Source organism: Natrix helvetica, assembly GCF_964273705.1.
Source record: "Natrix helvetica genome assembly, chromosome: 9".
NCBI classification, from domain to species: Eukaryota; Metazoa; Chordata; class Lepidosauria; order Squamata; family Natricidae; genus Natrix; species Natrix helvetica.
Window position 1 is genome coordinate 5,665,224 of NC_138560.1, and position 142,020 is coordinate 5,807,243.

Consider the following 142,020-nt stretch of genomic DNA (forward strand, 5'->3'; position numbering starts at 1 on the left):
CGAAGACCGCGTTTTCGGCGCCATAGCGTCACGATCGAAAGGCGCGAATCTGAGCATGCGCCACGAGTTTCTTTTTCCCCCCCTCCCCCCCTCCCCCACTTTTCCATCTCCGCTCGCTCTAAACCGCACGGCGGTTTTAGAAAGACGTCGATTTGAGTTTGCGCGCGGGGCACAAGTGGGAAGGGGTGGGGGCATCATAGAGACGAGCGTCGGGGGGAGGGTATAGAGCGGCCGTTTCCGGCGCTTGGCGGAGTTTTGCTGCCGGGTGACGGCGAGTGACAGAAAGTGGCGGGGCAATGCCGGAGATCGAGATCCGACATGTGGTATCCGCGAGCAGCTCCGACACGGTACCGCGGCTTCCACACGGGGGTCGGCGGCGGCTTCCTGCTCGGGGAGCAAGGCAAAGGGGGGGATGGGCATGTTAAAGTTGTGGGGTGGAGGCAGCCATTGTGAGGCGGCGTGGCGGGGGCGGAGTGGGCTATAAGGGCGGTGGGGCCTGCAAGAGCCTCCCGGTGGCTTCGGGGGTGGAGAGGAGGGGGGGGAGAAACCGTACAGACCAGGGGGGTCTCCCAACCTTGGCCGCTTTAAGCCTGGGGGACTTCAACTCCCAGAATTCCCCAGCCAGCTGAGCTGGCTGGGGAATTCTGGGAGTTGAAGTCCACTCATCTTAAAGCAGCCAAGGTTGAAAAACATGGCTCTACTGCATTCCTCTTGGGAAGAAAAATAAATGAATGAGAGGTCTTGGATTTGCAAGAAGGAAACAGAACATCTTGTTTTAAGATTCCCCCGCTTCTTCCTTTAAGAAAGCCAGGGTAACTTTTTTTTTTTTTTAAAAAGGGGGAGTCTTTTTTTCTTTTAACTTTTTACCTTCCAAAACTGAATGAACATGGTTAATGATACATGTGGCTGGAATAAAGGACTCGTATATTTCCTCCTCTCCTCCTTCTCCTTCTATCTTCTTTCTTCTTTCTATGTAAAAATAGCTCCGTGTGTGTATGTTCCAGCATAACTCTGGAATGCCTCCAGCAATTTCAACCAAACTTGGTACACAGGTGACTTACTCTCTGGAAACAAATACTGTGGGGGTAAGACACCCCTAACCACCACCACCCCGCTGTGTTCTATTAAGATACAGCCTGTCGTGCCTTAAAACGGCTTCTACTGTACTGTACTGTGCTGTACAACAAAGCAAAGCTAGCAGGGGAATTCTGGGAGTTGAAATCTTCCAGGCTTTAAATGCCCAAGGTTGGAGACCCCTGGTTCAGGCAATGCAGCACTACATTGGAAGAGGCCCTGGTTGCGTTGATACCTAGACCAGGCAAAAGTCAGAATGGCTACTTTGGGCTCCAATGTATTGGGGTGGGGGTGGGGTGGGTGGGAACCCAGCCGTGGTCGTCAGGATGGATGGGGAAATCAACCATTGCCTTCAGCCCGAACCTGGATGATTGGTTTCAACAAGGAGGATTTTTCAAGAGGCAACTTGACTCAATTTCTCAAGCTTCTTGGATGAGAAGCGATGGGAAACAACCGCTTCATAAGCACACGGCACAACATAGGAGAACAAACCCATCAGGATCAAGATTCAGCAATCCACCTGCAATTTAAAAGACACAGGCTGCTCTTTTGAAGGCAGCAAAGTCCACATTTTGGACCGCTGGTTTGAAAGTGGGGAGGGGGATATGACATCATCTATCTCCTGGTCTCCAACCTAGTCCTTTCAAGCAGTTCCAAGAAGGCTCCACACCCATTTGCATCCTAAGGACACAGATAAATCCCCAGGTGATCTTAACGACTCGCTAAAAGGATGAAAATGACCAGCTGTCTGCAAGGTGTATAAATCCTTCCATTCTACACTATCCAATCAGAGCTGAAGAAGCTTCTTGGGTGAGAAGCAAAATGTCTTCAAAAGAAAAAACAAGGAAGTCCAGTTGCCTCTTGAAAAAGCACCTTTGGGAACAACCATGACCTGAATAGACTGAGAATCTCCATAGACATTTTAGCATCTGGGATGTAATAGGAACAAGCCATTGTGATTCCCTCAAACTGGTTTTAGGGCTTGGTGTGTTGTGTGGACCTAACCAAAAACTGACAGAGAGGGGAAGAAGAAGAAAAAGGAGTCATAAGAGGGAAAAAAAGGATGTCTGCAAGTCGGAAGCACCATTTTTACCAGCTTGCCTTTTGGGGAATAGATAGCTTAGAACTGTCGTAATACAGATAGTCCTAGACTTACATGATGCTGTGCTAGCATAACACATTTGACTGAATTGGGTTTGGGATGGTCCGTTTTGACTGTTACGTGAAGTTAGGCCATTGCATTCCTGTAAGCCAGAATAGAGCTCAGTCGGGTTTCTCAACCTCTGCAACTTTTAAGACGGGTGTCCAAACTTGGGAACTTTAAGACTTGTGGATTTCAACTCCCATGGCTGGCTAGGGAATTCTGGGAGTTGAAGTCCACAAGTCTTAATGTTCCCAAGTTTGGACACCCCTGCTTTAAGATGTGTGGGCTTCAATTTTCCAGAAGCTAGTGAAATTAAAATCCACACAGTCTTAATGCTGCTGAGGTTGAGAAATGCCAGAAGTGAGCAACAATGCTTTCTGATGGATTTAAAGTTTGAAGTATGCTGGGTAAACCCAGTCTAAGACCATGGGGGAGGAGGAAAGGAAAACGGGATGAGGAGGAGTAAAGAAGGGATGTATGGATAGTAGGATTGTTTTCTTGCCCTGGATTTAGCCTCTTCTCCTCTCCTCAGACGCATTGTGCTGAGAACCTGCTCAAGGCTGACACCTACCGCAAGTGGAAGGCTGCCCAGGCTGGGGAAAAGCAAGTCTCGGTCATATTACAAGTGAGTTTCTGCTAATCCCTTGGTAAGATCAGTCCCCAACACTTTCTGCAGTTGTTGTAATATTTGCAGTATGATAACTTGCTGTAAGCATATTTATAGTATAAGAGATGTGGGCGTATCAATTATAGTTCTTCAAGCCCAAGCGATAGATAGATAGATAGATAGATAGATAGATAGATGATAGATAGATAGATAGATAGATAGATAGATAGATAGATAGATGATAGATAGATAGATGTATATGTAAATGTAAGTATCATCTCCATTTAACAACATCATAATCCCTTGTGGGGTGGAGTCTGGGCAACTGAATGGAACTAACAGTGTTTTAATGGCCAGATGCCTTTCCTGTCGCCAATGTGGAATTTTGTTCAGCAGACATATTCTCAGTGTGCCCAGAGAGAGAGAAATATCTGCCTCTACCTAGGATTGAACTCACAGCCTCCTGATTGTGAGACAAGAGCTCCCCCTCTAGTTACCATACCACTCACATGTATATGTATATGTTACTGTGAAAGACAGAAATCTGGTGAATGTCGACATTCACATAGTCGCTTGGTGTATGTCCGAAATATTTGCTAAATACCCTTATTTATGACTTACACTAAATACCTAACCCTAACCTAACCCTAACCCTAACCCTACGTATTTGGTATGTGTTGACATTCACCGGTGAATGTCGACATTCACCAATTTCTGTCTTTCACAGTAACATATATAATAAAAGTAAATGCTTTTCAGGTAGCATTTGGAATTTCTTCATAAGTCCTTTATTTAGTTAACCATGGTTCTGCAGGGCATTACTGGATGCTCAACTGGATGCTCAGCCATCCACCAGTCTCTTCAAAATTAGCTTAAGATCTTAGCAAAAGCAGCAGCTGGAGGAGGAAAACCTTGCTGTCTTAGATAATTGCTGTCAGTCAAATTGTATAATAATGAGTTTGGTCCTGATTTAGCATAGGGTAATTTTATTTGCTGTTAGCGTGGCTCATATACATGGTTGGGTCATGTTTGGTTAACCCAGGAGTGTCCAAACCTGGGAACTTTAAGATTTGTGGACATCAAATTCCCAAGTTTGGACACCCCTGGGTTAAACCACTATCTAGTTGTTAAGACCTGGGCCCATAGGATTCCTTTCCTGCATTTTCCACAATTCTCTTACTGTCCCTCCCTCCCCTCACAGTTTGAAAAAGAGGAGCAGATTCACAGCATTGATATTGGCAATGAAGGCTCCGCCTTTGTGGAAGTGCTGGCTGGTAGCTCTGCCTCCTCCAGTGAGCAGAATTATGAGGTGAGTGAACTTGGTGTTGTCTGAAAGTTGCCATCACAACATGGAAGTGGTATTTGTTTGTTTGTTTGTGAGTTTTCAGTGAAGGGGGTTTGGTGTTACTGTATTTCCTTTGTTCCATTTAAATATGTACCAGTATTGTAAACCAAACATCATTTGAATACAGGTGTGTGTGTGTGGCTTCACACAGGCTGACTGCTTAACAGTTTAGGCAAAAGACTAGAGCAGGGGTGTTGAACGTGTGGCCCACGGGCCGGAAGCGTACCCGCATTTTAGCGAAGGGGAGGGGTGGAAGCTGCAATATGTCATGTGTCGACAACATGTTGTCGTGAGTTCGACACCCCTGCACTAGAGGCACAAGAGGGGACCCTGCTTTCCCCCTGTGTTTATTGCCCGTGTCGTGATATTTCCTTTGTGTGACTTTCCCTCAAGACCCCCAATCCTGATTTGATGTTCTGTTGCTTTGCTCTCCAAGCAGTTTGGGGAGGCCTTCTGGATGAAGACTGGAATTTAGTTGAGCGATGTATTTTGAAAAAAAGCTGCGTCTCTTGATCTCCACTGTGGTGCTTTCCATTCCACCTCAGGTGCTGTTGGTCACATCCTCCTTCATGTCTCCCTCAGAGAGCAAGAGTAGCACCAACCTGAACAGAGTCCGTATGTTTGGGCCAGATAAACTGGTGAAGGCTACAGCTGAGAAGAAGTGGGACCGAGTTAAGATTGTTTGTACCCAGCCATATACCAAGGTTTATATTTTGGAAAACAAAATAGATGGGATGCTGGCAGGAGTCTGCCTTGGACTCCTGCATTTCTTTCTTCCTCAAAGTCTTGATAAGGAGCTGGTACTTTAGCAACTCTTGCGTTTAGTATCTATCCAATGGGTCCCATGCCTCCTTATAACTACCTTTCAAAGATGAGAGAGTCATCATTTTGTGTATGAGGAAAAAAGTTGATCTCAGGCAGTTTTGACGATTATCTGGCAAACAGAAGTTGTAAATGTGAATTTCTTCTAAATGGGACCCCAAATTTCTAGGTGGATGTTCACAATTCTGCCTTTTCTAAATGAAGGTCTATAGATAGCTGGACGAGTTTAAAATCCAGCCATTTTTATAGCCTTATTTTGTGAATGTTTACTCAGAAATTAAGCTCGCTGGCTTCAGTGAGACTGATTTCCAAGTTTATAAACATTGAATCGCAACTTTACTAATGGGGTAACTTCTCTCAAAAGAGCACTTAAACTCTAGGATAAAAAAAGGTCACAGTTATTAGCCATTTATATTAACATCATCTCTAAGGCAGACGTGTCAAACATGCAGCCTCCAGGCGGGATCTGGCCTGCGATAGACCCAGAATCATCCCGCGGGGCCATCTTCGGAGACAGCGAGGGACCGGCCCATGCTGCCCTGGACACGCCCACACAGCCATGGTGACCAGGCCACGCCCACCCCGGCTCCTGAGGTCAAACAACATCTTGATATGGCACCAATGGGATCGAGTTGATACCTGCCCTAAGGGATGATAGGAAGAGAAAATTGCAAGCTCTCAATTGGCTAAGCCCTTCCTGTTGACTTACTAAGCCGCCCTGAGTCCTTTGGGAGAAGGGCGGCATATAAATCCAATAAAAACAAAACAAAAAAAAAAAAAAACTAAGGCCACCAGGGAACTTTCCAGATTTCAGATTTCTTTGGAGCTGGGACTTGTAAAAACTGAACTCTCCATCCTTGCATATGTCCCCCCGAGAAGGCTATAGTAATGCTAGTCTTGTTTGTTTCTAACATTGATTAGCCACTCGTAGATTTATCTGCCTTCTGTTACAAAGCTGCTTTGTTCCCACCTCCGTAGGGAACGTGGTCTGCCTTTAGAGAAGGCAGTTGCACGCGAAGAATGACAATTGCTTATGGCTGCCTGATTTGCCCAAATTTGAACCCTCTTAACTTCTCTCTTCAGTCTCTGGCTTATGGCCTTTCCTTTGTGAGGTTCCATTCTCCTCCGGACAGCAGTGAGACACATTCCAAAGCAGCTTCACCGGTGAGCATCACCTTGAATTACGTGATCCCTTCCAACATCCGGGGTCCTGTATTTTACCCTGCTTCTTTAAAATCTGGGTATCTCGTTCTCTTTTTGTTCCACCTGCATCAGAAGGTCACCAAATTGGGCCAGTTTAAAGTGAAGGAGGAGGACATCAATTCCATCTCTCTGAAACCTGGTGCTCTCTTTTTCAGCCGTGCCAGTAAACCCCTGGTCTCCCCTCCTAAAGGTAATTCTCACAAGTGTTTTTTTTTTTTTAATCCTACCTAATAGTCATCGGAGATCACAGTTATTATTTATCATCCAGCCCACAGGAGGCCATAGTCTTTCTCTGTTGTGACTTAGAAGCTGATATATGAGATTTTGCCCTTGCAATGTTCTATCAATACTAATTGCTTTTAACAAATAGAATCTGATAAACTGAGATCTTATTTTTTTAATTATGCAATTTTATTATTTTTTATTATGCAATTTCATTTGCTATCTATAAACTTTCCATATGCAACAATGGCAGCGTACTGTCGGGATACAATCTCTTTTAAATACAGATAATAAACCTTTTACACATAATAGTTGCAACCATTATTCTCAAAATCTATTCACCATGATCTTCACTGATCCTTGTTAAACATTTTCCGTTATTTAGTTAAACACTCTGTTCAGTTTTGTCTATAATAGTTAATAATATCAAACCTTACAAATGTCATATTTGTAACCATTATCCTCCAAGCCTGTTAATCATGTTTACTTATCCCGATTATTCAATATTCACTAATTACGCATTTATTTCATTTTTATTCACATATCCTCCTTGATTTTAAATTTCTAACTTCTGCTTCCATGTTCTAACCATTGATAGAATAATTCCCAAATCAAAAAGTATTCTGCTTCCTCCTTAAACTTAATTTTCAATATTAATCTATCCGTTTCAGCACATTCCAATATTGTCTTTATCACGTTTTCCCCTGTAGGGCTATTTTCATTTTCTCCAATTTTGTGCCTACGCAATTTGCGCTGCTGTTAGCACATGTAAAATTAAATATGTATTTCTTTTATAAAATGAGGTCTGTTACTTTCTTCATTTGGTTGTTTTTGAAACTGGTTTTTCAGCTGAAAGTGTCCATTCTAACGCTTTATCTGCCCTTTGGCGCTTGCAGGGTTTTCTGCATGTATAGCTATCCACATTGAGACTAGAAACTGATGATGATGATAATTATTATTCTTGTAGCATCTCAGAATGATCAGCCTTCACCCAGTTATGCTGCTGCCTCCCTAGAGACCAACAGAACTCTTTCTCCTGACTCTTCACCATCAACGGTGGAAAAGCCCACCACCAAAACCCCACCCAAGGTAAAGAAGAGGAAACAGAAGCCATGTGGGTGGGCAAAGTGGTCGCGCTCCAACCTTTTTCCTCTCTCTAATTTGCTGCCCAAGCCGAGAAACAAAAATAAACTCCTTATTTAGTGACCACTAATTCGGCAACCGAACGGGTGTTGCTTGTGACTGGTCCTCCTAGCTGCAACCGTTAACAGCATCACCACACTCATGTGATTGTGATCTGACTGCTCAAGGACTGGCTTGGAGAAATCACATTCTTGCAGCATCCTGTGCTCGTGTGATCTCTGTTTGCAACCTTCACAGTCGGCAAATGGTCACCATGTGACGCTGTGTGAGTTATTTAATGATGGCAACTAGAAGTGAAGGAACTGTCATCATAAGTTGGTATGGTCTTACGATGATGTGTTTTTGTGAACGTGTCACTTAGCAACCGGAATTCTGTTCCCAGTTACTGTTGTCAAGAAAGGACTATTGTACTTCCACTCCACAATCTTACTATGTTGCCTCTCTAGGCACATGTGCAAGGTTCGTTCATGGGCCAGAGCAGCATTATGGGTCCTAGAATTATTTGCAGCCAATCTTAAAGGACCCTTAAGCCTATATTTGTCTTAGAAGTAAATCCAGCGATGTTGGGAGAACCTTCTGTCCATGTATTTTAGGATTAGTTGCAGCCTTAAGTTTTCTTGTCTTTGCAGGAACCCACCCCAGTCAAAAGGAAGTTTGAGTTCAGCAAAGAAAATGCTGGCCTCTCGTCTGCAACCAAGAAAGCTAACCCTGATAAGTCCCGTGTTACACACCCACCTTCCAAAAAACCCAAAGGTGTGTGAAGAACACTTACAAGTTGGAAACTCCAGGCAGTACAGAACATTTTTAAAAATTCATCTATTTATTTAATCAATAGTCAGTTTGCGTGGCCAACCGTCTCAACCAGTGCTCCTGAGTGGCAAACAATATTAAGATAAAAGAAAAGCAGTTGTACAAGCGATAGCCCTGAACCCAAATGTTTTCAGCATGTTACTTTATTATTATGTGCCACAGTGGTGCAGTGGTTAGAGTGCAGAACTGCAGGCTACTTCTGCTGCCTGCCGGCTGCCTGCAATTTGGCAGTTTGAATCTCACCAGGCTTAAGGTTGACTCAGCCTTCCATCCTTTCGAGGGAGGTCAAATGAGGACCCAGATTATTGGGGGCAAGAGGCTGACCCTGTAAACTGTTTAGCGAGGGCTGTAAAGCACTGTGAAACAGTATATAAGTCTCAGTGCTAGTGGTATTGCTATTATTGCTATTATATCTTTATTAAGTTCCAGAGTCAAATGTTAAAATGCAGCATAAAAGGAAGCAGCAAAACAAATTTAAAAATGACCAAAAAATATATCAAGCAAATTTGTTTGATGTAAATATGTTTGAGCACATCAATTTTTTGAAGTTGGATTTCTAAGCACCAACTGTTACTCTTACAAGCTGGGTAATTTACATCAGAGAATGAGCAATGATTCGGACTTGCCTTCTCCATCTTATCTAACTTTTGCATTTTGTTTTTGTTGATTTGCAGTTTCTCTCTCCCCGTCTCCTCCCCAGAAGACGCTGCCTTTGAAAAAAGCTCTTCCCACACAGCCTTCAGAGGAGGCAGCAGCAAACGGGTCTTTCCAACAACTCCTACAGGGTACTGTCTTCGTGCTGAGCGGCTTCCAGAACCCCTTCCGCTCTGATTTAAGGGACAAGGCCTTGGAGATGGGGGCCAAGTACCGTCCAGACTGGACCCCTGACAGCACTCACCTCATGTAGGTGTCTGGTACCCGGTGGATCTACCTTCCTAAAACGTGTGGTTCCCCCCCCTCCCATTCCCTAAAAGTTAACCTCGAATGCTCTTGTTCTGACCTAAGCTTCCCCAAACCACGAAGCAGACTCCTTGTCCCAACAAAATTCCCTTTTTAAAATTAAGTTACTGTGAATTCTGCTCATTCACATCCAGAAAAGTCTTTCAAGGGTGAATTTACAGCCACAGACCTTATCTGGCTTGGAGAGCTGCCAGGCTAATATCTGCAAAACTTGGCAAGGAGCCTCTGAGAGTCACGAACCAATTAAGCGAACTAATTGTCTCCTGCAAACTCCACTCCCCTTTCGCTCCTCTTTTATTTCCTCTGGGAGGGGCCCTTCATCATCCACCTGTGGCCTTACTCCCAAGTCGACCCCTGTTCTTTAGCTCTTTCCTTCATCTGGCAACTCTGTGCATGTGCACACTGGGAACAGGCTCCAGCTGTTCTTCTGCCTCACTGATGTCTAACTCCGAAAGGCAGCTGATAACTGGCATACAGCTCTGGCCCCATCTCTGCCTCCAACACAAAGCCCTCATCAGAGCCTTCCCCAGACTCCACGACTGGCCCACGTTCCTCCCCAACCTCCTCACTGTCTGAATCTGCTGCCAGCTCCCCTGGCCCCTGGTGGGCCACAACAGCTCTAACTTAGGGAGCCCAAGACCTCAGCTTTGTTTTTGGTAAAACAAGAACTCAAAGAGACCCATAATTTTGCTAGGATCTATAGCAACTCGCCATGGCCAACTGTAATATCAAGTTACATTAATATTAAAGAAATAATGGAATAGAATAATTTTTAAAAATGACAAAGGGGGGTCAAAATGAAATTTGAATGAATTGGGATTGGCCCAAAATCACCAGCGTGCTTTCATGCCTAAAGTAGGACTAGAAATCCCAGTCTCCTGGTTTCCTCCCTGGTGCCTTCACCACTAGACCAAGCTGGCTAGTTTCCTACTGGTGGCTGATAGATTGCAATGGATCCCTCAGTGCTGAGTGACTCTGTTTTTCCTTCTAGCTGTGCCTTTGCCAACACCCCCAAATACAGCCAGGTGAAAGGGCTCGGGGGCACCATTGTACGGAAAGAATGGATCCTGGACTGTCACCGTACCCGTCGGCGCTTGCCCTGCAAAAGGTGAGTGGTCAAGAGGAACAGGAGCTAGGTGGGTTTTTTACTCTGTCTTCCTTTCAGACTATAACTGGGAGGTTCCCTTTCCTAGGTACCTGATGGGTGGCCCCGACTCATCCAGCAGCGAACAGGAAGAGGAGAGTGAGGAGGAGGCCCCAGCTCCGCCTCGCAGACCTTTGACTCCTCAACAGGTAGGTTAGATGTGTTTTGTTTGGGGGATTTTTCTGTTACTGTGGTATATTTCATGTTTCCCCCAAAATAGGGTCTTATTTTCTTTCCTGAAATAAGCGCTTGGCCTTATTTTCAGGGAGGTCTTATTATTTTTGAGGAGGCCCCTTAACCTCAGCCCACAGATCAGCTGATCCAGAGAGGAAATTCCGTCTCTGTTTCTGGCACACTTTGGCCAGCCCTGGCATCACTGGACCTGATGCTTTTTTTTGCAGCCGCCACTAAAAAAAGGGGCGCGGTAACTAGGGTTTGCGAGAACGGCCTCCGTGAGGCCATTCTGCATGGATGGCAGGTGCATGCAGGGGAGCATGTTTCCCCCCCCCCCAGGAAATTGCGGGGACCGGGTGCACATGCGTTTAAATATTTTCAGGGAGGACTTATTATCCGGGGAGGTCTTATTTGGGGGGGGGGGAACAGGGTAGTGAGTCTCATTGTAGGTTTTTCTTACCTGATTCGACTGTTATTTTGCAACCTGGACATGAGAGTAAGTCACGAGATTGTAATCCTTTAGGAGCGTTTTGCCTTTGTTGGGAAGATATCAGGAATCTTTGTGAGGAGAGCTTGGTTTGGTCTGGTGGTTTAAGGCACCTAGCTAGAAAGCAAGAAACTGTGAGTTCTAGTCTCACTTTAGCCATGAAAGACAGCTGGGTGACTTTGGTCCAGTCACTTCCTCTCAGCCCACCTGACCAACAGGAGTTGTTATTCTGGTGAAAAATAGGAGGAGGAAGGTGTGCTGGATATGTTCACTGTCTTGAGTTAACTATAGAAATAATTAAAGCGGAATATAAATCAATTGAAACATTAATAAATATCAGTATTTAATGACCAAGAAATGTTCAAAATTTTGCTGTAGTAAGTTTGCCTTCCTCTGTCATTGAATCCTGTCTTTGCCAGAGAGCCAGTGTGCCCAGCCCCAACCACAAAGTTAAGCCTGCCACCAGCCCCAAAGTAACGCAGGCAGTGCCACCAAGAGTGTCTTCTGGGGACGAAGAGGAGGAGCCCACCACCTCTCAAAACAGCAACACCCACAATAATTCCAGGGCATCCAGCGGGGACGAGAAATTTACAGGTAGAGCAGATCATAATTTGGGAATGCAGGGGAACATTGCTCCCACAGAATCCTTCATTGGTAGGAGTGGGGCTGGCGGTGGGTGGGGCATGGATGGTTGAAACCAAGATTCAGATGCCGCTCCATCCACCTTGTAGAGGATTGTTTTTTAAAAAAAAAAGTTTAAAAAAAGTAAAACAGTCAATATTTATTTATATCAGTAAAGGTATATATGTCGGGAAGATATCAGGAATGTATGTATGTATGCGTGTGTATGTACAGTATGTATGTGCATGTGTGTGTTTTATAAATAAAAGCCAAATACCACTCACTCATCATGAAATCCCCAGAATTGTAACATGTGTCGATGCTAAGGAGTTAGACGTTCTACTCCCCCTCCCCACCTGAAAGGAACTCTGTTCCAACTGCCAGTTGCCTTATATGGGCATGGCCAGCGCATGACTCATCCAGCCTGCGGGCTGGGAGTTTAGACATTCTACTCCCTCTCCCCACCTGAAAGGAACTCTATTCCAACTGCCAGTCGCTTTATATTAACACGCTCTGATACTAAGGAGTTACACATTATACATTAATTTTCAAGCTTCAAGTATCAAATGTATCAAGCCCGATCCCAGCTTCCAGACTCCTGCCTCTGATTTAGCTGAATAACCTTGTGGGGATTGTTGAAGGGGTTAATGAAGGATTTTTGCCTCTCTGGGACAGCTAATCAGCCATCCTCTGTCCACCAGTGATCAGTTTACCCAGCAGTTTGACAGTGGCGACCTAAAAGAAATGGCTGATGCTTCCTTTCTGCCTTCCTGCTGCCTCCTAGGTCTTCAAGACAACGGAGACGAAGGGTCAGGTGACACCGACGACGAGTTAAGGAGGTTGGTCCAAGTGGTACCTGTCGCATTGACCCTTCCTGTGTGAACTGCATCACTTCATAACTGAAGCAGAGCTTTGCCGTCTTAGATTCTATGGGTTTGAAGCCTGGAGGCCTTTGGTGGTTTGTGGTGGATCCTTTCCCAAAGCTGATTCCGTGTCTCCTCTGGCTTAGAGTCGAAGAGGAACACCGTAAAAAGCAGCAAGGCGGACGGAGGATAGTTCCAGAACCGGACAACGATCCCTACGCTGGTTCCACTGATGAGAACACAGATGTTGAGGAACAAGTAAAGCCAGATCAGCCTATCCCAGAACTTCCAGGTTTGTCCAAACCGATCTCAAGTTTGGTATTTCTTTTGTTTGTTTTCTTAATTGAAGTTCCAATCTGTGGGATCATTAGTCCGTTAAAGGTAACGGTTCCACTTGCACAGATGTGCTAGTCGTTCCCGACTCTAGGGGGCGGTGCTCATTTCCATTTCAAAGCCCAAGAGCCAGCGCTGTCCGAAGACGTCTCCATGGTCATGTGGCCGGAATGACTAAACGCCGAAGGCGCACGGAACACTGTTACCCTCCCACCAAAGTTGGTTCCTATTTTTCTACTTGCATTTTTATGTGCTTTCGAACTGCTAGGTTGGCAGAAGCTGGGACAAGTAACAGGAGCTCACTCTGTTACGCGGCGCTAGGGATTCGAACCGCCGAGCTGCCAACCTTTCTGATCGACAAACTCAGAGTCTTAGCCACTGAGCCACCACATCATTTTAGTCCATTACTCTTTAGCTAAATAATCAGTATCTAATACAGGGCACCCTCGACTTACGACCACAGTTGGGGCTGTAACTTCCATTGCTAAGGGGTGCAATTTTTAAGTGAGGTGCGGTGAGAGAGAGTGACTGGCCCAAAGTCACCCAGTTGGCTTTCATGCCTGAGGCAGGACTAGAACTCACTGTTTCCTGGTCTCTAGCCTGCTGCCTTAAACCACTAGGTGAAAGTGGCTGAATGATTAGCGAACGAATGGGTACATTTGGGTTGTCCTGTTCTTCATTCCACTTCTCCAGGATCTTTGCTTTTCCTTTCCAGATCTGTTTGTGGGCAAATGCTTCTTCCTTTATGGTGAATTCCCTTCTCAGGAACGGCGCCTCTTGAATCGCTACATCATAGCTTTTAATGGGTGAGGTTTTACAAGAATATTACCGTAGGGCTCTCCCAGTGCTTAAATATGGTGCTGCATTATAACTGTAGAAGATTGCATGTGTGTGTTTGTGTGTGTATATATATATGTGTGTATATATATGTCCAACATTATATAGACATGATGCTGCATTATAACTGTAGAAGATGTCATATACATATCTATATACAGTATCTATCATCTATCTATCTATCTATCTATCTATCATCTATCTATCTATCTATCTATCTATCTATCTATCTATCTATCTATCTATCTGTCTGTTATCTATCTATCATCCATCTATCTATCATCTTATCTATCTATCATCTATCTATCTATATCTATCTATCCATCCATCCATCCATCCATCTATCTATCTTATCTATCATCCATCCATCTATTATCTATCTATCATCTATCTATCTATCTATCTATCTATCTATCTATCTATCTATCTATCATCTATCATCCATCTATCTGCTTTGACAGTTTGGGTGAAGAGTTAATTATAGATTAGATGATAGATAGATGATAGATAGATAGATAGATAGATAGATAGATAGATAGATAGATGATAGATAGATAGATAGATAGATAGATAGATAGATAGATAGATAGATAGATGTAATCAACTGTTCGCCAAACTCGTGTGTGTGTGTGTGTGTGTGTGTGTGTGTGTGTGTAATATATATGCATCTTTGCACACTCTTAATTCCCAACGGGCTGCGGACTTCTACCGGTCTGTGGACCAGGAGTTGGGGACTCCTGCCCTAGACAATTCCTTGTCTCTAGGAAAGAAGAAAACTCTCTAAAGGCTGCACATTTTGACTTCTTGCAGGGAAGTGGAGGACTACATGAACGAGCGTGTAAACTATGTGATTACGGCTCAAGAATGGGATGACACATTTGACGAGGTGAGCTGGGATCTTCAGGCTTCGGGGAAACTAGTCCAGACAGACAGATCTTTCAACCACTTCACAAGACTGATAGGAACACGCAGGCATTCTGAAGACCTTTGAGGAATGGTCAAATTTACATTGAGCAGTCTTCCGGCAATTAGGAACTGCGCTAATGACAGGAGCAAAGAATCAAGATGATAGGTTAAATTGCATTTCAGAATCTGTCAGAAATGGTGTATGGGGCTTTGACTAGATGACCTCCAAGGTCCCTTCCAACTCTGTTAATCTGTAAAACCCCTGGGAAGATTTTACGCGAGAACCTAGTCAGTGCTAAATTGGCACCAGATAAAAAGGTCAATGAAATTGTTGAAAGTAGAAAAGTGGATGAAATGGTGACGGGGGAAATTTTGGAGGACTCCTCTTTCATTGGACAAATTGGAGGAGGCTCATAAGGTCATACCATTGCGCTGCACTATAGCGTTTCTCAACCTTGGGAACTTTAAGATGGGGGCAGACTTCAACACCGGCAGGGGAATTCTGGGAGTTGAAGTTTCAAGGATGAGAAGCACTGCCATACTGGCCCTGAGTTGGTGCATGAAAAATATTAATTTGAATGCCGGTATTAGTCAGCTTCAATGGGGAGTGGCCTAGAGGTGGAGCTCTTGCCTCACAATCAGGAGGCTGTGAATTCGATCCTAAGTAGAGGCAGCTATTTCTTTCTCTGGGCACAATGAGAATATATCTGCTGAATATAACTCCGCATTGGCAACAGGGAAGGGCATCTGGCCAGTAAACACACAGCTCCATTCGGTTGCCTGGACTCCACCCCGCAAGGGATTATGGGTTCATTAAAAGATTATTGTGATGGCGATTAGCCAACTCTGTCTACAAATAGGCTGAGTTCTGCCACTATGAGCATCTCCCAGACTGTTGACGGCCTCTTTCCTTAATTTTGGCTTCAGGCCCTGAACGAGAACCCCAACCTTTCCTTCGTGCGTCCCCGTTGGATCTACAACTGCAACGACCGGCAGAAGCTGATCCCCCACCAGCCGTACGTCGTGGTGCCGCGAGTGTAGGAGAAGCCCTGCTGGAGTTTGTATATAATGTATATTCGTCTCTTTTTTTGGGGGGGGGGGAAAGACCCTTTGCCTCCTGGCTAGTTGAAACAGGGGCAACTCCCGTTGGGAGAAATCGCCTTCCTTTGGAGCCCTCCAACCTTGGGGGTGGTTTGGATGGTCTTCGGTTGCGTTTTTTTTTTTTCTTCCCCCACCCAGTCCCACCAGATCATGTCGGAAGCTGGTCTGCTTTTGAAAAACAATGCTTATTGCGGGCTGCGCTAGGATCCTCTATCTTCCAGGAGGGAGAAGGGGCTCCCTCAAAATTAGAGCCCAGGAGTTCAACAAAGGCAAAAGTTAAAATGTACAGGGACAAATTCATAGGCCTTTTGTCATTTCTTGCCCTTCTCACCACTCACTTAGTACTGATAGTCCTCTTTCTCTTCTTTGTCTTCCCCGGGGCATTAGGGGGATGCATTCTGGCTGAGCATCTTTGCCTCTCCCTATGGAAATCTCTTTTCTACATCACGGCAAACTATTGTTTCCCTAGCAAGGAAGGTTGGGGTTTCACAAAAGAAGAAAAAACTGCCCCATTTTTTTTCACCCGGGAGTGGTTCCAGTTTCACGATAGTACAGATGGGGCTTGTCCCCATCATAGGGGTGTAGGTACCCCAATCCCCATCTTTGGGGTATAGGTCTCACGTTGATTGTACCATCTGCAGACAAAGCCGACCTCGTTTTTTAAAATGCAGAGATCGACAAATCACATTCATGCCTTCCATGGGCACATTTTTCAGAAAAAGGGAGGAAAAACCCACCCAGGAAAAAATGGCATCCAATAACCAATCCTGGCTTGTGTTGACAAATGCCCTTTCCTGATTAGAAGTGTTACCTACGGGCTCCGTCAGCTAAGTGAACACTTTCCCTGACAAATTATTCTAAGAGGAAGGTGTTTGGCCTAGATCAGGGGTCTCCAACCTTGGCAACTTTAAGCCTGGAGGACTTCAACTCCTAGAATTCCCCAGCCAGCTGGCTGTGGAATTCTGGGAGTTGAAGTCCTCTAGGCTTAAAGTTGCCAAGGTTGGAGAGCCCTGGTCTACATATCCGATGGTAGCAAAGTTCAGGACGGAAGTATTAGAAGAAACCACGATTGCTTAAATTAAACCATTTCTTGGGTAGGCTCGTGTGGCTGAAGTCTTCCTTTCATTTTCAATGAATTTTTTCCGGGTTCCTCTGTAGGACAATAAGAAACTAGTCAATTTCATGATGGAACTGTTCATTTCTGCAGAGCATCATCAGTTTCACTGTTTTTGCTGCCCCCATCTTCTTCGGAAGGGGAAAAAATATTGGACCCATTTGTAGATGTTCTTTTCGGAGTAGTGTTTCTTAACCTTGGCAACTTTAAAAAGGAGCGAACTTCAACTCCCACAATTCCCCAGCCAGTTGGGGAACTCTGGGAGCTGAAGTCCATGCCTTTGAAAGCTCTCAAAGTTAAGTCTATTTCCGAGTGACATCCCATCCCCCCCAAATTCACGTTCCTTCCCACTTTTCAGTTGCTTGTAAACTGGGCTGGGAGGTCTTGAATAATCTACCTCATTTTTACAGCCGATTTCTTATTTCCCAGTTCTATATTTTGCAATCAAACCAGCCATTTCTACTCTGGGTTCTTACTTCTTTGCTTTCAGAGGACAAATAAAAGTTAATCAGTTGTGGGAATATTTCGCTTGTGATGGGGCATTGCAGAATTAGAGGTCCATCTCTCGTTGCGACATCCATCAATTGTAGTGTATTATTCTGAGGCAGAGGATTTTTTAAAAAAATAAAGATTCCATGATGAAAGCCAGAGATTTTTCCCTGGAGCCTGAATTTTTGCATTATGTGCTGGAACTGTCAACCATAGAATTTGGAGTGAGATTTTTGAGTTCTCCTTCCTACCACCACTTTTTTTTTTTAAATCAAGACGTAGAATCATTTTGGCTGTACCTTCATCCCTTCTCATCCTTTATCCCGGCAATTCGGAGCGGCTAAAATATTAAAATGAATGAACAATGTTCCATTCTGGATGGAGTTTGCTCAGTTTCCCCCCCCCCCCCCAACTTGAGAGGATTTCCTTGGTACAGATGATGCAGGGCTGTCTTCCCCACAAAGGACACTGCCTTTTTATGGACTTCAGTTCCCAGAATTCCCTAGCCATTTCTCATAGTTACAGAGAATTCTGGGAATGAAAATGTGCACGTCTCAAAGGGGTCAGGATTGGAAGAGGTCATTTTAGAGCATATTCCTGGTCTCGGGAGGTTATGGAATATTTGCAAAGGGAGGCTTGTGTCAAGGAATTAGCTCTTCAGAGCACATTAAAAAAAGAGCACAAAAGGAATTTGCGTGTCTCTCTTTTAAGGATGCTAAATTGTAAGGAGAAAGGCGTAGCTGTGGCAGCTAAAGTAGCTGAACGTCTTACCATTGTACAGTTCACGTTTCACAAAGACCGAAGGGCTTGCTTGTTTTCTATCAATTTACACCTCGGTTTAGCCGTTGTTCTAAGGTTCCAGCGCGAAAAACCTCACGGGATGTATTCTTGTTCTCTTTTCCTATATCATGTTCTGGCTTTAATAAAACGAGATGCAAGTCTCCAAGCGATCTCTTTTTAAAGAACTTATCGACACTGGCAGGAAAAAGATAATATTCCTCCGTGACCTCAAGCGGGACGCCTGTTCCCTCGGTGAGAAGATAAAGCTTTTAAATATTTTACAAGATTCCAGTGCTCCAGATGACGGGGGGGGGGGGGGGGGAGGCAGTTCTTCAAACAGCTTCAAATTATTCTTTCGCAAGGCAACGAAAATGAAACTGGAGCGGAAAAGTTTGAAAGTTAAAATATTGCACAGTAAAATCTGTGTGCTGTACTTTCTCACGGCCTTGGCTTTGCCTTATTGGTAGAATCCCAGATGGATGTTTAAGCAACGTTCAGAAGCCATACAAACAATGCAGCGTTCAGAAGTGAGCTAGTACCTGATAGTCCCCAAGGTGCTTTTTTTCAAGAGGCAATTGGCCTTTCTTGTTTCTGTTTGAAGAGGTGTCGCTTCCCACCCAAGGAAGCGAAGCGTCTTCAGAGAAAAGCAAAGTCCAGCTGCCTCTCAAAAGAAGCTCCTTGGGGACCCCCATGACCTGAGAATCTCCATAGACTAGCTACTTCTCAGGGTTAGGATTGGGGTTTTGTGAGTATATACTGCTTTTTTAAAAAAAGTATGAGTTGAAACTGCTAAGTAAGAGATCCAAGCTGGAGTGCTCTGGGTTTTTGTTGTAAGTCAAGGACTTAATGGCTTTAGTATTAAGTGTTAGAGGAGCTGAGAATTTAGTAGATCAGACGGTTGTCCGCTTTATTAAGCTTAGTATTCCTAGCAAAATGATTCACTCTTTGTAAGCTTCCAAAAAGACATGGTGCCATCTAGCTTAAAGAAAAGGACTAGGGGGTGACATGATAGCAGGGTTCCAATATCTCAGGGGCTGCTACAAAGAAGAGGGAGTCAAGCTAGTCTCCAAAGCACCTGAAGGTAAGGATAAGAAGCAATGGGTGGAAACTAATCAAGGAGAGAAGCAACCTAGAACTAAGGAGAAATTTCTTAACCTTGAGAACAGTTAACCAGTGGAATGGCTTGCCTTCAAAAGTTGAGAGTGCTTCATCATTGGAGGCTGGACGGCCACTTCTCTGGAACGGTATAGTGTCTCCTGCTTAAGCACGGGGTTGGACTAGAAGACCTCCAAGGTCTCTTCCAACTCTGTTATGAACCAATTTTGAGCAGCCTGTCCTTTGAGCTCTGTCCAAACAGCCTCATTTTGTGCAGCACATCCTTTAGCTGAGTTTTGCATGACACGACAGCCATGTTCCAATATCTCAGAGGCTGCCACAAAGACGACTGAAATTGTATAGGGCTTCCTGCCTGACCAAGGGGTTGGGCTAGAAGACCTCCAAGGTCCCCTTCCAACTCTGTCATTCTAATTCTAACCGGTCTCTGTCTTTGCCATCCGAGGGCTTTTGGGAATACAGGAAGTCCTTGATTTACAACCAGTTTCTTAGTGACCAAAGTTACAACAGACCCGCCTGAAGGAACTGAAGAGCTGGTTCTGAAGTTCCGATGGCCTCCTCCCCTCCCCCCCCTCCTTGTTGGATGTCCGGCAACTGACCCTCATTTATGACCATTTGTACCATCTCACGATCATGTGACCACATTTTACTACCCCCTTTTTTATTTTTGTCAAAAATCAGCTTTTACTTCTGGCTTTGTTTTTGTTAAAAACAGCTCATAGCAGACAACAGATTTGTTTTACAACGGCTACAACAAAGATAACGGGTCTGGTCATGTGATGACCTTGTTTTTTATGATCATCACAACTTATCTCAGGGGTGTCCAAACTTGGCAACTTTAAGACTTGTGGACTTCAACTCCCAGAATTCCCCAGCCAGCTGCTGGCTGGGGAATTCTGGGAGTTGAAGTCCACAAGTCTTAAAGTTGCCAAGTTTGGACACCCCTGACTTATATAAACAATAGGCAGTGTCCCTTGTGGTCATTAAATCGAGGACTACCAATACACAGATCCTTTCTAGCTCAGGGGTCTCCAACCTTAACAACTTTTAAGCCTGGCGGACTTCAACTCCCAGAATTCCCCAGCCAGCAAAGTTGAATTCTGGGAGCTGAAGTCCTCCAGGCTTCAAGTTGCCATGGCTGGAGACTTGATCTAGCTGGACCTTCCCTCTGTGACTGACTTACCTTAACCACATACACCCCCCCCCCAACCTTTTTCCTCACACGTGCCAAGCATACCTCAATTTCAAAACGGCGTTTTGCTTTTGTGTTTTATTTTATTTCAAGAAAAATAAGACAAAAACTCCAACCTCTAATGGAGCTTTACTTTTTTCTTTTTTTCTTTTAGTATCAGCTACAGAGTAGGAACCAATCACACATACTTCCACCTGCCTTTCACCCAAATCTGAATTATAAGGGAGTCAGTCTGTGCTAGTTTGTGGGGAAGTGGAAAGATGCACCGCAGGTAGCCCCCGGCTTACAAGAGTTCATTTTGCGACCGTTACCACAGCAACTTTGGGGAAAGTAACACAGCCGTTTTCCCACTTACAACAGTGGCAGCATCCCCACGATCAGAATTCAAACGCTCGGCAACTGACTCGTATTTATGACTGTTGCAGAGTACCAGGGCCGTGTGATTCTCTTCTGACCAACAGTCAACGGGGAAGCCTGATTCACTTAACAACCGTGTTGCTAACATAACAACGGCCATGGTTCACTCAACGGCATTGGCAAGACAGACTGCAAAATGGAGCAAACTCGCTTAAATGTCTTGCTTAGCAACTGAACCTTTGGGCTCAATTCTGCTCGTTAAGTCGAGGACTACCTGTATTAAGTTTTACTAGCTAGTGAGGGGGAAAAAATCCCTGTATTGTGGATAGTAGTGAAAAGTGGAGTAGAAGAGAAGGGGAGAGAAACGGGTGGAGAGAAAAATCCGAGAGGGAACTTAATATTCAATAAGGAGAGCAAAATGGAAACTTTTGGTGTCTTTAGGCATGTGGTACAAATAAACCAACCCAGGAGTAAACAAGGAAGCAGGCTATAAAATGGTGTGTACTATGTGGTGAAAACAAAACTATGCAGCCTTTTTTAGCCCGAGAAATTCATGTGTAAAATCTGCTTTCTGTGTGTGCTACTGATGCACTTGCTTCCCCCTTAATAAACTACCCACACTAATCCCGAAGCGGCCTGAGGCATCTTTGGATGCAATGTGCAAGACTGGAGGGTGACGTGTATTTGCCAAATAATTTTTCTGCTTCTGCAACCCTTTAAAACATAAATGTTGCTTCCTCTTTACTGGAACTTGTGTCTTTTAAGCCATCCCACTGGTGGATTTCCACCAATTGCCACCTTGTCAGACACAGCTTTTGTTTTGTAAAAAAAAAAAAAAAATCAAGAGATTTCTTCTTAAAAGTTGACACAGCTCATGTCCAATACGATGTGCTCAGTTCATGCATATTCGCCCTCCAATTTCCATGGCCAAAGATTGACTAGTCAAGGAGGCTGCAACAGAGCCCCTGTATAATGCACAGTGAAGATATAAGTGTTATAGACCCTTGGGTTACAGGTATGCGGAGTTCCACGTTCTGACACAAACATGCACCAGTTGAGCATAAAAACAAAACTATACACGGCCACAGACAGAGGTTTCTCCTTTTGTGCAAAACACATAACAGATTCCGCTCTGCTGAAAGTAAGGATCGGTTCACTTCTTGAAATGTGATTAGTGGGGGGAATCTCAACGGTGGTTTTCGTTTCGTTGGCACGGAACTGACGTCGACTACGGGGTGACCAGGACTGTGTTTGGTGAGAACCGGAAGGTTAAAACTGAAGCAAAACAAATCACGAAGGTGCAGAAGTCTGCATAACTTAAAACGAGGTGGTAGAATAGGCCGTGGGGTCACGGCAGAAACAAGGTTACCAGAACAGTTTTCAGCATGGTGCGCACAACTTGGCCTGTGAAAGGGAGCCTGTCATGGGGCGTTTTGCCATCAAAGAAGAGAACAGAGAAGTTATGGGTTGCTGGAGGTTACGGTGTAACTCTGAGCTCCGCTGTAACTTTCCATTATTTACAACGATCCCGCAGCTACCAGCTTTTCCAATTATTCCAAGTTTCTCCCTGCGCCCTCGCACAGCCCAGCGGTTCCAACTTAGGGCCTGTCTCCACTGCTGTGGCTTTTGTCCTGGGCTAAGCCGTCGCCTGCTTCTCCATCCTCGTGCACCCGCTGGTGAAGGGTGAGGTTGCGCAGCTGCCGGAAACTCTTGCTGCAGCGCATGCACGGGTAAGGCCGCCCCGCTGCGGTGGCCGCGTGGATCTGCTGATGAGCAGCCAGTTTGGAAGGGTAGCAAAAACTCTTCCCGCAGCGGCTGCAGGGGTACGGCCGCTGCCCCGTGTGCGTGCGGCGGTGGGCGGCCAGCTTGGAAGGGTAGCAGAAGCTCTTGGGACAATCGGCACATTTGTACGGGCGCTCCGGCGTGTGGATCCACTGGTGGGCGGCCAGCTTGGAGCGATGTCCGAAGCGCTTGGGGCACAGGGTGCAGGGGAAGGGGCGCTCCCCAGTGTGCGTACGTCGGTGGGCAGCCAACTTGGATGGGTAGCTAAAACTCTTGGGACAGTCGGGGCATTTGTAGGGGCGCTCGGCGCAATGAGTCCACTGGTGGGTGGCCAGCTTGGAGCGGTACACAAAGCGCTTGCCACAGTCTTTGCATTGATAGGGACGATCGGAAGGCAGGACAGCGGGAGGCCGCCGGCGCCGGGGACGGGGTGGCTTGGGAGTCTCCGTGGCGGGTGGGGAAGACAGAGCTGAGGGCGAAGGTGTCTTGGTGTTCTCTTTCAAGGCTTGAGAATCTGGAAGGAAGGGAGAATTTAAAAAATAAAATAAAATAGAGGATACCTCACCAAGCATCCCAGTTTCCTGCCTCAAGTTTGTTAGGTTGTCTGTGTTTTGACCTAGGCTTCCCCAGCAGCACGAAGCCAAGTCCCTGTCCCGATAAGCCCCCTTTATTTAATTTACAATGAATTCCTCTCCAGTAAAGTCCCGGCCCACAGTCTTTCAAGACAGTTCACAACTGCCAACCTTGGTCAGGCTGTTAGGATTCGCCGGACGACAGCAATGGGGGGTAGCAGGAACTGTCATCGTTGAGACAGTCACATGAAGTTGTGCTTTATGTGCTCTGTCGCTTAGTGACAGACTTCCCAGTCCCCGATTATAGTCGGTAAATGAGGACTACCTATATTTGGCATTAGGCAGAGGTTAAATGGAGGGAATTATTTTGGAGCTGTACCCTTTGGAGAAATGCAATTGTTTGTGTGTGATTTGTGCAGACAAGAAAAAGACCCACATCCCTCACCCAGCCCTTCCTTACCTGTGACACTACTACTCAGCGGGTTGCTCCCTACTCCGTTCTTGCTATTGCTCACACAGGGCTCTTCCCCCCTTTCCAGCATGAGGACAAGGGTTGGTCGGGTGAGAATATAACCTGCAGGTATGGGGGAATAAAGTGGGGAGAATCAGGTTCAGTTTTCAACAGCTTTATGCATCCTTTCAGAAAAGGCACCTACCTTAAACAAAAGACGGCTTGTTTTATCAATCCTGCTTCTGCTCATCAGAGAAGGACGCATGCCTAAAAATTATCTCACCGACTACTAGAAATCCAGCAATGAGACAGGTCCTCGTTTAGCAGCTGCCCTTTTAGTGTCCGTTTGCAGTTTTAGCACTGGTGAAAAAGTAACTTCGGGACCATTCTTCCTATTTACCTCCCACTCAAGTCTGCACAGGTAGTCCTCCACTAATAATGAGTTGCTTAGCGACCATTCCAATTTACGACGGAGCCTGAGAATGGGACTTGTGACACAGATTCGAAGATCTGACCGATGCCCACTCATCCACCCACCCTGCGGTCACGTGACCACATTTTGGCTGCATTTACGACTGTTTGCGTCACTCACATCACAAGATTTAGTCTTATAATGTTATTGTTTGAAACTGGTGTTTACTTCTGGTTTCCGGCCAAAATGTATCACCTAAACGACGGGTTCGCTTAATGACTGCCATATTTGTTTAATGACCGCTGCAAAAAAAAAACTTAAAATCAGTCATGTGCTTATTCACTTTATGACCATTGTGATTTTCAATTGACATGGTAGGCTCAATTACGGTCATAAGTTGAGGAGGGCTACCTGTAGAGCAAAACTAAGCACAGTTGTAGTTTTACTTAGCAACTATTTTGCTAAGAGCCAAGTTGCTGGTCCCAATTGGGATCCCTAAACAAGGATTATAAATAATAAAGGTCTGGAGAATAAAATATCCTCTGCATACTTTGGATCCCTTGTATTTAACAGACAGAAGTTGATTTTTAAATTAAATTTTGCTTACTGCATAAATATCGGTTTAGGCCAGGGGTGTCCAAACTTGAGAACTTTAAGACTTGTGGACTTCAACTCCCAGAATTCTGGGAGTTGAAGTCCACAAGTCTTAAAGTTCTCAAGTTTGGACACCCCTGGTTTAGGCTATATACTCAAATGTTTGACCATGGAAGAAAGGCACAATAAAATGCACACAATAGGGGAATCCGATTCATAATATTGGGTGAAAATTGTTTATATTAAAACATCATCTATTCCATCATTTGCTTTGGGGGGGAAACCTCCCCCTCAGAAAACAAGAAAACCCAAATTTCCTTATTATAAAGGTGGTCCGTGACTTACGACCATAATGCAGTCCAAAATTTCCATCGTTAAAGTGAGAGATTTGTTAAGTGACTTTGGCCCCATTTTACAACCTTTCTTGTCACGGTTGGTTAAGTGAATCCCTGCGGTGGGTAACTCAGTCACTTGGTTGTTAAGTGAATCTGGTTTCCCCATGGACTTGGCTTGTCAGAAGGCCACAAAATGGGAATACACGTGATCCCGGGACACAGCAACCGTCATAAATACGGCACGTATGAACCTGTGGCCAAGCGTTTGAATTTCAATCATGTGATTATGGGGGGGATACTGCAAAGGTTGTAACTCTGAAACGGCCGTAAGTTGCTTTTGTAACTTTGGCCATTAAATGAATGCTTGTAAGTCAAGGACTAACTAGAATGCAATTTGGCAGATTTTTCACCCCTTCTTTGATCGGCCAAAACTGAGAAACTACTCAACTGTTCCTCCTACCCCTCGCCACTCCACGCCATAACTTAACCATCACGATTACGCATCAGCAGGCAAAAATTGTTTGCAAACCCAGCTTAGGTTTGGCTTGGAGTAGGGTTTTTTTTTGGGGGGGGGGGATTGTATATAGATTAGGCCTCCATTAACCAGCAGCATTTCCATAGCTTTAGTTCCCTTAGGGGCTTGCTCTCCCTGTATCCCAAGGCCCCGAGATCCAATTACGGCGTTGATTCTGCTATTGCTCAACTTGGCGTAAGTGTGGAGTTGCTATGGCAACATGTTCCGAATACAGGCCGGAGTGGAGAAACTAGTATATGTTGATGGAGAAATGAGATGTGCTACCAGAGTTCAGCTGCTCTGAGGAAGGGGGAGGAGGGAGGGAGGGAGGGAGGGAAGGGGGCGGTCAACAAGAAAAATGGGGTCTTGAACAACCAGAGATGGAAGGATTCTCTAGAACTCCCTCCCATTTTTCAAAGTCAAAATTGGGCGTTTTGTCTTTTTATGTACACTGAGAGCATCTGCACCAAAGACAAGTTCCTTGTGTGTCCAATCACACTTGGCCAATAAAAAATTATATTCTATTCTCTTTTCTATTCTATTCTATTTTCTATTCTATTCTCTCTTCTCTTCTATTTTCTATTCTATTATTCTATTCTATTCTATTCTATTCTTTAGAAGGCTGCCATCACATTCAGCCAGGCCCAATGCCCAAATCCTATGAAACAAGAGCCTGCCCCCAACCAGGTTCAGATAACATACAGTACTCAGACCCCCCCCACTCACATGGTGACATTCACCAAGAGCGAAACCTGGCTAGTTTTAAACCTTGGATTTGGTGGCTGAGCCTCTTCCTTCCCCACCTCCCTTTGCCAGAACATTTCCTGTGCTCAGGTCCATGTTTATGCTTAGGCCTGTTATCTGGTACATGTTTTGACAAACTAAATAAATAAATGAAATGAAATTCAGACAAATAGTTGGATAGCCATTTGTCTGAAACGGTAAAGGGTTTCCTGCCTAGGCAGGGGGTTGGACTAGAAGACCTCCAAGGTCCCTTCCAACTCTACTATTGTATTGTATTGTATTGTATTAAATAAAAATAGATGAATTCACTTCCCAGGGTTGCCTGTATTGCAATGAACAGCCTTGTCGGCAAAGGGGAGGGCGGGGGAAGGGAAAGAATCCCCTTTGGATCTGTCCGGCTGACCCTTCCCTGCCCAACAGGCCGCTATTGTCCTGCGCCCCCCCCCACCTGTAAACCCCCACCATCAATATGGCCTGAAATTGTGTGCCAGTGTGATCCCCCCCCCACACACACACACACAGAGACGGAAAGGAGATTTTGCTGCAATGCACCCCAGTTAAAAGACAGAAGCCGGCAGCGGGGTGGGAGAGGGACGGACCTCCCTCCTCCTCATCCTCCTTTCCTCCCCTCCGTGCAAAGCCCAGCTGGATGGGGAGGGGGCTTCCACCATCACCACCCTCCCCAGCATCGCCTGCAATGGGCATCCTCCTCCTCCCTGCATCCTTCCGCCCGCCGAGCATCCTTCCTCCCGCGCTCCGCCTTCCCATCACTCACCCGGCCGGGCATCAGCGCCGGCTTCAGGCTGCCTCTGGGGTCTTCCCTTCATGAGCCGATCGCGCCGGGTCATGCTGTCCCCGCGGGGAGCCGGGCGCAGCGCCCCACCGCATCCCTTCCAGAGCCGGAGCCCGGAGAGGCTAGGCGTTAAGGCCAGCAAAGCAGCGGGGAGGCTCTGCTGCGCTCGGCCAATCGGCACCTTCCCGGGATTTTCTCTCGGTGGAGAGAGGCAGGCGGGCGATGAGGTAGCCGTGACGGAAGCAGCTTGCCCTGGCTGCCTTCACACAACCCGCCTGAACCCGGGTCAGCCACTTCGGCGCATCTGGGGAAGGTGATCTCCTTGGGTTGGTTTTCTGGTTGGGTTTTTTTTGTGTGTGTGTGTGGCTAACCTCTTGGTTTTTAAAAAAATAAATAACTCAAGGCATTGAATAGAGGTAGTCCTCGACTTACAACAGTTCGCTTAGGGACCGTTGGGAGTTGCAGCGGCACTGGAAAAAGGGACCTGTGACCCCCTTTTTCAAACTTACGACTGTTGCTGCATCCCCGTGGTCATGGGATATATCGATGCTGGACAACTGGTTGGTATTTATGACCGGTAGCCTGAGGTCACGTGGGCCCCTTTTGCCACCTTCTCACCAGCAAAACCAGATTCACTTCATGACCCCGTGACTAACATAAGAACTTCTGTGATTCGCTTAACAACTGTGGCAAGAAAGGTCATATACAATGGGGCAAAATTCCCTTAGAAAATGTCCCACCTACCAACATAAATGTTTGGGGTCAATTGTGGTCGTACGTCGAGGACTATCTGTATACCTAATGTTCCTTCTTACTCTTTTCCCTACAACAACCCTGTGAGGTGGGCTGGGCACCAAAAGAGGAGGATTCCCCCAAGTTTCCCACCTTAGCCATGTTTTTCATGGCTAAGGTGGGATGAGAACTCACGGTTTCCTGGTTTTTAGCCTGGTATACTGTGTGGTCAGCAAGAGATGGTCCAGAAACTAAATGAAGGTGTTGTGTGAACGCAGACAGAGGCAAGGTAACGCATCCTTGCACAAGCTTTCCTCTTGGCCTCCCCTGCCAGTCTGTGGCAGAGCTTATGCATCTGCTAAACCTTGGTTTGCTCAATTACAGATAGATGAAGCTTATGCATCCTTCTAAACCTTGGTCTGCTCAATTACAGACAGGTAAAGCATCCTACTAAACCAAAGTTTGTTCAATTACAGCCAGGTAAATCTCCCAAACCATCATGTCAAAACCCTGGTGGCTGGGTCAAAAAGCCACATTATAGCTTGTAATCACAGCCTCTCTTCCCAGTTCCCACTCCAGCCGACTCTTAATTCCTATCTTAGTTTTCTTCCAACAAAGCCAAAGATGCTAAATTCTAATTTTCTTCCACATTTTCTAGTTTTCATCCCCGCTCAAATGCAACCAAAGTTCTTTGGGTGATTTCAAAATTAGATCAAACATGCCTTTTTAAAAAATCAATAACGTCTATTTTTGGGTCACTCTCAACTCCCTCGTTGGGAATACTGAAAGTTGTCGTTCCACACCCTGGGAAAACGAGAATGTGGCAGCAATAGAATACGGAGGTTAAGTTGCAGAATAAGAGGAGCATAATGTCATGAGGATTTCTTGCAATTAGTCTTTGTAATCACACAGCTGTGGGTTTTCTCCCGATCCCCGCCTTTAGCAATCATGATCACGCAACTCGGGCCCAGTTCACACAAGACGCCCCCTTTTCTGTGGATTTGCGCAAGAATCCACAACCATTAAAAAAAGAAAGAAAGAAAGAAAGCTAACCAAACTGCATTTACACATGGATTGCATTCATACCCAGCAGGCTAAATCCAACTAACCAAGATTTGCAAGCGACTTGCGAATGCAAACCCCGGCTTCGCTTATCCAGGTTGTGCGAATGCAGCCCCGCGGGAGTTTGCACCCGATCCTAAAAGCGGTTGGCACTTCTGACACACACACACACACACACACACACCGCAAAGGTCGCCTGCAATTGTCCACGTGAGCTTTCTTAGGACAGCAAAGCAAACGGAAGAAAGGGAGAGTGGGGGGAAAAACTCATTTCAAGTTATGTATGTTTTTTTAAGTGCATGCCCGTTTTTAAAAACCGAGGACAAAACGAAGCGCGGAGGGAAACGTTCTGCAAAAACACGCAACTCAGCCACGCGAGCGAAACCAACGCATGGATTCTACCTGCAGGGAAATCAACTGAGCCAAATCTCGCTGAGAAAATCTTCGCCTGGGCACAACCACGTTCCGGAATGATTCCCCCCCCCTCCGTTCCTTGGCCTTATGGTTTCGTCCAAGGGGAAAAAAGGGCAAAGAAATGACGTCGAACGGCGGCCGGTAAGGGACAAAATGTAATCTCGTTTGTTTTTAAGATGCGCCTCCCGAACTTTTTCGGAAAGTTGCGTGGCGAGTTAAATTAGTGTCCCGATCCCGCAGGGTTTTTTTTCTTTTTCTTTTTCCACTGATCCTGAGTTTTAGTTGTAATAAAGGAAGCATGTTTGTGTTTTTATTTTTATAGTTATAATGTACACTGAAGACGGCATTTAATTTTGTTGTGCCATGTGCAATGACAATAAAGTGAACTCAACGAATCGGGCAGTTGGAAAAAGTGAAGTTTCACCGGGCTTAGCTTGCTTCAAACCCTTTTCAGCAATTTTAGTGAACAGTTTGCTAGTTAAGAAAAAGGACGAGGGTACTGGGATACTTAAAAAAAAAAAATCATTGTTGCCCGCTGGGGATCCATCCAAGAGCGTTTGATGAAGACCTTTCTTTTTTCCTTTCTAACAGATGAACGGAGTTGGAAAAGGACATTGTAGGTCATCTGAAGTGCTGCCAAAGCAGGGGGTTGGACTAGAAGACCTCCAAGGTCCCTTCCAATTCTGTTATTCTATTCCTAAAAGGGACATGGCTGAGACACTGAGCTTGTCGATCAGAAAGGTCGACAGTTGCGGTTCGAATCCCTAGAGCCTCATAACGGAGTGAGCTCCCGTGACTTGTCCCAGCTTCTGCCAACCTAGCAGTTCGAAAGCACGTAAAAAATGCTAGTACGTAGAAAAATAGGGACCACCTTTGGTGGGAAGGGAACAGCCTTTGGCATTTAGTCATGCTGCCACGTGACCACAGAGAAGTCTTCGAACAGCGCTGGCTCTTCGGCTTTGAAACGGAGATGAGCACTGCCCCCTAGAGTCGGGAACGACTAGCACATACGTGCGAGGGGAACCTTTACCGTTATTCCTATTCCTATTCCATTCTATCCAACCCCCCAACCAGGAGACCCTTTGTAGAGATGTAGCAAAACTTTTCAATTTTGTAGTCTAAACTTGACTGGATTCGCTTTGGTCACACTCATATAAGATGCCCCAGCAAAACAGAGCTTTATTATTATTTTTTAAAAGACAAAGTAACTGTACTGTATGTGTTAAAACTAACAAAACCTGATTATGGGATTGCATTGCCTCATGTACTGCCTTGGTGCATTTACAGTCTTTTCCCAATTTCCTCTCCGTATGAATCACAGAAATGATGCAAATTATGCTCAGATGCTTTTCTGAACATTTGCTGCAAAAAAAAAAAAGTCTAGGTTGTTGGGTTTTTGTGTGTTTTTTTTTTTGACATTTGCTGACCCCACATTAAAATGGTGCAATTGCTGGAATTAGGTTTAATTACATCACCCGTCTCATGACAGTGCAAAATAGGAATTGCACGCTGTACTTGCTATAGCTCTCTGCCCACTTAAATGGGCTGCTTGCTGGCTGGAATTCCCAAAAGCATCTCAGAAAAAGACAAACTGTTGTAACACCCCACGATTGAAGTTGGCAGCTCTTTGTCCCACAAAAGAATGAGGTTTGTTCAAAGAAGCGGCATGTAGTAACTCAACAACTTGTAAAAACCAGTTTGGTCTAGTGGCGACAGAACCATGCTAGAAAACCAGGAGATGGTGGGTTCTAGTCCCACCTCAGCTTGAAAAATCAGCTGGGTGACTTTGGGCCAATCAACATCAGGAGACAGTGAAGCCCAGCCTTAGGAATGAAAACCGAACTGTGGGGCTTTGGGTCAATCATTCATAAGCAAGTCCATCTCACAGGGTAATTGCTGTGGGGAAAAATAGAAGGAGGAAGGGGTATTGCGTGTGTTGGCTACCTTGAGCTGCTTATAAAGAAATAAAGGTGAAATAAAATTCAAATAAAATTGTCCTTAATGTTATTGGAGACTAGTCAGAATTAAGTGCTAACTGCTGGCATTTCAGCACCCTCTCGTCACCCACCCAAAGACAACCTACAACCTCATAAGAGAGTCAAGCTATTCTCCAAAATACCAGAAGGCAGGACAAGAAGCAATGGATGGAAGCTAATCAAGGGGAGAAGCAACCTAGAATGAAGGAGACATTTCCTGACAGAACAACTAATCCAGGGGTGTCCAAACTTGGGAACTTTAAGACTTTAAGAATTCTGGGAGTTGAAGTCCACAAATCTTAAAGTTCCCAAGTTTGGACACTCCTGAACTAATCAGTGGAACAACTTGCCTTCAGAAGTTGTTCAAGAAAAGCCTGGACAACCACTTGTCTGAAATGGTGTAGGGTCTGGGGTTGGACTAGAAGACCTCCTAGGTCTCTTCCAGCTCTATTCTGATTGATTGACAGTTATACTTTCTTCTGCATATTCTTTGGATCAGTTTATATATAGAGAACAGAAAATTCCATAGTTTTACAGAATAATCCATGACTTGAAATATAGCTAAAAAATTATACCGTATAGAGTAGATTTGTGCTTTGCCCTGCTTTTCAAACATACTTTGGAGCAAAGGCCATTGATAAAACAGTTTGAAGAGAGACGGAGCATATGGGTGAATAAATAACTTAATTCGTGAACTCGTAAAAGTCACACCCGTGTTTATTATCCAGGTTTTTATTCCAGCAACCTAAATTGTCAGGCTTCAAATGACTTCTGAGGTCAACAGAACAACACTTCTTATCACATAAGCTATCTTGGGTTCATACACTTCTCTCAGTTCAAGGCAGTTGACTAGTTTCTAATTCAGAATGTCATGAGAATCAATCAGTAGACCAGAGGTCTACTTACACAGCCTCTTGCAGTACTTTGCTGGCTGAAAATGGGCAGTGGGGGGGATGGATGTACACACATGCCCCCCCCGCCTCATTTCGGCTGGCAGAGGCACCGCGGGCCGGTCCTTTGATATTTCCACGCCAGCCCCGTGGGCCAGATCTAAGCATTGCGCGGGTCGGATCCTGCCTTGAGCTTGATACCCCTATAGTAGACTAAGGAGAATTCAGAGGAGAAAAAAAATCTTAAGACTTCTTAAGCAATCGGATGAGTCTGTGTGAATTGATAGGTTTACGTGACTCTCAGCAAGAGTTCTATGGCAGTCGGTTTAAATCAAGGCTGTCAGAATAATTTATCATGGTATCGACGCCTTAAGGAAGTCACATGTTAACCCTTGCTCTTACAACCACGGGAAGAAAAAAAAGATTTGCCAATTGCTAAGGAAAGATGGGATGATAATTACTGCTGAATTGCCTTGATTTTTGGGGAAGGATAAAGAGAGAGAGATATTGAGAGGATAGATAGATAGATAGATAGATAGATAGATAGATAGATAGATGGATGGATGGATGGATGGATGGATGGATGGATGGATGGATGGATGGATATATTAAGAGGATAGATAGATAGATGATAGATAGATAGATAGATAGATAGATAGATAGATAGATAGATAGATAGATAGAAAGATATTGAGAGGATAGATAGATAGATAGATAGATAGATAGATAGAAAGATAGATAGATAGATAGAAAGAGATATTGAAAGGATAGATAGATGATAGATAAATAGATAGATGATAGATAGATAGATAGATAGATAGATAGATAGATAGATAGATATTGAGAGGATAGATAGATAGATATTGAGAGGATAGATAGATAGATAGATAGATAGATAGATAGATAGATAGATAGATAGATATATTGAGAGGATAGATAGATAGATAGATAGATAGATAGATAGATAGATAGATAGATAGATGATAGATAGATAGATAGATAGATAGATGATAGATAGATATTGAGAGGATAGATAGATAGATATTGAGAGGATAGATAGATATTGAGAGGATAGATAGATAGATAGATAGATAGATAGATAGATAGATAGATAGATAGATAGATAGATAGATAGAGATAGAATAGAGAGAGAGAGGATAGATAGATGATAGATAGATAGATAGATAGATAGATATATATATAGATAGATAGATAGATAGATAGATGATAGATGATAGATAGATAGATGATAGGATAGTTAGATAGGGTAGACAGACAGACAGACAGACAGACAGAGATATTGAGAGGATAGATAGATGAGAGAGAGAAAGAAAGAGAGAGGGGGAGGGAGGGATGGGTGGAGTATTGCTGTCGCTGGAGGAATTCGTTCCTACAAGTCCCAGCGTTCCTCCTTATGGCCCTTGCCGGCGGAGGCTGCCGGGAGTTGTAGTCCGGTTGCAACCAGGAAGGCTGACGGCGCCTCTGGCCCTTTAAGGGGGCGCGTCCCTTCCCCTCCCCTCCCCGCCCAGCCGAGTCAACATTAAAGGGCGTCGCTTCGCTCTTCGCTCCGGTTCCTCGAAGGCTGGCGCGGCACCAAAGGGCACCACCACCCGACCATGCTGCTGCTGCTGCTCCGGAGATGCCCTGCGGCTGCACTGCGGCTCTTGAACGCGCCGCTTCCCCGCACCAGCCTCCCGCAGCGATGCTACTGCGCCGGCTCTGCCCAGCGCCGCGGGCTGCTCTTCCGACAGGTGAGCTCCGACAGGTGGGCTCCCCCAGGCGCCGCCCCTTGGCCGGACTTCAGGAACTCTTTCGAGGATGGACTTCGCCTTGGCTGCCTTTGCTTTCACCTCGGGCTTGCCCGGCCGGGGCAGGGAGGGGAGGATGGGTATTGTAATCCAAGGCAGGTGGAGAAAGGCATGGGTTGTGGGGAAAGAGGCAGGATAGGAAATGTTGCTTGGTTTTGGGGATCGGGGACAACGTTTCCTCTATAAAAAACAAAAATCCCTCAGGGCTCTTAACTGTGTTATAAACAGGAAATTCAAAGCTTTGGGGATTTTGGGGGTGCTTGTGGAAGTGGAGCGTCACATGCCGGTTATCTTGTTTAAAAGATGGCTATTAAAAAGTATTCAAATGCATTTTGCACCATCCCAAAGATTGTTATGGGAGGCTTTTAAAATTTGCTTTCTCTTTCCAGTACAGAGCAGGGATGTTACAAGTTTTATTAGTTGGCAATAGCAGACTTATATACTGCTTTACAGCCCTCTCGAAGCGGTTTACAGAGTCAGCCTGTCGCCCCTCAACAATCTGGGTCTTCTTTTTACCCGACCTCGGAAGGATGGAAGGCTGAGTCAACTTTGAACTGGGGAAAATCGAACTGCTGGCAACCAGCAGTCAGCAGAAGTAGCCTGCAGGAGTGCATTCTAACCACTGCACCACTATGGCTTCCTTCCTTATCATTTCCCTTCCTTCCTTCCTTCCTTCCTTCCTTCCTTCCTTCCTTCCTTCCTTCCTTCCTTCCTTCCTTCCTTCCTTTGCAACAGCACTTAGACATATATCGCTTCACAGTGCTTTACAGACCTCTCTAAACGGTTTGCCGAGTCAGCCTCTTGCCCCAACAATATGCTAAATCTTGGGGACCTGTTAGTCTATAGGTATCTATTCTTTCTTGAGGAATAAATTCTGAAATAATCTCTTTACAGACTTGGGAGCTGCAATGTTTCGGTCACCACACTATAAAAAAGATGTGGAGACTCTAGAAAGAGTGCAGAGAAGAACAGCCAAGATGATTAGGGGTCTGGAGGCTAAAACATACGATGAACGGTTGCAGGAACTGGACATGGCTAGTCTAAGGAAGAGAAGGACCAGGGGAGACACGATAGCAGTCTTCCAATTTTTGAGGGGCTGCCACATAGAGGAGGGGGTCAAGCTATTTTCCAAGGCACCCAAAGGCCAGACAAGGAATAACGGATGGAAACTGATCAAGGAGAGATTCAACCTAGAAATAAGGAGAAATTTTCTGACAGTGAGAACAATCAACCCATGGAACAGAAGTTGCCTTCAGAAGTTTTGGGAGCTTCATCCCTGGAAGCTTTCAAGAAGAGATGGGACCGCCATCTGTCAGAAATGGTGTAGGGCTCATGCTTGGACTAGATGACCTACAAGGTCCCTTCCAACTCTGTTAAACTGTTAATGTAACAGCTTCTCTGAGAGATGCTGGCAATAAAAATTGGCTTATTGTAATCAATTAAAATTCATGGCGCAGATTTAATATGCATAGCAATTCATGTAAGGCATTGGATAGAATGAAAATTTAGTAGTTTGCTTTCATTTAATAATAATAAAAAAAATAATTTAAATTTAAATGTTTCCGGGGCTAGAGCAGGGGTCTCCAAACCTGGCAACTTTTCGACTTTGATTTCCAGAATTCCCCAGCCAGCATGGCTGGATACAATTGGATTGTTTCACTTGCCCTTCCATGGACTAAGTTCTTGTTGGTTTTTTCCCCTTCACCTACCAGCTCTTCGAGTCAGAAAGTTATACTTACACTTACCTGCTAGCAGATATGAAGACAAAGGAAGCCGTTCTAATAGACCCCGTTTTGGAAACGGCCAAACGCGATTCAACATTGGTGAAGCAACTTGGACTTAATTTGCTATATGCAGGTGAGTGGTTTTCCATCTCAATTATATAGAATGTAAAGGATGTATGTTTGTGTTTTTATTTTTATAATTGAAGACGGCATTTAATTTCGTTGTACCATGTGCAATGACGATAAAGTAAACTAAACTAAACTTTAAGGAAACAATTATGCATTAGGTAGAGGAAGACGTATGGTCTGCTTAGGCAGGGGGTTGGACTAGACCTGCAAGCTCCCTTCCAATTCTATTAATATGTTAAATTTTCTCCTCCTTCTTGGCAGTCAACACTCATTGCCACGCTGATCATATTACTGGCACGGGACTCCTGAAACAGATCCTTCCTGGCTGTCGCAGCGTCATCTCCAAGCACAGCGGGGCCATCGCTGATCTCCTGATCCAGGAAGGTTATCACCTCAAATTTGGAGCTTTTGTAAGTCTGTGAACAGATTCCTGGAGACTAAATTGGCGTGAACAGGAACTGGACTCTAAGATTCCTTCACCTTGGCTACTGGCCGCTCTTGACTTACGATTGTAATGGGCTGTTCATCACGGTCATATAAGTTGTGACACTCGTAAAACAGGTTGGGCACATGACCGACCTGATTTTACGACCTTTATTGTTGTGGTTCTTAAGCGAAGGCCACAATCGTTAAGTGGACCTGTTCTTTCTTCGTTTGTATTCGTCAGTTTGTCAAACATGTACAAGGTAGCAGGCATAAATGCAAACATGGATATGAACGAAAGAAATGAATACAGATAAATGGGGACAGTAGGACAGGGACATTAGGCACGCTGGTGCACTTATGCACGCCCCCTTTATGGACCTCTTAGGAATGGGGTGAGGTCCACGGTGGACAGTTTGAGGTTGACGCTGTGGGGGTTTGAGGATGTAACAACGGAGTCAGGTAGAGCATTCCAGGCGTTGACCACTCTGTTGCTGAAGTCATATTTTCTGCAATCGAGTTTGGAGCGGTTTACCTTGAGTTTGTATCAATGTTTGCTCAGGTTGAAGCTGAAGACGTTGTTGATAGGTAAGACGTTGTAGCAAACAGTTTTGTGTATTGTGCTTGGATCGGACCGCAGGCGGCGCAGTTCCAGGTTGTTCAAGCACAGAATTTTGAGCCTGTTGGCATAAGGGACTCTATTGTGAGCAGAGGAGTGGAGGACTCTTCTCGTGAAATCCCTCTGGACCCACTCAATCGTATTAATGTCTGATGTACAGTGTGTGTTCCAGGCAAATGAGCTGTATTCGAGAATTGGTCTTGGCAAAGGTTTTGTACGCCCTAATTTTCAGTACAATGTTACCGGAGAAAAAGCTTTGCAAAATTAGGTCAATAACTCTTAATGCCTTTTTTGCAATGCTGTTGCAATGAGCTCTGGGGCTTAGTCCTTCATAAATTATAGACATAATGTGTGAGAGGGAGTCTTTCCCAGCACAAAACGGAGTGAAACTACTAGTTCCTGTCATTTAGAAATAACACATTTATCACTTCCTCTGCACTCCACCCTGCCTCCTCCTTCATTTTCCAACAACTCACCAACAGGCTTGCTTCATTCTCTCGTACTTCTGCAAAGCTCCACTTGGACTGATTTACTTCCTAGAAGCTACCTTTGGGCTCCAGTCCAGTGGAAGTTTAGCTTTCAAGTATATTTTAGCTGGATGATCTCAAGATTTGAGTCCTGTGAGCTCCCGTTACTAGTCCCAGCTCTGCCACAGTTCAAAAGCACGTAAAAATGCAAGTAGAAAAAATAGGAACCACCTTTGGTGGGAAGGGAACAGCATTCCGTGCACCTTCGGCATTTAGTCATGCCGGCCACACGACCACGGAGAGGTCTTCGGACAGTGCTGGCTCTTCGGCTTTGGAATGGTGATGAGCACTGCCCCCTAGAGTTGGGAACGACTAGCACATATGTGCGAGCTGAACCTTTACCTTACAAATTCTGGGTTCCATTACTTTATGGAGGGGGACAAGAACAGAATGCTAATATAAAATGTGAGTCAGGCTCTAGGAAATTAGTGACGTGTTGTTATTTTTTCAGGCGTTACAAGCTCGTGCCACCCCTGGCCACACGGACGGCTGCCTGACCTATGTGCTGAATGACAACACAATGGCTTTTACCGGAGATGCTTTGCTGATCCGGGGATGCGGCAGGACGGATTTCCAACAAGGTATGGAAAAGTTTGGGATCTGGTTATGAACCCTATTTCAGCTTTCCAGCTTTTCGTGAGAGAGGGGGGATTTTTATACAGGTAGTCCTCGACTTACAACAGTTAGCCCAGTGAGAGATATGAGATACTTGCAGATATGACGCTCACATGGGATCCCCTTTGGCGACAAGCAAAGTCCATGTGGAAAGCAGATTCACTTAATGACCGGGTTACTCATTGAACAACTGTGGCGATCCCCTTAACCAGGGGTGTCCAAACTTGAGAACTTTAAGACTTGTGGACTTCAACTCCCAGAATTCCCCAGCCAGCATGGCTGGCTGGGGAATTCTGGGAGTTGAAGTCCACAAGTCTTAAAGTTCCCAAGTTTGGACACCTCTGCCCTTAACAAACATGGCAAGCAAAGTTGTAACATTAGACAAAACAAATTTCTCACTTCACAACATGAATTTTTGGGGCTCAACTGTGGTCATAAGCTGAGGATTACCTGTCGGAGGATGAAACTTTTTTTTCCTTGTCGGAATCTCTTAAGGAGAGTTCAGAATTCTGCCCCTTGACTTCAACTTCCTTATTCTGCACGAGGTGTAAACATCGTAGGTGTAAACCCGAAGAGTGAGCAAAGTCCACTCTGTTTTAGAAAGAGTCATTTTCCACTTCAAGAGGAACCTTTTGCCTTTGATGCAGCTTGAAACTGGATTTATGTTCCTTCCAGGAGGAAGGCGGTGGCTCAGGGGCTAAGACGCTGAGCTTGTTGATCAGAAAGGTCGGCAGTTCGGCGGTTCAAATCCCTAGCACCTCATAATAGAGTGAGCTCCCGTTACTTGTCCCAGCTTCTGCCAACCTAGCAGCTCGAAAGCATGTAAAAATGCAAGTAGAAAAATAGGGGCCACCTTTGGTGGGAAGGTAACAGCGTTCCGTGCACCTTCAGTGTTTAGTCATGCCGGCCACATGACCCCGGAGACGTCTTCATACAGCGCTGGCTTTTCGGCTTTGAAACGGAGATGAGCACCGCCCCCTAGAGTCAGGAACAACTAGCACAGATGTGCGAGGAGAGCCTAAACCTTTAGCTTTATTTCTTCCAGATGACCCAAAAATCTAGTTCCTCTAAACCAGGGTGTCAAACTCAAGACCTGGGGACCGGATCCAGCCCACGGGGTGCTTAGATCTGACTTGCAGGGTTGCCCTGGAAATAGCAAAAGACCAGCCCGTGATGCCTCTGCCAGCGAAAACGGAGAGAGCCGTGTGTAACCCTCCCGAGCTTCGTTTTCGATGGCAAAGGGTTGCAGGAGGCCATCGCAGCCGAAAATGGAGCTTGGGAGCCTATTTTTGCTGGCCATGCCCACCCTGACCACACACACACACAAACACACACCGCCACCCCGAGATCAAACACAACCCTGCTGTGACTCAGTGAAATCAAGTTTGACACCCCTGCTCTAACAATTCTGATTGTATGCAGGAGACGTATGCCTATGTTACAAGAGGTGGGTTTTCAGGGTTTGTATCCCCTGCTCCAAACTCTATGTTGCAACAACAACAACAAAAAAAAAGAATCTGCTTAATGGTTACTTCTCCATTCTCATCTCCAGGTTCTGCCGAAACCCTTTACGACTCCGTCCACAAGAAAATCTTTACCCTTCCAGGTGACTGCCTGATCTATCCTGCCCATGACTACACAGGTGAGTTGGTGAGCTTTTTTTACTCTTTTCTTCTTCTTTTTATCTTTTAAGTTTAGTTCGCGTTAGATTTTCCTCTTACAATCAGCATTCTGAATTGGACATAGATACACCAGATTTAATATTGTTGTGGCCCACCAGTGGCTGCAGATTCGGAGAGTGAGGAGGTGGGGGAGGAACATGGGCCAGTCCTGGAGTCTGGGGAAGGCTCTGATGTGTCGGAGGCAGAGAGGGGGGCAGAGCCGTCTGCCAGTTATCAGCTGCCTTCAGAGTCAGACAGCAGTGAGGCAGATGCACAGCTGGAGCCTGTTCCCAGTGTGTGCATGCGCAGAGTTGCCAGACGAAGGGAACACCTAAAGAACAGGGGTCGACTTGGGAGTAAGGCCACAGGTGGACGGTGAATGGCCCCTCCCAGAGGGAATAAAAGAGGAGCGAAAGGGGAGTGGAGTTTGCAGGAGACCATTCGTTCACTTCATTGGTTCGTGACTCTCCGAGGCTCCTTGCCAGGTTTTGCAGATATCGGCCTGTCAGTTCTCTATGCCAGAGAAGGTCTGTGACTGTAAATCCTCCCTCGAAAGACTTTGTTGGATGCAAACGTGTGGAAATTCACAGTAACTTAATAAAAAGAGGGTTTTGTCGGGGCAAAGAGACTGCTTTGTGGTTTGGGAAAGCCTAGATCAGAACAATTATGGCGTGAGGCCTCATGAACTAAAACCTTAAAATTAGTGCATATTCTTTGCGCAATAACATCCGTTCTCTTCCCTCTTCCGCCGTTCCAGGCCAGACGGTGTCTACGGTGGAGGAAGAACGAAGTTTAAATCCCCGTCTGATCTTGCCTAAGGAGGGTTTCATTGAGCTGATGAACAATCTGAACCTACCCAAGCCCAAAAAGATTGGTGAGAGACTGGCTTCTGTTACACAGACAGAGAGAGAGAGGAGCAGAAGGTGGCCGGGGGGCGGGGGGGGGAATGTCACTTCTGGAGCACTACCCGCTCCATGCTAATGGCTCTTCCGGAAGAACCCGTAGACTGGAATTCCAGAAAAAGACTGGTGGGAATTTCGCGAAATTTCTTTGTTTGAAGAAATGGTAGAACCGAAATCCTCACGACGAATTGCTCTCCTGCAACTGATTTCTAAATCACTAAGGCTGCAAACCGAGACAGTTAGGGGTGAATCTGGAGAGTAAATCGAGTTATTTTTTTCTGATTTGTAATTTTCTGATCTGTACAGTATGTTGAACCATAAACCAAATGGTCGACATAGATGGATGGACGGACAGATGGATGGGGACACACACACACACACACAGAGCAGTGGTGGGTTGCAGGCGGTACGCCCCAGTACAGACGTACCGGAGCCTTCCCAGAGCACCGGGTACCGTTCCGGTACGGTGCTCCGGAGGGCCCGCCTGCCCGCCCACCTGAGCTCCTTAGCTGTCCTTTAAAGACTTCTGCGCTTCTGCGCATGTGCATGGCGCATATAGCGCCTGCACGATGCTCTGATGAGCAGCTGGATTGTTGTGGAGGTTTGCGGAGGCATCGCTAGAAGGTACGCCGCGGACGTCTTCATGTGGAGGACGCCGGTTGCAACGGGGCCCGGCATCCTCCACATGAAGACGCGTGGCGTACCTTTGCAACGGGTTGCAACAGGATCCGGAATCCACCACTGACACATACACACAGACACTGTCTCTCTGTGTATACTTATGCTCTCTGTCTCTCACATCTATCTACACGCACACATGATATACGTATTATATACACACTCAAACATACTGTATGTATGTATTACATACCCACACGTGCACAAAGTATATATCTATGTGTATATTCCATGCCCACATCTCAGATAAATATTATACTTTAGCACACAAATGCAGCTGTTTGCTTGTAAGTGATCCACTTGAGGAGTTTGCACGAATGCTGCTCCTAGCTTGCCAGACCCCTAAAACACAGTGGGGCTTCCTTCAGAATAAACACACAGAAGCTGGGTCTTCCTCCTGGCCAGGGGGATAAAACCTCTCATCCCAGATGTTGATGGTCTGCAAATGTCTGTGTCCTTTGCAGAATCTAATAGCAATAGACCTTAGACTTATATACCACTTCACAGGGTTTTCACAGCTTTCTCTAAGCGGTTTACAGAGTCGGCCTTTTGCCCACCCCCACCCCCCAAACAATCTGGGTCCTCATTTGACCCACCTCGGAAGGACGGAAGGCAGAGTCAACCTTGAGCCTGGAGAGGTTCGAACTGCCCAAATTGCAGCCAGCAGAAGTAGCCTGCAGTACAGCGCTCTCGCCACTGCGCCATCGTGCTAATGCTTGCGTTCTCTTCTTTTTCACAGACATTGCAGTTCCTGCAAACCTCAAATGCGGAATCCAGGATGTCCCTATTTAAGGCATGTCTCTTTACTCAGGATCAACAATATTCAGGGCACCTAGAAGCCTCCCCGGTGTCACTTCTGCACTCTTGTGCAAGACGCACGTGAAGCCAATAATGGTGAAATGCAACTGTTCGCTCCCAATTCTCGAACTGATTCCAAAACGAAGATGGACCCGCCTTACAACTCCAGCTTCCTCTCTTTAATTTAGTTATCTCTTCATTACCAAACGGTGGCTGGCACTCCGGCCTCACCTTAGATCTGCACTGCGTGGCCTCTTAAGGCTGTTCTGCTTTGAGACTTGAGTCTCTTTCCTCCAACGTCTGACGGAGGTTCTTGGGCCGTGAATGACTGAAACGCAACAGAGCTGGCCGCCTGTGTCCAACAAAATAAAACACTTTTGTTTCTTAACCATCTGGAATTCAACATTGGGGCAGGGAGGCTGGGAGGAGGGACCATGACGGTTAAGCCTGGGTTGGATGTGAGCCCTGCATGTCAGGGAACATGTCAGGGTCACTAGCACTGATGACGTTACCTAGTTTGGTGTTCTGACCCTCCCCTCCACGCCTGTGAATAAGCCAGAACACAGGCTTGGCTGTTTGCCACTGTTTAATTACTGAGATAACGAATCCTTTGGTTGAGGGCCCAGACAACTCACCTTCAATGGAGCAACCCAGATAATTCAAAATGAAGCAGCTCAGATAGTCCAAAATAAACAGACATGGCTAGAACACATAGATTTTCTTAACTACTAATTTGAACGGTTGTTTCCTGCAAATGTCCCCTCCCAACGCCTCATCTATTATCTCTCTTGGGAGGGGCCAATCCACAACCACCTGTGCTTAATCATCTTCTGTGAGTCTGCCTACGGAGTTGCTGCTTCCGTTTCTCAGCCCTTCTCAATCTAGCATCAGGGACAAACTCCCTTTGATCCTCCCCACTGCTCCATGCCTCAGGCGCCTCTCTGGTCCCTGCTCTGAGTCTGAACCCTGCACAGGGTCCTCCACATCATCCAGGGCAGACTCATATGGTTCCTCGCTATCCGAGTCCATCAGCAGCTCAACCGGATTCTGCTGGGCCACAACAGTTTGGTAATGAAACATCTGCAAGAAGACCATCAAGCTCAGAGAGCAACGAGGACCCTTCATTTTAACCCTGAGCTACAAATATTGATACGCAGGTGTCTCTTGTTTGGAGGGTATGTCTGCAAATGTTAATGATTTGGCTAGGGCAGGGGTGTCAAACTCAATTGCATTGAGGGCCCCATTAGGGTTGTGTTTGATCTCAGGGAGGGCGGGGGACATGGCCAACTGCATGGGCATGGCTACAGTGGTGGGATGCAACCATACTTTGCACACACACACAGCATTCAAAAAAAAATGACCATTCTAAGCTTCAAAACGTACCTTCTATGTCAGCGCCTGTGAGTAAAACAGCTGATGTGCAGCAATCTGTGTGCCATGGGAATCAGCTGGGCTAAAAAAGAGGGAAATATAGGACAGGACAGCCCAGGGGTGGGTGCGCAGGGCCAAATGCTCACCGGAACTTCTGCTTTGCCCAAACCGGCTGAATCCCACCCCTTTGTGGCTAGCTTGACGCTACTCCCCAAACTGCTGGCATGTTTCCTTTTGCGCTGGGTAGACGGGGCCAAAGCTACACTGGCCTGATCTTTCATCTTCACACCGAGTAGACCAAGACGGCCCCGCAGGCTGGATCCGGCCCACGAGCCTTGAGTTTAACACCCCTGGACTAGGGGGGGTCCTCGAAACAACAAAGCACTGAAAATGTCCCAGCAGGAAGTCGGATCAACCGATCAGCATGCAGGTCGGCACATCTCCACACAATGCATTGTTGAGATTTGGGGAGGTCTGCAAGCTACGCTTTTGCCCACCGACCTCTTTGCAATGTAGGCCTGCGTCAACACCTACGCGCAGCAGTTGCAGTATAGTCCGAATCAAGCTTTTGCGAAGGAGAGAAGTGCACGGAACAGGATTGAGTGATTAAGTGACGTTTGGGAAGAGGGTCATAATCCAGAGGCAGATCAAGGGGCCACTTATAGGCACGTTTCCTATTTTTCATTTGATCTTCCGATCCTGTATTTCTTTATTCCCATTGCAAAGACTCCTAAGCAACGTATGCTCCCGTTCAAATCCAAAGCCAGTTCATAAGTAGTTCCGGGGGGAGGTCTGTGATAACTTGAACAGTCACTGAGCAAGTGGTTGTAAGGCGAGGACTATCAGCAGCTGGATTTGCCAAGCCAGTTATGATTTCATGGAAATTGTGGCCACAATATGCGTTCTCTAGGGGTACGATATCTTCCATTGTTACTGTGTGAATTGCTTAGAACCGCGATAGTGGTACCTGCTGGAAGAAGCTGTAGTTTCAAGCGTTAACCTCCAGAGGGCAGGATTTGCACACTACAAATTCAATCATGGGAAACAAAGCTATTGAGTGAATTTCAACAAAGCTTCATTCTCTTTGATGGCTGAGGAAGATGGGGCATCAAGTGGAGAGCACTAAAGGAAGCTGGAAGAAGGCCAACGTTTCTCCACGTTGCAGGAGAAATCCTAAGAGGATCCAGATATGAAGAAGTTCCAGGAACCTCAACAACTTCTCGTGTTTTACTTCAGCCACATCTACATCCATTCAATTGTTGGAAGAAACCTCCTTCTGGTTCCGTTCCAAGTGGGGAAAAAGACACTGGATTCATGGAAGCTGCTTGGAAAGAAGGTTTATTGATAATGGACGGGACCACGTGGTTTGAGGTCCTGGGGGGAAAAAGACCAGAGATGCGGAGAGTGCCTGGGTTTTATGTCCTCTCTGGGCATTTGAAAATGAGCTTGTATTCTGGTTGCTTCTCAGATTCCCATGGATCCGTGCAGGGGAAACTTTGTAGGCTGTCCTGAGTCCCAGGCTTGGTTGAGCCATGCTGGGTGATTTAATCTTCCCAGGTGCCGTGTGGTGAGATAGGTAGAGGGCTAATCCTACCTTTGTTGGGTCTTGGGTGAGGGCATTTGCCTACGAATAGACCTAGCTATCTCTTTATCTCTTAAGTGCAGGACATCTGCTGTGGGCTCTTGAGGAGGGTGGGAGCTGTTAAGAGTGAGTCTGTTTCCTGCCTAAAAACATGTTTCTCCATAAATATAATATTTATGAAAAATATAATATTCTCCCTTTTTAATATGTCCTAGAATATTTCATTTTTCTAGGAGAGGGATGGGTGCTAACCTCCTACACTGCTATGATGGCTGGGAATAATGGGGGCCGTAGTCTCAAATATCGGGGGGTCATTGGGTTGCTCTGTATTTTTCATAGAAGACACGAACTTACCTTTATAAAACCTGTGCTGACTCTGGATAGTCTTTGTTTTCCTCAAATGCTTGGACTTTCCTCCCAATTTGTTTAGAGCATTGCTAGGACTAAAGTTTCTGTTATCACCCGTTTTACACTTTGTCCCTTGATTATGTCCCTGACATGGTTGTTGTTCAGGACCCTGTTTATAGAAGACACATTTTTGTTCCCTTTTCTTTCTTTTATATATTTTATTTATACATTTTCTATACATTAGTGCTTTGTAAATAGTGTATTGTCTGGGTCAATTTATGTTATATCTAATAATAATGGTAATAAGGTAAAAGTTCCCCTTGCACATCTGTGCTAGTCGTTCCCGACTCTAGGGGGCGGTGCTCATCTCCGTTTCAAAGCCAAAGAGCCAGCGCTGTCCAAAGACGTCTCCGTGGTCTTGTGGCGGGCATGACTAAATGCCGAAGGCGCAGGGAATGCTGTTACCTTCCCACCAAAGGTGGTTCCTATTTTTTTACTGCTAGGTTGGCAGAAGCTGGGACAAGTAACGGGAGCTCACTCTGTTACGTGGCGCTAGGGATTCGAACTGCTGAACTGCTGACCTTTCTGATCAACAGTGTCTTAGCCACCACATTCCTAATAATGGTAATATTATTTGTTTATACATATTAATCACCTTTCAACTTCCAACTTCCACCTTGTTCCCTTTTCTGTGATGTTTGTCAGAAGGTCGCAAAAGCGGATCACCCAGGACTCTGCAACTGTCATAAATATGAACTGATTGCCAAGTGGGCAAATTTTGGTCACGTGACCATGGGAACGCTGCAACGGTCGTAAGTGTGAAAAATGGCCTTAAGTCACTTTTTTTCGCCACCGTTGTCGCTTCAAATCGTCACTAAACGAACGGTTGTAAGTTCAGGACTTACCTGTGCTTAAAAAGGTTAAACGTCCTGTACCCCCATCCCATCCCTTCCTCCCAGCGTAGACTGAAGTTTCCCAAGGGAAGTGATAAATGGCAAGTAAATCCAGGGGAATCGGACAGGATCAGACATGTTTTGATTGGCAGCCCAGCCAGGCACACGTGTGAGAAACTGCTTTTTCCCACAGGCCAGACAGTGAGATTGTGCCGTGTTTGTGCAACTTGCCACAAGGGTGGTCTCTGCAAAGCCGGGACGATGCTTTCCCACCACTTTATTCTTATGACCCAAGGAGCTGCTGATTCTGTTCTACAGGGGAATGATTGAGTCTGTCATCTGTACCTCCATAACTGTCTGGTTTGGCTCTGCAACCCAACAAGACAGACACGGACTTCAGAGGACAATTAGAACTGCAGAAAAAACAATGGCTGTCAACCTGACTTCCCTCGAGGACCTGTACCCTGCACGAGTCAAAAAGAGGGCTGTGAAAATATCTACAGACCCCTCACATCCTGGACATAAATTGTCTCAACTTCTACCCTCAAAACGACGTTATAGGGCACTGCACACCAGAACAACTAGACACAAGGACAGTCCCCCCCCCCCCCGAATGCCATAACTCTGATAAACAACTAATCACCACAACACTGTCAAATTATTTATTAAGACTGTATTACTATTATTCCTCTCTTCCTTCCTACTACCTATCTCTTCCCACTTATGACTATAACCATGTTGCTTGTATGATTTGATTGCTTATTAGTAACCTATGACTATCACTAAGTGTTGTATCTTATGATTCTTGATGAATGTATCCTACTTTTTTTATGTACACTGAGAGCATCTGCACCAAAAACAAATTCCTTGTGTGTCCAATCACACTTGGTCAATAAAGAATTCTATTCTATTCTATTCTACTTACTTCTATTCTCTTCTATTCTATTCTATTCTATTCTATTCTATTCTATTCTATTCTATTCTACTTACTTCTATTCTATTCTATTCTATTCTATTCTATTCTATTCTACTTACTTCTATTCTATTCTATTCTATTCTATTCTTACTTCTATTCTATTCTATTCTATTCTATTCTATTGTAGTCTAGTCTATATTCTTCTATTCTATTCTATTTCTATTCTATTCTATTTATTCTATTCTATTCTATTCTCACTCTGAGGGTTGGTCCTTAGCACTCTGACAGTCGTTGAGGCCAGTTGGGGATTTATCTATACCTTCAGGATCCTCTGAATCTGCGTGCAAATGGGTGTGGAACCTTCTTGGAACTGCTGAAAGGACACACGCTTCTATTCCACACCATTCAGTCAGAACTAAAGAAGCTTCTTGGATGTGAAGCAAAATGTTTTCAAGGGGAAACACCTCCCACCCCCAGGAAAGTCGAAGTTGCCTTTTGAAAGAAAAAAAAAACCCTTTGGGACAACCATGACCCAGGATTATTGAAAATCTCCAGAGATATGAAACTGAAAGTGATTCATCTCAGAAAGTGTTTACTGGGGAAGGAAAGTGTAAAAGGAGAAGTCCTTTGAACTGTTCAACTCCTAGGGACTTTACATACTTATTTAGGGAGCTTCCTTAGAAGCAAGGAAGATTAGGGTATTTTTGTTGGGATTCTTGGTGATTTCCCATCTAAGTCCCATCAAATGTTTCTAGATTGATCAAAGTTGGTTAATGTTGTCCTACATCCAGGCCTGGCCAAAAGATGGGTGGCCAAAAGATTTGATAAATAAATAAATTAGATAGATGGGTGGATGGATGGATATATTAATATTGATTGATGGATTGATGGCTAGAGGGCTAGATGGCTAGATTGATGGATGGATAGATTGATAGATTGAAATTGATTGATGGATTGATGGATAGATGGATAGATCAATGATAGCTAGATACCTAAATAGCTAAATAGCTAGCTAGATGATAGATAGATACAGTAGATAGATGATAGATAGATTAATATTGATGGATGGATTGATGGCTAGATTGCTAGATAGATGGATAGATTAATATTGATTGATTGATGGATAGATGGATAGATCACTGATAGCTAGATACCTAAATAGCTAGCTAGATGATGGATGGATGGATAGATAGATAGATAGATAGATAGATAGATAGATAGATAGATGATAGATAGATAATCAAGATAGGGAAACACAATTTTAATACATGCCAGACTGTGTGCCAGATTTCAGCTGGGATCTTAAAAGAAAAGAACAGGTCATGTCTGCAAGAGCATTAGATCCAGTTAGCTGGAGGTCAAAAATATAGATTAATAAAAGATCAGGCAGGAAATGATCCCATTGAGATATGCTCATCTTAAGCTCCCAAAGGAGGAGATACAGCTGGCATGCACTGGGTGTGACCTACTTGCATGACTGTTATCAATTATGGTGGAGCAGCTTTGGAGGGAAACCCCAGTAAAAGGTCTGAAAATATCATCAAAGCAGAAAACATGGGATTTGAGGTGCCACGGATAAAACGGAATATAAACGCCCTTCCTGCGGCCACCTGTGGCCTTTTTCCACCCATGTTGTTTTTGGATTTATTTTAAGCTGACCAACAGAAGGGCAAACTGGGGAAAAATACTAAACTGTCTGGTTCTGGGTTAGCATGATGCATAAAATCAGCCATCGGCTTTTGTAAACCTGGAGATTAGCCTATTCAAATGTTTTTCAACCTGAGCAAGTCTAAGATGTGTGGACTTCAACTCCCAGAATTCCCCAGCCACCATAACTGACTGGGGAATTCTGGGAATTGAAGACTATACATCCTGTGGTGTTACAGGTTGAGTGTATTGTATCATCTCTTAGCTAACAAGCATAACTGAACTAGCCATGGCTTAAAGCAGGGGACACCTCCAATGAATTAAAAGTAAAAAAAAGTAAAGAAAGAGCCTCGGTGGCGCAGTGGTTAGAGTGCAGTACTGCAGGCTACTTCTGCTGACTGCCGGCTGCCTGCAATTTGGCAGTTCAAACCTCACCAAGCTCAAGGTTGACTCAGCCTTCCTCCATCCTTCCGATGTTGGTTAAAATGAGGACCCGGATTGTTTTGGACAATATGCTGCCTCTGTAAACCGCTTAGAGAGGGCTGTAAAGCACGGTGAAGCGGTATATAAGTCTAAGTGCTATTGCTAATATTCACATGATTACTCTCTAGCCATGAATTTAATTTCCCCCTATTGTTCCATTAACGCTAACAATTTGATAATAACCGATGGAGATCTGATAGGAGGACGCAGATTGCTTCAAAGGACTTTAGGCAGTTCTCAAACAACCCAGTCTAACTTAAAGCAATGACTAATCCAGGATGCTGCTGCATATGGTGGGAAGGGGTGAAAGATTTGCAGTGGCAGTACCCAGCAGCAAAGATCACTGCCAGATTGCCAACTTCTAGATATGAAGAGTCTAATCTTTTAATGTGAAGTGAAATTATTTTGATTGTTGACATTGCAAGTTAGGTTTTAACATAATACAGTTCCCTGACTGCGGTTCACATCATTGTCTCTCGTTTTGTGCACTTTTTTTTCATACGCTGTGTAGTTTTTTTTAATAATGATTGTTTTCCATAATTGGTTTATTGATTTGCTTTGGGAGTTGAAGTTTTCGCGTCTTAAAAGTGTTCAAGTTTGAAACACGCCGTTCTAAACCGTCTCAAATTCAATGAGCACAGACGGTCCTCGACTTATAACCGCAGTTGGGACCAGAATTACTGTCGCTAAGCCAGGCAGTTGTTAAGTGAGTTGCACCTGATTTTACAACCATTTTTGCCATGGTTCAGAGGTGGGTTGCTCCCAGTTCGGCCCAGATTGGGCAAACTGGTAGTAGCAGCAATGGGAGGCTATGCCCACCCACCTGGACGCTGCTGGTAGCAAAAAAATTGGCAGCCCACCACTGCCATGGTTGTTAAGTGAACGATGCAGTCATTAAGTGAATTCGGCGTCCCTTATCGACGTTGCTTGTTGACAACTTGCTGGGAAAGTGTCAAATGGCAATCACACGACCCCAGCGTGTTGCAGCCGTTGTAACTACCTCTCCATTGCCTGCATTTTGCTACGATTGTCATGAGTGTGAGGACCAGGTATAAGGCACTTTTTTTCAGTGCTGCAGAAAGTTTGAATAGTCACTAAACAAAGGGTCGTAAATCAAGGAGGGCCTGTAAAAAGCAACTGTCCCAGAGGGCAACTATACACCGAGGTGGGTTCAGTTGTTCCCCCGAGTTGTGGGAATTTTCTGCCTCAGTTCTAGAAGTGTTGAGAATGGGAGCACGGTTGGACCGAGATTTGGACGTGATAGAATGAATTGTTATGACAGGAAGGAGTGGCTGCTCTTCCAGTTGGAAGCAGACAAGCAGTTCTGCATTTTATTCTTATCATTGTCCCACAGGGCATCTGTCTGCAGCAGAGGAAAATATTCACCAAATGGAAAGAAAGATAAAGAAAAGAAGGAAGGAGGGAAGGAGGGAAGGAAGAGAGGAAGGAAGCAAGGAAAGGGGAAGAGAGATGAGAGGAATAAAGGGAAGAAATAAAAGAAATAAAAAGAAAGGAAAGAAGAAAGGCAGGGGAAAGAAGGAATGGAAAGAAATGAAGGAAAGGAAAAGAAAGGGAGGAAGGAAAGAAGGAAGAAAGGGGATGGGAAAAGAGAAGAGAGGAATAAAGGAAAAGGAAAAAGAAGAAAAAGAAATAAAACAAAAGAAGGGAAAAAAGAAGAAAGACGAAAAGGAAAAGGAAGAAAGAAGGAAGAAAAAGAAAGAAAGAAGGAAGGAAGGATGAAGGGGAGGTAATACAGGTAGTCCTCCCCTTACAACAGTTCACTTAGTTACTATTCAAAGTTACAGCGGCACAGAAAAAGGACCGTTTTTTCAAACTTATGACCATTGCAGTATCTCCATGGTCACGTCATCAAAATTCAGATGCTTGGCAACTGACTCACATTTATGACCATTGCAGTGTCCCGGGGTCATGGGATCCCCTTTTGCGACCTAGATAATTGATTTTGAAGGAAGATATATGGGAGGCGCACAATAGTATAATATGCTTAATTTGAATATTTAGGCATATAAATACACTCCATATATAGGTTCATGTTGCAATGTGTGAGCCGAGGTGGCGCAGTGGTTAGAGTGCTGCATTGCAGGCTACTTCAGCTGACTGCTTGCTGCAGTTTGGCAGTTCAAATCCCACCAGGCTCAAGGTTGACTCAGCCTTCCATCCTTCCGAGGTGGGTAAAATGGGGACCCAGATTGTTGGGGGCAATATTCTGATTCTGTAAACCACTTAGAGGGGGCTGTAAAGCAGTATATAAGTCTAAGCGCTATTGCTATTGCTCCTGACAAGCAAAGTCAATGGGAAAGCCAGATTCACTTAACAACTGTGTTACTAACTGAACCACTGCAGTATTCACTTAAAACTGGGGCTAGAAAGGTGGTAAAAATGGGACAGAATTCACTTCATAAACTATTCTTACTTAGTGACAGAACTCTTGGGCTCAATGCTGGTCATAAGTCGAGGATTGCTATACCTGTACTATCCTTCTCTCCTCATAATACTTGTTCCTTCCCTCTGCTGTGTAATCTCATTTACGTCTGGTTCTTTCTAGTGCCAAACCTAAGAGCAAATATTATTTCAGTCCACTTACCTCTTGGCAAAAAAACAAAACAAAAACACCCTTGCATCACCAGCAGAAAAGCACGTTACAGGAAACGAATAAACTTAGTTATGATTTGAGGTTTAAGAGATAGGTTTCCCTTTCTTTCGGAACAGCCAAATAACAAGTTGCACAAACCGAGGCACACACAGAGAGATACCATCAATTAAATTTATTCAGCTTTTCCTGGCCTAATCATATAGGCGGATGTTTCCCAAAGATAATCTAACATAAAATAATATGCACCCCACTCCGGGAACATCAAAAGCTCCCCTCACCCCAATGGGTTTGACCCTCTATTTTGCAAGTCTTGGAGGATGTATCTGGTAGGTAGATTAACTCCCTTTGATGGGGCGTTTTTGTAACATAACAGCGGTTGTGTGGATTAGATTGTTGTTGGAGGTCTTGATGCTGTTCTTTTGGTATTATTTTGTTTAGTCAGAGCAGGGGTGGGTTCCTGCCACTTCTAACCTCTTCTATAGAAGAGGTTCCACAAATCTACAGTCCCGTTTCGAATCGGTTCCAGGGGAAGGTTACTGCAAAATTCCCATTCGTTCCCAATCAGCTGGTACTCGGGAGGCAGAGACTAGATGGGGGTGGGTCCAGAGAGAGGTGATATTTACCAGTTGTCTGAACTACTCAAAATTTCCACTACCGGATCTCCAGAACTGGTCAGAACCTGCTGAATACCACCTCTGATCCAGATCCTTGGGAAAGTCTTGATAGGTGGATAAAAAATGCCCAATCTAGTCTAAACATCTGGCGGATTGTGCGGTCAGCAACGACAACAACAACACGGGGAGGGGGGGAGGAAACAGAATCAGTTAAGATTTGCAGGGTGGATTCAATTTTCCTGCCACCTCCTCACCTGCCTCCACAGGTATTTATTATATGGTAGCCTAAATAGCCATTTCCTCTATTATTAAGGTACAAATAATATATAATTATTAAGTAGAAATAATGGCTGCCAGCTGTGGGAAGCAGAAGTCACCTGAATGGAGAAGTGGGCAGGAGGGAGTTCCTTCTTCCTGCCTTTCTTTTTGTGCAAACGTAACTACAGGTAGTTCTCAACTTACAAACATTTGTTTACCAACCAAAGTCACAACAGCCCTGAAAATGGTGACTTATGACTGGTCCTTGCACTTATGACTGTCCCAGCATCCCTCCACAGTCACATAATTTGGGCACTTGGTAAATGTTACATATTTATGATGGTTGAGGTATCCCATATCACTTTTTCTGACCTTCCCAGCTGGTGTCTGCCAAACCAAGTCAACGGGAGAAGCCAAATTCGCACAATGACCACACAATCCACTTAACAACGCCAGCCCTGCTGGCTGGGGAATTCTGGGAGTTGACGTTCAGCTTTCAAGAAGAGATCGGACTGCCATCTGTCCGTAATGGTGTAGGGTCTCTTGCTTGGGCGGAGGGAGGGGGTTGGACTAGATGAGCTACAAGGTCCCTTTCAACTCTGTTAATCTGTTACCCTCTTAAAGTCAGCAAGTTTGAAAAACGCTTTAGAGATTTATTAGTAACCTATGACTATCACTAAGAGTTGTATCTTATAATTCTTGATGAATGCATTCTATTTTATTTTTCTTTATGTACACTGAGAGCCTATGCACCAAAGACAAATTCCTTGTGTGTCCAATCACACTTGGCCAATAAAGAATTCTATTCTATTCTATTCTATTCTATTCTATTCTATTCTATTCTACTCTACTCTACTCTACTCTACTCTACTCTACTCTACTCTACTCTACTCTACTGAAGTGCTGAAAAGTCTGACCAACGCAGCTTTAGATCCATCCGTGGCAGGCAACTTTTAACCGAATAACAGAGTTGGAAGGGACCTGGGAGGTCTTCTAGTCCAACCCCCTGGTGGAATAGGAGACCATTCCAGACAAGCAGTTGTCCAATCTCTTACTAATGCTGATCTAAAACTTCCAGCAATGCAGCCGGGGGGCCCCAGAATGCAGAATGCTGGGAATTGTAGTTCAACATCCTCCAGAAACCTCCACTTTCTTTTTTTTTTAGCAAACAAGTTCAAATAGTGTCTAGTTTTTTTGACATACAACAACGGTACGTCCGTTGTTGTATGTCAAAAAAACTAGACACTATTTGAATTTGTCCGCCAAAAAAAAAAAAAAAAAAAGAGCAACCTTTGCACCCAGTCCTCTCCCTGCTTGTCACCTGCTGCTGAATTCCCTGCTTGGGCTGAGCTGTCATTCCAGAAGCCACTTCTTTTTTCCTTTCCGTGGCAGGGCAGATTCTCTACACCCCGCCAAAAGCACAGCTGGGATTTTCCTAGTCTTCCTCCTCCGTCCTCCCCATCCAATTCAGAGCAAAACTGTCCAGGGCAGCTAGTTCTCTCTCCCCCCCCGCCCCTCAACAACTCCCTTCCAGCGAGCCTTGTGATGTCACTGGTTTTGTTTTTTTTCCAAAGCAGGGTTGTAAAACTTGTTTGAAAAACCAGGAAGAAGCCGAGAGGGGCAGGCAGCTCTTGCAGGCTGACACTGCAGGCTGAAGGAGACCAGCCGTTCCACTTCTGAGCAGGAAGGAAGGAGGAAAGCAGGCAGGCACCCGAAAGAGACACCTGGCTTTGCAAATTGCAAGAAACAGGGGGCCCCTATCAGGTGAGTGACAGCTGCCTATCACCTCGGGATAAACTCCCCTTCCCCACCCCCATGCCAAAAGGTGATGGTGAAAGAAGCCAGGAGTAGCTGGGCAGGCAGGGAAGGGGGAAAAGGAAAGAGGAAATGGGGGGAAGCGGAGGGTAGAGGAGAAAGACCGAAGGGCAATCTGCAGAAAATAGACCCCTACCCACTCAACCACCACTTTGTTGACGAGAAGAACATCTGATTGGTTTGGAAGGGAGCAACTGGATCCTGGGAGAGAAAGAGAAAGTAACCACACGCTTTCTCCTTGGCTGAGCGTGAATGAATGCTCACATCACATGATGGTCGTATTAGTCAAAAGACTAAAAAAAGGTCCGTATCCTGACCATCCAGATTTAGCCTTTGCCCAGATGCTGCTTATAGAAGTACCCAAAAGCAAGGACAAATAGAAGCTGAAAAAAAACAGCTATCCCAGAGCAGTGACTGTATATTGAATTCTACTGTATAGGGCAAGATTAATGCAATATCAGGGGTTCCCCCCCTCCCAATTCAATTGTATAGAATGCGAAGGATGTGCGTTTTTGTTTTATTTTGATAGGGTTGTTTTTAATGCATGATGTACAGTGAAGATGGCATTTAATTTCATTGTGCGAGGTGCAATGACAATAAAGTAACTACCCTCATGTTGTAGTTTTGCACAGAAGATTCTGATGGGTCCATATATCCCCCCCCACCGAGCATTCTGTATCACTACAAATTCATTTTAACTTTTAGATAGCACCACTTTGCTGATATTAATAGACACCTTCAACTCTGTTGTCGTTTTAGACCTCCTTGATTATAATTTTAGGGTTTACATCATCACTTAATAGCGGCTGTAACCAGGATTTCCATAGATTCCATATATAGCTAGGTTGAATGAGTGGAGTGTTAGAAAAAAATATCTCCAGTATGACATCGAGGAATGGGGGGGGGGGGGGACCTGGTGTTGGATGTCGTCGTCCCCATGTTTTTTTATTTTTTATAAATATATCAAATCAATACGTGAACAGTGTGACACCTGCGTGCCATACATTCTAATACAAATAAAACTAACAAAGTTAATCATAATTAGGACCTTCAATCAACTTATATTTTTCTAGTAAATAATACACACTTATCTTAGGTTGCAATCTATCATTATTCAGCTGTTCCACATTTTCTCTTGTTATTGCTTTCATTTTATTATATCAAAATGTATACATTGATGTTCCCCCCTTCTCTCATTTCTATCACCTATTCTAGCTTTTAGTCATATCCCCCTTCATTAAAAGACTTTTCCTTTCTTTCCTTTCTAACTTCCTTTCTAAAATATATATACACACACACACACACACACACATACATACACATACATATATACATACATACATACATACATACATACATACATACATACATACATACATACATACACATCTTTTCCTGGTCTTGGACCGCAGTAAATGGGATTGAATGAACACTCTGTTCCAATCCATTAGATTGAATGAGCAGAGTGTTAGAAAAAAAATATCTCCAGTATCACACCAAGGAATGGGGAGGAACATGGTGTTGGATGTTTCTTGAAGGCCTGGCGTGGAGAATTTGGGAAGGGTCAGAGATAATGACCTTATGGATTCCTGGCAACTGGGGCAGATTGTCTGGGGTTCGTCCCCTGGGAGCCCAGGCAGAATGGAGCCGTCGGTGGGTCTCCAAATAAGGTTACTGCCTTCCCAGAAAGTTGGATTCCTCCATGCGTAGCATTCAAGGTCCAAAGCAAGCAATACCAAAGATGCATTTTTTTTTCCTGGAGTCGGAAATGGGGATTGTGGAACCGAATCAAAACTTTTCCATCCGTTAGAGGAGATGAAAGAGGTTGGGGTCGGTCTTGGGGGAATCTGGAAAACTCTGGAAAGAGGAATCAACAGGGATCCACACCCAGAAGGGTTAAAAGAGAAGCGTCTCCCGTGCTTGAAAAGAAACATGTGCATGTTGCAACAGAGACGGCTGTCAGTTAGGGGTGATTCTGAGCTCCGTTGACTTTTCCCAAGGAAAATTTGCATTCGGCTACAGGCTGGTACTAGGATGGGAAGGCAGAAAGGTGGTTGAAATGGTTAAAACAAAAAAGAGAGTTCTGGCAGGAGGGGAGGGGGAGAAGGTTGCACCCTAAAGAGACGCCGTGTTGGAGCCCAGCCAGTAGGAAATCTGCCTTGATAGGTTGTACCAAGACAACAAACCACCATATTTTTAATGTGATGTGTGTATAGCTTTCTCTCCTTTGCACAACCGGCTTGAAAATAGCCGAGCAAAGCAGTTTATCCCAGCGGCCTCTTTGAGGTGCCACAAGGATCTAAATCAGATGCTATGTTTCTGGAGCAGAGACAGATCTCTTGCTTAAAGGGGATTTTTGACGTCAGTCTGGTAATGCTCTTGCCACAGAAAACAGGCTTCGGTGGCTTTCTGGCCCTGTCCTTCAGACTCAGGAAATGTATAGGCTGTTGTTTATCCTTAAAGCAACCCACCGAAGGCAGCTAGACTAAGCAAACAGCCACTTGTCCAAGGTCTTTATGGAGAGAGAGAGAGAGAGAGAGAGAGAGAGAGAGAGAGAGAGAGAGAGAGAGAGAGAGAGAGAGAGAGAGAGAGAGAGAGAGAGAGAGAGAGAGAGAGAGAGAGAGAGAGAGAGAGAGAGAGAGAGAGAGAGAGAGAGAGTGAGTGTGAGTCTTGGGCCAAATCAGAGTTGTGAATCTTTCTCTCCACGTATAAAACTGGAGGCATTATTTGAGACTAGCTGATAACCCGACGTTGCCCGGGTATTTATTTATAGGGGGGAAATGTCCAGACCAAACGTAATTTCTAATGTTGGATTTTCCCCCTTGCCAGAGGGAGCTCCCTTGTGGAGTACTGTAAAGCCGTTACCATGGCAACTCCACTGCGCTGTACAGCAGAAGCCATTTTAAGACACAACAGGCTGTATCTTAACAGAACACCCCCCCCCCCCCCGAGAGCTGTTGGGGGAGTCTTACCCCCACAGTATTTGTTTCCAGAGAGTAAGTCATCTGAGTACCAAGTTTGGTTGAAATTGCTCCAGGCTTTCCAGAGGTATGTTGGAACATACACACACACACACCACCATTTTTATATATATAGATTGATTCTACATAGAGGGGGTGACTTCGAGTTGCCATGTTTGGTTGTTAAATCAGTTACACGCAAAACACACACACACACACACACACACACACACACACACACAAAGAGTCTCTGATTGAATTGTGCAGCAGATTCAACACATTTCATGAATGAGGAAGAGGAACTTTGGTTTGTGCCACAGTGGTTGTCTAGCTTTCGTTAGAAGTTTTATGCAGAAGACAGAGGATTGTTTCCCAGGCTGATGTTCTGTCTGGCTCAATGCTGACCTACAGCAGGGTTTTTTTTTTCAGCCTTGACGATTTTAAGATGGGTGACTTCAACTCCCAGAATTCTCTAGCCAACATGGAGCATGCTGGCTGGGGAATTCTAGGAGTTGAAGTCCTCCCACCTTAAAATTGCCGAGGTTGAAAAATACTGATTAAACTATGATGTATAACCCCCTCCCCCACATACACTTCTAGTATGCAGGTAGTCCTTAACTTACAAACTTTCTTATAGTGACCATTCAAAGTTATGGTGCTGAAAAAAGTTATTTACAACCTCCCGCCACCATACTACCGGTTCATCCAATCTGGGCCAAACCCACTTCTGCTCCCCACCCCACTAACCTGCTTTCTAGCTCCATTCTCGTTGTGCAGGGCAACAAAAGAAGACCCAGCTGATCAGCTGGGACTCGGGAGGCAGCAAATAGATGGCGGCGGGGCCAGCCAGAGATGGTATTTGCCGGTTCTCTGAACTACTCCACTACCGGTTCACCAGAACCGGTCAGAACCGGCTGAATATCACCCCTGAGAACAGGGATCTAGAAGTTTGAGATTCTTCCATTTCTGATTCCAGATCTTTAGATGGCAGCTGTTTACATAGGTAGAGCTGTTCCTCTTCTCTTTCGACACGAGATTAGTTGCTGTTACAAGCATCCGCCTCGGAACAATTTCTTTTATTTGTACATATATAGCCACACAGATTTTATGACCGAGGAATCCCTGAATGAAAGCTGTATGATGAGTATCTCTGGATTTATTTAATTAGGCAACATTCCTGGGGAGGAAGGCATGGGTTTTATTCACTCTTGATTAGATTCTTGGGCAGGGAATTATAAATTACAAGGTGGGGCTGTGGGCTTTGATCTTTCTAAAACGAGTTAAAAGTTGTTTGAGATTTCACTGGAGAGCAATGGACCACATTCGTAGTGCGGTACCATACACACAAAGGTCTGAGTTGTTACGGTGGGCCTTACCAGTTCTGTAAGGTGATTTCCTGGGCTAGGTGAAGCAAATATAGAAAAAGGAACTGGGCATCCAGGCTGCCAAATATTGAATTAACTCCTGCTGCTTAGCAGCAGCTAAAACTGTTGAGGTGTGTGAGGCAAATTATGTTGTTGGCCATCTCGTAATAAAGAGTGGCATTAATCAACTACCACAGAAAGTTAAGGACCAACCACTGGCTTTTTATCCCTCCTAAGATTGGTTACCATACCTAATGTGGTTGAAGACATAACTGTTTTTTTTAAAAAATTATTTACTCTGCTGTGGGTGAATGTATGTACCTCTTTGTCCTGTTTATAAAAATATGTAATTAAAGGTCAAGTAGCTAATGATGAAATAAAGCAAACACCAACAAAAGGGAAAGGAATGTGTAAATACATGTAAAATAAGTTTCACCCGGAAGCAAAGGTTGAGGTGAAAATACGATTACATAAAAAAAAGTAATACACTACAGGTACGGTAGGCCTCGATCTACGACCGCAAAATTTCTATTGTTAAGTGAGAACATTGGTGAAATGAGTTTTGCCCCGTGTTACGACACTTCTTGTCGCAATTGTTAAGTGAATCACTGCAGTTGTTAAATGAGTAACCCGGTCGCAAAGTGAATCTGGCTTCCCCATTGACTTTGCTCGTCAGAAGGTCGCAAAAGGGGATCCCCGTGACCCCCAGGGACACTGCAACGGTCATAAATATGAACTTGTTGCCAAATTTTGATCACATGACCACGTGGACGTTGCAAAAGTCGTAACTGTGAAAAATGGTCGTAAGTCACCTTTTTCAGTGCCCTTGTAATTTTGAACGGTCACAAAAAGAATTGTTGTAAGTTGAGGGCTACATGTATTGTTCTGAAAGAGAAAGAAAGAAAAAAGGAAGGAAGGAAGGAAAGAAAGGAGAGAGAAAAAGAAAAAAGAGAGGGAAGGAGGGAAGGAGGCAGGGAAGAAGGAAGGAAAGAAAGAAGGAAAGAGAAAAAGAAATAAGAGGGAGGGAGAGAAGAAGGAAGGAAAGAAAGAAAGAAAGAAAGAAAGAAAGAAAGAGAAAAAGAAAAAAGGGAGGGAGGGAGGGAGGGAAGAAGGAAGGAAGGAAAGAAGGAAGGAAGAAAAAAGGATTCTAATAGCTTCTTTCTCTTTTTTTTCTCCTCCATCTCTCTCTTCCCTTTAACCTCTAATTGTTACTTGAGTATTTCAGAATATGCTTTGGATATCTGTGATCATTGCTCATTTATATTTGGTTCATTTTAATTATATTTTAAAGTAGTTTCTCTTTTCCTTCCAAACCTCTATTCTAAACGGCTTAGCTTACATGTCTGTGGGGACATGTTGTATACAAGGGAATCGATCCTGCTTGAATTTAATTAGGCTTCAGCAGTCAACTTTTCCATTGCTGCTTCCTCTGTACTCCAATTACAATTGCCCAATCTTGTATTGTCAGCAAGGCTGGTCTCTCTCTCTCTCTCTCTCTCTCTCTCTCTCTCTCTCTCTCTCTCTCTCTGTGTGTGTGTGTGTGTGTGTGTATCTTAATGGCTTTATGCTCTTTTGGATGGCCTGATTGCTCTAAACATGCCTTAAAAGAGAAAAGGAAGGAAGAAAAACCCCACGAGAAAATAACTTTCGGGAGATATCAGCCACCAGCCTCACCTGTCACCACCCTTTGGTTTCTTAACCGAAAGGAACTTTGGCAGGTATGCATTATTCATAGGCCACTCAGTTCTTCATGACAACACTTTTATCAGTGGGTCGAAATAAAAGTGAGTCGCAGCCGACTAACTCGGTGTTTCTCAAACTTGGAAACTGTTGGAAGAAACACCCTTCTGGGTTCAGTTCCAAGTGGGGAAAAAGACACCGGAAACATGGAGGCTGCTTGGAAAGATGGTTTAATGGTGGACAGCAGGGGTGGGTTCCTGCCAGTTTTAACCTCTTCTATAGAAGAGGTTCCACAAATCTACCGTGCCGTTTAGAACCGGTTTCAGCTCCCTCCCTCCCCCCGCCGTCCGCACATCATCAAGATGAAGAGCGAGAGAAGGAATTCTGGGAGTTGAAGTCCACAAGTCTTAAAGCTGTCAAGTTTGAACACCCCTGGGTTTTTTTTCTAAAGGGTTAGGGGTGCAAGGGTCTTGTAACTTGACAGCTTTAAGACTTGCGTGCTTCAAATGCCAGAGTTTCTGAGCCAACATTTTGGTTGCTAAGTGCCAAGTTATGATGTTTTGAACTCTTCTTTGTTGAATAAACCATAATTGTCATAATTAACACATGGCCCTGATCCTTAAGCCTTGGGCTACTAACCATAGTAACTACCGTAGTTCATACAACCTGCTAATCCAAAACTGAAAGTCGCCATTCTGTTCCACTGAACTTCATGTTGGAACTCCTAATTGGGGCTCACAGCAATAGGGGTTACCGGATGAAAATTAAATGGGCATGAAGGCCTCCTTTAGATGCCCTAATTTTGGGGGCTTTTTTCTAGCTCTTCCCAAGATGGCTGCCTATTTCTCTTCAGGCTCTTCTCAGCCTGTTTCTTGGCATCTATGAAAAACACTGACCTTGTTATTATTTTTGCCCTTCACGAAGGCATCTCAAGTGGAAAGAAACAAGTTAGGAGTGATAGCAAGGGAGAAACACAAGTGAGGCTCATTGTCCCTCATTAGATACACAGAAGACAATTTCTGGAATGTCCTAAGCTCTAACTTCATGTCTGCAGATACTAAGTGGAGGCTGAATACACGTGGTGTATGCTGGCTGGTGTTATAGTGCCCCCCCCCTCAAAAAATATATGGTCCAGGGGACCATATCAACATGATTTGTGTGACCTCCAAGAACAACAGCCAAGTGGGATGACCCCAACACTTGCCCCTTCATTTGAATTTGGTGGGCTCGTTTAAGGGCCACAATAAGTGTCTTCAGTCTTAGAGATGCCAGGATGGTATGGCGATGAAAAAGTGGAACTAGGAACCATTAGATCCAGATTCATCCTCAGCCATGGAAACTCAAAGGGAAGACTTTTGAGCCACTCATTCCCTCTCGGTCCAACAGCCATTGTGGAGTAGCGTTGAAGGTATGGAACTAAGAATGAGAAAATCCAGATTCTAATCCCCTTTCATCCACAGAAGCTATTGGGAAGGACTTCAGTCACTCTCTTAGTCCAACCTGTTTACCAGGATGCTGTAGGGGAAAAAATGGAGGAAAGACTGTTACGAATGCCTTGAGCACTTGGAGAAAAATGGGATCCAAATTAGGTCAATGCAATCAATGTTGACCCTTAAAACTCCTGCTCATTCCCGTTCCCTTCTCAATCTGGCTCTTTCCCCACTTACTTTGGGGGGAACAGCCTTCAATCTGTGGAACAATGAATCTCTTCTTCGGGAAAGAAGAAGACAGTGGCGCAGTGGTTAGAGTGCAGTACTGCAGGCTACTTCTGCTGCCTGCCGGCTGCCTGCAATTTGGCAGTTCAAATCTCACCAGGCTCAAGGTTGAATCAGCCTTCCATTCTTCTGAGGTGGGTAAAATGAGGACCCAGGTTGTTGAGAGCAATTTGCTGACTCTGTAAACCGCTTAGAGAGGGCTATAAAAGCACTATGAAGCAATATATAAGTCTAAGTGCTATTGCTAAATGGAGGTCACCAAACTGTGTTGGGGTCATGGCTCCCCCTCGGTTTTTGAATGCTTCAGTCACATTCCTTCAAATTTTGTGTGGCACCAGATGAAAATCAAAATTTGGCAAAATTCAATGGGATAGTCCTATTGTCAAGAAGCTGGCAAGGACTGTGTGATCAAAGCTGTGCCCCCTTTAAAAAAAATCTTTCTACCAAGGGCTCTGGTCTAGGATCAGGTCTCTTTGCCTTGGCAGGTAGAAGGGTGGAGTCAGCAAGGTGTGGGGAAATTGAAGAGGAAGACAAGTCGGGGCCTGTTAATGACATAAAAGGAGTGTAATGATTCCTCTGAGAAATGTCTTTACTGATCATCTACTCTACTCCCTAGTATAGGTATCCTTGAGAATAGAATAGAATAGAATAGAATAGAATAGAATAGAATAGAATAGAATAGAGGAGAGGATGAATAGAATGTAGAATAGAATAGAATAGAATAGAATAGAATAGAATAGAATAGAATAGAATAGAATGTAGAATAGAGTAGAATAGAATAGAATAGAATAGAAGCTGGAAGGGACCTTGGAGGTCTTCTAGTCCAGCCCCTTGCACAAGCAGGAGAACCTATACCATTTCAGACAAATGACTGCCTAGTCCCTTATTAAAAGCATCCAGTGATGGAGCCCCCACAATTTCTGTAGGCAAGCTGGTTAATTGTCTTCACTGTTAGGAAGTTTCTCCTTAATTCCAGGTTGCTTCTCGGTTAATTTCCATCCCATGTTTCTTGTCCTGACTTTTATTTAGTTTAAAGAGAATTCCTCTCTAGCCAACAGTGTTTCAAGAGATTTCACAACTACAGACTTTTATCAGGCTTGGAGAGCTGCCGGGCCGATATCTTCCAAACACCACTCTGTAGCAGACAATACTTGGCAAGAAGTCAGGAACAGATCTCTACCCCCTTGCCGATCTGCAAAGCTGAAAAGGTTGGGGAACTCTGTCATAAGCTATGGGTGGTCAACTATGGCCCCATTACTACCTGTGGACTTCAACTCCAAGAATCTTGCTGGCTCAGGAATTCTGGGAGTTGAAGTCCACAAGTTGTAAAGGGGCCAAAGGGCAAGCCGACTTTCTTTGATGATGTTTCACTTCTCATCCAAGAAACATGTTCAGAAAATTCAGTTGCCTTTTGAAAAAGCACCTTTGGGACAACCATGACCTGGAGGACTGAGAATCTCCATAAAAGACTAAGAAGGAAACTAATCAAGGAGAGAAGCAACTTAGAACTAAGAAGAAACTTCCTGACAGTTAGAACAATTCATCCGTGGGACAACTTGCCTCCAGAAGTTGTGAATGCTCCAACACTGGAAGTTTTCAAGAAGATGTTGGGCAACCTTATACAATAGGGTTTCCTGCCTAAGCAGGGGATTGGCCTAGAAGACCTCCAAGTTACCTTCCAACTCTTCTCTTCTCTTCTCTTCTCTTCTCTTCTCTTCTCTTCTCTTCTCTTCTCTTCTCTTCTCTCCTCTCCTCTCCTCTCCTCTCCTCTCCTCTCCTCTCCCCTCCCCTCTCCTCTCCATAGTTGCCCACGCCAGTCATAAGGACAGGAAGAAGCATAACTTCTTGGTATGACAGAAGGATTATGATTGGGACCTACAACATCTCCTAAGAGATATTGTCCCATCAGGAGGAAATAAAAGTGATTGGATTGTTCAAAGCCAGAGGAGCAATTTTGGCAGGTACCTCATGGTTTAAGAGAGGTCTTCTCTTCCCTTTGTAGCTGCCAGCTCCATCTTGCATCCTACAGCTGGAGGGATTAGCTTGGCATTTGTATTAATCTAATTAATGGTTCTGTTTTTTTTTCTTTTCTTTATGAGATGTTTTTGTGTTCAAAGGGTGTTTCTCGCTCAGGAGGCTAGACTTCTGAGAATGTCAGAACCAGTTTCTTGCCTATCTATTTATGTAAGAATTTTTTTTTAAAAAAAAATGTCCACAAAGGGTGTGTGTGTGATAGATTAACACAACTCCAGCCTGTAGACTTTTAACATATAAACCCCCTGAAGGTTTGTGGCTGAGTCGATAATAACTAGTTTTCAACAGATCAAATCTTCTTTCCGTTCACATGAAGTCTTTCAATTGTTTCCCATTTTTTCACATGTTCGTTTTGCTGGTTTTTTTTTTTTTTTTTGCAAATTGGAATATTTGAACTCCACCAGAAATAGCTGCAGGGCAGAGAACAATGTAATGATATCAAAATATTTTTTAATATTAAAAAAACAAATAACACAAAGAGCGAAAGGAATAAAAGAATAACATGCGTGATTCAACTTGCAGGACATACAAACACACACACACACACATACACACAATTTTGTAGGCTGCCTAGAATGTCGTCGTTAGCTGATCAGGAATTCTACCTCGGTGGGAACATTTACAAGTAGACCTTGATTTACAACAGTTCGTTTAGTGACCGTTCAAAGTTACAACGGCACGGGAAAAAGCGACTTATGACCATTTTTCACACTCACATCCATTACAGCATCCCCAGGGTCCCAGGATCAAAATTGAGATGCTTGGTGAACTGACTCCTATTTATGACGGTTGCTGTGTCCCCAGGTCATGTGATCCTCTCTTGCAACTTCCTAACATGCAGAGTCCCTGGGCAAGCCAGATTCATTTAACAACGGTGTTACTAACTTCGCAACTGCAGTGATTCACTTAGTAACTGCGGCCAGAAAGGTTGTAAAACGGAACAAAACAATTATCTTGCTTAGCAACGGAAATCTTGGGCTCCATTGTGGTGGTAAGTCAAAGTCTGTCTGTATTATTGGCTAGCAGCTGATTTATGGACTTACTCAAAAGGTTGGACTAGACCAGGGCTCTGGAGCCGCAAATGGCTCTCTCATCCCTCTGCTGTGGCTCCCTATCACCCATCAGTCCCGCAATTCATAGGGCTTTCAGTTAAGACAGGTAGAGGAAAAAGGATGCCACACTAGGAGGAGACACTTTGGCGGGGAAACTGGACTTCCGGTTGGCTCCAGAATGGAAGGGGGGGGGAGCTTCCAGTTTAGGACCTTTGTGGCTCTTTCAGTGTTTAAGATCGCCAAGCCCTGGAGTAGACCATTGGTGGGAAATCTTATCCTATTCCAGATATTGCTGAAGCACAATGTCTAAGAACCCAACTGGCCTGGCCTCCAATATGGGATTTGTAGTCAACCAACATACCACAGCTGCTTGTTCTTAGCCTGAAGGCCATTTCTTTTGCAAGAAGGCAGAGGCGTCATAATTAAATAAGAAAAGGCTAGAATTAAAAGTATTCCAGCAACACCGTCTTTGGCTACCTATGACCGTGATCATCTCCACTATGCAGATGCAGTAGTCCTCAACTTACAACTGTACATTTAGTGAACTTAGTTTGAAGTTAAACAATGGCACCGAAAAAAGGTTTTTCACACTGATGATCCTTTCAGCATTCCCACAGTCACAGGATCCAAATTCAAATGCTTGGCAACTGTCACGTATTTATGACGGTTGCAGTGTTCTGGGGTGTGTGTGTGTGTGTGTGTGTGTGATGTGATCACTTTTGTGACCAGCAAAGTCAACAGGAAACCCAGATTCACTTAACAACCAAATTCCTAGTTTAACAAATGCAAGGATTCACTTAACAGCCCTTCTCGAAAGGTCGTAAAACAGGGCAAAATTCACTTAGCGGTCTCATTTAAGCAGCAGAAAAGTTTGGGCTCAATTGTGGTCGTAAGTCAAGGACTACCTAAGAATTAGGGGGGAACCTTCCTCGCTTTTCTTTTTTCTTTTTCACTCCCATTTGATCAAATTCTTCTTGTATTTATGATGGAACCGCCTCTATGCTTCATAACTGCAGGGTTAACCCAGAGACCATGTGCTATTAGAGCAGTCAACCCTGAAGCTATGGGCCTGTTCAACCAAGCAGAGCTGTGCCCTCATCCGGCAGCCTTGGAAAAGGGACAACTTCTGGATGAGCAGAAATGCAGCCGGTCACCGGATTGCGAGGGTTCTCCAGCCCAGAGCACTGCCGAAGGGGACTCGGTTTCTTCTGAAAACGACTCTCCGTCGGGCAGCCATTCCAGCGGCTGTGCAGAAGAGGATGAAGCCAGCAGCACAGAGAGCGCCCAAAATGGGGTGAGTATTGGCACCCAGTGCTAGGAAGCTTTACCTGTGTCAGGTTTCCGACAGATGCCCTAATTAATTCATGAGCCTCGAGCCAAGTTTCAAAAGAAATCCAGTCATTTATTAGGAATACTATTTCGGCAATACCGCATTGCAGTCAGTTCTGACCTCATTTTAATTATGGTTGAACTTTGCCCCTGTTTCTTCCCTCCCCTCATAAAGTTGCCAACATGTTTGTGGTCCAGAATTCTTCTTTTTCTTAATGCCCAACATGTAACACGTATAATACTCCTCTTCTTGTTGTGGTTTGAATAAAAACATACCTTGTGGGATCCTTGGTGCTCTCTGAACTTGGTAGTTTTCTTGGAGACCTTTCATGACCCAACTAGGTAACATCATCAGCACTAGAAGTTCAAAAGTTCAAAACATTCTTAAAGATCCATCTCACCCTTAGCACCTCCTTTTTTTAAACTATTACCACCTGGTAGACAATACAGGACAATGAAGAGAAGGACAAATAGGCTGAAAAACAGCTTCTATCCCAGGGCAGTAACTATGTTGAATTCTACATTATAGTGCAATATTAATGCAATATCAGGAAGTTCCGGAAGGCTGGAAATGGGGCCGTTTCCAACCTCCGGAGGGCCTCTGGAGCCCGGGAGAGGAAGTTTTCACCCTCCCAGAGACTCAAGGAAACCCTCCGGAGCCTGGAGAAGGTGAAAACGCCCCCCCTCCCCCACCGTGGTGCAGGAGGCCGACTAGCCATGGCTACCATGGCGATGCCCACCTAGCAACCAGAAAGAGAATCCGTTGCTGACATTTCTGAAGCCCACCCACCCCGCCTAAAAGTGTTTTCTAATTTAGGAAGCCTTGTGGTATCATTGCAACATTAAGCCTTGCATCTTCTGATTCTGCCTCCCTCTCTTCCCAGCACGAGGGTCTTTGTAGTGGAAGCACTGGCTGTGATCCTAAAGACGAGCAGCGTGCAGCCCTGGACAAGATCTCGGCTCTTGAAAACCGGCTCAAGGAGCTGCATCATCGGAAGAAAGAGCTGAATATAGAGGTACACCTTAGCTTACTCAGTCCCCTCCCTGCATCATGAGGTTGTTGATTGGACAACAATCAGCACCTGTAAAACCAGTGTTGAGAGGCCCACACCCAAGCAATTGAGGAAGAACAGATTCAACTTTCGGAGGAGGACGGAGAGAAAGATTTGTTTGCTCCCTTGGACAGGAAATCTCCATCACCCAATGCCGAAGGTGCTCACCTCAGTGCAGGGAGGCCATTTTTGGAGCTGGAAGTGTGGACGTTTGCATGCCCGGATTCTCCCAGTTCCCGTTTTGTAGGCTTCGCTTTGCGCCTCTGCACCTCCCCCTGGTTGTGTTGACATTGCGTCACTCAGCACACATCGGGGCACGTCAAGATGTTTTGGCAACGTTCCCCTGACCTGTCTCCTCCTCTTCTTGGCAGATGGACCTGGAAGGTGCCTTGTTAGAAGGGGAATTGCAGGAAGAGAGGCAGGAGCTTCGGCAAGAGGAGGAACGGCTGCTGGAGCTGAAAGAACGTCTTGTGGAGACAGAGCTCAGGTGCCGTGAAGAACGCGAGAAGGTGAGCAACTGCTCTTCAGCAGTTTTCTTATGATTCCACCCCACCCCCCTCCCAAAATTCTCCAGTTGCAGCATCAGTTCTGGACTGGATCAGGACAGCTGAAGCAGATCATAGCTTGTCCTCTTCCAATTCCTTAAGCAGAGACCAGTTGAGTTGGTGGCTGGGTCTTGCTTCAACCCAAGTTGAAGGAGAGGATAGCTGCCCCAAAGAGACAGGTGAGGAGGTGAAATGCCTACAGCTCAATCCTCTAGCACCATCCCTGAGCGTGGACTGTTTAAAACATCTGTCTCCCTTTCTTTAACTTATGCCTGGCTTGCAAGTACTGTATTTATTCCTTTGCGTTTGGTTTCAATAGTATGTCTCTCAGAGCTCTCCAGCTACCGGTGGATGAAATACAACATGTAGTCTCACAGCTCCTATCCCGCCTTCCCTCTGGGGCTCAGGACGTGTAAATTAAAAACAAAGAGGCTGGTGGTTTTAAAAATGAGCAAAGTTATTTCTACTGAATTCCCATGCTGGCTGGGGAGAATGGGCCTCCGCTCCTCTGGAGGACTTTAAACTGCTGGCAGCGAAGGACTTTGTTTTGTGATTTCTGTATCTCTTTCGAAGGGTCATTGCCCAGCTGGACTGAACGTTAAACCTTTTATGCTCTAACATCCCCGTTGGTCTCTTCTCCAGACCTGTTTGTTTTTCTTCCCTTCCTTCTTGAATTCTACCCTTTGGCTTCCTTAATATCCTCTTATCAGAAGGTCTGTTGATATTTTGCCTCTGTCCTCATAACTTCCCAGACAAATGGCTAGTCAAAACTTTGCTGGAAAAAGCCCCGTTTTGGACTCATCTGGAATGGTAGGAGGATGCCTGCATGAGCAGGAAGAGAACTAGAAGGCCTGCAAGATCTTTTCAGACCTTACAATTTTGTAATTTAATAATCTCATAAAAATCAGTGTCGCGGTTGCATGCCTGCTAGTGTGTTTTTCATCACAGCTCTATAGCAACAGCAATAGCATATAGCAGGGGTGTCATTGGGTTTCAGGATTTCATTGAGGGCCGCACTAGGGTTGTGTTGTACCTTGGGAGGGGGCAGTGGGCATGGCCAGCTTGATGTCCCTCCTGTTGGAGGGCTCTGTGGTGGCTTGAGCTCTCTGATAGCGAAAACGGCCCCCCAAGCTCCGTTTTTGGCTGGGACGGCCTTCTGCAATCCCCTGCCAGTGAAAATAGAGTGTGTGTGTAGGGAGGGGTGGAATGTGTGGCCCTCATGAACTCTGTTTTCGGCTGGGACGGTCTCCTGCAACCCTCTGCCAGTGATAATGGAGCTGGGGGGGGGGGTTGTGTGTGGTCCTCCCAAGCTCCATTTTTGCTGGCAGAGGCACCGGGGGTGGTCCTTCGTTGTTACTAGGGCAGTCCCAAGGGCCAGATCTAAGCACCCCATGGGGCAGATCCAGCCCACGGGCTTGCCCACTGCTTGTGCATCCCATTTCCAAACGGGCCACGGCCCGGTACTGGACTGCGACCCAGGCATTAGGGACTCCTGCTCTACAACATTCCTTGGATGATTTACAGTGTAAGCATTATTTGCATATTGCCCCTAACAATCTGAGTCCTCATCTTACCGACCTCAGAAGGATGGAAGGCTGAGTCAACCTTGAACCCCATCAGGAATCAAACTCCAGGCTGTGGGCAGAGTTGGCCTGCAATACTCCATTCTAACCACTGCACCACCAAGGCTTCTCTAGTGGTGAATCCCACCGGACAGACCAAAATTCAATTCCATAGGGAAGCTAAGATTAGTTTCATTGACAGAAGCCACAATAACAACCATGCAAGACTGATTGTGCTCTATCTCCTCCTCTTATACTCATGTGAATTAGGGAGGTGTCCATCTCAGTCTCTTCCGCATATTTCTGCTTGTTTTGAACTTCACGTATGTCTTTCTCTTTGTTGCTTTGGTGCATAGCTCACATATCTCGCTTCAAGGTCATCTCTCTTACTCTCTGCAATAGTGTCCATCACAATCGAAGCTTTAAAGCGCAAACAGAAAACACAGCTGAGGATTCTGGCTTCTTAAGGCCTCCCAACTCGCCCATCCAGTTATTCATCCATCTCCCCTGTTTATGTTTCCTTTCTCTCATTTTTGCATGTTATAAATATGCAAACTAGCCTGGTGAAGCAGAGAGATGAATAAAACGAGAGGGCGCGAATGCCATGAAGTTAGTTAGTTAGAAATTGTAATGTCTTTCTCCGGCAAAAACAGGTGCAGTGGAATGTGCGTCTGGAGACGGAGTGTGTGTCTGTGTGTGTGTGTTTGTGTGTGAATGGCGGCAATAGCACTGTGGCTTCTGAGGGAGGAGGTAGCACATTCCAGAGAGGGTTCAAAGACAAGAGACTCACAGTCCTGAGCTTTATGGCGGTGGGAAGAAAATAATTCAGGTAATCACACCCTAGAATCTCCCACGGTGTATCTATTAGGTTAGAGGGTTATAACTTTAGTCTGGCAAGAATCTGTCTATTAGGTGTAAAAAGATAAGAAACTTCACTTGAACTGCACTCATCGTGTTATCTTTGGGCTTAGGCCTGACAACATGACAGGAACAGGGAAACGCCAGACTCCACCAAGAGTCTATCAAGTCCAGTGCCACCTAGTGACCAAACTATGGAATGATAGTATCCATACAATGAGGAAACCTTGTAGATCAATTCTATTCTGCTGCTTTCTTCGACTACATATTTATCAATTGCTAGTATTACTTTCCATAGGATGCTGGGATCATCCCCGATCTTATGAGTCATGCAAAATCATGCATTTTTTCAACGCTCATCTCCACAGGGGGAAGAAAGAAAGGAAGGAAGAGGGAGGGAGAGAAGGAAGGAAGGAAGGAAGGAAGGAAGGAAGAAAGAAAGAAAGAAAGAAAGAAAGAAAGAAAGAAAGAAAGAAAGAAAGAAAGAAAGAAAGAAAAAGGGAGGGAGGGAGGGAGGAAGAAGGAGGGAAGAAAGGAAGAAAGAAAGAAAGGAAGAACAAACATAAAATAAAAAATAAGATTAGGGGATATAAAAAAACACTTGCCTGCCTTCTTGAAAATCTATGCTTATTAAAACAAACTATTCATTTTATTCAATTTGTATTGTTAGTTTAAATAATGTTAAACTAAATGGGCCATGTAGGAATGAGGAACTCATTATCCTCCAGATGGTGATCAGTTACAATTCTCAGATTTTTCCATCCTGGGATAAATAGTCCACCTGAAATGTCAGCTTTTCCCGTCTCTAGCAATCTTTTTATTCTGCATGCAGCCAATGTGAATAGGGCAGAAAAGATACACAGGACAAAGTCCCTCTTTTTCGGACTCTGCTTGAATTGTTCATGCTTTCTCCCAGAATCCTTTCCCCCCTCCCCTTTACTGATCAGTGCTTTCTCACTTCTACCTGCCCAAACCTTTGATTTGAGGAAGAAGATACACATTGATGGCGGTCCTTTCTGACAAATTCCACAGAAATAGAAAGCAGGAATCTTATTTTAAGCTGGCTTCTCCTTTTGTAATTGCTAGATTTCAGGGAAAGCAATATTTAAGACAGGCGTGCCTCTATCTCTAATCCATACAGAGAGAGTCTTCTCTATGGTGCCCCATGAATAGCCTCAACTCCCCCCACCCCTTCCGGGAGGTAGCAAAAACTTGGCTGATTTCTCAGGGGCTGCACAAGCCCCTTTGTTGAGGCTCATAGAGATGTAGTTGTGTTAGTAGTTTGTTGCGGTGCCTCATTGCTTTTTAGGCTTTATTTTTGTGTCTGTAGATTGTTATTTGCTGCCCAAGTGAATGCATTTAAGCTGGTTGGCTGTATACATTTTCTCAATGAATGAATGAATGAATACATGCATAAAACTTTTGCCGTGATGTGACTGTATAGATCAGTGGTTTTCAACCTTCCCAATGCTGCGACCCTTTAATACAGTTCTTCATGTTGTGGTGACCCCCAACCATAAAATTGGTTTCTCGGTTCCTAAGACCATCGAAAATATCTGTTTTCCAATGGTCTTAGGCGACCCCTGTGAAAGGGTCGTTTCGACCCCCCCCAGAGGGGTCCCAACCCACAGGTTGAGAACCATTGATATAGATAGTCCTCAACTTACAACCACAATTGCGCCCAACATTTCTGTTGCTAAGCAAGACAGTGGTTAAGTGAGTTTGTGCAACCTTCCTTGTCCCCGTTGCTAAGTGAATAACTGAAATCATTAAGTTCGTAACACGGTTGCTAAGTGAATCGGGCTTCCCCATTGAGTTTGCTGGTCAGAAGGTCGCAAAGCGGGATCCCGTGAGCTCAGGATACTGCAACCATCATAAACATGAGTCAGTTGCTAAGCATCCAAGTGTAAATCATGTGACCATGACAGAGGTGGGTTCCTACCGGTTCAGCCCGGTTCGGCTGAGTAAATAGTAACTTGGCTGCCCACGCACCCGAACTGGTTCCATTCTCGCTGGCGCCATCTTTATTTTTGCTTCTGCGCATGCGCAGAGCAATCTCCATTGCAGAAAGGCAATTCCCCCCACCCTTTTTCTTACGTTCTGCGTATGCGCAGACCTTTTTAGGTGTAAATGTGCAAAGCAAGCATGTGCGCAAAATCTTTTGCGTGCCGTACCAGCAGTAATGCCGTTAGCAACCCACCCCTGAACCACGGGGATGCTGGAACAGTCGTTAAGTGAGAAAAAACATTCGTAAGTCAATTTTGTCAGTGCCATTGTAACTAAGTAGATTGTTGTAAGACAAGAACTACCTGTAATTCACGGTGCTTGTTTCTGACATTTTTGCTTGTTTCCGGCTAAAATGTCCATTCAAATAAAGGGTTCGTTTAAGGACCGCAGTGCTCGTTTAATGACTGCCATGAAAAAGGCCAGAAACCGACTTACGGCCGTATTGTCTTACGACACGATTTCCAGATCCAATTATTGTTGTTAGCCAAGGATTCCCCGTATTCCGTGAATTTAGTAATCCATGCCTCCTATTCCAGCTTGCTCATTTACCTGCTGGAATTCCTGATTGCCTATAGCAAGTAGGGGAATTGTTGCAACTCTGAGGTTACCCCATCGGTGAGAAGAGGGCCTCCCAGGCACCTTATCAGTGCCTCTGATCATCTGTGGGTGAGGAAGGTGTATCCATTCCTACCAGCAGGAGTGGCTGGATATATTTACATCGCTCATGGACAGGTAGTGACGCTACCCTGCCCTCCTTCTCTTTTGGCAGGAGAAGGCACGTCTCCAACGAGAACGTCAGAGGGTAGAGGAGCTCCAGAGACAACATGCTGAGTCTCAGATCCACCTAAACAACCAGCCGGAATCGATGCGTGAACGGATACAGAAGCAACTACAGGAGGTAAGCACGTGTCAGTTCAACTCAGCGTTCAGCCGGAGATAGTTGATGTCCATAAATCACGTGGGAATTGTGCTCTCCTGATGCAGAAGGTGTTTAGCGCTTGTCTTCTTCTGAGCCATTGCTTTGACTACCTAGTGTGGTCTCTGATCTTGGAATTTCGTGGATTCCAAATGAGTTCAAAATGTGTCTGACCTGTCTTAGCTTGTTGAGATCGGTCAAAATCGACAAAGTGATCTATCCTACCTAGGTTGAGTGCCGTGCTCAGTTTTTGGAATGTAAATGGGGTCTGATTTTGGTGGAAGGACTCCAGACGTGGTTGCGTGTCCCATCATCTGAGTGAAGATTGCACTGCTCGCTTGGATTTGACAGAGTTTGAATCAGATGCACTCTGGGTTTTTTTTAATGTATTTGGAAGGTGCTCTTTGAGAAGATGAAATCCAGGGATGGTAAAATTGCTCTTCTACTTATGACTATAACCTTGTTGCTTGTATCTTTATGATTTATATTCTTTCATTTAGTTGCCTAGTATGATTTTGATAGCTTATTTAGTATCCTATGACTATCACTAAGTGTTGTATCTTATGATTCTGGATGAATGTTTTTTTTATGTACACTGAGAGCTTATGCACCGAAGACAAATTCCGTGTGTGTCCAATCACACTTGGCCAATAAAGAATTCTGTTCTATTAATTCTTTCCTAGACATCTGAGATGCTAGAAGGAGCCCTGAGATGTTATGAAGATTTGGAATTCCAACAACTAGAACGTGAAAGCCACCTAGAAGAGGAGAAAGAAGCTGTTTGTCGCGCTCTGACGGAAGAGATCACCCAGTTGCAAAACAGCATTAACCAAAGGAAGGTGAGAAAAACAGTCATCTAAATCCTCCGTGATCCAGTTCTAGTCTCAATTTTCTCCCCTTAGTTTTCAGTCCACAATTGTCCTGTTAAGTCAGTGGTGGGATTCAGCCAGTTTGCACCTATTCGGGAGAACCGGTTGTTAACTTTCTAAGCAGTTCGGAGAACCAGTTGTTGGAAGAAATCTCCTTTTGTTTTTTTCCACTTTACAGGGCTAATCCTGTAAAGAAAGCAGGAAGGAAACATTCTGGTGTTGTTTCTAACCCAATTTTTATTGCCCTGCTTACAGAAACTGCCTCTCTGGTTAACCCTTATTACATTGCAACAGCTAAGGCCCACATGTGAGTGGCGTTGAGTTGGCCATGCCCACATGGTCATATGACCACCGAGCCACGCCAACCCAGCTCATCATTAGGGCAGAGAACCGGTTGTTAAATTATTTGAATCCCACCACTGCGTTAAGTCCTCCTCAATCTGGTTTCCTCCAATTATGTTGGACCTCAGCACCAATGATGCTGAGCCAGCACTGTCAAAGGAAATGCCGTTTAGTATTTATGGACATTGATCAAATAGGGAACCAAGTAGATAAGGCCATCTTATACAAAATGATCAGAAGGGAAGAAATATACCGGGAGTTGTTATTGGATCCAATCTGTGTCATTGCCAATTGCAACAACTGAATAGCCAGCTATCAACACCACAATCAACATCTAAAAAGCTAGACACACAACAGGCACAATACCACACACAGAACAGCCGAAAAAGCACAGACTTCAGAGAGAAGTTCCCTGAAGGTGGACTTCAGCACGAGTCCAAAAGAGAGAAGTTCTAGCTAGAGAGAAGTTCCAAGAAGATGGACTCCAGCACGAGTCCAAAAAAGAGAAGTTCTAGCAAGAGAGAAGTTCACCATTTGCAACCTTCACTGCTGGCTCTCAACAAATAAAGTCAATCGGAAATAAAGTCAATGGGAAGCCAGCAGAACCTCTCTAGTTCTAGCTGGAGAGAAGTTATCTGAAGATGGGTTCCAGCATGAGTCCAAAAGCTCGGAAGACAAAACCTCTGGTCCTGGTGACCACCCAGACTGGATCCTGCATCATTATCTTGGGAAACGTATATTCCCCTTCATCCGTGATAGATGTTATTGATAAACGAACATCCCAGGTTATGCGCCAAAATAATAGCAAATAATTCTGGAACCATTTTATTTTGATTTCAAATCTAAATCTGGTTGAACTGTAACTTGGCTCTTTGAGAAAGCTGACTTTAAACTAAGCAACCAGATAATTGGTGGGTTTAAGCTTTAAAGTCTTTGCTTCTGAGGACATTCTGGAATTTTGTAGTATTCCAAATGAAAGCTGACTGTAGAAAACAAAGGATTTTATCTTATAAGAATCTTAAACGGTCAGCGAGAATTGCTTTCACCTTGAGATCCTTGGGTTTTGTTGCTTACTGTGTTTTTTAGACAATACACACTGTTAACCATAAAGTCCCTGGAAAAAGTAGGTGAATCACCCACAAAACATGTTGCAATGGGTTGGCAATTCCACAGTCGCATTTCTTCTTTCTTTCTTTCTTTCTTTCTTTCTTTCTTTCTTTCTTTCTTTCTTTCTTTCTTTCTTTCTTTCCCTCCCTCCTTCCTTCCTTCCTTCTTCTTTCCTTCCTTCCTTCCTTCCTTCCTTCCTTCCTTCCTTCCTTCCTTCCTTCCTTCCTTCCTTCCTTCCTTCTTTCTTTCTTTCTTTCTTTCTTTCTTTCTTTCTTTCTTTCTTTCTTTCATTAACAGCACCTGTCATGTTTGAACAGGGACTGTCTGTAGGGAGAATTACTATCTCTCTTGAAATCCTAGATTTTTTTTTTCATTCACCGAGTTTCTCTCCACCCATGCAGAAGACAGTGGAGAAGCTGGAAGGCCAAGCCCTTTTAACACAAGAACAAATGATGGGTGTATGCCAGAGATTTGCACAAGAGGAGGGAGAGGCCGTCAGCCATCTCAACGCGGTAAGGAATCCCTTTTCTTCTGCCAAGAAGCTTTGAGTATCCTGGTTTCCACGCTCGGCTTTTTGCCTACCCGCTTTCTCACGCTTTCGACGTTTGCAAGCGGTAGTTCTGAATCCCTCAGCCAAGGACCGCCTTCTCTTTCTAATTTGTGGTGAGATCGCAAGGGGGGACATTTCCCTGGGTTCCTGGATGTGGTTTGCTGGGGGAGAAACTTCGTTCTTAAACTTGGATTAGATCTGTAATACTTTTCAAAAGGCTTGTTGGAAGATCGAATTAGAATTCGAGATCAGACAGGGCTAGTGACCTTAGAAGATGTTAGCTCAGCTTTCTTGCCTTTGAACAAGACAAATGTTTTAGAAGAATGTTTTGATTCTTCCAAATGTTGGCTGATCTGTTGTTGTTAGTTGCGAAGTTGTGTCCAACACATCACAACCACATGGACAACGTTCCTCCAGGCCTTCCTGTCCTCTACCATCCTCTGGAGTCCATTTAAGCTCACGCTGACTGCTTTGGTGATTCCATCCAGCCACCTCATTCTCTGTCGTCCCCTTCTTCTTTTGCCCTCAACCTTTCCCAGCATGAGGCTCTTCTCCAGGGAGTCCTTCTTCCTTCTCATTAGGTGGCCAAAGTCTTTGAGTTTCCTCTTCAGGATCTGGCCTTCTAAAGAGCAGTCGGTGTTGAGCTCCTCTAGGACTGACCGGTTGGATCGCCTTGCAGCCCAAGGGACTCGCAGGAGTCTTCTCCAGCACCAGAGCTCAAATGCCTCCATTCTTTGGTGCCCAGCCTTCCTTATGGTCCAACTTTCACAGCCATCCATTGCAACTGGAAAAACCTATGCTATACACACTTTTGTTGGCAGGCTGACCTAGTCATGGATTTAAAAGCTGATGGAACGGACCGCTCTTGGTTCTTCCCAGCTGGGCGTCTGAAATACAGATAGTCCCTCGACTTACAGCCATTCGTTTAGCCCCTGTTTGAAGTTACAATCGCACTGGGAAAAGGGAACTACAATTGCAGATGGACCTTCTCTTATGACCACGATGGAACCTAACATTTCTGTGGTTAAGTGAGACATTTGTTAAGCAAATTCTGCCCCATTTTACAACCTTTCTTGGCTCAGTTGTTAAGTGAATCACTGCAGTTGATAAGTTAGTAACCCCTGTCAAAAGGGAACCATGGACACTGCAACCGAGTAAAGACGAGTCCAGTTGTCAAGCATCTAAATTATGATCATTATGAATTGTGACCAGGAGGATGCTGCAAAGAACTGAGCTGTGAAAAAACGGCCATAAGTCACTTTTTTCAGTGCCTCTGTAACTTTGAACAGACACTAAATGAATGGTTGTAAGTCAAGGACTACCTTTGGTCCTTGCCTTTACGACAGTCATAGCATCCACAGGGTCGTGTGATTAAAATTGTTTGGCAATTGGAAATTCTGGCCCCGATTGTGGTTTTAAGTGGAGAACTTACACATTCCATGAAAGAAGTGAACGAGTATGGAGAAAGTGGGACATTTTCACCTGAAGTTAATGAAAAAGAATCCTACAAGAACACAATCTGCAGACGCGAGATTCTCTCTGAAACTCTTTGGTTGCAACATGCTCAGGATATGCAGATATTTCTTATTACTGTAAGCCTCTGGTGTTTACAACATCAGAAATAATTTACTATTAAGGCACCCAATCCTGAACTTCTGATCTTTCCAAAGTCTCCTTGCCTCTCTCACACTGTGAAATCCTAGAATTTTAGTTTGCCAAGTTTCCCTCCACTCATTCAAAAACTCTTCAGAAGATGGAAACGTCTGATCTATTTAAAAAACCCTTGCGTTGTTTGATATTTTTTTTGTACCTTGAGTGTAGGAAAATTTGAATTTTGGGATGGAATTTTATCCTTCGTCGTCTAGGTTTTTCAGACTTGGCAACCTGAAGATGTGTAGACTTCAACCTGAAGATCAGGGGTGCTTTCACTTACCTTCCCTACCGCTTCGCAAATGTGAGCATGCACCTTCCACGCATGTGCATTGATAGTGTGTACAGCTTGCATGCATGCACGCAGCTTGAAAATGTGCCTAAATAGGAGAGCATAGAGCCGGGGCGGGTGAGCAGGCCCATCCGCGATTTCCACTACTGGTTTGGGTGAACCGGTCTGAACCGGCTGAATACTACCTCTGCTGAAGATGTGTGGACTTCAACACCCAGAATTCCAGTGGGTGGATTTCATCAGCCAGCTGGGAGTTGGGAGTTGGAAGTTCCGCACTCTGGAATTCTGGGAGTTGAAGTCCACACATCTTCAGCTTGAAGTCTACACAACTTCAAGTTGCCAAGTTTGAAAAACACGTCTCTAAGTCCTGACATTAGGAGGCAGCACAGGGAAGCTACTAGAGCAGGCTGAGATGTGCTTTGGCAGAAACTTCTCCAAGCCTTTTGAAATGCCTTTCCGATCTTGAAGAATGACTTGTCGCTTGTCTGCATTTAGGAGAAAAGTCGCCTCATGGATATGAGCCAGGAGTATTCCGTGAACGGGGAGGACCTGTCAGAAAATAAGGAGGGTGTGACCCAGGTAAGCCTCTCTAGGACTTTGCAGTGCTTTTCCATCTCCCTGTTCGTGAGGTCATCCAAGGCTGCATTCCACATTCAGAAGGACATTGTGGACTCTGCAAATAACATTCATGTCTGGATGAAGACGGCTACCTTGTTCCCCTTTTTCATGGCTTTAAGGAATCAAAGCAGATAGAAATTATAACAAATGCAATTTTTGTGGAGGGCTTTGAAACACAGCGGTTGGAGAAGCACAGTTAAGTGACTTCACTGCACATTAAGTTTTAATTTATATTTTTACATATAATCCTCAACTTATACTTGAGCATAATTGAGCCCCAAATTTCTGTTGTTAAGTGAATGTTGCCCCATTTTATGACATTTCTTGCCTCAGTTGCTAAGTGAATCACTGCAGTTGGTAAATTCATAATCCGGTGTTGTGAAGTTTCCAAGAGCTGACCTAATTAATTTATGAGCCTCGAGACAAAGTTAAAAAAAAACACCATTCATTTATTAGGACTAACATCTCGGCATGGACTTCTGTGGAGCTGAAACTAAATCCCACTTAATAGCACCTGGACTTTACCCCTGTGTCCCCTCCCCTCTGCCTGAAGTCATCAATCACATTCTCCAACGGGACGTTATGGCAGGGTTCTGGACATGCGCATTCACATCCCAGTTACAGAAATATGAGACTATTTACTCTGGCCAAAAGTATGCATGGCATTTCCCCCCCCTCCCCTTCTCAAGTTGATAGTAGTCATGGAAATGCTTTAGACTTTGACAGTTGCCACATTTTATGACCTTTCTTGCCTCAGTTGCTAAGTGAATCACGGCAGTTGATAAATTCATAACCCAGTGTTGTGGCCAGCCAATGACCTGCGGAGCTGGCAGCAGAGTCAGACAGTGAGGAGGTTGTGGAGAAACCTGGGCCAGTCCTGGAGTCTGGGGAAGGCTCTGATGAGGGCTCTGCATCAGAGGCAGAGAAGGGGCCAGAGCCATATGCCAGTTATCAGCTGCCTTCAGAGTCAGACATCAGTGAGGCAGATGAACAGCTGGAGCCTGTTCCCAGTGTGCGCATGCGCAGAGTTGCCAGACGAAGGGAACAGCTAAGGAACAAGAGTTGACTTGGGAGTAAGGCCACAGGTGGACGATGAATGGCCCCTCCCAGAGGAAATAAAAGAGGAGCGAAAGGGGAGTGGAGTTTGCAGGAGGCAATTAGTTCGCTTCATTGGTTCGTGACTCTCCGAGACTCCTTGCCAAGTTTTGCAGATATTGTCCTGTCAGCTCTCCAAGCCAGAGAAGGTCTGTGACTGTAAATCCTCCCTTGAAAGACTTTGCTGGCTGCGAATGAGCAGAATTCACAGCCAATTAATAAAAGGGGTTTTTGTTGGGACCAGGAGTTCGCTTCATGCTCTCGGGAAGCCTCGGTCAGAACACCCAGTTGTTAAGTGAATCAGCCTTCCCCCATTGACTTTGCTTGTCCGAAGGTCGCAAAGGGGGATCACGTGACCCCCCCCCCACCTAAGTTATGATGCTGTTCACGTAATGTGCCAACACGAGGGCTGGAATCCCGCAATATGAGGAATTCAGATCCCTTTTTCAGCCTCTCTTAACAGACTGTGCAAATTCAATCTTTCAGTCCCTTCTCATGTTCGTTTGGTTCTAGTCCAGGGGTGTCCAAACTTGGGAACTTTAAGACTTGTGGACTTCAACTCCCAGAATTCCCCAGCCAGCATGGCTGGCTGGGGAATTCTGGGAGTTGAAGTCCACAAGTCTTAAAGTTCCCAAGTTTGGACACCCCTGTTCTAGTCCAAAGAATGGGGATTACGGGCACCTCCAGATGTTCCAGGGTTGAAGTTCAGCAACATCTGAAGGGCTTCCTTGGATTTGGCATTTCATATTTGGAAAAGCAGGCCCTCTCCCTCCCACCCCACACCCTTCTTCCAGCAGTGATTCTCACATTGATAAGTGTCTGTCGCCCTACAGCTGACTTTTACCCAAAAAACAGATCGGAAAGTCATTGTCTTGGGTTCTGACCAATCGGACTCATCTTCCTGTGTCTTCTCTGTCTGCAGTTCAGTCAAGGTAGGTTCTGTCTCTTTGGCCCGGGTTAATTTTCAGTGCTCTCCTTTTACATGTGCTAAGGTTTTTCAGAAAATTAAGATTTGTGTTTTTTCTCCCATTATATCTGTTGCTGTTGAGAGAAGGTGCCTAATCAACATTGATTTGACTTTTTGTTGAGGACAAACAGGGACATGGTGGCTCAGTGGCTAAGACGCTGAGCTTGTCGATCAGAAAGGTTGGCAGTTCGGCGGTTCGAATCCCTAGCGCTGCGTAAGGGAGTGAGCTCCCGTTACTTGTCCCAGCTTCTGCCAACCTAGCAGTTCAAAAGCATGTAAAAATGGTGTATTAGATATAATCAGAAAAGTGTTGGCCTGTGCAGAAGCAGATAGGCTCACTCTTGAACTTAAAAATAAAGGAGAATCAGAATATTTTGAGGCATGGAATAGATTTTATGATTGGTATAAGACAAGATGACAAGACTGGAACAAATGTATATATTGTGATTGAACAGAAGGACAGACAATGTATTAAGTAGATTAATTGTTAATAGTTGAAACTAGCTGTACATAATATGAATGTATGATCACTCCGACTCCGCGGTATTGCATTGTTTTAAATGTAAAAACAATAAAAATATATATAAGAAAGAAAAGCATGTAAAAATGCAAGTAGAAAAAGAGGAACCATCTTTGGTGGGAAGGAAACAGCGTTCTGTGCCCCTTCGGCGTTTAGTCATGCTGGCCACATGACCACAGAGACAGATGGATTTTTGCTATTCAGGAAATAAAAAAAATATAAAATAAAAAGCAACATATACTGTATATACAGTAAATATTATGGCTATATTTGGACAATTCTTAGGCTTTGGGAAAAGGTTGAATTGACCCCAGATTACCAACATATGCTGGGAATATTTCAGAGGGGAATTTTTACAATATCTAATAATAGAATATAAAAAAGAAATTTGTATTTTGAGATTTCCATTCTAGCTGCTGACTTCTGCTGCCAAAAACAATGGAAACGATTCTTACATTGATTTGGGTTACCATTAAAAATAATTTTTGTTCTTCAATGAACTTTCTGCCTCTTTCCTCTCCAAATCTAAAAAAAAAAATCACTGTAAAACAGTTGAAAAAAGTAACATGTAATCTTATCACAACGATCTTAAAAATGATTAATGCTTCTGGACCAAAGATGCTAAACAGGAAGATTAAGATTAACAAAGAAATCCCCAAACGTTTCAGCATGACTAAAGACTAAAGTTGCATTGCTTTACTGTGCATAAGGTCTTAAAGGGATGGAGAAATAATTTCTATAGAATAGTGTTTTTTTTAAATTTGCAGGAACTGGGTATGCCTAGTTTAATGAAAAGAAGGAGTACGGGGGGACATGATAACCGTGTTTCAATATCTCAGGGGCTGCCACAAAGAAGAGGGATAGGACAAGAAGCAGTGGAGGGAAACTCATCAAGGAGAGAAGCAACCTAGAACTAAGGAGAATTCCTGACAGTTAGAACAATTAATCAGTGGAACAGCTTTTCTCCAGAAGTTGTGAATGCCCCAACACTGGAGGTCTTTAAGAAGAGATTGGATAACCATTTGTCTGAAATGGTGTAGGGTTTCCTGCCTAAGCAGGGGGTTGGACTAGAAGACCTCCAAGGTCCCTTCCAATTCTGTTATTCTTTTCTTAACCTTGGACACTTTAAGATATACGGATGTCAACTCCCAGGATTCCCCAGCCAGCAGCCCAATATAGCATCGCAGATGATCCTAATTAGCTGACCTGGGTGAAGTAGATGTGTGAGACAAGCTAGCATTTTGAAGCAGACCAGGGTTCTGTTTCTATGAGATGCATCCAGAATTCAACTAATCGGCGAGTTGAGGAACAGATCGAGACAAGATCAAAGAACCACAAAGGATGCAGAAACAAATTGCATCCTGAAGAAGGCCTGGTTACTCAACCAAATTGCTGCTGAAGGAGACACCCTTTCTATTTTTTGCTTTCCCTTCTCAGGGTTCGATTGGACTGCAACGGACCGCCAGTCTACCTCGCAGGAGTAGGGATCGCCTCCCAGCCCGCGCTCCTCAACGTCCCGTTTCAATGCATGGTATGGGTTCATTGGGTGGCCTGAGGTGGGTGGACCACATGGGAACCACGTCTATTAGTGGAACACCCTCTCTTGGTACCCACTGACCATCAACAAGAAAAACAAGACATTTTCTTGTAAAGAAGAATGGTTGAAAACTCACAAGGTAGCCAGGTTTCTCAAGATCTCTTTGAGTTTTAACATAAGAACTTGTTCCATTGTTAAATTGGATATCTTGGTCTGGAATTCCAAGGGAGGGAGAGAAAGAGAGAGAGGGAGAAAAGAAAGGTAGGAAGGAAAGAAGGAAGGAAGGAAGGAAGGAAGGAAGGAAGGAAGACTAGGAAAAAAGGATGCATGATGCTATTGGTTCCATACAAGCATCAGTGTTAAGTGAGGGACCACAACATTCTTTGTAGTGTTGAATATTCTTCCTTGTCAACACTGAATGAGTGTTTTGGCAGGCAAAGGTGTTTGACCATTCAGATACAGTCCTAATAAGGTCAGTAGAACAGTTGTGAAATCATAACCTTAAAGTAGCAACTGGACCAAAATAAAGTTGATTTTAAGATGTCTTCTGAAGCGATCTTGATTTTGCATCTGCTTATCTCTTCCAGGTGCTCTGGATCCCAGTCTTCTGGTAGCTCAACTCTCCAGTGGAAGCAACGGTCATTATCTGGGAAGTCCAAACCTCCAATTCTCACGTTACAACAAACCCCTTTACCAACTGCTGGGTGGCCAGGCAACTACCAGGCAGGCGGGAGGAACCTCTCAAGGAGCTTACAGGTTGGCGCATGATCCCATTCTTGTCTCATTGATGTACTCCTTCTTTAATTCCAGATTGCTTCACTGAAGATCTAGTTAACTTTGTTCCTTGTAGTCTTGTCCAGTCAAACTAAATTGGCCCAAATGTCATTCTGTCCACACCTTCCAAGGAATCCATGTTCCTTGGAAGGAATCCATGCTCCTATGAATGATGAGATAAGCTCAGGGTGTAAGACTGATACGATTAGAGTCACCCTGCTGGAAAAAGAAATATCGCCTTTCCTTTCACCCCCCAAATGTTATTTTTTAACTTTGATGTTAACTATTTCACTCTAGTTCTAGTCTAGGACTAGAGGTATTTAGACAGAGTCCACATGATCAGCTCTGAGGGATGTCAATGAACATTCTCCGTCACCCAGATAGAAATGTCTTGAAGTTGAGCCATGGCAACTTTCTGGTTGGCTTGAGATGTTTTGTTGCTGGTGCAGGAATCTCCCTAGAATTTTAGAATTTGGCACATTCCAGTGATTCTCTGCCTAACTCAGATTCCTCTAACCAACTTGCTCAGTCTGAAAGAAGCTGCTTGGATGGGCAGCAAAACATCTCAAACTTACAAGAAGATAAGTCCAGTTGCCATGACTCAACTTCCAGAAAACTCTCAGGGATGCTACAGGTACAAAGTTCTTCCACTGAGTGATCAAATGGGTTAAATTCCAAGATCACTTCCTATCTTAAATGATATGGTTTGATGAATCAAAGATTTCCTATAGCGGGTTTGGTTCCTTTCCATTGCCATGGCTGTACATCTGGATTGATTGGCATTAACTGGGTGTTTCTCCCAACAGTCTTGAAAATTGCGTCACCAAACTGGCAGAGATGGAGCGGCGGGTGCGGGAAGCTATGGCTGAACGAGAACGATTGCTGCAAGAAAGGGTACGAGATTGAGTGAGCAGACTCAAGTCCTGGACCATAGTCAAGTTTTATCCATCCATCCATCCATCCATCCATCCATCCATCCATCCATCCATCCATCCAGATTCTCAATCATCCAGGTCAAAAACAAAAAAGTCCAGTTGCCTTTTAAAAAGCACCTTTGAAAGTTCTTTCATCAATCCACCTACCCACCCACCCATCCATCTATGGAGATTCTCAATCATCTAGGTCAAAATCAAGAAATTCCAGTTGCCTTTTGAAAAGTACCTTTGGGACGTTCATTGATTGGTTGGTTGGTTGGTTGACCAATCGATTCATTCGTTCATTCGTTCATTCATTCATTCATTCATTCATTCATTCATTCATTCATTCATTCAATTTCTATAGTTGCCCATCTTAATCCATGACTTTGGGCAGCTTGCAATTAAAAATGAAACCTGAGAATGGTTACAATAATTATTTATTAGACTCTGTGGTTCCCCTGAAAGGATCTTGGGGATTCCCAGAGTACACTGAGAAACCCTGGTCTAGATGTCTATGGGGATTTGTCCACGTCATAGTTGTCCCAAAGGTGATTTTCAAAGAAAATAAAGTTCAGTTGCCTTTTGAAAAGTACCTTTGGTTCGTTCATTCATTCATTCATTCATTCATTCATTCATTCATTCATTCATTCAAACAATCAATCAAACAATTTCTATAGCTGCCCATCTCAATCCATGACTTTGGACTGTTTACAATCCAGAAAATACATTACAATGAAAAAAACTAAAAGCATCCAGATTAAAGAATATATACATAAACTCAAGATACTTGACCACTTAGCAATACAGCCTAGAAACAGGGACCTTAGCATATTTGGCACACCAGGCCTGAGAACATAGCCAGTTTTTTAAGGTCTTACGAAAGGCTAACATCGTTGGGACCATTCTAATCGCCCCAAATCAGGGAATAGACATACATCAAATCAGTTCTGACTCATTGCTGTGACATTTGCTCTAAACCGGAGTAACCCTGCTTCTCATCTGCTTCTCACGTGATTTGGAGAATGGGGAAGTTGCAAATTTCACCCTGTCAGATTTTTGACGACTCGTCCTGCATGCTGGGTAAAAATATCCAGACTTGGTCCAGGAGGAAGAGAAAGAGCTTGTGGTCTTTCTTCTCTATTGCTTGGGGTTGGTTTTTTTTTTTTTTTTTGAAGGGGGGGGGGTGATATGTCTGCAGCAGCTGGTATGGTGCTGCCTGCCCCCTGTTCTTATCATACCCAAGCCGCCTTCAACCGCCTTTCCTTTCAGGAAGCGAAGAAAGTAGCTGAGGAAGTGAAACGAATTGAATTGTCCCCTTCGAAAATGGTAAGGAGATCTCCGTCTTTATCTAGAAGAACACAAGAATACAATATGCTTTGCCCATCTTTGGGAGATCGGAATTTGAGCTGAGATGGAAAGGGAATCTCTAGAAAATTCCCATTTTTTTGCGCTGGGAGGATTTTCTTAGCATGCTAGGCTAGGTTAAAACGAGGTTGGGAAGTTTGTCTGGTTAGAGGAATCAAAGACATTGTCTTGATATGCTGTGTGAATCATGTTGGGCTATAATGTCGTTATTTGTTCAGGCATAGCGTGTTGGTGAGCAAAGTATTCCAGGTTTAGAATTCATTTTCATCTCAGCGTTTTCATTAGAGGGGATTGTTCATCTTCATTTTCCTACCTTGCATCTGAAGGACAGTGATTTGATGAACTAAATCAGGGGTGTGCCACTTTAAGACCTGTGGACTTCAACTCCCAGAATTCCCCAGCCATGGGTTTGATATTCCTGATCTAAATTGTGAAGATACAGGTTAGAAAAAGAAGTTAGAAAGATTAGAAGCTTATTTTCTGGTCTCCTGCTATGATATACTGAGAGGACCATAGAAGACCCATCTTTAGAACAGTTGCTTGGGTTTCAGGAAGGGAACTATCTGTTCTGATGTGGCACTGATTAGATTTACAGAGTTGGAAGGGACCTTGTAGGTGATCAAGTCCAACTCCACCCCCCCGCAATCAGGAGCCCCTACACCATTTCCTACAAATGGCAGTCCAATCTTTTCTTGAAAGCTTCCAGTGATGAAGCTCCCACAACTTCTGAAGGGAACTTCTGTTCCATGGGTTGATTGCTCTCACTGTCAGAAAATTTCTCCTTATTTGTAGGTTGAATCTCTCCTTGATCAGTTTCCATCCATCATTCCTTGCCTGGCCTTTGGGTGCTTTGGAAAATAGCTTGACCCCTTCCTCTCTGTGGCAGCCCCTCAAATATTGCTATCATAACAGATAAGACTGCTATCGTGTCTTCCCTGGCCCTGTAGGAAGAACGCTGAGATTGCACAAAATATCTTTCCTCCAAATGAGGAAAAACAAACCACATCCCAGAATTCGACAATGGTCTGGTTTTAATCCACTGCCTTCTCGTTACCCTACAGAGCCATAATCCCATGGAGATCTGGGAACCAAAAACAGCTGCTTTTGATTTGCGCAAACATCTGGAAGTGTCGGGGCATAGCGTCGAGACCTGCCAGCATGTGAGGGTGACCAGCAAATCGTGCAAGGGTTACCTGGTCAAGATGGGTGGGAGGATCAAGACTTGGAAGAAACGTTGGTTCACTTTTGATCGCCAGAAGCGCGTCTTGGCGTATTACACAGGTGAGAGAGAGAGAGAGACAGAGACAGAGAGAATCGAGACAGGTAGCTACTCCTTCACCAGGTTGCACTCTCTGCTGCTGGTGGAGAAGACTTGGTCTTAGCTTCAGTGCATTCCATTGACATGCACTGCCTATCTAAGGGACCAGGAGAAAGGATGCCTTAACATGTGATTTTTAAATCACCTTCTTAATAGATTTGGCTCCAAACAGGTTCACCTGGGGGATAGAGAATGGGGTGAATGTGGCCAGTAGGCCTTTAATTGACCTGTTTAAACTTACTGGGTGAATATAATCAGGGATAGTCTTCAAAAATGTTAGCAACGGATTCTCTGACTGGTTGCCGGGTGGGCGTAGCCATGTGGGCGTGGACTGCACCACAATGGTGGGGGCGTTTTCACCTTCCCGGGCTCCGGAGGTTCTCTGGAGTCCTTCCAGAACTTCCGGGACACCAGTTTTTCACCCTACCTGGCAGGGGTGGGTTCCTGCCACCATTACTACCAGTTTGGTGCATGTGCACATTTGCGCTTAAAACAGTCTGCGCGGGGGGGGGGGGAATTGCAATCATTGAAGATTATTTTGTGCATGTGCAGAACAGAAAATCAAGATGGTACCACTGAGGTTAGAACTGGTACGCTCACGTGTCCGCCGGAGTTACTACCTATTCGGCTGAACCGTACCGTACCTGTAGGAACCCACCTCTGCTCCCCAGGGCTCTGGAGATTTTTCTCGAGCTTCCAGGAGGACCAAAACAGCCTCCCCTGGGCTCTGGAGGCTCCTTGGAGGCCAGTAGGACCTATTTCTGGCTTGGTGGAGCCTCCGCGATGCCCGTTTTTTACCCCGAGCCTCCACATGGGTCCTTCACCCATGCGTGGCTGTGTGGAGACTCCTGGGAGGGGGTGGGGTGGGCGTGGCCAGCCAGGAATGGGATTTGGGGGTTCGCCGAACTCTGCAGAATCTTCACTAGAGCAGCACACCCCTGAATATAAGGCAAGATTAGAGCAATTAATCCAGCCATTTCTCATCTTATCCATCAGGCCTTCGTTTTCCCTCCTTCCCAACTTGCTAACATGGACCTGTGGTTTTATTTTTAAATCCCCTTGCAGACAAAGAAGAGAGCAAGCTTAAGGGTGTGATCTATTTCCAGGCCATTGAGGAGGTTTACTGCGACCATCTCCGGAGTGCTTTCAAGGTAACAAGAGTAGAGATTTGCTGAAAGTCCCTTTTCTTAATTCATGCAGATAACTGGGAGGGGCTGTGGGATCCGAACCATTTCGATCCATTAGAATTTTGGGTGACCAAGCCTCCTTTCCCATCTGGGGCCCTTTGGACCAGTCACTCTTTCTCAGCCCATTATGTCAGGCTCAGGTGACAAGTCAAGTGGTCCATTTCTATGGCAACCAGTGGACCAACCCTTGAATGATGTGGGAGAAAAAGTGGAGAATGCCCTTGCAAAAGAAACACTAGAAAGAAAGAAAAAGTCACCCTAATGCAGGAAGTAGAGATCGGTCCAGAGGTTCTGTGTGAATATAACCCGTTATTTTCATTTGTCCATTCATTCCTCTTTTTTTTTGCTTTTTGGCAGAGTCCCAACCCCAAACTGACCTTCTGTGTCAAGACCTATGATCGCCTCTTCTGCATGGTGGCCCCAAGCCCAGAGGCTATGAGGATCTGGATGGATGCAATCGTCACGGCAGCTGAAGAGAACACTCGATACTGACCAAGTCTTTCAGATGAAATGGACTCTTGGAACTCTTCCGTTGGTTTTCTTCCCAAGGTTTTACTGGGGTATCTCCTTCTAAGGGAAAACTGATCCCCAAGGGATCCAGTGGACGAACTTGGATGCTTTAATGCTAGTCTAAACTACCATATAGGGCTTGTTCGATACCCAGAGTTCCAACTGTTGATACTTGGGAGATGATGGATAGGCTGTGGATGTTTTATGGACCAGCGCAGAAGACATGTCCGATCTCACAAGCCTGCTGGAGGAAACTTCAAACGGTATTTTGGAGGACAGGCTGTTGGTATGGAGTTCAGCCAGTCGCATAAAAAGATAACCATTTTATTCCGAGAATTCAGGACAATTTCTCTGGAAGATGCCCTTAACTCTAAAAATAAAATAAAATAAATGACACTTGTCTGGAAATCAGAAGAGAATTTTTGCAAGGGCGTAAGTCAGTTGGCTGATGGAAAATGTTCTTGGGATTTCTGTTGGACACTTTGATCGGAAGTGCTGCTTTACTTCATCGGAAGGGAGAACGTCTCTCCCCCCCACCGCCCCATGCTGTATAGATCTCTTTATATTTATTACGTGTTTTGGTTCTTTTGTTTTAAAAACCTGGGAACACTGTTTGAAGGGAATCTGTGTACAAAACCATGTATGGAATATTTATTGTATAAAATCCTTTAAGTGAAAACAGACTCAGTTTATTCCTGTCTATAAGACAATGTTTTAAGAAGCCTTCATTGTTCCTGAGTGCTCCTTTATTTATCTATCTATCTATATAAAAGACTGCATATGTATGCATAACTCTGGAGCGCCTTGAGCAATTTCAACCAAATTGGTACACAGATGACTTACTCTCTCAAAACAAATACTGTGGGGGATAAGACTCCCCTAAAACCCCTCAGTGTCTTTGTGCTTTTAAGATACAACCTGTTGTGCCTTAAATGGCTTCTACTGTACTCGTGTAAAATGGCTTCTACTGTGCAGCACAGTAGATTTATCTTGGTAATGGCTTCACAGTACTCCACAAGGGGGCTCTCTCTGATAAGGGGGGAAATCCAACATTAGAAATTAAGTTTGATCCGGACATTTTCCTCCTATAAATAAATACCTGGGCAATGCTAGGTTATCGGCTAGTACAAGGATAAAAGTGGTTGTAGCACTATGCCCACCATCTTGTGGTCATTGAAAGAAAGACAATGACCTCGACTTACGACCACAATTGAATCCAAAATTTCTGTTGTTAAGCAAGACAGTTCAGTGTGTCTTGCCCCGTTTTGCAACCTTTCTTGCTAAGTGATCACCGCTGTTAGGTTAGTAACACGGTTACTAAGGGAATTGCACTGATTCATCTCCTCATTGACCTTGTTTGTCAGAAGATGGCAAATGTGATCACATAACCTCAGGGACACTACAACCGATCACATGACCCTGGGGATGTCACAATGGTTGTAAGTGTGAAGAATGGTCATAAATCACTTTTTTTTCAGAGCTGTTGTAACTTCTGAATCACATCTCTTCTCTCTTGCGGAGCTTCTTTTTACAGGAATCTAAGATATGTTCAGCTGCAGCTGGTCTTCTCTGCTAACAGTTGTGCTCCTCTCCCTTGAACCAACCAAGTTTATAAGGAACATAAATAAAGGACAATCCACATAGTTGATTTTTTTCTGAGAAATCGCTGACATTCCACAAAAGCCACAAAAAAATGGCTCTGCCTTCAGAATCTTTGCTTGACCTTGGAGGTCTTCTAATCCAGGGGTGTCAAACTGGATTTCTTCTGCGGGCCAGAGGGGAGGAGCAGGGACAGACATCTCTTGCAGCAGCCATGGGGACCCCCAACTATCTCGGTCCTCATTTTACTGACCTTGGAAGGATGGAAGGATGAGTCAACCTTGAGATGGTCAGGATCAAACTGCACTGCGCTACCACAGCTCTCAAAAATGGTCATTTCACTGTTGTAAGTTTGGATGGTTACTAAAGAAACTGCTGTAAATTGAGGAGTACCTGTACTTTAATTGCATGAAACTCAAGAGTTGATTTATGGCACTTGTCACCTTTCCCCCTTCATCTCCTTTGCAAGGTTGCTGCAAAGATAAAATTGGTTACCAATTCGTAGATGTCATTTTGGGATCATGGAAGGAAGGACAGCCTGGGCGATATAAGGCAGTGGAGTTTTATATAACTCTACTGCCTTGGTAAACTAGAGAGAAACCGAGAGGGAGGGATCCTCCTTTGTTGGCTTGCTATAAATACTGGAAATATGTTTATTTCAATGCTATCCATTGGGGAGCCCAGAGCATGAATCAATAAACAAAATGAAGTCACAAGAATATCCACTTTAACTAAAAGCAAACATACAGAGAAAGCAATAATTGCAGTATAATAAGAGTTGAGAGGTTTTCTGAAGTTGGTGGCCTCTTCCAGATGTTTTTGACTGCAATATTCAGCATTTCCAATAGTGGTGGGATTCAAAATTTTTACTACCGGTTCTGTGGGCGTGACTTGATGGGCGTGGCATGGCTTGGTGGGCGTGGCAGGGGAAGGTTACTGCAAAAATTCCCATTTCCTCCTGATCATCTGGGAACTCGGGAGGCAGAGAATAGATGGGAGCAGAGCCACTGGTGGGATTTAAAACTTTTTACTACCAGTTCTGTGGGTGGGGCTTTGTGGGCGTGGTTTGGCTTTGTGGGCGTGGCAGGGGAAAATACTGCAAAATCCCCATTTCCTCCCGATCAGCTGTGCCTCGGGAGGCAGAGAATAGATGAGGGCGGGGCCAGTCAGAGGTGATATTTACCAGTTCTCCGAACTCAAAATTTCTACTACCAGTTCTCCAGAACTAGTCAGAACCTGCTGAATACCACCTCTGATTTCCAAGCACTTTAATCAAGGCGGAAAGTCTGGATCTGCATTTCTCAGCCTTGGCTGTTTTAAGACACATGGACTTCAATTCCCAGAATTCCCCAGCCAGCGAAACCAGTCCCAGCATGATGTCTGAAAAGACTCATTCCCCTTATTTATATATTTATTTTTTAAACCAGCATGTAATGTTTATGCTTCCTTAACATTGATTGTAGAATGCTGCATGATGGCTTATATTTCGGTTAAAATTAGAAGCACGGGGCTGCGAATAGCAGAGTCGGTTGAATAACTTTTCCAAAGACACAGATGTACAAATATGGCTAAAAGTTTATATGTTTATATGACATATATGAGGAATATAAAGCAAAACAACCCGTCGTTTTCAGTTCGTGATGGAAGCAAAAGCCCCCTTTTCACACAGAAGTATTTGCAGTTTTATAACGTCCCAAAAATATCAACAGTGAAGACGGGTGGATAGAATGAAAGCAGTAAAAGAAATCTTGCATTTCTCTAGGAATGGCTGTATCGCCCTCCAGCAGACTGCTGTCTTCCTCATGTTTTGGACTACAAAGCCTCTTATTCTCCAAAGCACCACAGGGCAGGACAAGTAGCAACAGGAGGGTGGGGGAGAAGTTTGTGAAAGAGAGGTCCGACCTAGAAGTAAGGAGAAATTTTCTAATAGCAAGAACAATTAACCAGTGGAATGGCTTCAGAAGTTATGGGTCCAGGGGTGGGCTGCTCGGTATTTGCAGGGGTTCAGGAGAACCCAAATCTCACTTCTGGCTGGCCCCGCCTGTTCTGGATGCAGGAAAGTGCAGGGTGGGCAGAGGCTCAGGGAGGGTGAAAAACGGACCTACTGAAGTTCAGGAAGGCCAGAGACAGGCTCGTTTTTGCCTCTAGGGGGCCTCTGGAGTCTGGGGAGGCCATTTTCGCTCTCCTGGAGGCTCGAGGAAAGCCTCCAGAGCCTAGGGAGGGCAAAAACGACCCCCCCACACCATGGTGCAGAAGGCCGACTAGGCCATGCCAACCATGGCTACATCCGCCGAGCAATCGAGCAGAGAACTTGCTGCTGAAATTTTTGAAGCCCACCCCTGCATGGGTCCTCCATGGAGGCTTTCAAAAATAGACTGGACAGCCATTTGACTGGGATGGTAGAAGGTCTCCTGCCTTGAGCAGGAGGTTGGACTAGAAGACTTCCAAGGTCCCTTCCAGCCCTGTGTTCTATGTTCTTCACCTGAGTTCCTAATCCACATGAGTTTCCTAAACCGAACTTGGAAGTGTTAAGGTTCTACAGTGCATCTGAGGGACTACCGAAGACTGAGGAAGCTCTTCAGTGGAAGAAGCCATCTCTTTCCTGTATTTGCTCCTAAATGAGGAGCCACTGTCTTCAAACAAGGTTCTCCTGAAGGCGGACCTTATGCTGTAAAGACTCAACTTTCGGTGGAAGTCCATGCCCATGAAAAAGTAAAGGATAGGGTTGACACAGCTGTTGAGGTAAGCCAGGAAGGAAGAGAGCGGTAGGCCAATAGAAAGCCCTAGGCCTTTCACATCTGCCAATTTGAGGAGGAGGAAGATGTGGTATGGTGCCCAACAGAGGAAGAACGTGACCACAAGAACCAGGATGACCCTGAAGGGCTTCTTGGAACGGAGGGAAGCCCGTCTCCTCCTCAGCACCACAACGATGATGCCGTAGCAGACCACGATGATGGCGAAAGGGGCCAAGAACCCACAAATCAGTCTCAACATGTAGATGACCAGTTTGGCGGATTCATTTCCCTCCAGGGAAAAGGAGCACTTGGTCTTGTTAGACTTGTCAATTTTTATGCCACGGTAGTGGTAGAAAGGACTACTTGTGGCAATGGCCAAGAGCCAAGCTCCGATGGCAGCGACCCATGCCAAGCGGCTGTCCCGGTGCCTTTTGGTCCATATTGGGTAGGCTACGCAAGTTGCCCGGTCTATGCTGATGGCAGCTAAGAGGAAGACGCTACCGAACATGTTGAGATACTTGACGAAGCTGTTGGCTTTGCATAGGAAGCTTCCAAAGGGCCACCCATTGTCAAAAGCATTCTTCAAGAGGGGCACAATCCGGGTGACCGAGAAGAGAAAGTCAGCCAGAGCGAGGTTGAAGAACCAGACGCAGCTGATGGTCCGTGCAGTCTGACGGGCTGTGATCCAGATCACAGCTCCATTGCCCAGGGAACCAAGCACAAAAAGAACGGTGTAGAAGAAGATCTGAAGCATGTCCATCAGCCTGCTCACGTCCAACTTGGTATCTGAGGATGATAGCAAGGATGCATTGGAAATGCACGGAGTGGTGAAATTAATGTCCATGATGCAACAGGACCTTATGGCGTGGGAAGAATAAGAAACCAAGTGGTCCTTCTCCGGTCCACAAAACCTGGAAAAGGAGAATCAATGTTTTAGGAAGTATCTTTCTTAAAATCTTTTTTCTTGTCTTGCTACTCCTATAATCTAGTTTTGCCTCTACTATTGCATTAGAGTCTCCTACAACCCAAATATTTCATTTCTAATATCTTCTTATGTAACTTTTGGCAAAATTCTTCTCGCTTATTATTCGGCGCTATCATATTGCTATCAAAAGTGTCTGTTTTTGATTCATCACCATTTCCACCATTAAAACCCTTCCCTTCTTCATCTGCATATATTTATTTGGAGTTTATTGTTGCTTTAATATACAGAGCAGCTACCCCTTTTCTTTTGCTGTGCTGATGACAAATATAGTTTCCCAATTTTGGAACATTCTACTAATTTACAGTGCTGTTTTTTTAAAAAAAAATATATATATGAGCTTCTTACAGGCAAATTGTATCTGTTTTTAACTTTTGTAATTGTGTTAAAAAAATTCCCTTTTTATGAGGGAATTCAATCCATTTATATTTATTGAAAACATTTCATTTTCCCGCACCTTCTCCTTTACTTATATATAGGTTTTATTCTCCTAGTTGTTCTTGTCTGTCTCTGTTCTTTTGCCCTTGTTCCTTCGTGATCTGCTTTTCCTGCTTCTCCTCCTTCTTGTAGCAGATTTCTCTCTTCTACCGTTGATTCCTCCTGTCCTTTATATTTCAGTTCTTCTCTTGTTTCTTCCCCCCACCCCCAGTTGTGACAATATGGCTGATCCCAGAGGGAATTTTACTTACTGGGGTGGTAAAAGTTACAGATTCGACCAGGGGTGGTACCGGTTCACTTCGTGCGTGCTTTGCAAGCATGCTGCTCATTATGCAGGGACTCTGCTTGCTACGCTTGCATATGCATGCACAGCACGTTGCTTGCGTGTGCACAGTTGACTTTAAATTGTTCTGCGCATCGCAGAAAAATGCCAGCAATAGCAGAAGAGACCTGGGAACCGGTTCTGGGGTGTGACGGGCCTGGGTCGCTACCGGTTCTGCGACCTAAGCCAAATCACCACTACCGGTTCTGCTGAACTGGACCGAACCAGGAGCAACCCACCTTTAGACTAGACTAGGTAGATAAGGCAATAGAATTTGATGATAGCCATATTGCCACAACTGAGAATCAATGTTATTTGACTTACAAGTTCCCTCTCATATGTTGCTCCCCAAATTCATCAGTAAATGATAGAATGTCAGCATCTCTAATCCAACAATTCTAGGAACTCGTGGCAAAGGACCTTATGGCAAGCTCAGGGGAATCACCAGACATGGTCAAAAGGAGGAAGGAAGAACGGGGTGCCTCTATATCTCCCCTACAGAAATATAGGGTTACTTCTGCATTTCCCAGGGGTTCAAAAAAAGAAACTGCTGACGGTGCAAGCAGATGGTTTCGGAAAGCGGCAGCTTCTCCAAAATCAGATCTTTCAAATCAAAGATTGGATGGTCATCAGGAATTCTTTGCAGGATTGGGATTGAACGTCCCGCTGTAGCATCCAAGGCTTCTAAATATTTATCTATCATATTTATATGGCTTCCCATCTCACAAAAAGTGTTTCTGGGCTCCATACAACAATAATATATATATATTATATATAAAAACACTCATTATTTTAAAATATTTAAAAACCAGGAAACCTAAGAGAGAAGAATGTAGACTTCATACTGGAGCTACCTCAAGATCTTACCAGTTCTCCAAGATCTTCAGATTTAGCCAAGTTTTGAAGACCATCTGGAATATTAACAGGGATGGAGCTCACCCCTCTTTAAGGAAAAGAATGTCTCAAAAGCCAGGCGCCATGGCAGAAAAGGACCACCTCCTGGGATCCACCCCCCCCCCACCAAAGATATAATTCCCTAACAAACAGGACCTGCATATCGGATCTAATAGAATGGATGGATGTTAGGCTAATGTCAGATGTTAGACATAATGTGAGACCAGTGTCTTTATAGGCCCAGGCTCTGCTCCTATACTTGAGTACTTTTAATTATTGAAGATCTTCCCTTTTTTAAAAAAAGAAAGGGGTAGGAGATGAACTCAGGTAGGAAAAAGTCTGTAGAGTTTCCCAGTCATCCAGCTCAAGTCTTTGACTGATTTTTAGCTATGCAATTTGGGATGAACATCCTTTGAATGGTGTGGGAGGAGGAATGGATTTCCAGAAGAAGAAAAATGGAAGACTACAGGAACCAGGAGAATTACTCAGGTGACCCTGAGGACACAGATAAACCTCCCAAGTGCTCCAAGGACCCTCCGAAAGGTTGCAAAAGAGCAGCTGTCTGCCAGGAATATCAATCCTTCCATTCCCCACCATCCGGTCAGAGCTGAAGAAGTTTCTTGGCAGAGAAGCGAAAGGAAAAACAAGAAGTCTTCAAAGAAAAAACAAGAAAGTCCAGTTGCCTCCTGAAAAAAATCACCTTTAGGGACAACCATGACCTGGATGACTGAGAATCTCCACAGTCTTTTAGCTATACAATTTGGGATGAAGACCCTTGGAATAGGAATGGATTTCCAGAGGAAAAATTGCAGACTACAGGAACCAGGAGTAGCACTCAGGTGACCCTGAGGACACAAATAAGCCTCCCAAGTGCTTCAAGGACCCCCCCCCCCAAAAAAAAAAGGTTGCAAAAGACCAGCTGTCTGCCAGGAATATCAATCCTTCCATTCCCCACCATCCGGTCAGATCTGAAGAAGTTTCTTGGATGTGAAGAGAAACATCTTCAAAAGTAAAAACAAGAAAGCTCATTTGCCTCCTGAAAAAAGGCACCTTTGGGTCAGGTAGGGAAAGTTAAGTAATCCTTTAACTGATTTCAAAATTCCCAGTTCTTTGGTAAAATCACTTCCAGTTAAGCTACTTGAACGCCTTGTGAAGAGAAATGCCCCATATTTTTGTGTACATTGTACAATGGGGGTGGTGCCACCAAGCTCCAGGTGTCCCATAAGTGCACCAATATTAGAAAGTGTACACACCTAGCTCTAATCTAGCTGTTTTTGCAATCCAGTCCAGCTGCTAAAATCAAGTCAGCAAATCACACTGGAATGCGGCTTGCCTGATTATCACAATCGCAATGCAAAACCACAAGACTACAAACTCCATTCTTGGGTGGCTATAAAACTAGTGAAACATGACAAGAGGTGACCATGCAGAACCCATCTCTCCAGACAGAACAAACCAAAACACATCCACGTTTTGACACTCTAACACATCCAGAAACAAGGTAAACAAGGACAAGATTGTTGTTGCTCTGGAATTTGCACAATTCCCACCAGAAGGTGTGCTGCCCTGGATCAGACCCTGAAATTACCTGTTTTTTAGGCTGCAGGAATTACGTCTTCTGTATTTCTCTCCCTTTACAAGAAAATGAGGATTTCTTGGCTGCCGCTAAGTTTCTCTGCCGGATTGTGATTTTGGACTTCGTCCAAGGCCAAGATTAGCGCCTGCCAAAAAGAGGAACTTCCTGCTGGATGCGATCAAGCAGAATTTCCCGCTGTTGAAGATTCGCCTCCTGAACATAACAATCGCGACTACGCCAGGTTGTGAAATACGATGGGCATCATCGCAACTGCCAGCTCCGCAGAACCAAGAAGGTCTTAAAATAATTCCCTAGAAGCAGGGGGCTAAGAGCTGTGAAATGTTGTCAGATGGAAGTCTTCGAGAGGAGTGCCTTTTAACAAGGGAGGGCTGCTCCTGTTGTGGCTTAAATTGAATTCCCTCGACATACGTCATGTGCGCGGATTGAGCAGGGTGGTTAGGGTGTGAAAAGTTACTCTACAGCCACCACAAAAAGTGATGTCTCTGTTCAAGGATCTTTGTCGGGTTCCTGCTGATTTTATTTCTGAGGAACAACGTGATTTCCTGAAGGGCCTTTAAGGCAGTCCTTTAACATGTTCCGTGCTACACTTTCCACAACAAGTGTGTCACGCACAACCTCTGGAAAGCCATGCAGAGTGTACAGAACCCGTTGCCCTATCTTGGAAGCTTCAGGGAAGGTTGGAGATGGCATCACCTGCCCAGACATTTCAAGACTTGCTGAGTCTTTGGATTCTGTCACCTCCTCTGAAAAAAGAGCCACCTGAGAAGTCCTTGCAATTTGCTGGTGTGGCTTGGAATTGGGAATGACTGATGCTCCTCTTCAGTCATCTATAAACAAGTTGCATCTTGTTGCTGGAGATTCAAGGGTTGGGTGAACAAGTTCTCCTGATCTCTCCTAAAGCAACTTATTGGTGGGGTTCTCACGTACAGGAGTTCCTCCATTTATTTGGCCGTTTGGGTTGAAGGGAAGTGCTTTTAGGTCCAAGATATTCCTGGTTCTAGTTCACCCTCAGCCACAAAAATGAATTTAGACCAGTCTCTCTGCATGTAGACTCCATCTTCGATTGTCAAGTGCCTGAGTTGTGATCGTGTTGACCATGGGAGGATGTGGTAGTCATAACTTCAAGGATGGGTTGTAAGTCCCTTTTTCCAAGGCTAACGTAAATTTGAACTATCATTGAGTGAAAAGTCATACGTTGAGGACTACCTGTATATCAGCCCCTCCTCTAGCCTTACGATCACCCAGATCCCACTTCAGCTCATTCCAGGCAAGAAAATTCTTCCTCCTTTCCTTTCCTCTCCTCTCCTCTCCTTCCCCTTTCCCCTTCCTCTCCCCTTCCGCCTTCCCTTCTCCTCCCTCCCTCCCTCCTCCCTCCCTCCTTCCTCCCCCCCTCCTTCCCTCCCTCTCTTACTTCCTCCCTCCCTCCCTTCCTTTCCTTCTTTTCCAGGGCTCCTAATTTTTCTCGGAGTACATTTATTGTATCCCTAGAGAAACTATTCTTGGACAGACTTTATTTCATTTCCACAGGTAAACTATCTTGAAAAGTAAAAAAAAGTAAAAACGAAGAAGGCCAATACAATCTTACAAGGAAGAGGGAGGCATGGTTTAAGTGTAAAAGCTCGTATGTGACATTCTTTGAATTTTTCCACCAGTGCAAAGATTTATTACTTGCAACCCTAACAGTTACCCGTTACAGCTGTTGACCAAAAAGAAGCAGAAGGCATGTATTCTGCAAATGGTCCAAATGAAATAAAATGTAGTCCCTGCTTCGTTCCTTGAAAATCGATCCGATAAGTGACAACAGTCCTCTTCAAGTCCTAAGAGTAATGTATATTGCTGCTGTGTAGTTGAGGGGTGTCAAACTCGATTTCATTGAGGGCTACATCAGGGTTGTGCTTGACCTCGGGGGAAGGGGGCGTGTCTAGGGTGGGCCTGGCCAGCTCAAAGTCACTCATGTTGGAGGGCACCTGTGGAGACCCAACTGTTCTGCCAGCAAAAACGGCCTCCTGCAACCTTCTGCCAGTGAAAATGGAGCTCTGGCAGAGGTCCCCTGGGCTGGTCCTTTGCAGTCTCCAGGGCGGCCCTATGGGCCAGATCTAAGCGCCCTGGGGACCTTGAGTTTGGCACCGCTGGTTTATACTAATGTTTCTCAGCCTTGCAACTTTAAGATGTGTGGATTTCAATTCCCAGACTTCGCCAGCCAGGAGTTGAAGTCCACATATCTTAAAGTGGCAAGGCTGAGGAACACTAGTCTAGGCCTGTATTTCTCAACCATGGCAACTTGAAGATGTATGGACTTCAACTCCCAGAACTCCCCTATCCGCCTTGCTGGCTGGGGAATTCGGGGAGTCGAAGTCCATTCATCTTCAAGCTGCCAAGCTGTGGTGAAATACTGATCTAGACAAATCTCAGAAAGAGCCTCTCCCTAGGTTGTTTAGGATGTTTGTGTTAATGAAAGTAGAAACTTGTCTATGTGTCTGGACATGATCAGTTAAGGAAGTATGCTCTTAAGTAATTTCGGTACTCAAGAGTTTTCCCTTAGCAAAACGAAGGGAAGCTTCTACTGAGGAATTACTAGATCATTTATTATCTACTCATCTGGGGAAATGTAACATTTAAAGTTTAGCTTTCTTCCCTTGACACAGAGAACTAAGCCGCCCACACTGTTAACTGGATCTAATTGATGCCCAATATATCTTACTATTTATTTTTATATTACAGGCAGCCAACCCAGTTCTGTTTGTTGGGTGCAGGTCAAGTGGATGGAAAAAACGAAGAATTTTAACTCTTTCTTTCAAGGAAATAACTATGATACGTTCTTTAACTAAGCAAGGAGGATAGAAGAAAGACACACAACTGAAGAACCGCATGTGATGGTCATGCACAATGTGAGAATGACTAACTGTAACCTCCCACACACAGAACTATATATAGACAAACAACAGGCTCAACAAGGTTGCGTAGTCTTTCTTTTGTGCAAAAGGGTAGCCTGTGTCCTCTATCCCTCGCCTCAGTTCTTCTTTCCTTCCTCTTCTCCAATTCCCTTTTCTCCACTGTAGGTCTTGGTCAACCTCAAAGAAAGCTTAGTTTTATGTAAGAAAATCTGTATTTATTGAAAGATATTTCCTTCTAAAAAGACTCTGTTATTTTCCCCTCAGTTTAATCATTTCACTGAGTTGGGCTCCAAATGGGAGCAAGGCCAGGCCTTCAAAAGTAGTTAATAGTTGAGGTGGCCATGAAGAAATTTGGAACCAGATTTTTATTTATATTTGCTAATCTTGGCTTGCTAAGCAAAAGCAAGTTTAAGAAATCTGTTTTTGCCACCTAATAACTACTCTGTATGTAGCAAAATCTCAGTGTCCAAAAGTCCCTTGAAGAGTTATGGACCTTGAGCAGAAGGCCCTACCACCATCTAGCTGTGGAGGAACTAGGTGAGCTTACATCTGGAGTAACTTGGAGACCAGTCCTAGACTTAGTGATGCTGCAATTAGCAAAGCCAGAAATTTCTTCATTAGGCTACCAAGTCTTTGTCTTCTAGCTCAGTTTTCCTCAACCTTGAGGTGTGGACTTCAATTCCCAGAATTCCCCAGCAAGCCAGGCTAGCTGGGGAATTCTGAGAACTGAAGTCCACACCTCTTCAAATGGCTGAGGTTGAGGAACATTGTCCTAGCTCATCAAAGATTGATAGTTTTAGAAGGTAGCAGCACACTCCCTTGGATCTCCACTAGGGTTCCTTCTAGAAGAGGGGTCACCAAACGTTCAGACCTCAGGGACCAAATTCATAATTTTTAATCCCGCAGACCAATAATATGATCTGCCTAATGACCGGCTGGGTGGGCGTGGCTAGGTGGTCATATGACTGGGTGGATGTGGGTGTGGTCAACTCGATGTCACTCACATTGAGGGGCACCTCGCCAACCTCTACTTGCCCCTCCCCTGCCTGCCAATCCTCGCCTCCCCACCTGGGCTCCTTAGGGCCCCAACAGGAAGCAGTGGTTGGAGCTAAGCAGCCACCACAAGAAAGAGTTGGCAAAACAGTTCAAATTGGATCTGACCAAGAAGGAGGCTCAGCAGAAGCACCTCAATGAGGACTATGAGCATAGGTCTTCCTATGAAGGAAGGAAGACCTGCGGGAGTGCAAGGCCAGGTACCAGCGCCTAGAGGCTCAGCGGGCTGAGATGGTCAGCCAGTTCCAGCCCATAATGCAGTCCCACTGGAAGGAGGCCCTCTGGCTCTTCACCACCAGTGGCACTTCCCTCCAGCCTTCTCCCAAAGCCCCACACCAGGAGGCTGAAGCAGACCCCAACCCAGAATTTCTCTCCCCGTCTGGCCCACACAAAAGGACCTGAAGGGGGAGATTCTCTGCAGCAACACAAGCATTCATTGCATGTATCCATCCCAGGGGCCGTAGTTTGAGGACCCCTGATTTAGTGCCATATAAAAAATGCAAATAATTTTTCTGCGGACCACCAAAATTTTCTCGCGGACGACCACCAGTTGGTGACCGCTGTTCTAGAACACTGATGGACCCTGATCTCTTCTTTCAAAACTCACATATTTCAATCTCAGGTTTCCCCTCCTTCCTTCCTTGTTTTCTTGTTCTCCGTATTTTGTCTCATAGCGTGATTATGGCAAGAGCGATGAGCAATAAGAAGCAACACGCACACACACACCCCTGCAAATCTCCCAAGCCAGGCATTTTGTCTAGCCAAGTTTCAATCTCTTTTTTTGTTAATATCTTCCCGAGTCCAGTTTTCCTTGAAATTTATTATTTTGGCAAGAGTCACAATTAAAGCTATTTACAAACAGGAACAAAATAAACTGACTGAATAATAACAGCACCAGATGTGTTTAAACTTTGGGGATTTGATTTGTTCCTACTTCAGAACAACAAGAGTGGGTGGGTGGGATTCCTGCTGAGATTCAATAGCTGGATTCATACAATGCACCCTTCACCCAGTGGTGGGATTCAAATAATTTAACAACCGGTTCTCTGCCCTAATGACCAACTGGGTAGGCGGGGCTCAGTGGTCATGTGACTGGGTGGGCGTGGCCATCTCAACATCACTCACGTCAATGGGCGCTTCGCCTTAGCTGTTACAATGTAATGAGGGTTTAACTGGAGAGGCAGTTTCTGTAAGCAGGGCAATAAAGATGAGGCTAGAAACAACACCAGAACGTTTCCTTCCTTCCTGCCTTCCTTACAGGATTAGCCCTGGAAAGTGGGAAAAAACGAAAGGAGATTTCTTCCAACAACCGATTCTCTGAACTGCTTAGAAAGTTAACAACCGGTTATCCCGAATTGGTGCGAACTGGCTGAATCCTACCACTGCCTTCACCCAAGTGAACTAAATACAATTTCTATGTTCACATAACATGCTAGAGCCAAAGGAATAAATTGTATTGTGCCCTAATATGATGACCTGGTTCATTATAACATGCTAAGATAATGTCTGGAAATATACAATATGCTGACTCACAAACAACCCTCATTTTAGTTTAGTGTAGAGCAGGGGTGTCAAACTCAAGGCCCGCGGGCCAGATCTGGCCCACGAGGTGCTTAGATCTGGCCGGCAGGGCCACCCTGGTAACAGTGAAGGACTGGCCTGCAGTGCCTCTGCCAGTGAAAACAGGCTCCCGAGCTCCAATTGCGCTGTCAGAGGGTTGCATCCGGAAACGGAGCTCGGGAAGCCAGTTTTCTCTGGCAGAGCACTCGGGCTGTCACAGGCGCCCCTGACATGAGTGACAACAGGCAGGCCACGCCCACTCTGACCCCCACCCCACCCCGAGGTCAAACACAACCCTGATGTGACCCTTGATGAAATTGAGTTTGGCACCCCTATTCTAAAGTGTTGTATGAACTTAGCCAAAACTTCAGTCTTTGTCTTATCCCCTGATTTGGTATTCTATTGCTTTGCTCTCAATTTATGGAGCAGATGTTTTCTGGTTGGTTGCAGGATCAATTCAGTAAAAGAAGGCAAAAAGCCGAAATCGCTCTCCCTTGTAAATGTTAAAAATAAACATTTCTCATGTGTGCAAATTATGGAAAGCGCTTAAAGTACAAAATTGCCGTCTTAAAGGTTTTATTTCCTATTTTACACAATCTGTCTTGTGAGGTTTACAGGTTGATTCATTTTATTCATTCATTAAAGTCAGGGTAGATTCCCCTTGAAAACGTAAAGAGAGACAGATGTTGATTTCAGATTTCCATAGCTCTGCTCCTGCATTTCAGGATTAAAATCCAAATTTCAAAGCGGCAACAGTCCACCTAACTCTACACTCTTCCTTGTGTTAGTTCTCCACCCCCCCCCCCAAAAAAAACCTGTCCACCACCTCCTGAATCTCAGACACTTTTTGACATTCAGGATTTCTAGAACACTTTGAAGTCATTAGGGCCCACGCAAAAAGCTGATTTGTTTGAGTTGGTTGGTTTCACGTCATTAAGTTGCAGCTTAACTTCAGCTGCATGCACCTTCCATCTGACCTCTGTCAAGTCAAAATTTATGTGAACCATCAAAACTCTGGGAGTCTGATTGGCACAAAATTATATTGGAAGAGGAGGGCAGAAAAAGACCTCCATGCAAAAGGAATGTGATTTCGTTTTGGAAGAGTAAAACCGAGCATTGAATCTTGATTTCTAGTGGCTACCATGAAAATAAGGTCCAGGAAGTTCTGGATCTAACATATACAATTGAGACCAGATTTTTTTTACTGCTAAGTAAGGTGCTTGTTAAGTGCCTTACACCCAATTTTATGCTCCTTTTTTTGTCATGGTTGCTAAGTGAATCACTGCAGTTGTTAAGTGAGCCATATAGTCATTAAATGAATCTGGCTTCTCTCCTTGACTTTGTTGGTCATGTGGGATGGTCATAACTGGTGATCCCATCACCCTGGAAATGCTGCAACTATTGTAAGTATTTCCATGTTGCCATGCGCCCGAATTTTGACCACATGACTTTTTGGATGCTGTGATGGTCATAAGTGCAAGGGACGGTTGAAGATCACTTGTTTTGGTGCCCCTGGAACTTGAACTGTCACTAAATGAATGGCTGTAAATCAAGGACTACCTGTTACAGAGAAGCGCGCCAAAGGAAAATTTATTTCCGATACTCAAAATGTCATAAATCGGACATTACGTCCAAAATGCCAGGTTGTCGAGAAGAGGCCTAGTACAGGCGGACAAAACAGAATAACAGAATAGCAACAGAGTTGGAAGGGGCCTTGGAGGTCTTCTAGTCCAGCTTCCTGCTCGGAGCGGGAGAGATCGTACCCAATGAGGCAAAGCTGGACACGATAAGCTTCGATCGAGCGAAGAAGAAAAAGAGGGAAGAAGGTTGAATGTCAGTTCACTCCTTGATTCACCTTCACAGACACAAGCCAAGGAGGACAAATGTCACCAGGAGTGACCCCTGCAAGCCTGCGACACCTCCCTTTGGCCCACCAACTTGTCTTTCTTCAACCTTCACCGAAGGGACCACCTTCCTATTTTGAACGACGACGTTCTTTTCATCCTCTTCATGACTGTGGTCGTGGCCGTGGTCATGGTCGTGGCCGTGGCCGTGACTGTGGTCCTTCTGAGGGCCGGCAACCGATGGGCTCACACCAAGAGAACGGGTGATCTTGCTGGAAGTGGAAGCCACCGCTGTGGCTGCGTTGACCCGGAAGAACGTCGAAGGGGTCGTGGCGGTTTCATTCTCGGTCTCTTGAGCAGGCAGGAAAGCCGGCCTTGGAATGGAGGTGGAGAAATGTGTTTTGTTGGACAGATTAGTGTTGCAGAGATTCCCCGAACAACAGGAGCCTGAGAGGGTGATGGCAGTGCTCCCTTTCCTGACCTTGGTGCAGTCGCCATCTTGAACGCATCCTTTGATGGGTTTGGTCAGTGAAAAATTCCCTGGAAAAGATGGGAAGGAGCAACTTTAAGACAGAGGTCTTCCTTCAAGGTTAACAGTTTTGGTCCAAAGCAGGGGTCACCAACCCTTTGGACCTCAGGGACCACTAAAGTCATAATTTTAAATTCCGTGGACCACTAATATGATTTTTTTTTTGGAAAAATGAATAGTACCCTTTTCCCCTGAAAATAAGACCTCCCCAGATAATAACCCCAAACGGGCCCTCCCCAAAAATAAGCCCTCCCCCAAAATATTGCAACACAGCAGCAGCCATGAGGTGACCATGCTCACCGCCTCCTGCAATTCAAAAATAATAAGACCTCCCCGAAAATAAGGCCAAGTGGTCAAAAGAAAATAAGATCCTGTCTTATTTGGGGGGGAAACACGGTATTTAGTGCAATATAAAAAATGCAAATCCTGACTCCGTTGTTACATCCTTAAACCCCCACAGCTTCAATCTCCAACTGTCCATCGTGGACTTCACCTCATTCCTAAGAGGTCCGTAAAGGGGGCGTGCATAAGCACACCAGCGTGCCTAAGGTCCCTGTCCTACTATCCCCATCTATTTGTATTCATTTATTTTGTTTCGAAGGAGTATATGAATCAATATGAATCAATACTGCTTATATTATTGCATACTGTCAGAAATTAGTTGTTTTCTAGCGTAGCAAATTGTAACCCTAATACTGGACTGCAAATGTTATCTCACTGCTGCGTCTCGCTTCTATTCTTGGCTTCAAAGCTAGGGACCTTCTTGAAAACATAGCAGAAATAGTGACACGGGAATATCAGGCCCCAATCGATAAAGGAACCAAACTAAGGAGTTTTCCTGGCTCATAAATCCTTAAAGCATTCTGCCGAAAAAAAACAACTTGGCACAGGGGGGCTGCCATCCCTACACAAGGCTATAGGAATACTCCTTAGATAAGGTAGACAGAGACAGGAGCTTGAACAAAAGGATGCTTTAAAGATCATGTTGGTAACGAATCTTTTCTCTGATTGGATAAACTTTGTTTCTATCTGCCTAAAATGTATATAATACTCTGAGCCACTCTTGCAGGGGGCGGCTATTCCTTACATGCATTTGTTTGTATGTTTTGGATAAAGTTTTGTAACCCAGCTTTTGCTATGGCCATAAATAAAAGCTGATATTTTTGCAAGCCTCGTCTCAAGTCTCCCTCTCTTTGGCATTTCAGTGGCTCGGGGAAACTTCTGGAACCTTACCGCTTATATTGATGTTTATATTTATACCTGCTATCTTGCACATGTTTGACCAACTAATAAATAGAAATAATGTTTCTGCGGACCACCAAAATTTTCTCACTGGCCACCAGTGATCCACAGACCACTGGTTGGTGACCACTGGTCCAAAGAATTATTTCTCTCTCCCCCCCCCCCAATTCCAAACCAAGTTCTCTTTGTGTTCAGCGCAAAGGGCTTTTTGAGTCAAGGTTAACAAAACAATTCATTGTATTTAATCTCTGTTAAAAAGTCAAGAACAGGAATAGCTTGTGAAATAATACACTCTCTTCCCAACAGCACTGCAGCAATTTTGTAACTTTAAAAGGAAAAAGAAAGTTTAAGGGAAGGATGTCTATCTGGCAGAGAAATATAAATGCTATGTTTTAAAAAAAACAAAAAAGTAGAAGGTTTTTTTTAAAAAAAGAAAACCAACATAAAATTTGCCATTCTTCAAGCATGACTGAACACCCTCTTTTAACCTCTGCTTCCTCTCCGTTTTTACTACATATTGGAGAACGTGATTTCCTACACAATTAGAAAATATTTTTTTATTCCAGCTGGGCTATGGTGGCCTTCACTCAGAGGATATTGATCCCTTACTCATCCTCTTAGCTCCATTAATCCCTCCCTCCACCCATTCCTAGGACAGGAAGAAATCCGACATATTTAGGGGCCTCCTGTTCAGACTTCCCAAGAGCATGAATAAAACTCCTGGTCCCGACAAAAACCCCTTTTATTAATTGTCTGTGAATTCTGCTCATTCGCAGCCAGCAAAGTCTTTCAAGGGAGGATTTACAGTCACAGACCTTCTCTGGCTTGGAGAGCTGCCAGGCCGCTATCTGCAAAACGTGGCAAGGAGTCTCGGAGAGTCACGAACCAATTAAGTGAACTAATTGCCTCCTGCAAACTCCACTCCCCTTTCGCTCCTCTTTTATTTCCTCTGGGTGGGGCCATTCATCGTCCACCTTCACTCCCAAGTCAGCTCCTGTTCTTCAGTTGTTCCCTTCATCTGGCAACTCTGCGCATGCACACACTGGGAACAGGCTCCAGCTGTTTGTCTGCCTCACTGATGTCTGACTCTGAAGGCAGCTGATAACTGGCATACGGCTCTGTCCCACTCTCTGCCTCTGATACAGAGCCCTCCTCAGAGCCTTCCCCAGACTCCAGGACTGGCCCATGTTCCTCCCCAACCTCCTCCGAATCTGATACCAGCTCTGCTGGCTACTGGCGGGCTACAACATCTATGGGCTGCTGGAATCCCAAGAAAGCCAAATTGGTCACCGTTTTTAATGACCTTCAGAGGTCTCACCTGCTTTCATAGTGACATTGCCATGGAAACAACCTTGGAAATTATCATAACACTTGACAATGGCAGACTCGTTCATTGTGCAGTTGTCTCCATCACAGCTGTAGCATTCCACTCCATTGGGAATCCGTGCACTCACATTATCTGGAGACAGAGCCATTAAAAAAAAAAAGGAAAAAAAATAGCATTATTGAGGATGAAAAAGATATGACCTTTAACAACAACAATAATAACAACATTATTTTATACTAAAACTGTAAGTGTGCATATATACTGAATGCTTTTATTTGTTCTCATCTCTGATCTAATACTGTAATAAGTTGTTGTTGTTGTTGTTGTTGTTGTTGATGATGTAAATTGGTTGAATTCTAGAAGAAGCGCTGAATCTGGGTTGGGCCAGGCGTATTTATATTTTTTCTTAAAGCAGACTAGCACCAAGATTAGCCAAAAGAGGCTTTTGAAACCAAGTTTAAACAGGCTGCCTCTGTTAGTTATTGATTCAGCTGCATCTCACCTTTCCTTTCCCAGAAAGAGAGCTATTGGGATTTATATAAAAGGGAAGAATAAAGAAAACAAACCCATTAAAAGCGTATTTGCAAATTATGCAAAAAAAAAAAAAAAAGCCTGAGAACACAAAGGAAAGTCTGAAAGGAACATCTTAACCTTTTCGTTCTAGGTAAATTGGCTTTTGTGGCTATTGTACATTTTACACAAAGCTTTGCAACCATGGTTTACGGGGCTCAGGATGACAAAAGGCAAATATTCCCTGAAGTTGAGCTCATCTCTATAGAGACACATCAATGTAATTTTCTGGGGCTATTCTAGATCACCGTTTCTCAATGTTGGCAACTTTAAGATGTGTGGACTTCAACTCCCAGAATTCTCCAGCCAGCCTGGGGAATTCTGGGAGTTGAAGTCTGCACATCTTAAAGTTGCCAAGTTGAGAAACACTGATCTTTACCGTGCTACTCTTTTCTTTCCTGTATTTTTTCCTCACAGTACTCTCCATTATTGCTATAATTGTTGTGTTGTTGTTGTTGTTATATTTTTATTCTACCCTTTTATATATAACTTAAGGCATTGAACATACCTTAAGACTCCTAACTTCTATTTTCTCATAAAGTTGAGCTGAGATAGGCTGGCCCAAAGTCACCCAGCTGGCTTTCAGGCCTAAGGGAGACCTAGAATTTATTATATTTACAATTTATTTAATCTACAAGCTAGGGGATAATTTGTGTTTGGAAAGTCCCAGTTTATTAAGGATGCTGGGAAAACACTCCAATATTCCCCAGGGACCTAGCAATGGATGGATAAGTCTAACAAGAAGCCTCATTCTCCTGTGGGCTGGGGTTTACCCATGGGTTGCAGCTGCAGGGCTTTGATGTCCAGTTTAATGTTGCAGTGGCTGGTGTTGCACTGGTGCAGCTGCGAGAAAGCGAAGATGCCATGCACCTCCACCGCCTTGTCATTGGTTCCTGGTATGCCCACTCCGCAGCCCTTTTCGCCAACGGAGAACTTCCCGTGACCTGAAAGAACAAAGAGGTTACAGAGGAAGTAACCTGGAACTTAATTAAATTTAAATCTGCTGTCCCTGCGGTATGATCTAAGCACAGTACACAAAATCGTCTGCTACAACGTCAACGGCTTATTCAGCTTCAACCTCAATAACACACGGGCAAACAATCGATACAAACTCAAGGTAAACCACTCCAAGCTCGATTGCAGAAAATACGACTTCAGCAACAGAGTGTTCAACGCCTGGAATGCTCTACCTGACTCCGTTGTTACGTCCTCAAACCCCCACAGCTTCAACCTCAAATGGTCTACCAGGGACCTCACCCCATTCCTAAGAGGTCCGTAAGGGGGTGTGTGTAAGCGCACCAGCATGCTTACCATCCCTGTTCTACTGTCCCCATTTATCTGTATTCATTTCTTTCGTTCATGTCCATGTTTATATTAACACCTGCTATCTTGTACATGTTTCACAAACTAATAAATACAAATAAGATGTCTTAGAACAGGGCTCGCCAAAGATGGTGACCTTGTGGACGTTAACACCTTGTAGACTTCAACTCCCAGAATTCCCCTGTCAGCCACAAAAAGCATTCACTGTCTGATGGAGAGGGGAGGGGAAATCTGGGTACCAGTAGTTACAAGTTGACCATGGAATGTATGTGAATGTTGCTTCTTCTCTCCATGCGTTGGAACCTTCTCTCCAGAATTTGTAGCCTCCTGCCCTTCTATCCCAACCCAAGTTAATTTGTCAGACTTTAATTCATTAGGAGGAAATGCCATCTGAAGAGCCATGAACGTACTTGGCGTTGGGAAATTTAGCACGGAAGGGAGCTTGCAAAGAGTCTCCAATATCCATCACCAGCTTATTGGCAATCAGGGATGCTGAAAGATATCTTCAAAATGAAAGCAAAAATGCAGGTGGTCTTCAACTTACAACAGTATGTTTAGTAACCGTTCAAGGTTACCACAGTACTGAGAAAAGTGACTCATGGCCATTTTTCACATTTATGGCCATTGCAGCATCCCCATGGTCACCTGACCAAAACTTGGATGCTTGGCAATTGACTCATATTTATGACGGTTTCAGAGGTCATGCAGCCTTCTAACCAGCAAGGTCAATGGGGAAGCCAGATTCCCTTCACCACCGTGTTACTAACTTAACAGTTGCAGCGATTCACTTAACAACTGTGGCAAGAAAGGTTGTAAAATGGGGAAAACCCACTGAACAACTGTCTTGCTTCGCCACAGAAATTTGGGGTTCCATTGTGGTGGTAAATCGAGGACTACCAGTATTTATTTTTACTAAATTTATATGTCACCCGTTCTCACCATTGGGTGATTCTTCTGACTCAACTCTGGCAAGGGGAGAAAAGCTTCGAAGAAACAAAAAACATCAAAGTTTTGCACCTGCAGAGCTAAAGAAAGGATCCAAAACTCAACCCTGTGGTGACACATCCCTCTTTGGGCTAGAAAAAGATTTGGGGCTACTCACTCCATTCCACAGCAGCCACGGTTTCCACGCAGACGTGGGTATTGCTGGGGCAGGTCAGCTTTTTCATCTTATGCTCACTACAACCACCATCACCCAAGTCTACACAGCTGTGACACTCCAAAGCCAAGGCACCTGTAGAGGGAAGACGTCCAAAATGAGAAAAAAACCCAATGAAAAGAGTGAAATTATATCGATGTAGATCAGGGGTGTCCAACCTTGGCAACTTTAAGACCTCTGGACTTCCAGAATTCCACACAGTTTACACAAAGCATTGCAACCATGGTTTGAGGGGCTCAGGATGACAATAGACAAATATTTCCTGAAGTTAAGCTCATCTCTATAGGGACACATCATTGTATTTTTTTCTGGAGCTATTCCACATCACTGTTTCTCAATTTTGGCAACTTTTAAGATGTGTGGACTTCAACTCCCAGGATTCTCCAGCCTGCCTGGGGAATTCTGGGAGTTGAAGTCTGCACATCTTAAAGTTGCCAAGGTTGAGAAACACTGAACCTTTACAGTGCTACTCTTTTCTTTCCTGTATTTTTCTCTCACTGTACTCCCCATTATTGCTATAATGAAGCTAAGATGAACTGTGGGGCTGAAGGACCACAGCCAAATTTCCTTTTGTTCTGACTACCATGCCCCTTCTCAGCTCATCACCACTTTCCTAAAAGAGGGATATTTGCTTCCAGAAGTTGTAGGTGTTCCAACATGGAGGTTTTTAAGAAGAGATTGGACAACCATTTGTCTGAAATGGTATAGGGTTTCCTGCTTGAGTAGGGGGGTTGGATTAGAAGACCTTCAAGGTCCCTTCCAATTTTGTTATTCTGTTTTCACTTGGACTCTTGAATAGCTCCAAGATTGAAATGATAAGCAAGGAAAAAGCCATCAGTGAACCGATGGCGAGGTCACCTTCAAATTAAGCAGAGGTATGCTTTTGGTGAGCCATGGATCCGGTCGTAGGCTAATCATACTGCAAAGGTGGAATTACTCCTAAAGAAAACCCAGGGCTCCATTTCTTTCGCTGTCTAATTTGTACAACGAATTTGCAAGTTGCCAGGCCCCCATGTTAGCATCTAACATACATTTTGGAGGTCAGTAATTTGAGAGTAGATGTTTGACCCACAATGGGCTCTCCCTGTGTTTCCTTTTTCTCCTCCTGGGCAACTCCCCAATCCAACCTGGAAAATAGTCATCTATTTCTCCCCTCCGCTTGATGGCTCATCTTGTTTTGAATGCTTTTGGCTCTTCCTCCCTGGCATTCTCCACCTGCTCCTACTTCTTCCCGTTAATCTGCAGATCTCTCCTTTTTCATTATCGCCTCTTCCGCCCTGTTTTTCTCCTGCATAACCTTCTCAGCTCTTTCATTCTAAACTCCTGTTCATCCATGGCGGGTGATTTCACTAATCCTGAGCACCCCGCCCAAGGCGAGTCTCATACGGATGCTTCCACCTACAGGAGCATCTCAGGAACACAGCACTGTGTGTGTCCAACCCCATTCCCAGTTCGCTTGTTGTTGCTGTGCTGGAAGAAATATCCATCTGTTTCAGTTCCAAGCCGGGAGAAAGGCACCGGAGACAAGATGGAGGATGGAGGTTGATTGAAAAGAAGATGCATTTATTGATGAAGCAGAACCACTAAGCATGTGTGATTCTGGGCAGCTGACCACATAGAGTTGAGAGCGAGGGGATTTTATAACTTCTCTTGGGCTTTGCACTTGAGCTTCCTGTTCCTGTGCAAGGACATGTAGTCTATTGGCTGTGGTCAGACTCCCATGGGGCCATGTACAAATCCTAGGAGTTTGTCTGAGCTAAGTTTGGTTGAAGTTTGAACTGCTGGGGGAGGTGCAAATGAGATAATGCAATGAAGGGGCTTTCCAAGAGCATGTTCCACCATTTCTCATCCAGGGAAATATAATATTCTGTCTTTTTTAATATTTCTCAAAATATTTCATTCTTCTATGAGGGGCTAAGGGCTAACTTTCTACAGCTGGTTACAATAGCAGAGTTGGAAGGGACCTTGGAGGTCTTCTAGTCTAACCTGCTGCCTAGACAGGAAACCCTATACCATTTCAGATAGATGGCTATCCAACATCTTCTTAAAGACTTCCATTGTTGGGGCATTCACAACTTCTGGAGGCAAGCTGTTCCACTGATTAATTGTTCTAACTGTCAGGAAGTTTCTCCTCAGTTCTAAGCTGCTTCTCTCCTTGATTAGCTTCTCCAGAATCTTTTTAAACAACATGAGTAGCTTTCATTAATAGAATAATGCATTGATTCCTGTCATCCAAATTAAAGCTAATTTACCAGGACACGTCCACGAACCCCCTTTTTCCCCACTCCCTCATTCTTTGAAAGATGTATTGAATGACAATCCACAGATCTTAATGTCCTAATGTTGCTCTCCTACCTCAAAACTGGAAGCTCAAAAATGCTCCTCACTCCACCCCTTCACACAAAGGGGAAAATGTTGTATATTTGGACAAATGCACAGGTATAGAAGAGGTTGACCCTTGGCTCCGTAGGAGCAACTGTGAGAGGGCTCTTGGAGTCCTAGTGGACAATCACTTGAATATGAGCCAGCCGTGTGCTGCAGCTGTCAAAAAAGCCAACACAGTCATAGCCTGCATTAACAGAGGGATAGAATCAAGATCGTATGAAGTGTTAAGACCACTTTATAATGCTTTGGTAAGGCCACACTTGGAATAGGGCATCCAGGTTTGGTTGCCACAATGTCAGAAAAGTTGTTGAGGCTCTAGAACAGTGTTTCTCAAACTTGGCGACTTTAAGTCCTGTGGACTTCAACTCCCAGAATTCCCCAGCCAGCTATGCTGGCTGGGGGATTCTGGGAGTTGAAGTCCACAGGACTTAAAGTCACCAAGTTTGAGAAACACTGCTCTAGAAAGAATGCAGAGAAGAGCAACAAAGATGATTAGGGGACTGGAGGCCAAAATATATGAAGCACGGTTGCAGAAATTGGGTATGTCTAGTTTAATGAAAAGAAGGACTAAGGGAGACATGATAGCAATGTTCTAAGGGGCTTCTCCAAATAAGAGGTGGTCAACCTCCAAACACCTGAAGGCAGGACAAGAAGCAATGGATGGAACAGTGAGAACAATCAACCAGTGCAACGGCTTTCAAGTTGTGGGAGCTCCATCACTGGAGATTTTCAAGATGAGACTGGATAACCATTTGTTTGGAATTATAGAGGGTCTCCTATTTGAGCAGGGGATTGGATTAGAAGGCCTCCAAGGTCCCTTTCAACTCTGTTATTCTGTTATTCTGCTTGCCCTCTTCTTCCATGTCTTTACTCATGCTATATTTGTCTGGCCAAACACAAATAAACAAATAAGCAAATAAGAGGAGGAAATCCTATCATTTGGAAGAAGCGATTCACCATACTGCCTCTCTCCTTGAAAGACCTGTTAGGATCTCTGGAGGCTGAGGAGCAGGGTGCAGCCGGAGCTCTTTCAAATGAGGAAACAGGTCACCCACGCAAGCTTCCAACAGCTGCAGCAGTCCAAAGGAAGACCAGGTTTTCTGTGGTTTTCAATAAGCCACAAACATCGGCGGAAATAATTGGGTCTTCTAGCCATCCAACCAAAACAGTGCCATGTGATCACCCAGGTGGAAAGCTCATTCTGGAACAGTGCAAAGACCTTCCTTATGGAAGTCTGGATGTGGATGCATCTCACCAGAAGTGCTTCTGGACAGGAAAGCCGAATTAGATAACTCTAAGACGGCTTATTGAAATGATTTTCCCAGGTGAGCTTTAAGTTAGGCGATTGCATAACTTTCTTCAGTCTGGAATTTCTGTTGCTGCCATAATGAGAATTCCTTGTTGACAAAGCTACCCTATAAAGTCCGTGTTGTGTAACCCTAAAAAACTGTCTATCCCTGGAAAACTAAGTCTTGAGGAGGAGGCCTTAGATTTGAAAGGAATCATTGATTTTGGTAGGGTCAAACATCCTATGGAAGAGAGATCCTCTCTGAGGCAGGTATGAGTTTGACTGCACAATCGCACACCATATTTGGAATCCCCTTCTATTCAGCACTCATATTTTCTTGTTTCGAAGTTATCTTAATTTTATTTCTAAACCGCTCTTTCTAGTTTTTCAGAAACAATGGCTAAATGTCCTAAAACAAGATTTTTTCCCCATCCCTTTTTCCCATTTTGTAAAATATTGCATAGGCATGCACGCACAAGAGGTTGAAGATGCTGAACAGCTACAGGTTTGGCCACGTTGGCTGTGGCGGTCACCAGGCTTCTAAAGAGGCCTACTGGAAAAGAGACAAAAATCTAAACCATGGTTTGTTTTGTTCTTTGAATTATGATTATCTTTCCTTTTGGCCTTTGGGGTTGATTGTGGAACAAAAGATGGGCTTGATTGTAAAAAAAAAACAAAAAACACCTCATAATTTTTCCTCAGAGGTTAAGGCATTGTCTGTTGATCTGAGACTGCCAGCCTTGGCGTGCGTTAGAAGCCACAATGACATACTGTAGGTCAATTCCACAAATTATGTCAACTCCAAAATTCTTGTCATTTGTACAATGACCTCATGACATTTGTGATGTCATCCCTCCCTTGCCTGTGAGGAAATGGTTGGTTCTATCAACTCTTTGTGAGGTGAGGAGAATGGAGGCCAAGGTCATGTTTCCCCAGATCTTCAGTGAGGTTCTGTGGTAAAATCCTCTTCAGCCTCATAGGCTCAATGGGTGACCATTTCCTGACGTGTCTACCTACATAAACGATCATTTGCTCAACGAGATTCATGGTTGCCATAGTCTCTCAGTCTTCCAATTGCCGATTTCCAAATTTGTATTGGGAAGAGACCAAAACCAGGTTGCCATATTGTGTCCTCAGTCAAACAGAGCAGGGGTTTCCCATGTTATACAGCTTTAAGATGTGTGGACTTCAATTCCCAGTATCCCCCAGGCAGACTGGCTGGGTGGGGAATTCTGGGAGTTGAAGTCCATACATCTTAAAGCTGTTGAGGTTGAGAAATTCTGAAATAGAGTTGTTATTCTGAAATTCTGAAATACAGCTGTTGTTTTTCATCCTCCCTTTAAACAATTTAGACAAGTACACAATGAAACTGCCATAGCCTATTGCCCAAAGAATGCTGAGAAGTACATGAAGTAAATAAACAAAGCCATGCCATACGCCATATTGTCCTCGCAATTTATCAGCCTGGCTTTTTCGGCTACGTATTTCAGTTCACAAGTAGACAAATGGCCTCTATTATTTCATGATAGAAAAAAAAAGACAAATAGAAAAAAAAAGAAAGGAAACTTCCTTTTGAAGGAAAGTTGTGATTAAGAGGGCCTGAATCAATTATTTGGGAAAAACGAATATCTAACCCTTTGGAAAAACTAAAAGAATGTCTTGTATCCTTCAATCGTTAGGAATGTAGATGAGATAGATAGATAGATAGATAGATAGATAGATAGATAGATAGATAGATAGATAGATAGATAGATAGACAGATGATAGATGATAGATAGATAGATAGATAGATAGATAGATAGATAGATAGATAGATAGAATGATAGATAGATAGACACAGACAAACAAATATAGAGATAGAGACTGAGATAGATAGAAACATAGACATAGATAAATAATAGATAGATGGTAAAGAGACGAAAGATTCAGCACAGACAGACAGACAGATGACAGGTATGTGATAGATAGATAGATAGATAGATAGATAGATAGATAGATAGATAGATAGATAGATAGATAGATAGATAGACAGACAGACAGACAGACAGACAGACAGACAGACAGACGTTTGCCACAAGAACTATTTTAGAGAAACGACATACAGTAATCTAAGATAATTTATTTATTTATTCAACTTATATGGCTACCCATTCAAACAAATAACTCTGGGTGGTGGCAAACAATCAGGACATTAATTAAAACCAATTAAAAAACCAGTACAATCAAGTAAATATATACTGCAGCAGACACAGCTGTATGGCCTAAAAAATATTGCTTTGATCTTTAGAGCAACCGTTTTGGCATTTCCATGCATTTATACCAAGCCAAGTTCTTTATTTGAACCTGGCATGGTTAACGCCCTGGAAAAACTTTCATTTAAGGATTTGTTTAGCTTCTGTGCCAGAATTTAGATTTATTATTAATAGGCGTAGCAAAGAGCCAAAATGGGTATGGATGGGCTTCTCATTTTATAGCCCTGATGCTTTCCTTATGCCAGAATTTCAAGCCTTTAGGTAGTTTAGTTTAGTTTAGTTTAGTTTATTAGACTTCTAGACCGCCCCCTCTCCCCGAAGGGACTTTGGTAGATACCCAAAGTACCATCCCTGAGAGCTGAACCAAAATAACTCAGAGGTTCACACTTCAACTTCTCATCCAAGCCTTTTCCAGATGCCACCCTTTGTCTTCCAAGCATTGCTGGTCCCAACATGGCTAATTCTGAAGCTGTGACAGTTGCCATACTATCTTCCATCTCCTACCTTGCATGAAAAACATCAAGGCCACCAGAAGGACAGATGGACTCATCTGGAGCTGGAGGTAGGTGCCCATCATTAGGTTGTCTAAGTCCCAACGTTGACTTTGTCTTTCCCTTTGCCGGTCTTGAGAACGTTCTGCTTCTCTCAAGTCCTTAAAAAGACCAAGGTTAAACATTAAATATAAGTCGATGACTCGGGCAGGGCGTTCTTTCTCATCCCTTCAGCCACACCTCCTTAGACTTGGCTGTTCAGCACCTGCCTGGAGGGTTTTCTTCCATACATCCCATCCCACTCTCTAACTCATCACTTCCCTTTCCCAGCACCTGGAGACCACTTACTGGGGTGACGCCCCTACCGGGAACTAGAACAGCCAGTTGAGGAGCTGTGTGTGTGTGTGTGTGTGTGTGTGTGTGTGTGTGTGTGTGTGTATGTTTTATTTTACATTCTTCTTCATCCAGGACTTTGAGGCAGGAAAGAACAGCAATTAGAGGCATGTCTGAACTTGGAGGAGCATGAGATGATGGCAAAGGTGATGGAAGGCATTGGAAAGGAATGCTTCGTTTCTCCATCAACTGAAACCATTTGGGAGGTCATAATAGGGCACTGCTTTGGTTGCTGGGGGGGAGGGGACCTCGTGTATATCAAAATACGGAGTTGCTACAGCTCTTCCGCCTTCCCCAGAAGAAATACAGGTCTTCCTTTGTATTACAAACATTTGTTTAGTGAACATTCGTAAGTAAGTAAGCAAATAAATCTTTATTACGGTCAAAGACCAGCAATACACATTAGTGTTTACAATATGTTATAAAGTACTGACATTAAGATAGTGAACATTCAAAGTTACGACCACACGGAAAAAAGGGACGTGGCCATTTTTCATACTTATGACCGTGGCAGAATTCCCAGCAGTGGGATTCACTTACCTTCCCTACCAGTTCGCAAATGTGAGCGCGCTGCACATGCTTTGCTCACAAGCGCCATATCTGGGCATGCACACTGCCTCCTGAGCATGTGCAGTGCTGGTACATTACGTCAGGTGGAGCCTCCCGCAGCCACCACTACCGGTTTGCCCGAACCGGAGCAAACTGGCTGAATCCCACTTCTGATGTGATCAAGGTTGGAATGCTTGGCCACTGGTTCCTATTTATGACAGTGGCAGTGTCCCGGGGCAGCATCCCAAGGTCATCCCCTTTTGAGAACTTCTGACAAGCAAGGTCTACGGAGAAGCCCCTTAGCAACTGTGTTCCTAACTTAAGAACTGCAGTGGCCGACTCAACAACAGTGCCAAGAAATATTGTAAAAGCTCATTTAACAAGTGTCGCACTTAGCAAGATAAATGTTGGGGTTCAGTTGTGGCCGTACGTCGAGGATTGCCTATTTAACCCTGCCTCTCCTACTGAACTGGCCCTTCTGGTGAATTAAGGGGTTTATGGAAACTTGATTTGCGTAAGTGTATCCACACACTGAAGGTGGCTCAGTGGCTAAGACACTGAGCTTGTCGATCAGAAAGGTCGGCAGTTTGGCAGTTTGAATCCCTAGCGCCGCATAATGGAGTGAGCTCCCGTTACTTGTCCCAGCTTCTGCCAACCTAGTAGTTCGAAAGCACGTAAAAATGCAAGTAGAAAAATAGGAACCACCTTTGGTGGGAAGGTAACAGCGTTTTGTTTCCCTTTGGTGTTCAGTCATGCTGGCTACATGACCACGGAGACATCTTCGGACAGTGCTGGCTCTTCGGCTTTGAAACAGAGATGAGCACTGCCCCCTAGAGTCAGGAACAACTAGCATATATGTGCGAGGAGAACCTTTACCTTATTCACACACCGCGTGGTCCAAAAACTCAGGAGGTTGGTCATGGTGGTGTGAGCCAAGCTCTCTGTTTTTAGTTTAATGCCCATCTTCTTTGACCAAAGCTTACAGACACCTCTGCCCCACCAGCATGGAGATGCTGGACTTTGTAAACAAGCCTGAGATCCTTCCAGCTTTTGAAAACTATTTCCAATTCTCTAAAAGAGGAGGGTCTGGTTGCATAACATGTTCAAGGAAAAGAATATGCAATTTATTTGTTGTTGTTAGTTGCGAAGTTGATGTCCAACCCATCATGACAACATGGACAATGTTCCCCCAGGCCTTCCTGTCCTCCACCATCCTTTGGAGTCCATTCAAGCTCACGCTGACTGCTTTGGTCCCTCATTCTTTGTCGTCCCATTCTTCTTTTGCCTTTCATCTTTCCCAGCATGAGGCTCTTCTCCAGTGAGTCCTTCCTTCTCATTAGGTGGCCAAAGTACTTGAGTTTCATCTTCAGGATCTGGCCTTCTAAAGAGAAGTCAGGGTTGATCTTCTCTAGGACTGACCAGTTTGATCCTCTTGCAGTCCAAGGGATTTTATGTAATTTATGGCGATATATTAAAAAGAGCCTTGGAATGACTGTAACAGGAAGGCTAAAGAGAAGTAGCAGAAGAAGAGATGGGTAAATAAAGTCAGGTTTTAAATAACAGGCTTGGTGGGAGAGGAATGGCGTTGATAATTAAGTGATCCTTGAGGGAATAAAGGATTATCTGTGTACAGTTAAACCTGTAGTTAACTTCTGTCTTGAGTTTGGACAAAATAAAGCTCACCTCCCATTACTTGCAGGGTAAGAATTGTGGAAAGACTGGTTGTAACTATTGTTATCTTCTCTTTCCTTCCCACTCTAGAAGGCTGTTCTGTTTTATTTTTATATTCTTTTCTGTTCAGAACGTCAAAACATTTTTTTTTTGCTCAGATTCTGTTCCTCATTTCTGCCCAAGGTTATGTAATAACAACCAGAAATCTGTGAGGGGAGGTGGGGGGCAGACCAATCTGTTAGCCCCATTTAAAAAAATTTTTTTTTTTTTTAGTTTGCCTTTGAATTGCTTGTATCTCAAGTTCTTTTTTCCCCCCTGAAAGAAGAAGAGCAGTTCTGCATATGTCTATGATTGCTTGCCTGGAAAATTCTTAGTTTCATCACAGCTAATTATGGAATTGGAGATTGTGCTATCCCCAGTAAAGAAAATGTTACTTTTAGAGTGTGTACAATAAAAGGATAACCTAAATTTATTTAGGGACGCGGTGGCTCAGTGGCTAAGATGGTGACCGTGTCGATCAGAAAGGTCGGCAGTTCAGCGGTTCGAATCCCTAGCGCCACGTAACGGAGTGAGCTCCGGTTCCTTATCCCAACTTCTGCCAACATATCAGTTCGAAAGCACGTTAAAAAATGCAAGTAGAAAAATAGGAACCACCTTTGGTGGGAAGGTAACAGTGTTCCATGCGCCTTCGGCGTTTAGTCATGCTGGCCACATGACCACGGAGACGTCTTCGGACAGCGCTGATTCTTCGGCTTTGAAACTGAGATGAGCACCGGCCCCTAGAGTGGGGAACGACTAGAACATATGTGCGAGAGGAACCTTTGCCTTTACCTAATTAATAAATAAATGCATCCTTTTTCTCCTGCATCAGCTGAATTCAACTGGTAGTACAAGAGGTTGTATCTAACTCCAGGTAGTGGTTCAACCTGAGAAACGTGTCACAAGCAAAACAAAACAAAACAAAAAAGCTAGGCTGGCAATTCTAGTATAGTTACACAAGCAGAACAAATGGCAGGACTGACAACCTCAGCAAACAACGATAACACCCAAATCATCATTAAAAAACAAAGCCACTATGAAATTTTTACTCCAGATTTTTCCCCCTCCCAAAAATAGTGTGAGCTGCAGGTGCTATGGTACTCTGTTTGCAGCGATGGGCCAAATTCAGAAGAACTCAGATATATATTCATTTGAACATCACCAAGTGGCCTTGGATCCATCAGTCTCTCTGTCAACCATGAAGCTGGCCTGACTGAGGCATTTCAACCCTGAGCTACAAATGTTCTCCTTTGCAGATAATTACAATACAATACAATACAATAGTAGAGTTGGAAGGGACCTTAGAGGTCTTCTAATCCAACCCCTTGCCTAGGCAGGAAACCCTATACCGTTTCAGACAAATGGCTCTCCAACATCTTCTTAAAGACTTCCAGTGTTGGGGCATTCACAACCTCTGGAGGCAACTTCTGTTCCACTGATTCATTGTTCTCACTGTCAGGAACTTTCTCCTCAGTTCTAAGTTGCTTCTCTCCTTGATTAGTTTCCACCCATTGCTTCTTGTTCTGCCCTCAGGTGCTTTGGAGAATAGTTTGAGTCCCTCTTCTTTGTGGCAACCCATGAGATATTGGAAGACTGCTCTCATGTCTCCCCTAGTCCTTCTTTCTATTGAACTAGACATACCCAGACTATCTGTACTGGTAGAGGGAAAATCCTATGGAAGTCTGTTTTGGGTTGCCATCTGATCACAGTCCCAAAGGTGCTTCTTCAGGAGGCAACTGCTCTTTTTTGTTTTTTTCTTTTGAAGACGTTTCGCTTCTCATCCAAGAAGCTTCTTCAGCTCTGACAGGATAGCGGGGGAATAGGGAAGGGTTTATATTCCTTTATAAATATAATGGAATGGAAGGAATATAAATCCTTCCATTTCCCACTGACGCGTCAGAGCTGAAGAAGCTTCTTGGATGAGAAGTGAAAACATCTTCAAAGCAGAAAGCCCAGTTGCCTCCTGAAAAAGCACCTTTGGGACAACCATGACCTGGAAGACTGAGAATCTCTGCAGGCATCTGACCACGACTCCCACCACAAATATAGACAACCCAGTTAGATCTTCTGCCTTCAAGGAAAGCTGCCTGAGTCAAATTGTACTACAGCCAGCACTGTATGATCTCATGAAGGTTGGTGCGTGAAATCCTTCCGCCAAGGTCAAAGGAAAAGTTGGCAACTCTGCCATGGAAAAGAATGACTCAGGTGTGGCCTCTTTCCCACCTTTGATTGTTGCATTAGAGAAGACACGGTGTCATCTCTCTGACTCAGCAGAGAGTCAACATTTGGGCCTCCAACTACTCCTTCCTCGGACATGCCAGAACATGCTTCATCCATCATGCAGGCTGGAACTTCACAGAATACGTACAGTTAGACAAATATGTGTGAGGCACAATAATCGAAACTAAAAATGAGGTCGTGGAAGAAAGAGAAGGCAATGGTGTGAGTCAAAATACCTGGAGCTCTTTCTGAGGTGGCAACGCTCTGTGGCTTTAGGTGACTTCACCTGGATCAAAATCTTAGATTTGAAGAGTTGCCTGACAAATCATTCCCGGTTCCACAAGGGGAAAACATTTTCTTAATCCTTGTTTTTCTCTCTCTCTCTTTCTCTTCTTTCTCCAGAAGAATTTCAGCCAGTTCTGTGATTGTTAAGAATTTGGGCAGCAAGTTAAAATAGAAGGTAACGTGTTCCAACAATGACATGGCCCAATTTTGGAAAAAAAACTGAGATGAGTTCACCGAGAAATTTACCCTGTAAAGAAAGGATGGGTGCGGTTATAAGCCTCAAAGTAGCTTATATATTTTAAAGGACAAAAGTAGTTTAATGTTATTCCGTATTGTCCCATATTGTTCTCCAGTTAGTTGGGTGGACATTTACCTGTTTAATTGTTAGATTGTTATCCTGCCTTTTGAGACAAACGGGTTTGTCTGGCATTTGTCACTATGTTCTTCTGGAATGAATTGTGGGTAGGTGCGATGGATAAATGTAGAGGAAAAACTCATAAAAGTGAGGTGCATTTTCCTGAGAGTAGGGTTGACTAAACTCACGAGAACATACTTCCCGTGAATATAGACAGAGAATAATCTTCCAAAATTCCAGTTGTGTAGTTTGCTGCTCTTCTTCTTCTTCTTCTTCTTCTTCTTCTTCTTCTTCTTCTTCTTCTTCTTCTTCTTCTTCTTCTTCTTCTTCTTCTTCTTCTTCTTCTTCTTCTTCTTCTTCTTCTTCACATTTAGAAAGTATGCATCTAATTCATCATTAATTAGATATATCATCAAATCAAATCTTTATTTCATCATAGACCAGCATGAAAAAGGTAAAATGTAACCCTAGAAAATTTAAAACCCTAAAAAAATAAAATGTGCAAAAGTTTTAAAAATTAAAAAAAAATATACACACAGAAAGTATACTTCAGACTTAAACAACGAAGATTATACTTTATATGAGTCACAGTGGCTCAGTGGTTAGAGTGCAGCACTGCAGGCGGCTTCTGCTGACTGCCGGCTGCCTGCAATTTGGAAGTTCAAATCTCACGAAGGCTCCAGGTTGACTCAGCCTTCCATCCTTCCGAGGTGGGTAAAATGAGGGACCCAGATTGTTGGGGGCAAAAGGCTGACTCTGTAAACCGCTTAGAGAGGACTGTAAAAATAAGTCTAAGTGCTATGGCTATTGCTATTCCAGTTCTTTCTTTTCAGATAGAGCGAATAGACATGCCTTTGATTTGGCATGCATTATTCGTGGTTAGCCTCACTGGGGTTCCAAAATTAGCTGATTTGGCTCCTGCCGCGCTGGCCAAAATATGGAACTCTTCTGAAGAAATTCTTGGAAATCATCTTCTTGTCTAAACCGCCTAACTGTGTATTGAACGTGGTTAGTGAGTCAACCGTTTGGAAGCTCATCCAAAACGCTCCGCAGTGAACTGACCTATCAGACAGAACCACACTTAACACAGGAGCACACAAACACAAACCTAACCGTACAAGTAGACCTCGGCTTACAACCATTCATTTAGTGACTGTGCAAAGTTATTGCAGCACTGAAAACAAAAGTGACTTTAGGCTGTTTTTCACACTTACGACCACTTCAGTATCCCGACGATCACGGATGCTTGGATGCTTGGCAACTGGCATGTACTTCTGACGGTTCCAGGTCACATGATAATCTTTTGCAACCTTCTGGACAGCAAACAGGGAAGCCAGGTTCGGTTAACAGGCCCGTTATTAACTTAACAATTGCAGTGATTCACTGAACAACCATGGCAAGAAAGGGTGTAATCTAGGGCAAAACTCACTCAATGACTGTTTTGCTTAACAATGGACGTTTTGGGTTCAGTTATGGCTGTAAGTCAAGGACTACCTATATGTCAACCACTTAACATAGGGAGCGACTAGTTTTTTAAGTGGTGATGCACCCTAACCTAATGTTGTTATACGGGTAATAGGGATGCAGTGGCTCAATGGCTAAGACGGTGAGCTTGTCGATCAGAAAGGTCAGCAGTTCGGTGGTTCGAATCCCTAGCGCCACATAACGGAGTGAGCTCCCGTTACTTGTCCCAGCTTCTGCCAACCTAGCAGTTCGAAAGCACATAAAAATGTGAGTAGAAAAATAGGAACCATCTTTGGTGGGAAGGTAACAATGCCTTTGGCGTTTAGTCATGCCAGCCACATGACCACGGAGTCGTCTTCGGACAGCGCTTGCTCTTCAGCTTTGAAACAGAGATGAGCACTGCCCTCTAGAGTCGGGAACGACTAGCACATATGTGCGAGGGGAACCTTCACCTTTATTATAAGGGTGCTTTGATATATTACCATGTTTCTCTTGTATTGGTTTTTGCCTTCAGCAACTCAGTTTAGACAAGAATATTAATCCCCAGGGCAATCTCTGGCCTCAATGACATATTGATATTGACTCTGAAAGCAGCTACAGTCTCCCCCATCGCCAAAGATTGAGGATTGAAGCCGGCAGGTTGGAAACCGGTTGGATGACTTCTGTGGCGCCTAGGAAATTAGGCTGCGAATGGGCATGGATGGTGTGTGGCAGCTACTTGCTCTGGGCTGCCCTGATCCAGGCTGGCTTCCCAAAATAAATGTAAGTAACCACCATAATTAAAAGCCTGATAAGTAGAATTCTGTAAATGTAAATAACTAGCTTGATTGAGCTGGCACCTTAATTGGAATGTATGACTTCCAATGGCAGCTGAGCTGACTCAGGTATATGGGAATATGAAACACTTAAGAGGGGTCTTGAGTTGTGGGCCGGATAGGTGGCTATAAACCAGAGGTGGGTTGCTCCCAGTTTTACTATTGGTTTTACTACGGGCTGTGCGCACATGCATGGTTCAATGTAAATTGTTCTTCACGCAGGCGCAGAACAATTTACAGTGAACTGTAATGTACAGTGAATAATGTACAGTGAACTGTGCACACTTACTACTAAACAACATGCCAGCAACAGCAGCGGTGAGAGGGGAGCCAGTTCAGGGGCGTGGCCAGCCTGGGTCGCTGCCAATTCTGCGACCCAGGCCAAAATAACACTATTGGTTCAGCCAATCTGGGCCAAACCGGGAGGAACCCACCTCTGCTATAAACATAGAAAATACAGAGTAATAGAGTTGGAAGGGATCTTGGAAGTCCTCTAGTCCAACCCCTGCTCAAGCAGCAGACCTTATACCATTCCACACAAATGACTGTCCAATCTCTTATTAAAAACCTTCAATGATTGAGCATCCATGACTTCTGAAAGCAAGCCCATCCAATGATTAATTGCTTGCACAATATGTCTGTGTGTGTGTGTGTGTGTGTTGTATTTGTACTGATAAATAAATAAAGGGAGACTAGTATAGATCTATTTCGAGCTAATTAGCTCTCATCAGCTAGCCATACCCTTACTGGGATTTGAACCTGAGATTTGAATATATGTATGTATGTATGTATGTATGTATGTATGTATGAATAATAATAATAATAATAATAATAATAATAATAATAATAATAATAATAATAATAATTATTATTATTATTATTATTATTATTATTATTATTATTATTATTATTATTATTAATTATTATATATATGTATGTATGTATGTGTGTATGTATATATATATATATATATATGTGTGTGTGTGTGTGTGTGTGTGTGTGTGTTGTAATTGGGGTTGTAACACAAATACACACACACTTACATATATATATATATATATATATATATATATATATATATATATATATATATATATATATATATATATATATATATATATATATATATATATACACACACACACACACACATACATACATACATATACATATATACACACACACACACACACAACATATATATATGTATTTGTTACAACCCGTGGTATACCCAAATATGGGAGGGAGCTCACTACTCCCTCTTTCTGTCATTCGGCTCATCACAGAAAACCATCCAGGCAGAAAGTCATATTTTTATTTTTAATGTTGCCTTTTTATATTTGTGTTGTATTTGTGCTGATAAATAAATAAAGGTACTAAAGGTAATAAAGACATACTAGTCTCCCTTTATTTATTTATCAGCACAAATACAACACTATATATATATACATATGTTGCGTTGTATTTGTGCTGATAAATAAATAAAGGGAGACTATATATATATATATATATATATATATATATATATATATATATATGTGTGTGTGTGTGTGTGTGTGTGTGTGTGTGTGTGTGTGTGTGTGTGTGTGTGTATTGTATTTGTACTGATAAATAAATAAAGGGAGACTAGTATAGATCTATTTCGAGCTAATTAGCTCTCATCAGCTAGCCATACCCTTACTGGGATTTGAACCCGTGCTGTATATATCTTAGGCAGGAGTTTTAGCCACTAAGCCACGGGCTCTGTTCCTTATCAGTTTTTTTATTTTTTTTATTTTATTTAGTTATTTGTAACACAAATACATACATACATACATACACACACACACACACACACACACACACACACACACACACACATATATGCAAGTACACAAGCTGTTTTTGTTGTTGTTGTTGTTTTGCACCAGGCACGGTTTCAAGATTTTTTAAATTTTTAGAACATTTCAAAGGTGTGACATTGTTTTAAAGTGACATCGAACTGACAGGCGTGTGACTTACATGGATAGTTTGTTATCCTTTTTTGTTATTGTTTTTCTCTCCTCTTTATTTAATTTGTTGTTGCTTTCTTTGGGGTTTTGGTAGGGGTTTTTTTTTTTAAAAAAAGGGGAATTCTTATCATTTTTGGATACTTTAAAAAACACATTTGTGTGAAACGTAAAACATTTTTTGGTTCTTTTTCATTGTACTTTCACGGAAAACCTACAAAAGCTGAATAGCTAAAAAAAAAAGGCAAGGTGTTTTCATCACTTCCATGTTTTTCTTTTAATTATGTCTCCATTGCATTTTTAGTATAGTTTTGTCCTTTGTTTTGTTAAACTCTTTGAGAATCCCCGCTAGATGAGACAATAAATATGAATTAATAAACAGCAATAGAAATTACAGGAAGTCTCATTTAGTGACTGCCTTTGACTGCCTTTTTTAGCTGCCATTCAGAGTTACGATGGCGATGAAAAAGTAACTTTGCAACTAATCCTTGCATTTATGACCTTTGCTTTTTCATGGGGCAAGCTGAAGGAAGATTGTAAGAACAGCTGTGGCTTCACCTAGCAATTTATTTATTTATTATTTTTTTATTAGTCAAACATGTACAAGATAGCAAATATAGGTATGAACATAAACATGAACAAAGGAAGTAAATGCAGATAAATGGGGACAATAGGACAGGGATGGTAGGCACGCTGGTGCGCTTATGCATATGCCCTCTTTATGGACCTCTTAGGAATGGGGTGAGGTCCACGGTGGACAGTTTGAGGTTGAAGCTGTGGGGGTTTGAGGATGTAACAACGGAGTCAGGTAGAGCATTCCAGGCGTTGACCACTCTGTTGCTGAAGTCATATTTTCTGCAATCGAGTTTGGAGCAGTTTACCTTGAGTTTGTATCAATTGTTTGTCCGTGTATTATTGAGGTTGAAGTTGAAGAAGTCATTGACAAGTAAGTTGAAGTTGAAGAAGTCAATGACAAGAAGTCATTGACAAGTAAATTGAAGTTGAAGAAGTCAATGACAAGAAGTCATTGACAAGTAAATTGAAGTTGAAGAAGTCAATGACAAGAAGTCATTGACAAGTAAGTTGAAGTCGAAGAAGTCAATGACAAGAAGTCATTGACAAGTAAGTTGAAGTCGAAGAAGTCAATGACAAGAAGTCATTGACAAGTCATTGGAGCAGACAATTTTGTGTACTGTGCTTAGATCATACCGCAGGAGACACAGTTCCAGGTTGTCCAAGCCCAAAAATTCGACCCTGGTGCCATAGGGAATTCTATTGTGAGTAGAGGAGTGGGGTAATCTTCTCGTGAAATACCTCTGGACCCGCTGAATCGTATTCATGTCTGATATAAAGTGTGGATTCCAGGGAGATGAGCTGTATTCGAGAACTGGTCTGGCAAATGTTTTGTGTGCCCTAGTTTGTAGTACAATGTTACCAGAGAAGAAGCTTTGCAAGATTAGATTAACAACTCTTAATGCCTTTTTGGCAATTGCTTCTCTTAATGACCGAGTTGCCGAGTTTGAGTGCGCTTGCTAAATGAGGACTAGCTGTAATGCATCAGGCTATAAGTTGGATTGAAATCACAAGGCAGGTCAAGTTTCCTGTGATTCACATTGAAAAACTGAAATTCTGCTTGCTCTGCCACTCTTCCTGATATAGCAAGATTATCATGATTTTTGCATGCCTGTTAATGATTCCAAACTGTGGCCTGTTGGTTGGGCTCAGCTTGTTATACCGGCCCGGAAAGGAATCAAATATTTCGTGCTACCTTTTAAAAAAAAATCTTGGTGGCTTCCCTGCATCTTGCCTGGCTCATCTGTTTTTATTGTTTCCTGTCCCAGATTAACTCCAATAGTCCAGGAAATTGTGCAACATGTATTGTGAGTTGCAGAAGCTTGTAAAAGAAATGTTGGCTGCTTTGAGTCATGTCAACCCTGAGCCCATGTCAGCATGGGAGAAGGTACGATGGTTTAAAAACGCTAGGTGGCAAGTGGATTCACAGCTCAGTAAGAACATCATCATTTTTGTTTTCCTGGTGAATATATTAGGTGTAGGAAGTCCTGACCAAGGTAGGTGTAAAACACTCAGTTTTAATTATGCCCATTTGCACATTATACCCACACCAGCTACAAGGTGACTTCATGGCATCTTATGCAATAGCGCAGTGATCCAAGAATGGAGGGAGGGAGGGAGGGAGGGAAAGAAAGAGAGAGGGGGGAGGGAGAGAAAGAGAGAGATGGAGAGACAAAGAGGGAGAGGGAGGGAGGGAGAGAAAGAGAGAGAGGGAGAGGGAGAAAGAGAAAGGGGGAGGGAAGGAGAGGGAGAGAGAGGGAGAGAGAAAGAGGGAGAGAGAGGGAGGGAGAGAAAGAGAGAGGGAGGGAGGAGAGAAAGCGGGAGAGGGAGAAAGAGAAAGGGGAGGGAAGGAGAAGGGAGAGAGAGAGAGAGAGAGAGAGAGAGGAGGGAGAGAAAGAGGAGAGAGGGAGAGGGAGAAAGAAAGGGACGGAAGGAGAGGGAGAGGGAGAGAGAGAGATAGAGGGAGGGAGAGAGAAGGGGGAGAGATAGAGGGAGGGAGGAAAGAGAGAGAGGGAGGGAGAGAAAGAGAGAGAGGGAGAGGGAGAAAGAGAAAGGGGGAGGGAAGGAGAGGGAGAGGGAGGGAGAGAGAAAGGGGGAGGGATGGAGGGAGAGAGAAGAGTTAAGTCAAGCGCAGAGAACAGCAAGAACTCACAAGGTTAAAGAAAAATAAAATGCACAATATAAAAGAAACAACGCTGACTCAGAGTCATTTACGGCCAGGCCAAATCCCAAATACAAGAATAAAAACCACACGAACGACATAAAATCAATGTGTTCTCCAAGTCCCTGAAGGCAAGACCAGAAGCAATAGATGGAAAACATGAAGCAGTGGATGGGAACAAATCAAGGAGAGAACCAACCTAGAAATAAAGAGAAATTTCCTGACAGTGAGAATAATTAATCGCTGGAATGGTTTGCCTTCAAAAGTTGTGGGTGCTCCCAACACTGGAGGTTTTGCAGAAAAGATTGGACAGACATTTGTATAAATGGAAATGGTATAAGGTCTGCTGCTTGAGCAGGGGGTTGGACTAGAAGACCTCCAAAGTCCCTTCCAACTCTGTTATTCTGTATTTGGCTGTACTTGGGGACGTTTGGCTCCCTGGGAAGGGCATAGCAAAGGCGTGTGTGTGTGTGTGTGTGTGTGTGTGTGTGTGTGTGTGTCACAGGCAATGCCTCCTCTCACATTCCTAACCCTAACCCTAACACCCCCCCCAATAAAGCCCATCCCAGGTAGGAGATGCTGAGACCCTCCACTTAGATGGAGGGTCTTAATTTTCAGGAAGCTACATACATAGGGATGCGCTTGCTAAAATAACAGATCAAAGAACAAATGGGATCTGCAACCTATTCCTGAAAACATGAAGTCAGATAAGGAAAACCAGCTTTGGGGATTCTTTTAGAACGGATGCTGTGCAAAGGGCCTCTCATTCATTCTTTCACTTTCAGAGCACAAAGTTCTACCGATGAAGTCGGGAATCCAAAGTGAAAATAATAATAACGTGGCCCAGGACAGACTCAATTTTAGTTCCCCCCTTTTTTTTGCCTCTGGAATCTTGAGTTCCTACCCATGCACGTCAAAACCAGATTTCTACCTTTCTAATTTTCAAAATCCTAGTAGGCTAATTAAGTGGGCTTTTTTTAAAAAAATATATATTTATGGATCAACGGGTTTTAAAACCATCCCAGAGGTGTTAATGCTACTGGGGGCCATTCAACACTCTTTAATATGATTAAAGATTAACAATGAATTAACCCTGGGGTAGGAGACGTGTTTCACTGGATTTGGTAATTCATGCGGTGCTAAAATGCAATCTGGGCGGGGGGGGGGGGTGTCACCCCCATTCATTCTTTTCATTAAATTAGCCATGCCCAGTTCCTGCAACCATTCTCTATACGTTTTAGCCTCCAGTCCCCTAATCCTCTTTGTTGCTCTTCTCTGCACTCAAATGGTGGTAATCAAGCTTTGAAATCCTTTTAATTTCGGCTGAAATTAAAATTCAGTTCCTTAAATGCTGCTCATTCTGTTGCTCCTTACATAGGAAGCATTTCTGCCATTGGTCCTGTGAGAAATGATTATTCAATGGCACGTTTGATTCCAGATGATGCCACAGTGACCTGAGATTTAAAAGCATCACAAAAAAATGAAAGAAGAACAGTTCTGCAGATGTCTATGATTGCTTGCCTGGAAAATTCTTAGTTTCATCACAGCTGATTATGGAATTGGAGACTGTGCTATCCCCAGTAACTTTTACTTTTAGAGTGTGTACAATAAAAGGATAACCTAAATTTATTTAGGGATGCAGTGGCTCAGTGGCTAAGACGCTGAGCTTGTCGTTTAGAAAGGTCAGCAGTTCAGCGGTTCGAATCCCTAGCGCCACGTAAGGGAGTGAGTTCCCATTACTTGTCCCAGCTTCTGCCAACCTAGCAGTTTGGAAGCATGTAAAAATGCGAGTAGAAAAATAGGAACCACCTTTGGTGGGAAGGTAAGAGCCTTCCGTGCGCCTTCGGCATTTAATCATGCCGGCCACATGACCACGGAGACGTCTTCGGATAGCGCTGGCTCTTTGGCTTTGAAACAGAGATGAGCACCGCCCCCTAGAGTCGGGAACAACTAGCACATATGTGCAAGGGAAACTTTTACCTTTTAAATTTATTTATTTAATGTTTGGCATATCAAAGATGAACTGGTAATATATATTAACATTTCATCTAGAAATGTTAATAAAACGCAATAAAATATAAAAGTTAAGAAGACCTATTGTTCAAATACCAACTTAAATATATTCATGGAACAAATAGCCACATGAGACGTTTGCCCTCTCGTGGCATAATGGCAGCATTGCACTCATTTTAAGTTTCCCAAATAAGTGCAGGTGGTCCTCGACTTACGACCACATTGGAGCCCAAAATTTCTATTAAGTGAAACATTTGCTAAGTGACTTTTGCCCCATTCTACGACTTTTCTTGCCACGGTTATTGAGTGAATTGCTGCTGCTGTTAAGTTAGTAACACGGCTACTAACTTGATTTTCCTCCTTGTCAGAAGGTCACAGAATGATCAATCTGGGGTTAGATGAAATAAAAGAGGGCAAGAGAGCAAGCAAGCCCATTGAAAAAAGCAAGCAGAGGTAGCTCCTCGCTTTATGTAACCATTTATTCATTACACTGAAAAGCGTCGCTTTGACATTATTAAACTTACTTTGCTTTCGACTCCTTTGATCGGAATGTGTGAAAAATGCCACATCCAATGAGATGGGTTAATTTTAAGAGCTTTGCTTACCTCCGTTTTTCTCAACTTCAGCAACTTTGAGCTGTATGGACTTCAACGCTCAGAATTCCCTAGCCAGCACAGCACACTCTGGGAGTTGAAGTCCACACCTCCTCCTCCTTCATCTGGCACTGATGACGTTACCTAAATGGGTAATAAAATGTCTGCAAGATGGTATCCCTGGACTGAGAGTCAACGTAAAACTTAGGGTATAAAATGTTAAAGTATAATATATGGAATGTAAAAGACCTAAGAAGTATATGATATTGGCTTGATGTTACTATATAATAACATGTTATTATAACTTAAATAAGGATATAACTTAGGAGAGTGAGATTGAGATAGGATTTTTGTAAATAGGATTGTTACGAAAGATATCGATACCGATATGGAAAAGCTGTTATAAGTGTAAGTTTCGTGTTTTGTCTCTTAAATGGTGGAAAATTCAATAAATACGATTTTAAAAAAAATGTCTGCAAGAAAACAGCCAACTCAGACCTCAGCAAGGATCCTTCATTTCAACCCTAATCTACAAATATTCTCCTTTATTGGATCTTTAGTCTCTCAATCTCTTTCCTATCTTCCATCTAGAACAGTGATGGCGCATGCGCTCGTCTTGGATGTAACCCGGAAGAGAAGCTGTCCAGAAAATGAACTTCCGGGTTCCAGCATGCGCTTGCGTGCCGGCCAGGTTGTCTTCTGGTTACTGGTGCGCATGCTCACACTGGCAAACGGAAGAGCAGCTCTTCCAGTTTCTGGCACTGCTGCACACACGAAGGCCAGCTAATCGTTGCGCGGCCATGCTTGCCAGAAACCAGGAAAAGGAACGGGCGATGCCACATGTGCCAGGCGGCATGGCTTTGCGTGCCACTTCAGGCAGGCATGCCATAGATTTGCCATCACAGATCTAGAAGGAACACCCGTCTGTTGTGCCCATTGGATTAAAATACAGTAAGCCCACACGCATACATTTTGAACGTTAGAAAAATATTTTATTGACATAAATAGATATATAACATAATAAAATAACAGGAAGAAACCATCCCACGCGGCTGACAAAATTCTAAAAGAGGAAAATAGCTGCTCCTTGTGTAAGCTCCTCGGGTCAATAAGGAGTCAAGCTTTGTAGGTAAGGCAGGGACGGCTCTTGAGTGCCCCCCCCCCAGATTTGAAAAAACCACGAGGCTCAATCTTTGTGAGCTGAAACAACTAAAAAGGGTCCATCATAGCACCGAGAAGGTATAAATAAAAGGAATGGGAAATTTCATGGTGTCCTATTCAGCGGGCTATGAAAAATGAGGATTTCCCCCACAAGATGTGGGTCCAGCATCTTCACTATAATTCAGCAATCTTGACTTACATTCATTGATCCAGCACTGGAGGATTTTAAGAAGAGATTGGATAACCTGAAATGGTGTAGAGTTTCCTGTCTTAAGCAGGGGGTTGGACTAGAAGACCTCCAAGGTCCTTTACAACTCTGTTACTTTATCCTGTTGAGCAGAAACCCAAGATATCACGAAGCATGAGCCTTCCTAGCCACTAGCCTCCTTTTACAACACGTAACTTAATTCTCACCAAGCTATCCATACTGATCTGGCTGCCGGTCCTACTTACAGGTAGTTCTTGATATTATAACAGTTCATTTAGTGAAGTTACAACAGCACTGAAAAAAAGTGACTTATGACCATTCATCCTTCCGAGGTGCATAAAGTGAGGACCCAGATTGTTGGGGGCAAGATGCAAATTCTGCAAACCGCTTGGAGAGGGCTGTAAAAGCACTATGAAGTGGTATAGAAGTCTAAGTGCCATTGCTATTTTTTCTTTCATATTTACGACTGTTGTAGCATCCTTGTGGTCATATGATCAAATTCAGGACACTTGGCAACCTTCTGACAAGCAAAATCAGTGGGGAAGCCAGATGGACGTGACCGCCGTGTTGCTAACTCAAGAACGGCGGCGATCGACTTCCCAACTGTGGCAAGAAAAGTCGTAAAACAGGGCAAGACTCACTTAACCAATGTCCCGCTTAGCACCAGAAACGTTGGCCCCAATTCTGGTCATAAGTTGAGGACTACCTGTGTACGGCCAAGAAAAATAAATATTCTCTAGGGTGCGTGGGTAGCTTGGCTAGCGACCGTTTTGAAAAAGGGAGTGGGAAATATTCAGAGGCTCATGAGTGCTTGGAACATGAACTCTTTGGTCCCCAAGAATGGTCTCTTCGCCAGGGGTGGGATTGAGCCGGTTCAGTTCGGTTTGGGCAAATGGGATGTTAATTTTAATCTGGTTAAACCAGAGTACCACATGGCCCATTTTGGATGCCAGGTAAGTGCAGAGATTCTGGGAGGGCAGAAAAATGGGCCTACCAGAAGTACTGGAAATTCAGAAACAGGTCCGTTTCCAGCTTCCAGAGGCCCTGTGGAGCCAGGGAGCGGACATTTTCATCCTCCCGGAGGCTCGAGAAAAACCTCAGGAGTCTGGGGAGGATGAAAATGCGCCCCCCTGCTGCCTTGGTGCAGGAAGCCGAATAGGCCACGCCTCCATGGCCACGCCCACCCAGCAGCCAGGCAAGGAACCGGTTGCTCAAATTTTTCAATCCCACCCCTGATCTTCAGCCCTGGTTTTGTAGGGATGATGGTCTCTTTAATGGTGTGAGGTGTGTACATCTCGCATAAGGAGGGGGCTCTCAGCAAGAACCCCTCCGTTTATTCCCAGCTGCATTCAATATTGGGGAAAGTAGAAAAGGTCCTAGTTCTAAGTTCTACTTGGTCCAGATCCGGAGTAAGCGTCCGTCTTCCTCTTGGAGATCAGGAGCTGTCTCAAGAAAGGAGGGAAACTATAAAAAGCAGGAGACTCGTTGACATGATAGTGTGATGGGCCAAGGTGAGGTGGCTGGCTTGGCTCCTTGGAGATGGTTTTAGATGTCCATCGATGATCAAACGGTTACACAGCTCACCAGTACAGCAGTGGGTTTCTACGTTGCCCAGGTTCTTGTAGATGGAGGTATAGGGACTATTGCACCAGGATGGGGATGCACAGCCTTTGATAGCTGAATAGTTCCCAGAGACACCTGAATGAGGGAGAAAACAAGAGTGAAATTGAGTCTTCCTTTCCTACTTGGGCCGTACCATGGAAGGATGCCGTCTTACAACGTAATGTAGGAAGCAGAAAGTATCTGAATGGCACATACAGTTCATTTCCCCTTAAACTCTCGAGGGGAGAGGTAGATGTCACATTATGTCGTGCCCCCAGATTGCTGACCACAACGAGGCAAAGGCTACGCAACCAGTTTCGTCTAGTATGGGACTGGTTGGATATAGTTATCCAGAAGTTAGCGTTTCTCAACCATGGCAACTTAAGATGGGTGGACTTCAAGTCCCAGAATTCTCCAGTCAGCCAACTTTAAGATGGATGGACTTCAACTCCCAGAATTCTGCAGCCAGCTAACGTTAAGATGGATGGATTTCAACTCCCAGAATTATGCAGCCAGCCAACGTTAAGATGGATGGATTTCAACTTCCAGAATTCTGCAGCCAGCCAACTTTAAGATGGATGGATTTCAACTCCCAGAATTCTGCAGCCAGCCAACTTTAAGATGGGTGGATTTCAACTCCCAGAATTCTGCAGCCAGCTAACGTTAAGATGGGTGGATTTCAACTCCCAGAATTCTGCAGCCAGCCAACTTTAAGATGGATGGATTTCAACTCCCAGAATTCTGCAGCCAGCCAACTTTAAGATGGGTGGATTTCAACTCCCAGAATTCTGCAGCCAGCCAACTTTAAGATGGGTGGATTTCAACTCCCAGAATTCTGCAGCCAGCCAACTTTAAGATGGATGGACTTCAACTACCAGAATTCTCCAGTCATCATGTTGGCCAGCCAGAGATGGCATTTGCTGGTTCTCTGAACTACTCAAAATTTCTGCTACCAATCCTCCAGAACCTATCAGAACCTGCTGGATTTCACCCCTGGTCCAAAAGGATCTGGACTCTGGATCATTGAGAAAGAGTTTTCACCCAAGTCTGAAGCCAGTTTGAAACTCTTATTCCATTTGACATGGGCTCATGACAATGGTGGGTTGCAGGCGGTACACCCCGGTACGGGTGTACCGGTACCTGCTGGGAGCACTGGGTACCGTTCCGGGATGGTGCTCCGGAGGGCCCACCCACCCGCCCGTCCTCCTTACCTGTATTTGAGCTCTTTGGCGCTTCCGTGCACATTCAGGGAGCGTACAGCACCTGCACGATTCTCCGCCCAGCAGCTGGAGCGTCGTGGAGGTGTCGCAGGATGTAAGGATGCATGCAAGTGCTGCGCGCATTCATGTGGTGGACGCCGGGCCCCGTTGCACTGTACTGGTTGCAACGGGAACCGGAACCCACCACTGTCTCACGATTTCTGTAGATTTATTTCCCAAACTTTCTCCTTGTTCTCACTCTGCAGATTAATGCTCAACCACGATAGAGAGAGAGAGAGAGAAAGCAAGAGGAATCTGTCACAAATGACTCACCGTGGATTCCTGAGGCATCTAGGCACTTAGTCATGTGGCCTCGGCACTGCACCGTGGTGATATTATCTGGGGCACAACCGTGAGTCGCGTTTCCTTCACAGCTGTGACACGTAATTCCGTTCAAGGGCAAGGGAGTCTGCTTGTAATCTGCCAAGAGAAGCAAGCTCTGTGAATTGGCTCCCTTACATTCATTAAGGGAATGAAGGAATAGAATGCTCACAATAGGATCCCTTACACCAGGGTTTCTCAACCTTGGCGACTTGAAGTCCTGTGGACTTCAACTCCCAGAATTCCCTCTGGCTGGGGGATTCTGGGAGTTGAAGTCCATAGGACTTAAAGTCGCCAAGGTTGAGAAACACTGCCTTACACCAACAGGTTTGAAATTTTGGACTTGGACAACTTGAACTATGTCACCTACGGTCTGACCTAAGCGTAGTACACAAAACTGTCTGCTACAATGTCCTACCTGCCAACGACTTCTTCAGCTTCAACCTCCTTAATACGCGGGCAAACAATCGATACAAACTTAATACGCGGGCAAACAATCGATACAAACTGAAGGTTAACCGCTCCAAACTCGATTGCAGAAAATACGACTTCAGCAACAGAGGGGTCAGCGCCTGGAATGCACTACCCGATTCTGTTGTTACATCCTCAAACCCCCGTAACTTTAACCTTAAACTGTCCACCGTGGACCTCACCCCATTCCTAAGAGGTCCGTAAAGGAGGTGTGCATAAGCGCACCAGCGTGCCTACTGTCCCTGTCCTACTGTCCCCATTTATTCGTACCCATTTCCTGTGTTCGTGTCCATGTTTATACTTATACCTGTTATCTCATAGATGTTTGACAAACTAAAGAAATAAAATAAATAAAATGTTTTTAAAAGCACGGATCGCAAAGCATGGATATTCACATGTATTTGTATGCAGGTATTTGACCTCAGATCAGCGGTGGGTTCCTACCGGTTCGTCCCAGTTCGGCCAAAGTAGTAGTAGCTTGGCGGCCTGGATCGTTGGAACCGGCAGTGACCCAGGCCTGCCACGCCCCCGAACCAGTTCTCCCAGCAACGCCATAGGCGCCACCTCCTTGTTTTTTGCTTCTGCGCATGCGCAGAGCAATTTTAGTTGTACTGCACTTGTGCGCCCCTGACCGAATCGGCAGCAGTCTCTGCCGGAACCCACCCCTGCCTCAGATGTATCATCACGTCACCCTGCAAAGGATGACATGCTGGGTACCTTCACCATGGCATTCATGCCAAGTGGGGATTAAGCCCAGCCCACAGGAGAACGACTGAGAACTGAGCATGATCGAAGCTCATGAGACTAACATCTGGGGAAGAGGTGCTACTCTTTCTTTTCCCGCAGGCCTCTTTTTACTGCTCTAAGACAATGTTGTGATTGACCTACCTTGCACATCATTGTTACACCCGCTGGAGTTACAGCACTTGACCATGTAGAAATTCTTGTGGTTGTGGAAGCCCAGAGCATCCTGGCAGTGGGAAAACTGCCCGCAGCCTTTGATACGTTCTTGATCCTTGGGTAATTCTATCCGTGGGAAGGAAAAAAAGCAATGGCGTAAATGTGTTTTTGGCCTCCAGGGGGCGCACTGTTCCATGAGTTGAGACTCCCTAACAGAATAACAGAGTTGGAAGGGACCTTGGAGGTCTTCTAGTCCAACCCCCTGCTCAAGCAGGAAACCCTATACCATTTCAGACAAATAGTTGTCTAATCTCTTCTTTAAAACCTCCAGTGACGGAGTACCCACAAGGCAAACTCTTCCACCGGTTACTTAACTGTTCTCACTGTCAGGAAATTTCTCCTTAATTTTAGGTTGCTGGTCCCAAAGATGATTTTCAAAAGGTAAATGGATTTTTTTTAAAGTACCTTTGGGACAATCATGACCTGTACAAATCCCCTTAGGCCTCGAGACCAGGCTTTCTCAGTGTACTCTGGTCCTTTCAGGGGAATCACAGAGTCAAATGAATAATTATGATAACCATTCTCAGGTTTCATTCCTAATGTAGTATATATTAATCAATATCATCCACATAAACCAAAACTCTTTGGGATCCTTAATCATTTATAAGAATTCAAAGGGATCTTCTAAAGATTTCACATGCTCTTGTGGCCGGCCAGCGGCCAGGAGATCTGGCAGGAGATTCAGTCAGTGAGGAGGTTGGGGAGGGACATGGGCCAGTCATGGAATCTGGGGAAGGCTCTGATGAGGGCTCTGTGTCAGAGGCAGAGAGGGGGCCAGGGCCGTCTGACAGTTATCAGCTGCCTTCAGAGTCAGACATCAGTGAGGCAGAGGAACAGCTGGAGCCTGTTCCCAGTGTGCGCATGTGCAGAGTTGCCAGACGAAGGGAACAGCTAAAGAACAGGGGTCGACTTGGGAGTAAGGCCACAGGTGGACGATGAATGGCCCCTCCCAGAGGAAATAAAAGAGGAGCAAAAAGGGAGTGGAGTTTGCAGGAGACAATTAGTTCACTTAATTGGTTCGTGACTCTCGGAGACTCCTTGCCAAGTTCTGCAGATATCTGCCTGTCATCTCTCCAAGGCAGATAAGATCTGTGACTGTCAATCCTCCCTGGAAAGACTTTGCTGGATGTGAATGAGCAGAATTCACAGTCAATTAATAAAAGGTTTTTTTTTGTCAAGACAAGAAGTTTGTTTCATGCTCTCGGGAAGCCTCAGTCAGAAAACATGCTGCCTGGGGAATTCTGGGAATTGAACTCCATGCATCTTAAAACTGTGAATGTTGAGAAACACTGCTCTAAACCAACACATTTGAAATGTAAAATTGTCACGCCTTTTATGGCCAAAAAAAAAAAAAAGTCTATTATTTTGCATAGTAAATCTGAGAGAGTTGGTTTACGTTCTTGTTAGAACCCATCCAGCCCAAACAAAACACCACAGTTTTGAGAACGGGGGAGTGAAAATGCTAATTTTTAATCCCGCATACAGAGGGCAAAAAATGACTTTATTATTCGGCACAACAGTGCTGGCTGTGAGCTATTTCATCGTCTTAGTAGACATCACACAGTTCTGAGAATGGGGGAGTTAAATGCTAATTGTATACAGTATATTTATTTGGTGGGGTGAGGGGGTGGGAGTGGGGGGGTGAATGCTGCACCATTTGCCATCTTTTAAACTACTGGAAAACTGAAACTCCTACCCAGGTTTTGTGGCTCCTGGTGGGAAACGGGTATATGTCTCTCTGTGTGTCTCTCTTTCTCTCTCTCTCTCTATCTCTTTCTCTCTCACTCTCTCTATCCTCAGGCTAGGTGAGGAGTGACTGGAAGGGGCCAGCCAGTGGTGGGTTCAGCTGATAGAGAGCCACAGCAGGGGAAAGAAAGAGCCACTTGCAGCTCCGGAGCCGCAAGTTGCTGACACCCAGTCTACAGGGAAGCCAGATTCACTTAACAACCGTCTTGCTCACTTAATAACTGCAGTCATTCACTTATCACGAAAGGTTGTAAAATGGGGTAAAATCCACTTTACAACTATTTTGCTTAGCAACAAAAGATTTGGGCTTTATTGCGGTCATAACCCAAGCTGTGTATTTTATCTATTTATTATATCTACATAGATTGGATTTGTTTAAAAACGCTCCCCTCAGTTCACTCTTTTAGACCGAGAGATTTCGTTAAATATCTAGACACGTTTAATATGCAAGCATGCCAATCTTAAATGATCCAAGGGAGCTCTGGGAGTAAGATTTGAAATGAAGGTTAAATGCATTATTTCCTGTCTGGAAACTAAGACATCGGAGGAAGAAGCGGCCGAGAAATAGTACATTGGAAGAAGGCTGGGACTCACCTTCTGCATCTGTCAAGGAGATGATATCTATGCACTTGTCCTGGGGCCAGATACAACGCATCGGTGTAAGCCTGGAGTTCTTACAAGTGTTATCAGCAGCTGTACAGGAGTAGCAACTCAGGAGGTTTTCATTATGGCCTCGGATATGGATCATATCCCTCACTGTCGAGGAGAAAAACAGCAAACCATGGAAACAGTGAACGAGACTTTGTACATTCTTGCATACATTAAATCAATATTATTACAGATAAGATAGGTAACTTTTATTGACTTTTTTTTTGTTAGCATAGTTTTGTGGACTGCCAGCGGCCAGTGGAGCTGGCAGCAGATTCGGACAGTGAGGAGGTTGGGGAGGAACATGGGCCAGTCCTGGAGTCTGGGGAAGGCTCTGTGTCGGAGGCAGAGAGGGGGCCAGGGCCGTCTGACAATTATCAGCTGCCTTTGGAGTTGGAGATCAGTGAGGCAGACGAACAGCTGGAGCCTGTTCCCAATGTGCACATGTGCAGAGTTGCCAGACGAAGGGAACAGCTAAGGAACAGGGGTCAATTTGGGAGTAAAGCCACAGGTGGACAATAAATGGTCTTTTATTCCACAGGGAATAAAAGAGGAACGAAAGGGGAGTGGAGTTTGCAGGATACAATTAGTTCATTCCTGCATTCTTGCCAAGTATTGCGGCATCCGAAAGATATCGGCCTGGCCATTCTCCAAGCACGATAAAGGTCGGTAATTGTGAACGATCTTGAAAGACTGCGGGAGAGGAAAGACTTTGCTGGAGAGGAATTCACTGTCAATTAAATCAAAGGGGCTTATTGGGATGAGGATTCAGCTTCGTGCTGCTGGGGAAGCCTCGGTCAGAGCAGAAGCCA

At 44.3% G+C, this 142,020-nt stretch overlaps 7 protein-coding genes across 11 annotated transcripts in view; 3 read left to right on the plus strand and 4 right to left on the minus strand.

Moving 5' to 3' along the window:
* Positions 1 to 210: 210 nt before the first annotated feature.
* On the plus strand, positions 211 to 17,663 carry XRCC1 (X-ray repair cross complementing 1). Of its 2 annotated transcripts, XM_081962249.1 has the most exons (17): positions 211 to 347; positions 2,751 to 2,843; positions 4,027 to 4,134; positions 4,716 to 4,874; positions 6,076 to 6,156; positions 6,268 to 6,385; positions 7,385 to 7,506; positions 8,190 to 8,313; positions 9,045 to 9,273; positions 10,322 to 10,438; positions 10,524 to 10,623; positions 11,555 to 11,729; positions 12,541 to 12,595; positions 12,766 to 12,911; positions 13,668 to 13,758; positions 14,600 to 14,675; positions 15,623 to 17,663. In XM_081962249.1, exons 1-17 carry the CDS (start codon positions 297 to 299, stop codon positions 15,734 to 15,736), a joined length of 1,959 nt encoding a protein of 652 aa, XP_081818375.1. In that variant the 5' UTR covers positions 211 to 296; the 3' UTR covers positions 15,737 to 17,663. The 2 variants fall into 2 exon arrangements, with proteins under 2 accessions (XP_081818375.1, XP_081818376.1); XM_081962250.1 differs by lacking the exon at positions 4,716 to 4,874.
* Positions 17,664 to 20,547: 2,884 nt separating this feature from the next.
* Positions 20,548 to 29,452, minus strand: ZNF575 (zinc finger protein 575). 4 transcript variants are annotated; one of them, XM_081962271.1, is made up of 3 exons: positions 27,966 to 29,452; positions 23,656 to 23,769; positions 20,548 to 23,137 (listed from the first exon to the last, which is right to left on the minus strand). In XM_081962271.1, the coding sequence occupies exons 2-3, from the start codon at positions 23,735 to 23,737 to the stop codon at positions 22,440 to 22,442; spliced, it is 780 nt and encodes a 259-aa protein (XP_081818397.1). In that variant the 5' UTR covers positions 23,738 to 23,769; positions 27,966 to 29,452; the 3' UTR covers positions 20,548 to 22,439. The 4 variants fall into 4 exon arrangements, with proteins under 4 accessions (XP_081818397.1, XP_081818395.1, XP_081818396.1 ...); XM_081962269.1 differs by having other exon boundaries at positions 29,235 to 29,451; XM_081962270.1 differs by having other exon boundaries at positions 29,255 to 29,450.
* A 4,185-nt stretch (positions 29,453 to 33,637) lies between these two features.
* ETHE1 (ETHE1 persulfide dioxygenase) lies at positions 33,638 to 42,384 on the plus strand. The gene is made up of 7 exons (XM_081962272.1): positions 33,638 to 33,863; positions 35,633 to 35,777; positions 36,035 to 36,183; positions 37,794 to 37,923; positions 39,510 to 39,599; positions 40,376 to 40,492; positions 41,938 to 42,384. The coding sequence occupies exons 1-7, from the start codon at positions 33,729 to 33,731 to the stop codon at positions 41,988 to 41,990; spliced, it is 819 nt and encodes a 272-aa protein (XP_081818398.1). The 5' UTR covers positions 33,638 to 33,728; the 3' UTR covers positions 41,991 to 42,384.
* An 11,927-nt stretch (positions 42,385 to 54,311) lies between these two features.
* PHLDB3 (pleckstrin homology like domain family B member 3) lies at positions 54,312 to 89,908 on the plus strand. The gene is made up of 16 exons (XM_081962252.1): positions 54,312 to 54,486; positions 66,359 to 66,636; positions 67,556 to 67,687; positions 68,095 to 68,232; positions 73,465 to 73,593; positions 74,295 to 74,450; positions 76,331 to 76,441; positions 78,917 to 79,000; positions 80,968 to 81,066; positions 83,059 to 83,152; positions 83,746 to 83,914; positions 84,739 to 84,826; positions 86,119 to 86,175; positions 87,276 to 87,495; positions 88,598 to 88,683; positions 89,077 to 89,908. Exons 2-16 carry the CDS (start codon positions 66,406 to 66,408, stop codon positions 89,209 to 89,211), a joined length of 1,929 nt encoding a protein of 642 aa, XP_081818378.1. The 5' UTR covers positions 54,312 to 54,486; positions 66,359 to 66,405; the 3' UTR covers positions 89,212 to 89,908.
* A 1,570-nt stretch (positions 89,909 to 91,478) lies between these two features.
* LOC309396807 (chemerin-like receptor 1) lies at positions 91,479 to 98,254 on the minus strand. Its single transcript, XM_081962262.1, has 2 exons — positions 97,788 to 98,254; positions 91,479 to 94,474 (listed from the first exon to the last, which is right to left on the minus strand). The coding sequence occupies exon 2, from the start codon at positions 94,405 to 94,407 to the stop codon at positions 93,337 to 93,339; it is 1,071 nt and encodes a 356-aa protein (XP_081818388.1). The 5' UTR covers positions 94,408 to 94,474; positions 97,788 to 98,254; the 3' UTR covers positions 91,479 to 93,336.
* A 6,621-nt stretch (positions 98,255 to 104,875) lies between these two features.
* LYPD3 (LY6/PLAUR domain containing 3) lies at positions 104,876 to 117,935 on the minus strand. The gene is made up of 5 exons (XM_081962261.1): positions 117,727 to 117,935; positions 111,241 to 111,372; positions 109,589 to 109,759; positions 108,237 to 108,377; positions 104,876 to 105,687 (listed from the first exon to the last, which is right to left on the minus strand). The coding sequence occupies exons 1-5, from the start codon at positions 117,896 to 117,898 to the stop codon at positions 105,161 to 105,163; spliced, it is 1,143 nt and encodes a 380-aa protein (XP_081818387.1). The 5' UTR covers positions 117,899 to 117,935; the 3' UTR covers positions 104,876 to 105,160.
* A 15,867-nt stretch (positions 117,936 to 133,802) lies between these two features.
* Positions 133,803 to 142,020, minus strand: part of PLAUR (plasminogen activator, urokinase receptor) — a 12,128-nt gene continuing 3,910 nt past the window's right edge. Inside the window, 4 exon segments of the mRNA XM_081962255.1 lie at positions 133,803 to 135,899; positions 137,336 to 137,482; positions 138,743 to 138,880; positions 141,155 to 141,316. Coding sequence (XP_081818381.1) covers positions 135,649 to 135,899; positions 137,336 to 137,482; positions 138,743 to 138,880; positions 141,155 to 141,316 — 698 coding nt within the window. The 3' untranslated portion in view covers positions 133,803 to 135,648.

Coding starts and splice junctions, on each gene's coding strand:
- ETHE1 (XM_081962272.1), top strand. CDS start 33,729: ATGCTGCTGCTGCTGCTCCGGAGATGCCCTGCGGCTGCACTGCGGCTC. Junction 33,864..35,632: donor GCGGGCTGCTCTTCCGACAG/GTGAGCTCCGAC, acceptor TTCACCTACCAG/CTCTTCGAGTCAGAAAGTTA. Junction 36,184..37,793: donor ACCTCAAATTTGGAGCTTTT/GTAAGTCTGTGA, acceptor TTATTTTTTCAG/GCGTTACAAGCTCGTGCCAC.
- XRCC1 (XM_081962249.1), top strand. CDS start 297: ATGCCGGAGATCGAGATCCGACATGTGGTATCCGCGAGCAGCTCCGAC. Junction 6,386..7,384: donor CCTGGTCTCCCCTCCTAAAG/GTAATTCTCACA, acceptor TTATTCTTGTAG/CATCTCAGAATGATCAGCCT. Junction 8,314..9,044: donor ACCTTCCAAAAAACCCAAAG/GTGTGTGAAGAA, acceptor GTTGATTTGCAG/TTTCTCTCTCCCCGTCTCCT.
- PHLDB3 (XM_081962252.1), top strand. CDS start 66,406: ATGGGCCTGTTCAACCAAGCAGAGCTGTGCCCTCATCCGGCAGCCTTG. Junction 66,637..67,555: donor CAGAGAGCGCCCAAAATGGG/GTGAGTATTGGC, acceptor CTCTCTTCCCAG/CACGAGGGTCTTTGTAGTGG. Junction 83,153..83,745: donor ACGTCCCGTTTCAATGCATG/GTATGGGTTCAT, acceptor TATCTCTTCCAG/GTGCTCTGGATCCCAGTCTT.
- LYPD3 (XM_081962261.1), bottom strand. CDS start 117,898: ATGTTTAACCTTGGTCTTTTTAAGGACTTGAGAGAAGCAGAACGTTCT. Junction 111,373..117,726: donor CTTGATGTTTTTCATGCAAG/GTAGGAGATGGA, acceptor TTCCCTCTACAG/GTGCCTTGGCTTTGGAGTGT. Junction 105,688..108,236: donor CAATGTCACTATGAAAGCAG/GTGAGACCTCTG, acceptor CATCTTTTCCAG/GGAATTTTTCACTGACCAAA.
- ZNF575 (XM_081962268.1), bottom strand. CDS start 27,093: ATGACCCGGCGCGATCGGCTCATGAAGGGAAGACCCCAGAGGCAGCCT. Junction 23,770..27,020: donor CGGCGCTGATGCCCGGCCGG/GTGAGTGATGGG, acceptor CCATACCTGCAG/GTTATATTCTCACCCGACCA. Junction 23,138..23,655: donor GCTGAGTAGTAGTGTCACAG/GTAAGGAAGGGC, acceptor CCTTCCTTCCAG/ATTCTCAAGCCTTGAAAGAG.
- LOC309396807 (XM_081962262.1), bottom strand. CDS start 94,407: ATGGACATTAATTTCACCACTCCGTGCATTTCCAATGCATCCTTGCTA.